Below are 144,179 nucleotides of genomic sequence, written 5' to 3'. Positions count from 1 at the left end.
TTGTTTCCTAAGTTGTAAGCGACCCTAAAGCCAACAAACTCCTTGGTTAAGGATTTGAACATTATTTAAATATGAGTAATCATGTCTAGTTAAGCCCCGTTGTCCTTTGCTTCCTCAAATAATCCCATAAGATTAATCATATGTTCTTTAACCGGAGTGCTAGGTTTTTGCTGAGAGTTCATCAAATATGTAATAGCGGATTGTCGAGCCAATGCGACTTGGCCTCCGATCAAATCCTCGAAATTTGTCATGATCTCTTTAGAAGTACGAAAATTCTCGTGTTGCTTTTGCAACACACTTCTAATGCTCACTAACATATAACATTGAGCAATCGAGTTAAAATCTCTTCAGCGATTTCTCGTTTTGGGTTAAGCTTCAAGAGGGCATGTTTCGTCAAAAAAGAATGTGTTTCTCACAATTGAGAACTATTAGCAAGTTCTATTTCCATTCTTGAAAGTTATCCCCATTCAATTTATTCTAAGTAAGAATCTAATAAGAGGAGTAGGAGAAATATTTGAACTGAAAAAAAATAAAGAATCACTAATTACTATCTTTGTATTAAGCAAATATTTTCATTTTAGTAACATATAAAGAATGAAGTATAATGCATGCATATTGTATTAAAAACCTTGAAAAACATTTTTCTTATTGCTATGATAATTCTCACACCCATCAATCATGTCGTTTTGGGGTCCCATGATTAACTAGCAAGAACATGGATTGCATCCAATCGGTTCGTGAATCTTAATTCTCAAGACTGCACAGAAACCAATGACCATTTAATGTTTGGCCATCATCTTTAGCATAAATATCGTTTCTTGGGTAACTATTTAATAAAAGAAGATCTTGAGTGTGTAACCATTAACTCAATATCCATCATGGACACGCTTTCACTTGTTAGTCATCTTGGGACAATCTCGATGAGAGTCATGCATGACTAGTTGTCCTTAAAAGGAAATCCTATCCAGTGAACCCACTTGATTAAGTTTACCTTGGGGTGCAACCAGGGTAGGAACCTACTCGAAACTTTATCATGCTATCACTTAGGGACCATCAATGGAGGTCATAGGTCTTGTTCAAGGATCATCTCCCACTTAATATTTTAAAATAACATGGAAGGTTCTTTTGTCCCATTTTTCAAGAATGATCATACAATAGTCCTAGTTGGCTTTCTTACCTAATCTATATGACATACTTCCAATATAAGCATGGCAGGCTATGACAATTTTATAATATTCACATTCACTTATTCACTAAAATCAATCAATCATAAAACAAACAGTTTTGACTCTCCAGGTAGAGTGAATGTGAGGGAAAGGGAGGTGAGTCAAATTTAACCACTTAAAAACCAAGTCTTTCCTAGCCTGAGCCAATCCTAGACATGCATCTTCTCATTATCACACTTCTCATAGTAATCGAATAACCTAAAGAACTGAGTAGAACAATACAACACATGTATTTTCTCAGTACCACACTTCTTATTTTTTAAGCGATCAACTATGGATCATCTCATATATATATCAAAATTATAAAATTACATAATATAAATATTATAAACAGTTATAAAACATATATATAAGGAGATAGGCAATTAAAATAGAATTGTCAGCCAAAGTTTCCACGGTTCTATTTCTAGAAAATAAATGGAAAAATAAATTTACATAGTTTTCTGCCACAAGGCATTCCTTGGGTCTTCAACTACTATTGCTACATCAACTCCTCGTCATGAACTTCTTTTGGAAAAATTACATTTAAGTCCTATGTTCGTTTCCGGCTCATAAGAATTCTATGAATTAAAAAAAAAGTCCTACGTAGGGATGATAGTTCACGGTCTATTTTCTAATAACCACAGCCCTAGCAAAAAATAAAATAGATAACAAATATATAATATCGCATGCATTCCTATATATAACTCAAAATATGCATAAGATCTAAAGAATGCCACTTTCTATGTAATCAAATCAGTCAAGAAGAAGATACATTGATTTTGATTATCTGTTTATAGTTATAGATAAATCACAAATTGGTTCTGATACCAATTTTTGGAACATCGGGTTTGGAAAATGTAATAGAAAATAAATTAAAGGAAAAATCAGAGTTTTAAAATTTTTTCTAAAACAAGAACTTGGTTGTGATATCTAAAGTAATAAACACTTAATCAAAATTGTACCTTTGCGATTAGTCTAGGATGAACGCCTTAACAGAGTAGTTTTCTCCACTATCCTTAAGCTCCTGTTTGCTGAGTGTGGGCTTACTTCGAATAAAAAAAAAATTCACAAAAATTACAGTGGGGTAATTTTGCAATTTATCCAAACTTTTAGGCTAAGTTGTAAATAAGAAAAACATATCTGGAAATTTTCTAAAATAATTTCTTTAGAGAATTTTCTCTTTACAACTTTTTCTTGAATTCAAGTGTATCTAAATAATGACTCAATCCTCTCTTTATATAGGGAGGGTTTAAAGGGTTCAAGTATGATTAAACATAATTACTTTAATATTAAATTAAATTAAATTAAATTTAATATTAAGATAATAACTTTAATATTAAATTAATAAAATACTATTAAGATAAGTATTAAATTAAATTTATTAAAATAATATTATTTTTTTGAATATTTAATTTGAGATTAAATTCTTTGGTACAGTCCTAGTAGGTGTGTAATTCTTCCACTGTTCAACTACTAAAAAACCACCGCCGTTGACCATTTTTCAGCCACCGGAATGCCGGCCGAGCTGGTTCAGTTTCTGCAGGTTTGGTCCAGGTAGTGACGGCTCGATAGGTCTAGTGTAGCCACCGGTTGGACCATCGGTCTGATTTGTCTAGTTTTTGGGTCTTGGTCTCGGTTTTGAGCTCCCGCGCCCAATTTACGATCTCAAGTCCAATTTTAAAGTTTAATTACCCATTGGGCCAATTGTCTAACTAGAATATTAATTTCCAAAAATATTTTATTGATGATAATTAATTTGATTAATTTAATTTTACTTAATCAATATTAATTTTCCCAAAAATACTTAGATTTTACAAATTAATTTTTGAAGAAAATTCTTTAATTAAATTCTCTAGTTGAATACTTCTTACAACCACCCAATTTAATTCTACATCGAATAAATCAACTTAATTAAATTATTTCCAAAGTTGTAGAATTTTCTTCTAATTCAAATGTAGTCCGATCGAGCTTTTGTTGATCTAGGAAAGGGACTAATCAGACATATACAATTAGGCTCTAGTAATTGCATTCATGTCTAGAAGCATCATTTTGGTAATTTGTAATTATTTAATCATGGAGTCAGTCCACAAGAAGTATCATGATTGAAAACTCCTTACTGTATACTCTTTACGAAAGTAATTCATCCAACAGCTTTGTCCAATGACCTCGTCATGTGTGTGTTACCCTCATATGATATCTTTGATTCTTTTGAGTTAAATTCGTTCATTCAGTATAATCCTATTTTATCTTGTTTTCACCATTGTGTCTTCTCAATACAATCCTTTGAATTTAATCATTCTGCTGATGAATACATTTGTTTCTCTACTCGTGGAGTCAACTACTCCAATGGCCAAGATTAGTCATCTCCCCAATTGGAATTGTAGACGACATAATAATTATTCTCAATATTTGAATCAAATGCTCACTTTGATTATTTTTTGAGATTACGGGCTCGTTAAGATTATCTACTACAGTAAGTTGTCTTTCTCGCAATATAAACGTTCTTATAATGCCACTTATCATCAGTTTGAACTTAGAAAATCAATGAGCTAATATTTGCTTTTCACAATTTCTGTATGCATGCAAAATATGAAAGAAAGAAATACAAAAGACATAACATGAAATGTGAAATTTATCTATTCATCATTCAAGTACATAGAAAACAATTACATGTTTACTACAATATGAGCATATTTCCTAACAATTGCTTATTGGGTGCATTGCGTAAGGGCTATTTTGGGCTTCATTAAGGATTGCTTGTCTAAGCTCTTCGTCACAAGGTACACAGAGTCTCCCACGGAAACAAAGTTTCCCTTCTTCATTCAGTGTGAAGTCTCCCAAAACGCCCTGCCCTACTTGGCAAACCCATCTCGCCAATTCTTTATCCATAACTTGTTTCTCCTTTATTTGTTGTGAGAGGTTCGGTTTTACTTGCAATTTAGTGAGCAGTCCCCCATCATTCGCCACACTCAAATGTGCTAAAAGAGCTTACAGTTCACTCATCACCTTTCTACTTAAGGAATCCACAACCACGTTCTCCTTTCCAGGGTGATATTCTATCACATAATCATAGTCTTTCAGATGTTCTATCCACCTTCTTTGTCGTAAGTTTAGCTTTTTTTTGTTAGAAGATACTTGAGGCTCTTATGGTCTGTATAGATGGTACATTGCTTGCCATATAAGTATTATCGCCAAATTTTAAGTGCAAACACTACCGTTGCTAACTCCAAATCATGGGTTGGGTAGTTTTGCTCACGAGGCTTCAGCTGTCTCGAGGCATAAGCCACCACATTGCCTTCTTGCATTAGCATGTAGCCAAGTCCCATATTTGAGGCATCATTGTAAACTACAAAGTCCTCCCCAGGTTATGGTTGAATTGGTACAGGTGCTTTAGTGAGTATCGCCTTAACTTTTTTTTGAAGCTTTTGTCTTTCATTTGTCCATGCGAACTCCACATCCTTTTGCAGCACTTCGTTAAATGTGCCACTATGGTGGAGAAGCCTTCAACGAACCTATGATAATATCCTACTAACCCTAGAAAGCTTTGCACTTTAGTAACACTCATTAATGGTCCTCACTTTAAAATTGCCTCGATCTTTTTCGGGTCTACGCGGACTCTTTTTGCGGAAACTACATGACCCAAGAATGCTACCTCTCTTAGCCAAAATTCACACTTGCTGAGTTTCGTGAACATTTGTTTCTCTCGTAGGATTTGTAACACGGTTCGCAGGTGAGCATTATGCTCTTCCTCAATTCCCAAGTAGACCAGAATGTCATCTATGAAGACTACCACAAATTGATCCAAATACTCATGGAACACTTGATTCATCAAGTTAATGAATGCCACAGGTGCATTAGTTAAACAGAAAGGCATGACCAGAATTTCATAATGCCCATACCTTGGTTTAAATGCGGTTTTCAAAACATTTGACTACTTCACCTTAAGTTGATAATACTCTGATCACAAGTTTATTTTCGAAAACACTGTGGCATCTCATAGTTGGTCGAATAGGTCATCAATTCCTTGTAGTGTGTACTTATTTTTATAGTTTTATTTAACTGTCTGTAGTCGATACACATTCTCAAGCTACCATCCTTTTTATTTACAAACAAAATTGGCGATCCCTAAGGTGATATACTTGGTCGAATGAAACATCTGTCTAGCAACTCCAGTAGTTGTATTGTAACAACCCGATTTTTAGTGGTGTTGGAAACTATGGTTTCAGGACCACAATTTCGATGGGTCAGTCTCTAAATATTAATTATTTAATATTTAAAAGGTTATTAGGGCTGTATTAAATTTTGATTATGAAATTTTATTGTTTAGATAGCTAATTAATTAAAAAGGATTAAATTTAAAAGCTATAAAAGTTAGAATTTTTTAATTAAAAGTATTAAATCACTAAGAAAAGATGAAGTGGTGTCCATATTTGTTAAACATACCTACTATTATAGTGGTGGACGGTTAAGGCTAAAGTTTTTGGCTAAAGGTAATGTTTAATTAGAGGGTAAATTAGTAATTAGATAATTAAATATTAAAGAACTAAAAGAGAACAAACAGATTGTCATATTTCTTTTTTCTTTGCCGAAAATTGAAGTTGGAGAAAGCCATGGTTATAGCTTAAACTTTTGGCACTATAATTCTATGCATGTGAGTAGTTTTAATTTTTGTTTTAAGTAATTTCTATGTTTTTGGGATCGTATTAATATTATCTAGATAACCCGAGTGTTAATTTATTAGATTGTTAAGTATTTTGAAAGATCTCTTTGCTGAATATTGTAGATTTTTGAAGTTTTATGATGGATTACTTTGGTTGACTGTTAAATAGGAAGATTTTACTAAGAGGTTTTCCATGATTTTGAGTTTAGGGATTTATTTGTATAAATTAAATTAAATATGATTTGTATGTGAAATTTTTAGTATGTGAGGGCTGATTTGAGATTGTTATAATTTCGGTTTAATAGTTATAAAGTTTAAGTAAAGGAAAAAAAGCTTGTTTGGTCTTAATAACCAAATGGTATAAAGTGTAAATGTTGGAGGCATATGTGTAAAATTTGAATTAAAGAATTATATGTATTGAATTGTATAGAATATGAAAATTGAGGCTAATAATTGAAAAAAATATATATTATAGATCAAGATCAAGTTGATAATCATGGAAAAGGGAAGGTTGTTGATTATTTCCTGAACTTTTGTTGTTTCTGCAGTTTGGCCCTGGTAAGTTCGTACTGTTTAATTTTTGTATAATTTAAGTATTTAATTACATATGGATTGAAGTTATTAAATGACTTGGAAGTATTGAAATGTGTTAAGTGGAATGATTTGGAAAGAACTATATTAAATATTGTTAAATGACATATATGGGAGCCGATGAACGTAGGATAGGATATGATTGGCATGCCAATAGGTTATATCGTGCGCTGTATGGAATTGGTTGATGTTGAGATGATGATTCTGGTCTTATTCATGTTTACTAAATATACTGAAGTTCAACATTTGTTGCGAACTATCGCGTTATATTATAGTAGTTTAGGTGTGTTTCGAGGGCGGATGTAAAGCCTACGGGATTTGTAACTGGAACGATGGAAATGTGCAAGTGTACACAATCGCAACAAGTAATAAAATGACAAGTAAATGTTGAGTTATCGTACCCACAGGGACTGTGAAAAGAATTATTTATGAATTCTATTTAAAACACTTTGGTGAAGAAAAATATTTTGTTTGAAGAGGGTGATTAAAAACTAAGATTTTAAACTAAGTAAACTAAATAAATAAATCTCAAATGCACAATTTCAAAATACGATTTTAATCAGGATGACATCATTGTTTTAAATTAATTACATTTCTTAACTTAGAATTATTAAACTCATGTTTATATTGTTACGAAGAAGTTCACGGCAACTCTATTTATATCTTGACTATATCCCTATTTCAATTCAACCGATTAAACAAATCTTAATAAGCAAATATGTTATTGCACATACATACTTATTAAATCAAAATAATCTCTTGTACATATCCACATGTCAATTCAAACAATTAACTCAATTTAATAAGCAGATAAAAGACTATGTGAGGTAACAAAGTATCCTTACCTTGAAACAACTTAATCACAATAATCTTTCAAGTTATGCAAGGCAAATGTATCGTTAGATACCGTTGCTAAACTAACCCTCTGCTACCTTAGATGATTAAACATGCACTGATTAAGTACTGTGTCCATTAATTACAATTTAAATCCGTTTAAATAATTAATTCATTAGTTACCTAACAATTGTAATGCAAGAATAACTTAGTCATGATTTTACTTAATCAAACATCTTACCGAGGCCTATAACAACATGAACACAATTTTAATAATTTTAACAAACGAAATGCAATCAACCTAATACGAATTAAATTCAAGCTAAATTGATTAAGTTAACCATTCCAACAACATAAATATTCATAGATATGTTCAGCATAACAACAACAAAAATTAAAGAAATAGGGAACAAGAATCAAATTCGGTGTTTTTTCGTGGCTTGACTAGTTGCTCTGTTCTTCCTTCTCCATTGTCCTCATCGACCAAGGCTGCTATGAACACTTAATTTCTGCTCCTAATAGCTGATGAATGCCCCTTTCCCAAGAGGAGAAATCATCAAGAGAGCAAGGGAATTTTGGAGTGGAAAAGAAGAGACAAAGTGGAGAGAAGAGAGGAAAGATGTGAATGCTTGAGGTGTGTTTTTAAAATGACCAGCCTAAGGCGGGTTTTTATAGCTGAGGAGGGCTGCTAAAAATAGCAAAAATTATCAGCCAAAGAGCCCTCCCTTGGCCAGCCACACATGTGGCAAGGTTGATAGTTTCAATTTTGCTAATTTAGGCTTGGGGCAAATCTATAAAGCCACCAATTGTGGAGGGGTTTGAATGCAACTTGAACAAGTCTTCAAGGGCCTCTTTGCAAGCTTAAATAATAAGCTAATAAGCTAATTTGGGTCAGCTCTTGGGACGGTTTTTGGGCTGTCCATTTCTTGGTCGGTTCAGTTCACTCGGTCCAGTTCAACTGGACCACTTTTTCATAATTAATTAATAATAATTTATTAACCCAAATTAAATTGGATATAAATTAAAATTACTTATATTATGAATTAATACATATAATTTTGGACCGTCTTAGGCTTAAATTTAGTTTGCCTTGATACTTCAAATTGCTTCTCAGTTTTGTGCTTCTAGCAGTGTCTGTCAAGCCATTTTTCACCCTTTGTTCAAATCTGACGAAAATAACCAAAATCCATCAAAATTAATTATAAAATTAACTAAAATTCAACATGTTCATATTTTAAGTGCACTTTAATTATTTTGTAAAAATTAATTATTTTTTGACAAGAATTTTATCGAAACTGTATGATTTTACATTAAAAAGGGTATATAAAAATGTGTAAATTTCCGTGTTTCTAGTAACACCCTATACCTTGCCCCGTCATTGAGCTCAAATATAAAGATGCCACACCACTGTCTTACTACTTGTACGTTATAATGTTCACTATTTTAAAGCTGACACATGTCATTCATAGCATTTGCACATGTTTTAAGACATACTTGCATTAAACATCATTAAAACATGTTGGACATACATCAATGTAGCTAATCGTGTTAAAAATTCAAGTTTTTGTACCACTTAGCAAAATTTCCAAGACGATCATGTAGGTATTGACACTGATCCTAGGGTATTGATATTTTCTTTTAGTGGTATCGATACCTCCTGGAAAATCGATACCAAACTTGCATTCTATTTCTTGCACAAAAATCATACCGTCGGAAACTATCGGTACCTATCATAAAGTATCGATATATTTACCCTGAGTATTGATACTCAAGCAAGTATATCTATACCAAATCTCTATTCTGACTTCCCTGTACATTTTAAAACACAAAAGTATCATTTTTAAAGCCCGATTATCGAGACCTCTACTACAAACCTAAAAAAATACAACATACAGAAGTATTTAGTCCATTCCAATTCAGTTTCTAAACATCATGCATCAAGTAATTTGATAAATAATCATCCAAATGGCTAAATTTAATAATTCAAAATGTTAGAAACGTGTCCAAGCAAGAAACATCATGCCATCATCAACGCTCATAACCTAAGCATATTTATTACTCGTAAACCTCATAAACAAAAACAATAACTAGAAAAATCTTCAGAACTAACATGGCTATAAACAGGTCTACCATATTGCCTTATGCCCCAAATGTAAATAAACAAATAATGAACACGTATGAAATACTAACAAGTCTTCCTTGGATCACTCCCTCGGAAAAACCACACCACCCACACTGAAACGTCACTAATCTGTATATGTTGAAAAGAGTGGGTAAGCTTAAGCTAGCTTATTGTATGATTAGAATAATCACTACGCAAACATGCCATCATGCATCCACAACACAACCATAAATATATACAAATAAAATGTTCTATTTCTAGTGTCATATAATACCTATTCGTGCATTATCTATTAGTTCATTTACATAGCATTTACATACTCATTCAAGCATCTATCATATAACACAATCCATTAAATCATGTATCACATTTCACATAATCATGTTTAATGAAAAATTGTCTCTTGAGGTATGAAACATAAAGTGGAAACTATCACCACACATCGGATACACGGATCTCCAATAACACCAAATGACTCATAGAGTCGAACATATCCCATAAGTGAAGCATATAGCTAACACTCTCTTTATTTCCCCTCACATGACCCATTGAATGGAGCTTAGCTCACATTCCCTTATCCCTCCAACATGTCCTAGGTCCTCAATGCCCAACATCACTATACATATAGGTGAGTACTTACAATCGTATCGCATGCCAATTATATCCAACAGCTTCAAGTTCACAAGGCCAAAAAATCCAAAAACAAACACATATCACTTACCGATTATCTGTGCACTATCACTATATATTTGCATTTTTAGCAAAACTCTGTCACTGTCATTTAACATATACATAACATGTACACATTTGCACTTTCACAACAGTTATCACAATCACATATCACATGTTATAACATCTCATCCCAATTCACAGATTTAAATTCGCATAAGCACATAATTCATCAGATAAACATAGGTATGAGAAAGCTTACACTTGAAATTTAGAGTAGGGGTTTAGGCTACTACTAAATTCCCATATGCACATGGCTCATGTCTATGAGCAACTATTCCAAACACTCACCAAAACACTTTCGCCAAGAAGTCGAAAGCTCAACTAGCCTTTCCTAACTAGTAGATGGTCCTAGCTAATCCGAAGCTTTAACATAATAAATTCACACAACAATACATTCAAAAATCAGCCAAGGACTTACCACAAGCAATAAAAAACATAAGCCTAAACTGAGTTCTCATGTAACCGAAACCTTTAACATTACAAGCTATAAATTCGAATATCTCGGTCTATACTCAGTCTCTTTGCCTAAAATAAGTTCCGTTCATATTTTAATTCACCTACGACTAATTCCCAACCTTTAAACTATAATAAAATACTCAATTCATGGTATCAAATTTTTTGACATTTTTTTGGCTATTTTTTGAAAATTCATTAAAAATCAAGAAATCTTTATCGAAAATTCAAAAAAAGTTTAGAAACCTCTTAATCATGTCAAATATAATTGAAAAACACTTCAGAATCATTTTTTACTCAAAATCCTGAAATTCACCATCAATGACTATTTTTAGCTTTTAATAAAAACATGCGATTTAATGGCTAATAATTCAGTTTTAAAGACAAATTAACACTAAAAACTATTGGGTAGATAAATTGTTACCATTAATGGAAGAAAAATGGGGATTTTTTGAAAACCCAGAAAACACACACACGAAGAAGATGATGGAATCTATGGAGCCTTGGGATGTTTTATTGAAGATTTATGAAGGTTTAATACTTAGGGAATGGTAGAAATCAAAAGAGTGAAGATTTAACAAATAAAATCGAGGATGAGAGGTTGGGAGAGCAAGGGGTGGCACTAATAAGCAAAAGAGAAGAAATAACGTGAAAACTGTAGGTGAGGGTAATTTTTAGGTTGAATTTCAAAAATTGGTAAAACTGCAACATAAATGCTCACAATTTTGTCTCTGTTATGAATCAGTCCTTTTTTTAAAATTAAAGGTTTCTAGAACACTTTTTTTTAAAAAAATTGATTTGATTTTCTGAAAACCATAATCGAAAATATTATCGATATACCATAACGCAAAAATTCCGAATACTCTAAGGCTAAAATTCCTAAATACCCCTAAAACTCCTAGAACCTATTTTGAGGTGTTACAGGCTTGACACTTGGTGCCTAAGTGTGTTTTCGGATGGTTAGTTGAATTAAGCCATTTGGTGTGTTTGGTTGGTTAACCGTGTATCCAAATCCATTACAACGTTCATCGGTTATATTTAGTGGTTTAACATAACTGAATGAATTGTATCCTTCATATATAAGTTTATAACTCACTTGTGATTTGAATATGAATGACATGACTATGAATTATGACTTTTTTGTATTTTGTAGTGATTAAGTTTGTTCGATAAGTTAATTGTTTAATCCATGGAAATTACGAAGCTTAAGTAAGCTTACTTGTGTTTTGTTTTATTTTCTTTCTTGTAGATTTGTTATTGAGGCTTCGGGCAATCAGATCAACTTCAAGAATCACACTATTCGAAAATGTACTAGTAGTTATTGAATGCTCATATTAGGTTATATGGCTTTTATATATGATATGATTATGTGAATGTTTGAACATGTTTTTATTGGAATTGCAAAAGTTTGTATATGAATAGTTGATATGTGTTTTAGAAGTTTAGTTCTTTTGGGTAGTGTGTGTTATATATATCATATTGTTTTGGTTAGATGTATGGTATGAAGTGGAAAAAGGTAATGTGAATGACTTTTGATGTGTGAATGAATGGAATATATGATTGATGTTAAGTTTAAATGTAATTTTATTTGATGATTAAAATGTGGTGTCAATGAGGGCACATTGGTTAGTTATTTAGGTGTTTAAATGGATAAAATTATTGTCTTTTGTGGTTAGGTAACTCTTTGATATGAAATGAATTTGCTAAGAAGAGAATTTTACCATTTTTGAGATAAGTATCGATACATTGGCATTTGGTATCGATACTTGACGAAATGAACAATATCCAAACAAAACAAAATGCCAAAATGGTATCTATTTTCAATTGAGTACCGATACATTTTCAGAAAATATCAATACCATCAACTAATTATCGATACCATTGTTTCAAAAAGAAAACATAATTGAATTTTGGTTTCAATTTTTTTGAAAGGTATCGATTAGGTATTGATACCAACTGTGGAATTTTCCTTTAGCTTTAAAACTTAATGTTTTGAGACTTAATCCTATTATATGTTTGAAATTCACAAATAGATCCTCTTAGAGTTATGAAATTAGATTATATATATTATTTTACATGTGATTGATGTTTAAATATTAGAGTTTTATGTATAATAAAGTGATTATCAATTGTCTATCTTTTTCGTAACATCGTTTACTCGAGCCCTGTAACCGGGTCAGTTAAAGGGTGTTACATGTATCTTCAGTTCTTTAAGCTCTTTGGGTGCCATGCGATAGGGTGTAATAGACACTAGCGAACTACCAAGGTATAATTCAATGCCAAATTCCACCTTGCGATCTAGGGGAAACCTAGGTAGCTCGTTTGGAAATACATCAGGAAAATTTTTTACAATGTGAATATCGTGAACCTTTATTTTTTTGTCATGCAAACCCATCACATAAGCTAGGTAGGCTTCGCAGCCTTTACCCATCATCTTCCCAATTTTGATTATTGAGACAACACTAGATAGAAATCCAAATCATTCACCAACAACAACAACTTCCACCCCTTCACTACTTCACAACGTCACTCTTTTCAGTTCAAAATCTATTGTTGCCTTGTACTTAGTCAGCCAGTCCATTCCGAGGACTATGTTTAAATCGTAAAAGGTTAAGTCCATCATATCGATGAAGAAGACATGTCCTTGGACCATTAAGAGACACCTACAATACACTGTATTGACTAGAACACTCTCACCAAAAGACTAGTGACGGTTATACCCTTATCAATGTTTCCTACTGGAATACCCAACTCACAGGCCAGTTCGTTCAAAACCTACAGGTGTGTAGAACTAGAATCAATCAAAGAAAACCATGAAATAGTTTGCATAGTGAAGGTACCTCTGATGACGTCAGTCATTCCTTGATCCTATGGTTCCTTAACAAGAAATACTCGTGTGAGCCCTCCTATCCCGATTGTGTGGCAACAGTGTACACTAGGGTTTACTGGCCAACCTATCTTGTATCACTACCTCTACCTACAACTCGACAATGAGCACCTACTCATACTAGTGTGGGGGTTAAATTCTAATCTTGCGACGTTTCTGCCCTTTCTAGGCATCCCCTTAGTATATGTTCTTTGGATTCACACTTAAAACATCCCTAGTCAATTTTTGGCGTTCCCCAGGATGCCTGCATTCGCGATGTTCATAGAGTGACCAACTTGATGATTTGGGCGAGCCTCCATTTCCAGCCTCAGTGTTACCCTAATATTGCAACTGATCTGATCAAAAGTTATGTTTGACATTTTTACCAGGGTTATGCGATTCAGGATCTCTCTTGGTCCTTCATCTAGAGAATCTAGACATTCATTTCCTAGACCCATTACAATTCACGGAGTTTCTGCCCTTATCTCCTCTACAACCTTTGTGTTTTCTACCAGCTTATCGAAGCTCCCCCAATCATAGGCTACCAGATAAATTTGGATGTCTTGATGCAACCAAAGAGAAACCTTTTGCAATGATCCCTTTCAAGAAAGACCATCTTAGTTTCATACTAGCTTAGTCGCACGAATTTTGTTTCATACTAAGCTAGAAAAATTTTGCCTTGCACCAGGTTAACAAATTCATGCTTGTGGGTTTCATCTATTGGTCACCTATGAACTTCATCTTAAACGTTGGCGTGTCATTGCCTTAAAATTGTTTTCTTGGAAACTGTAACACCCCTCACCCATTTCCGTCTTATAAATTAGGGTTACAAAGTATTATCGTACAAATCATAACAATAATGTCATTTAATATTAATTAAACACAACTCATTACAAACCTATCAAATATCTACATGTGGGCCTTAAATCGGGCCCTTCGAGGCCCGAAAAATAGTTCAGAATCAATCTGGGACTGTTTTGAAACAATTCAAAAACTTTGAGAGAAAGTTGAAAATATTGAAAATAGGGGTCACACGGCCGTGTGACATAGCCCAGACCGTGTGATACTTGAAGAAAGGGATACACAGCCGTGTCCTAGCCTCTGTCTTAAACTGTGTAACTCACTGAGTTAGGTCACATGGCCATGTCGCAAGCCATGTAACTCACTGACTTGATACACATCGTCGTGTCTTAGGCCGTGTGAAAATTATACCAAAAACTATAAGTGACAAACGATTGTGTAGCCAGTGTGACAGCCCGTGTCTCAGGCCATGTGCTCCATAATTTAACCTTAAAAACAAGCCATTTTAAGACCAAAACTTGCTCAATCAACCATTCAATTTGTGCATACATTCAAAAAACCTAAAAACCTTTCAAACACTTACAAACATACCAATTCAATCAACCTATTTCACCTAACCAATATGCCATTCAAAGGCATCACATTTAACCAAAACAACTTCAACCAAAACAAAGACATATTCCAACATCTTAAGCACAAGGCCTAGTCAATACCTACATAAGACCTAAACATAGCAAAATCACACATTTACAACCTAATTCCATCAACTAACCAATGTACCCTCATTGGTACCACATGTAAATAATCAAACAACCTAACGCCATCACAATCAAAATCTCAACTATATCAAATATTATATTTATGCATCACAAATAATATTTACAAGCATAAACACCAAAATATCAAACATATCATACTAACATAAAAATCACCATTTTTAACTTCTAGTTTCACTACAAAATATCATAGGACTACAAGACTTCTTTTTATTACATGCCACTTTTAACCAACTTCAAACAAGCACAAAATGACTACCAAGGTATAGATGATAGCATGTAAGCTTCCAAGTTGATCTAATCGATGCTACGATTCCAAGAGTCCTACAAAATCAAATTAAATGAGTAAGTGCAAAGAAGCTTAGTAAGTTCGGTAAATCAACTCATTTACTACCTATTACCAAGTTTCTAAGGAACGTTAACATTTACTACGCCGGCTCAAAGCCTACTAGGCACTAAGTCTGATTAACATCGGTACTAAGCCTGCTAGGCACGAGGCCCGTATTAGTACATTCAATATTTTCAATTCCACTATCGAACATCATTAAATCCATTGTTTAGAGACCCAAAAAACATTCAATACTTAAAAAGAACGAACTTACTGGACTGGTTTGCAGTAATCGCAAAAGTAAAAGAACTACTCCATGATCTTTTCTTTTCCACGATCGTCAACACGTTTGTGATCTAAAACAATAGTTTAATTCATTTAACGAAATCAATAGCCAAAATAAATTATTCTATAAAATTTAGTCCTTTTTTGACATTTTACAAAATATCCCTCAACTTTTCACCTTTATTCAATTTAATCCTTAAGCCCCAAACATGCCAATTACCCATTTTCTTTTACACACAAACCCAACCAATTCTTCCATGACCTCATACCAGCCCCTACTTGAATTTATTTCCTTTCAAGTATGAGTAATTTCATCATTTTAGCAATCTAGTCCTTAAACATTAAAATCATCAAAAATTACTTTACAAAATAGTCTAATCTAACTTGTAAGCTTAGAAATCTTTCATAAAATTTCACAAACACCTCAATCTCATCAATTTTACATTAAAAAACATTGAAAAATTTTACAAATTAACCCTTGGTTAGCTAGATAAGCTAAAACGATCTCAAAAACATAAAATTACTAAAAATGAGACAAAACATCGCTTACATGCATAAAATCTAGCTTGACCGAACCTTGTTCTTCAAAAATGGTATTTTCTTCCTTCTCAACTTGAGGATGATGATAATTTTTTTTATTTTTAGTTTATGTTTGACTTATTTACTATTTTACTATTTTACCCTTATATCATAACTTAAAAATTCATAAAGCTTTGTCCAAATCTGTCTGTTATGTTTCTATATGGTTTATTTACTATAATAGTCCACCACTTCATTATTCTATAACTATTTAACTCGTTTAGCTTATAGAAACTAACATTTACAACTTTTACGATTTAGTCCTTTTTACTAAATTAACTAACTAAACGATAAAATTTTATAACCAAATTTTAGCACGTCCTTAATGACCTCGTAAATATTAAATAAATAATAGTTATGAACCGATACGTCAGAGTCACGGTCCCAAAACTACTGTTTTTGACACCACTAAAAATGGGCTGTTACAGAAACCAAACTTGTAACACTCCAAACCCGATCTTAAGGACGATCCAAGAATGGCATGTCACTACCTTAAAATAATTTTCTTGGAAACCATATATTGCATATACCAATTTACTACAATTTAAGCTAGTATGAAAACTATTTTTCAACCAAAAATAAATAAGATGATACACCTTGAAAACCATAAATACACTACTAAAACTTCTTTGAAATCATAGTTTGATAAGCACAAGTTTAAATGCTAAGTATGTTCTTCAACCGTGGACATTTGACACCACCCCCATGTCATGCATAATACAAAATACAAGAAGCCTCACGGCAACGATTGTCCTCTATCGCAGTCTTAAGAGATTCCTTTACTTCGTCAGCAAGCCTGAGAAAGAAAGGTAACTAAGTAAGTTCAAAGAACTTTGTGAGTTCCAGAAGAAAACATTGCAATAGTTACATATAATTCAAGCAAACCTTTCCAACTTAGCAAAGTCACGTAGTTCGCTAGTTGGCAAATACCAAACATAAATAGGTAATACACCAGACACTATTCCTTTGGCGTGTGCACTACACCTATGCAACCATATAGACTACCTTCTTCGTGTTAGCCATAAACCCTAGTCCATGTATAGAGCCACATCATTCTTTTATTCATTTTCATTTGTGATTATTTACCAATCTAGTTTGCAATAATAATTGCCCTACCAGAGGCTACACGACCGTTTTTATGTATCACAATTTGCCAGTTCAATACTCATTTCATTCAAGGCGACGCCGTGAATTCATTCCCATATATCAGATTATGTTATTCATTTCAAAAGTAACGGGTAGTGGCTTAAACATTTAAGAAGGTTTTTACATCTTAACACGAATATACCAAATTAGATTGATAACAACAAGCATTCGTCACTCTTGTACAAACATTTCATCTTCATAGAATATGTATACTTACCTTAGGTTATACTTACCTTAGGTCAAACATAAACAAGGGCATCATACACACATGGAGTAAGAAGGAACTCACTAGAAAATGAAATAAGTTCAAACAGTAGGACTCTTGCCCTTATCACGAGAGCCTTTAGGATTCTCTTGAGCTATAATATAAGTAGTTACACTTACTAGACTGTATACCAGAAAAGTAAATGAACTTGCAAGTAATATCATCACAAAACCAAGATTCAAGAAGTTTCCTTGTTTACACTCAAAACTAATGTTTAAGCTTGCAGCCCTAAAGTCACGTAAATAACCATGAAAATAACCTAAGGTTCATCGACATATACTAGGTGCTAGAACAACGAAAGACTTGGTTGATTACAACAAACCCAAATCTTCAAGGAAGTCTCTAGTCTTAGGCTTTTCGAGAGAAAAGTAGAAAGAAAGTTTGATAAGAAAATATGGGTGCAAAGGAAAACATAAAACTTGCTTAAGAAGCAAGTACCAACTTTATTCAGACATACACAGAAGCTAGGTTTACTGGATAAATCTGATTATCCCACTAACCTCTTCGATTCCTGTGACTAAGAACTTTCTCTGTCATCATAAATGTAAGTATTATCGGTTATGGTAACTTAGTCCTATTCTAACCAATTCCCATTTGTCTAACTAAATTGTTCAACCAGAATAATAAAAGAATAATATAATAAATGGTTCTATCAAACTGAGGACTTAATATATTCGTCTAATAACTAGGGAGGCATATACTCTTTAGAAGAGTCTGTCAAACCATCAAGCTCACCCATCATAGGCTTCGCCCAATGGCACACTCATAGACTTATAAACTTAGTCACAATCAACACCTTACCCACTCAGAACTTTTTCTAAACACCATACTTTGATAAACAGTGTTCGAACGCTAGGACTATGCTGGGCGGGATGTTACAGATTAGCTCCCCTAACACCTCTGAACTCCTTACCTTTCTAGAGCTCACAGGCACTCCAGTGGCAACCTTCGATTGGTAGGAGCAGCAATGGTACCAACTATTCTTTAGAAAGCCTTGACAATGGTATGTACCAATGGTTCGACACTCTCATCCAATATATTTTCCCTGTGTGGTCGCACAGGTGGTGTTGAAGTCTTGTTACCTTTTGGAGGGTCCACAGATCCATTAACATGGTTCACGTTCACGTTACCATTTATGGAAACTAACACTAAAAAGTATAAGACACAAGTTTAAGTAAAAACAAGCATATAAAATTATGCATTTTAAGCTTGAAAATCATAATTGTGAGCATAGTTTGCCAAAACATATCTGCAAACACAGCTTGCTAAGTGTATCTGTGAGCACAACCACTAAATGTATCATACATGACACTTCAAAAAATTAACAAACCTGGAAAACCTAACATGTTAACCAACTTGGTGAACCTAATAGATTAACCAACCTAGTGAACTTAACAAATTAAACAACCTGGTGAACCTAACAAATTAACCAACCTGGCAAACCTAACAAATTAACTAACCTGGCAAACCTAGCAGATTAACCAACCTGGCGAACCTAATAGATTAACCAACCAGGCTAACCTAACAAATTCACCAAATTGACTATGATACCATTAAATGAAACACCCCATACGCGGTCCAATCACCAGCCCCAGATATGAAACACCATATTAGCCACCTAAATGACTCTTCGGCCGAACAGCAATCGAACCTCCAACATACCACACAAAAGAAGTTTAGATTTAAGAAAACATAAGCTTACGAACTCTCATCACCTACTTCATGGTACGTGGCAGTAGTAATGTGCGAACTCTAGGACTTGCAAAAGAAAACACCCCATGAAACATAGTAAATCAACTATCAAGCATCGGGTTTCGCACATTGCATAGCTTACGTATTCTAAATCTTCGCAGAGTAAGTCACCTTAAACAAGGTAAGTCTCGTGAATGAACCCTACGCATTTAGATTCTTTAAACACGTTTAGTAGCTTCTCTCCTGTTTTGTGTTTCATTAACTATTAAGTGTTCGTAGGTAGTAGTTCGCCATTTTCTAGGGTTCGCACTTTACACAGTTTGACAACCCTATCATTGTGCAGCAAATTCAGTGAACTTTGTTGGTAGCTGTCGTTATAACCACAAAATTTAAATCCACTATTCAACCAAAATTAACTGGTAATATAGGGTAAATAAGGAATCGTCCCACGAAGAAGCTCGTGTAAAATCTATTTGAAGGAAGTTAAAATGCATGCAAGACAGAAAAATGGGGGGTTTATGCTTCTACGTTTGTAAATAAAAATAATCTAAAGTATCGAGAAAGTTTAGATTAAATTATGAATCCTGAAATATTATCAAAATAAAGAGAAAGAATGCTTAGTTATTGACTCCTTAATCCGCCAAGCACAAGTTCTTTGCGAGCTTAAATCATCCTAGTAGACTAATTCGCCAGCAAGGCTGAAAAATCACTTAGGAAGCGACTTCCTATCCCCAGTAAATTTTATTCAATTAGAGAACATTCATAATTGAAGACCTATCTTTAATTATCTCTTAGTTGATTAACTAAAGGTGCATTAAATATTTCAGAGACTTCACCTAGCATTAACCAAAGAAAATCCTCCAGCGGTTTCTAAAATTAAATCCGAAGTTGTTTTAATTAGCTGCAGGCCAATTAATCATCACCAATTCTAAGTGTAATTAAGAAATTCGATTACTCAATTTGCACACAGATGATTATAAGAAAATTCCTAAATTAAATAGGTGATCAATCCAATTGATTTAGAAAAAATTCCTTGGGCGTCAAAACAAACAATTCAAGAATGCCGAATTTTGAATTTAAAACAAAATAAATCTTCTAATCCCTTGTGCTCGGTTTCATAAGTGTCTAACTAAGCTTAAGTAAATTAGCCACTCATAGCAAGTAAAACAAAACAAAAATCAATTGTAAACATCATGAATTACAAACTGAATTTGAAATCTAAACATTGCAAATGCATATGTGTGAGCATGATTGATGAGTAAACTGATTTGAATGATAAATATGATTTAAATTTTATGATTATGTAATGTGATAGCTTGAGTTGCTTCAGAAATGAATGTGGCATCATGCATTTGGATTCGGAAAATGAGTCGAGTGTGGGGCACTACGCATGTTGTCTTTTTTGGAAAATCGTGTAACACCCTATACCCAGCTCGGTCGTTAAGCTCGAATATCAGGATGTCACACTACTGTCACACATCATAAGCGTTACGAATGATCTCGTTATTAAGTAGACATCTTTCAATTTAGCTTTTGAATAATTACAAGTCACACATATTTAAGTCATCATTAAAATATGTTCAACATTCATCAAATGAACTAAAAATGAGAATTAAACATGCTTTTAGTCCACCAAACAAAAATTAAAAATTATTCATGTAGGTATATTTACTGAATCAAAGGTATCAATATTTCTTTCAAATGGTATCGATACTGTTTGGAAAACCGATACCAAAACAACATTCTATTTCTTGCTTAAAATCAAAATCTCAAAATTTATCAGTACCTTTCATAAAGTATCGATTATTCTACCCTGAGTATTGATAATCGTGATATGGTATCGGTACCAAATTATGTTACTGACTTCCTACGTTTTCAAAATTCATGGAGCTATCGTCTTTAAAATATGAATATCGATATCTCTGTTCTAGACCACAAAAATACAAAATATTAAGGCATATAATCCATTCAAAACAATAACTACTCAACATGCAACTTTTACCTTATCAAGTAATCACCAAAACGACCACAATAATGATTCAATCATAGAAAAATGTTTGAGTAAGCAAATGGTATAACAAGAACAGTACACATAAATCCTAAGAGCAAGTAAGCTATGAAAGTAATCAAATCGTAATGGTAAAGTTCATGCAACAATTCTACCACATTATTTAATGTCCATTGATCATACATACAGTTCATGGCACTTCAACATAACAAATATTCAAACCAAACAATGAAATAATTATAACATCCATCAAAAGTGTTACAAAACTAAACCCATAAAATATCATGAGGACCACAACAATAATCGATCAAATTCTAACCACATTGCCTTATCCCCACAGTTCAAAAAATAATATTAATACCAGCAACACAAATACTAAAGCCTAACTTGGATCACTTCCTTGGTATCCCCGCACCTTTCACACCACAAACGCTAAATATCTGCAATGGTTAGAGAGAGTGGGTGAGCTTAAACAAGCTTAGCGAATGTCGGTGTAACCACAATTTATACACAACATTAAAAGTTAAACAGGAGCATACTATAGCACATTTACAACCATATTCTAACCAAGTCACAATAACATATTCACGTTTCATTAAATTATAAAAATAACATATTCTCTTACTTATAACTACACTCAACTTTTATACAAATAATTCATTTTATAATAATTCGTCAAGACTAACAACATATACATGCTTTAATAACTCACAAGTCTAGCTGATATATTCACAAGTTAAATGAAAATGACCCAAACCACAGTTACAGAAGCAATTTACTATGAGAACATCATAGTTAAATGATAATTTGGCACTTGAGGGTATGAAACATAAAAGTGGGCTCTATCACCACATATCGGATACATAGATCTCCAACACACCAATTGACTTATAGAGTCGAACATATCCCTAAAAGTGAAGCATAATGCTAACTCTCTAACACACCAAACCTGTCCCGTTGAATAGAGCTTAGCTCACATTCCCTTATTTCTCCAACCTGTCCTAGGGCTTCAATTCCTAGAAACACAATATATATAGGAGAGTACTCAGAATTCTATGGCATGCCACCTATATCCAATGGTTTCAAGAGATCACAAGGCCAAATTATCCACAATTACACATTTTTTTAATTACTGATTTAATGCACATCATCTCTGTTCATATTCATCAATTTACATCACAAACTTGTATACAAAGCATGCTTATCGGATTCACATTTAATTGCACTTTAAGTTCCACAATAATGCTCATTGATCCATCACATATGCGACTATATATGTGTGCATTAAAATCAGTACATCATATATCACATACAAGTATTCTCACATATTAGTTGTTATAATAACATCACATTCCATAATTCAACACATATATACTTATCGAAATTTCGCTCTCTTTTACTGCATATTTGCATTATTAGCATAGCATTATCAGTATCATTTGGCATGTATATCATGCCCACAACACAACACAATTCAAAATAGTCATCATACATGCCTCATATCACAATATCGTATAATAATCAATCCACAACTATTCACATAATCACATAATTTGCCAAAATAAGGCAAGGGAAATGGAAAACTTACACTTGAAACTTAGGATAGGGGTTTAAGCTATTCTTAACCTCCCAATTAACATAATGAATCGTGTTTACAAGTAGCGATTCCAAACACTCACCGATCACGCTTTCGCCTAATTGTTGTAATCTTAAACTAACTTTTCCTTGATGGTTCTGAAGCTTCACAAACAATAGCCACACAATATACACACTTAACAATCAGCCAAAGACGTACTTCAAACAATCAAAACACAAGCCTAAGTTAAATTCTCTTGTAATCGAAACCTTCAATATAGCAAAATTGAATTTCAATTATCTCAGTCTATACTTAATCTTTTTGCCTAAAAATGATTTTCTTCATCTAATTATTCACTTGCGACTGATTCTCAATCGTTAAACTACTCAAAACTACCAAATTCATGGTATCAAAATTTTCTAAATGTTAATGGAAATTTTCAAAAAAAATCATTAAAAGCTTGGAAATCTTCAACGAAAATTTAAGGTAAGTTTAGAAACATTCTAATCACGTCAAAACTAATTGAAAAACACTTTAAAACTACGTTTTTACCCAAAATCCACCATTAACGACTCAATTTTTGACTTTTATTTAAAACATGCGATTTAACGGCTAAAAACTGAATTGAAACATGATAAGATAACATCAAAAACTAATAAGGAATCAAATCGTTACCTTAGCTGACTAAAAATTGAATGTTTGGTCGAAAACCCTAGAAACCCAAAAATTCAACAATGGATAAATCTGTTGTGTTTCAAGTATTTTTCTTGAAATACTATGCAGATTTAATGTTGGGAGAATGAAAGAAGTTAAGGGAATGAAGTTTAGAAATCAAAATTGAATGAGAGGAGCTTTGGAATGCAATGGACAACAAAAAAAATATGGAGAAGAGATGAACATGGGTTTTATAAAGATGAAGGGAAAAATAGAGTGAAAATTAAATTTTGGTTTAATTCCCTTTTAAAAATCATACTTTAGACCCTTTTACAAATTAGTCCTTATTTCAAAATTGAAAGTCTTTTTAACATTATTTTAAAAAATTGTTGTAATTTTCAAAATGCCATATACAAAATATTCCCGAACACCATGCTAACAAAATTCCCAAACTCACTAGAGCTAAAATCCCTATTTTACCCTCTAAACTCTTAGGCTGAATTTTAGAATGTTACAAACCGAGTTTGGAAAATGCAATGAAAAAAAAATTAGGGAAAAACTAAAGTTTTAAATTATTTTTAAAAATAAAAACTTGGTTATATATCTAAATTAATAAAAACTTAATCAAAATTGTACCTTTTTAATTCGTTTAGGATGAATGATTCGATCGAGTAGTCTTCTCTGCTATCATGAAGCTCACATTTGTCGAGTGTGGGCTCGCTTCGAATCAGAAAAACTTTCACAAAAATTACCAGTAGGGTAATTTTGCAATTTTTCACAAAAATTACCAGTAGGGTAATTTTTGCAATTTCTCTATACTTTTGGGACAAGCTGTAAATTAGAGAAATATCTCTAAAAATTTTCTAAAATAATTTCTTTAGGAAATTTTCTCTCTACAACTTTCTCTTGAATACAAGTGTGTGAAAAATAATGACCCAATGCTATTTTTATAAAGGAAGAGTTTAGAGAGTTTAACTATGATTAGACTTAATCAATTTGATATTAAATTAATACAATATTTATCAAGATAAATATTAAATTAAATTTAATATTAATATAATCACTTTAATATTAAATTAATAAAATACTATTAGGATTAGTATTAAAATTAATTTAATATTAAATCTATTAAAATAATATTATTTTTGAAATAGTTAATTTGAAATCAAATTTTCTGGTAGAGTCCCAGTAGGAGTGTAATTCTTCTACTACTCAACCATGATCCACTACCGCTGACTATTTTTTGGCCATCGGAATCTCGTCGTCGCAACCGCTGGCACCTCGAGCTGGTTTGATTTCTACCGGGTCGGTCTGGGCAAGTGACTAGGGGTGTTCAGTCGGTTAACAGACTGGTTAATCGACCCGAAATAACATTAACCGAATTAACCGACCTTTCAAAATTTTTAACCGTTAACCGAACCGAAATTTTTTCAAAAAAGTTAACTGAACCGAAATTTTTTCGGTTAATTCGGTCGGTTAACTGAATTAACCGAAAATTATATTTTTTTTATTTTTGGTTAAAAATTAACCAAATTAACAGAATTAACCGAAAATTATATGTTTTTATTTTTATTTCTTAAATTATTTGTAATTTTTATGATTGGGTTGGGTTGGGTTGGGTAATTGGGTTGGGTTGGATACTTGGGTTTGGATTGGGTTTAGGTGAATAGTGGGCCTATTTATATATTATAATTTTATTTATTAATTTTTTCGGTTAAACCAAAAAAGTTTTATTAACCAACCGGTTTCGAACTGAATTAACCGTTAACCGAAAAATAAAAAAATTTAACTGACCCCCGACTGAAAAAATTTGATTAACTGACCGATTAACCGAATTCGGTCGGTTAACCGAATTTTGTCGGTTTTACCCGAATTTTGCACACCCCTACTAGTGACGATTTGACTGGTTTGGTCTAGGCCAGTGACAGTCCGACCGGTCCGGTCCAACCCCGGTTGGATCGTCGGCCCAGTTTCACATACCAGTTTTTGGGTCTTAGTCTCAATTTTGGACTCCCGGGCCTAATTTATGATCTTAGGTCCAATTTTCAAGTTCAATTACTCATTGGCCAATTATCTGACTTGATAATTAATTTCCAAAAATTTCATATGAATTTTAATTAATTTGATTAATTTAATTTTACTTGATCAAAATTAATTTTCCCAAAAATCACTTAGATTTTCCAAACTAATTTAAAAAAAATTATTTAATCTAATTCTCTAGTTGAATAATTCTTACGACTGCCCAATTTAATTCCATTTCGAATAAATCAACTCAATTAATATATTTCCAATGTCGTAGAATTTTCTTCTGATTCAAATGTAGTCCGATCGAACTTTTGTTCAGCTAGCAGACGGACCAATCAGGCATATACAATTAGACTCTAGTAATTGCAATTATGTCCAGAAGCATCATTCTGATAATTCACAATTACTTAATCATGGAGTTAGTCCACAAGAAGTACCATGATTGAAAACCCCTTATTATATACCCTTTATGAAAGCAATTCATCCAACTACTTTATCCAATGACATCGTCATGTGTGTGTTACCCTCATATGATATCTTTGATTCCTTTGAGTTAAATCCATTCATTCAATGCAATTCTATTTTATCTCATTGTCACCAATATGTCTTCTTAATGATTAATATGATCACTGTCAACAAATGACGGTGATAAATTGCTCGTTTGAGAACAAGCAACCCGTGGCTACGTTCCATATTTATCAACCCACCAATGCCAATTAAAGGATATCGTTAACTCTTTAATTGAGCTATGAATTCCATTGTTTCTAGTAAATCGATGCCATACACAAGTCATGTACCTAACATATCGGCTATCGACTCGGTCATCTTTAGACAATAAGCCTCCAGTTATATCAAAGCACATGAGTTATGTACGCATGGTTAGTGACTAACTTAGGATTTAGGCAAATCATACTTTGAATGTCACAAGTGAATTAATTCACAAACGGATTCAAAATTAATTCATCTAGTCTAGTCTAATGTATCATTCTCCCAATGCATACATCTATGTCTTTGCCTGTGGAGTCAACTGCTTTGATAGCCAAGACTAGTAATTTCCTCAATTGGAATTGTAGACGACATAATAATCCTTCTCAATATTTGAACCAAATGGTCACTTTGATTCTTTTACGGGATTACAAACTCGTTTAAATTATCTACTGAGGTAGTTGTCTTTCTCGCAATAAAAACATTCTTACAATGCCACTTATCATCAAATTGAATGTAACACCCATAACCCATATCCATCGCCAGATTAGGGTCACGAGGTATTACCGAACCCAAGCACAAATTCGAACATTTATGGATGTCATATTCATATATGTATAACATATAGCTAATTAAAGGTTAAACATTCATTATTACTCATATTACAAATAGAAATAAACACCTCATAAAATTTACCTGAATCCATACCATGAATATAATCACATTTTCAAATAATTAGACATATCTCAAAGTTATACAATATATATACTTGCTTTACAAAACATATTACTCGAATTATATGCACAACACCTCAATAGTATTCGAATACCTATAATAAATTAAACACTTTATTTCATAGTTCTGTACATGCTTATACATTGCTTAATGTCCATAGACAAATGCGGCATTAACCACTCCGTAATGTTCAAGCATATTTCATTAAACATTAAAACTTTATTCACAATTAACGACATCGAAATAAATCATTCAAGCATGATCATGTGCACACTTTGTCATTCATTCTATCCTCTATTCGGCTATCAAGTTACAAAATAAAACTATACGCCATTCATGCATTACTTATTTGACTAATATTAGCCATATCCTATATACATTTTATGAGTCCAACTGACCAAAATTTCAAGAGCTATGTATCATGCCAAATTACATATGCTTTCCAATTCTTTCCTTGTTTAATCGGCCAACAAGGTTAACTACTTCATTGATACAAGATTTGCCATTCATTCATAAACTAAATTATGTCATTTCCTCACATTAATAGAATGATCAATCCACAACCAATGATACCATAGACATATAATTATTGATCTCACCTATTAATAGCCGAATATAGACATGCTTATAACACAATCATGTGAGCAACCAAATTAACCTATTTGGTAAACCGAATGCTTACCTAGACATAGCAAATTATCACTAATAAATAATCAAATTAATATGGCCATACTTCTATAATTCGTATATAGCATTATACACCTAAATAAAAGCCAACCTTTAACTAACCAAAGTGACCATCAATATCCAAAACATATACAACCTGTCATATACTTGTTTATATATATGCAATTAGATTATCCACCATTCAAAATTGTTCCACATCTCATACTTCCTGAAATTTGCAAACTATCAAACCAACTATTTAACCTACTCTCTTTGCCGAATTATAACCAACATCCCAAACATATATACTAATAACATACTTTCAAAATAGGTTCAAATTCTAGCCATATATATACACAAACTTTAACATTATAACCGAATACCACACATATGAATGCACCATGACATATACTTTCCTAATAAGCTATTACCATAACTGAATACACATAAGTATTAATATCGAGATTAAGTCATTTTCGCATGGCTAAATATATACACACTTGATGACTAAACAAGACAAGTGCTAGCCTATTCATACCATATGTTCAAAGTTTCGAGCTTTCAAAATACCGAGATAGAGATCGATAGTGTGACGAACTTCCTTGACAATCCCCGAGCTCGTAACTAGCTTCCAAAATCTATAAAACAATGAATGAACAAACACACAGTAAGCTTAAATAGCTTAGTAAGTCGTAAACAAATAGTTTTCAAACAACACATGTAAATTATACAAGTAGGTCGAATTCTACTAATCTTGTACCCATACATATATACTCACATTTAAGTGATTAATTCATCTTTTCACATTATACAAAATACTTACCTTTACTTTCAACTTCGTATAACTCAAACATACCTGAATTGATTAATTCCAACTCACATTCAGTTTTTTCATATAATTTCCCGTTATACCATTCAGATTCAAAGAAAAGATAATCGGACGGTTCAAAAAGCTTGTACAATGTCAACGTCCCAGACGTGGTCTTACATGTAATCAACTAACGATGCCATTATCCCAGACAGGGTCTTACACGTAAACATATACGATTGCAATGTCCCAGACGTGGTCTTACACGTAAATCTCAAATCGATGCCAACGTCCCAGACATGGTCTTACACGATATCACATTTCAACATTCTTGTGGTTCGCAAGTCTTTTGGATGTCGTAAATCAATCGAATTAAACTCGTAATTAATCATCTTATGTTAAATACAATTCGACTTTGCAGTATACATCCATACATTTTGATTTAGCTATGTATAAAATAAATACGTTCAATTTAACATCAATTATTCACTTACAGACTTACCTCGGACGAAGACTAACAGATGAAATCGACTACTCGACCACTTTTGACTTCTCCTGATTTAATTTTGTTTTCTTTCGTTCTTGATCTAAATAAATTCACATATAGCTATTTAATAACACATTTTATTCAATTCAAATAATCAACACATAATTAGAGCAATTTACACTTTAGCCCCTAAAATTCACATTTTTCATAATTTAGTCTTTATTTCACAAAACACAAAATACACGAAATTAATCAACACCATGCCTTAGCAAAATCTTCCTATGGTCCTAGCAACCCATATATTCCATTTATTTCACATTTAAGCCCCTAAATTTTTAAATTTCACAAATAGATCCCTAATTTGGATTTTTATCAAAAATCACTTAATTAAACATGATAATCAAACATCAAAGATTTATTTTTCATCATAAAACAAAAAATTCATCACATTATCAAAAATGGAAAATCTCAAATTCATCATCAATTCCGAAAACTAAAGCATGGGCTAGGTAATATTCGAAACAACGATCTTAAAAACGTAAAAAATATCGAAAACCGAGCTCAAAACATACCTCAATCTAGCTTGGAGATAGCCGAACCTTTAAACAAGAAAAATGGCTTCTTTTCATCTATACATTTGGCCAACAAGGAAGATGAAGATGTATTTTTTTTTACTTTATGTTTTATTTAATTAGAAAATAATATATCATTTACCTTTTTAACCTTTATAAATTAATATGTAAACTTTATAATGGTTGTCCATTACCATCCATACCATTATTCAATGGCCAAATTTCACTTTAAGTACTTCAAAATTAAGAAACCATAGCAAATAAGCACTTTAACTTATAGCAAGCCATTTTTGCATTTTACGTGATTATGTCCTTTTTATAAAATCGAGCACACAAACGATAAAATTTTCACACATATAAATTAACATGCTATAAACACCAAAAATAATATTAAAATATTTTTCTCACTCAGATTTGTGGTCCCGAAACCACTGTCCGACTAGGGTCTAAACCGGGCTGTTACATTGAACTTAGACAATCAATGAGCTAATATTTTCTTGTCACAATTTTGCTATGCTTGCAAAACATGAGAAACAAAAATATAAATGACATAATAGTGAAATGTGAAACTTATTTATTCATCGTTCAAATACATAGAAAATAAATACATTTTTACTAAAATATGGGCACATTTCCCAACAGTCTTAAGTCTCGAAACACTAACAATTTATTAAGGCATATGAATTAAGACAACACTAAATAGTCATTGCAACATAATTTATTTAAGTAAATCAAAACTTATTTAAAACCCCATATTATCAAATAATGTTTGATATATATATCTATATAAATGAACTTATGAATATAATACATACCCTATACAATTATGGCATCGATACTAATGACGTTTTTATTAAAATGTACCCTAAAATGGATAATTGATAAAACATGTAAAAAAGAGCGATATGAATTTAGTCAAGAGACTTTTACCCAACAAGCTAAGCAAAATTCTCAAATCCCACATATGTGCATGAACCATGCAAATATGATTTCAAGTGACATTGCCCTTGTGCCCGTAGTTCAATATTGTATCCGTTTAACAAAAAAACTATCAATCGATCTACTTTTCCTTCTTGTTTCAAACTTGAGACTTGAATTTACTTGAAATGATTTGGAACTCCATTGATTTAAAACTCAAAATTGAAAATGAAAGCCCTTCAATTGTTCATCTCCTCGGTCCTAAGAAACTTTTCACCTTAGGATCTCCAAGAAATTAACACCAACCTCTTAATTCAAGTGTCACCGAACCTTTTCTCATTTTTTATTGTCAAAACTATTTATTGAGTACGATGGAGTTGAGTGGTCATGGTCTTGGCACCAATGAATTCCTAAAAATTTAAAAGTGAGTTAACTTTGTTCTTTTTTTCTTTTTTGAATAAGGCTTCCCCGTTTAAAATTTCCCCTCTTCTTATATTTTTAATTTCCGTAACATATTTTTTATACAACTGCCATATATATGTATATCTACTATTATTTGTATTACACACATATATAGATATTATATTTATGTCATACGTCTTACATACGATTTTCCTCTACTGTTGTCTTTAGAGATTCTTTTACTTTGTTAGCAAGCCTGAGAAGGAAAGGTAACTAAGTAAGTTAAAACAACTTAGTGAGTTCAAGAAAAAAAACACTACAATAGTTACATATAATTCAAGCAAGCCATGCCAGCTCTGCAAAGTCACGCAATTCGCCAATTGGCGAATACCAAACACATATAGGTTATACGTCGGACACTATATAACTTAGCTTGTTCTTTTTCTTTTTGTTTTCTTTTGAAGTTTCGGCCAAAGATAAACTAAAATGCATGGCCATTTAATGTTTATTTTATTTAATTACAAGTTATTTTACTTTTTACTATTTTAACCTTAAGTATTTTATTAGGAAACTATTTAATGGTTGTCCATATTTGTCCATGCATATTTCTAATGGTTAAATTACATTATAAGGACCCTACATTATAAAATCCATAACAATGTAGCACTTTAACAAATAGCTAGCCACTTTTACATTATACGCGATTAATTCCTTTTATAAAATCGATCACACAAACAATAAAATTTTCACACATATCACATATCATGCTGTAAATACAGATAATATTATTAAAATATATTTTTAACTCAGATTTGTGGTCCCGAAACCACAGTTCTGACTAAGGTCTAAATCGGGATGTTACAACTCTCCCCCTTAGGGATTTTCATCCTCGAAAATCTTACCAGCGAATAGGTTTGGGTAACGTTCTCTCATAGCATCCTCAAGCCCCCACGAAGCTTCTTCAATCCCGTGATGATGCCATAAAACTTTCACTAAAAAGATTTTCTTATTTCTCAAATCTTTAACCTCGCGATCTAAAATCCAAATCGGTTCCTCTTCATATGTCATATCAGACTCAATTTCAATCTCAAATGCAGAGATCACATGCGAAGGATCAGAACGATAACGTCAAAGCATGGATACATGAAATACGTTATGAATCTTTTCTAACTCAGATGGCAACAACAATATGTAAGTAACCGGCCTGAAACGCTCAATAATCTCATACGGCCCTATGAATCTCGCACTCAATTTGCTTTTATGACCGAATCAAAGTATTTTCTTCCTAGGAGATACTTTCAAAAACACTTTATCCCCGATCTGGAACTCAATACCTTTCCGTTTCAAGTCTGTATACGATTTCTGAAGATCTGATACTGCTTTCAGACTATAACGAATCACTTTTACTTTCTATTCAGTATCTTTAATCAAATCAACCCCGTAAATTTAATTCTTATTGAGCTTGGTCCAATACAAAGGTGTTCGACATTTGCGACCGTACAAAGCTTTGAAAGATGCCATTTTTATACTCGATTGAAAGCTATTATTTTACACAAATTCAATCAAATCCAAATATCGTTCCCATGAACCTTCAAACTCAAGAATGCAACATCTCAACATATCCTCGAGTATTTAAATAATCTGCTCGGATTGACCATCCATCTGTGGGTGAAAAGCAGTACTATAGTGTAGTTTTGTACCTAATGCATCTTGCAGTTTCTTCCAAAACCGTGATGTGAATCTCGAATCTCTATCCGAAACAATAGAGATAGGTACATCGTGCAATTTCAAAACTTGAGAAATGTACAACTCAACAAGCTTACCAAGTGAATAATCTATGCGAACCGAAATGAAATGAGCCGATTTAGTCAATCTATCAACAACAACCTAGATTGCATCTTTCTTATTCGGTGACAAAGGTAAACCTGGTACAAAATCCATCGTGATTCTGTCTTATTTCCACTCGAAAATCATAATTGGCTGTAGTAACCCAGACGGTACTTGATGCTCAGCTTTAACTTGCTGACAGATTAGACATTTAGAAACAAATTCTGAGATATCCCGTTTTATATTAAGCCACCAATAAAGCTATTTCAGATCACTATACAATTTTGTACTTCTCGGGTGAAGATAACCGACTACTGTGAGCGTCATCTAAAATTATCTGAATTAACTCTGAGTTTTTCAGAACACAAATTCGGTCTCTGAACCTCAAACAACCCTCAACATCAATTTGAAACTCTGAATCAGTATTCAAATCACATTGAGTCCGTTTTGCTAACAATTCATTATCAACATTCTGAGCTTCGCAAATCTACTGTATAAATACCGATTTCACTTTCAACTCAACTACAATCGAACTATCATCGGATAGGGCCAACTGGATATTCATCGCACGTAGGGTAAACAGAGATTTCCGACTTAAAGCATTAGCAACAACATTGGCTTTCCCCGGATGGTAGTCAATCACTAGCTCGTAATCTTTTAACAACTTTAACCATCTTCACTATTGTAGATTCAGATCTTTCTGAGTCATCAAATATTTTAAGCTTTTGTGATCAGAATAGACATGACATTTCTCACCGAACAGATAGTGGCGCCAAATTTTCAATGCAAACACAAAAGCTGCAGTTCCAGATCGTGCATCGAAAAATTCTTTCTGTGCGGCTTTAACTGTCTCGAGGCATAAGCTATGACTTTGCCTTCTTGTATTAAAACACATCCCAGACCATTCAAAGATGCATCACTATAAATGACAAATTCTTTACCTGACTCTGGCTGAACTAGCACTAGGGTTTTGGTTAACAAAGCTTTCAACTGATCAAAACATTTCTGGTACTTTTTTTGACCACTCGAACTTAACATCTTTCTGAATTAGTCTCGTCATCGGGGTTGCAATCATAGAGAAACCCTTTATAAACCGTCTATAATAACCAGCGAGTCCAAGAAAACTTCGTACTTCAGATACATTTCTCGGAGGCTTCAAATCTAGTATAGCCAAAATCTTGCTCGGATCAACCCGAATACCCGATGCTGATACAACATGTCCCAAAAAAGTAACTTTTAATAACCAAAACTCACATTTACTGAACTTCGCATACAACTGCTTATCACGCAAAGTCTGTAGCACTACTCTCTAATGTTTAGCATGCTCAGATTCATCACGGGAATAGATCAAAATGTCATCTATAAACACAACCATAAATCGACCCAAATATGGTCTGAAGATCTGATTCATTAGATCTATAAGAATAGCAGGTGCATTTTTTAGTCCAAAAGGCATAACTAAAAACTCATAATGTCCGTACCTTGTTCAGAAAGCAGTTTTTGGCACATCAGAGTCTTTAACTCGCAACTGATAGTAACTTGATCTCAAATCTATCTTTGAAAACACTGTAGCCCCTTTCAATTGATCAAACAAATCATCAATACATGGCATAGGATATTTATTCTTTATGGTCACTTTATTGAGCTGTTGATATTCGATGCACATGCTTATAGTTCCATCTTTCATTTTCACAAACAAAACTCGGTCGTGTGAAACCTCTATCTGTTAGTTCTTGCAACTGGGCTTTAAACTCTTTTAATTCAGTCGATGCCATTCTGTATGGAGGTATCGAAATTGGAGTTGTCCCCTACACCAACTCAATGCCAAACTCTACCTCTCGGATCGGTGGCAAACCTGATAGTTCTTTAGGAAACACATCTGAACACTCGCACACAACTGCTACTGATTCAATCTTCTTTTCGGTCACTTTAGAATCAAGTGCATAGGTAAAGTAAGCTTCACAACCCTTTCTTACATATTTTTGAGCTAACATCGAAGAAATCACTGCCGGTAAACCATTCAAATCATTAGACTCAATTCGAATTATTTCATCATTCTGGCATCGCAAATCAATAGTCTTCCGTTTACAGTTCACAGTAGCATCATGCAAAGTTAGTCAATCCATACCCAAAATTATATCAAATTCGTCAAAGGGTAATAACATCAAATCGATCAGAAAAAAATATCTCGAATCATCAACGGATAGTTCTTGCACACTTTGTCAATCAGGACACTTTTACCTAAAGGGTTCGATACTCTAATTACAAATTCAGTAGACTCTACAGGTAAAGTCTTACTGGATACAAAATTCATGCATATGTACCAATGCATTGATCTTGGATCTATCAATGCAATCACAGAAGGATCGTAAAGAGTAAATCTACTAGTAATCACATCTGGAGACGAAGCTTTTTCACGAGCTCGGATAGCATAGCCTCTGGCAGGGGCTTTAGCCGCAGATCTTACAACGGTATCTTTAGTCACTCTTTAACTTCCACTCATATTCCCCATATTTTTGGGAGGTCTACCTCTAGTTGAGGTGTTACTCAGTCTCAGATTTTACACAATTTCTTCCTCAACAGACTCAAGACAGTCTCGGATAAAGTGATCTAAGGATCTACATTTAAAGCAAGCTCGATCATTTAATCTACAACTGCCCGGATGTCGTTTACCACAATGCTTGCACCCAGGTCGATCAGATCAGACATTTCTAACACTAGCAATAGAAGTAGTTGGAGCTTTGAAGCTCGAATGCGATCTTGCTTGATCTTTGTTCGAATGTCCCACATTAGCCTTTGAATGGCTATAATCATCTCAGAATTTCTTTAATGCAGACTGAAATAATTTACTCAAAGATCTCTTTCTCACATTTCTAGCTTTAGAATCAGCTTTTCTTTTCTCTTTACCGAGTTCCTCGACTTTGCATGCTCGATCAACAAGTACAACAAACTCTTTTATCTCCAGAATACAAACTAACAGAAAAATATCCTCATTCAGACCATCTTCGAATCTTTTACACATTATTTCTTCAGTGGATACACATTCTCGTGCATATCAGCTTAGTCGAACAAATTCTTCCTCGTATTTCGTTATAGACATACGGCCCTGTTCAAGCTCAAGAAACTCTTTTCGCTTTTGATCAATAAATCTCTGACTGATGTATTTCTTCCAGAATTCAATCTGAAAGAACTCTCAGGTAACCCGTTCTTTCAGAACTACATATACTAGTGTATTCCATGAGTGATATGTGAAATCTTGAAGCAAAGATGCAACACATTTAATAGACTTGTCAGGGGTACATGATAGCTTAACAAACACACGGATAGTATTATCAAGCCAGAATTCAGCTCGCTCAGCTTCATCATCAATAATGGCTTTGAATTCTTCAGCCATGTATTTTCTGATTTTATCAATTGGGGGCTTATTTAATCTCATCGGATCAATTACTTAAGGTATTATAAGTATCTGAGGAGGATTAAGCGGGGTCGGAGGTTGTTGAGCAGCTGGATTCGTACGAACGAACTCCGTAAACCACTCATTCATCTTTTGGAAGAAACCTTTTTTAGCTTCTCCCTCGTGGCTACTAGTTACGTTTCTCGAATAAAAAGGCACTGCCCCTTGTGCAGGAGCGGGTGCGTTACATTCAACATCGTCAACTACGGCCTGCTCGGGATCCATTTACTATACGAAAAACAAATTTTATTTGTTAGGATTTATCACGCTATCGCTGTTTGTATATTTATGGCAAATATAGCTAGACTCACATACACTACGTTAGTCCTAGAATTGACTAAACCGCAGCTCTGATACCAACCAAAATGTAATACCCCTAACCCATATCCGTTGTTGAATTAGGGTCACGAGGCATTATCGGTCATATCACAGTTCATACAGATATTTAATACATTTCACAACTCGAAATTCAATCACATCAATGCTCGTAACTTAATCAAAAATCGAGTCTCAAAATCATAACATTCATAACATTGCATAATTAAAACATAATCCATCATATATCAAAACATATCATATACAGTACATATAACAAAACAACTATTCCATTAGTTAAATATCAAACCCATTATTATATAGCTTTTGCACATGCACAAATTAAACATCAAACGAACCATATTTCACTACTAAATTTTTCATTCATTTATGCGGCATAAAAAAATAACCAACATGCTTTAGTTACCATTATACCATGGGCATTTTTCTAATGTCGAAGCCATATCTAAGCATAATTACCAAATCAATATTAACTTATTCCATTAATTAACTCATGACTATACCAATTCACATGTTCTGCACATTAATCAAAGTTAAATTAACCACACGACATACTAGACATACCTACACATATACTCACTTAAACAAGCATCATTTCAAGACCAAATATACTTCTTCTCTTGACACAAGTTTATGCGCATATGACCATATTGATTTGAACCATTTTTAGCACAAATAACACTAAAAGTACATCCAATTCGCATGCTTAAAATACATACACATAACCAATCACTTATTCGCATATTTGGTCATCCAACATAACTTCAATACATAACATAAACCATATCACATACTCATTAATATGAGTCTAATACTTTAGCCGAATATACTTATACACATTATTCACATTTCTAAACCATTTCACCAATGCAAGCATACCATTTCAAATTGACTCAAAGTAACCATATCAAATTGTCAAATATCCATAGTATAGCATAGTCCACACATAACGAATACAATCAATTTCAATATTAACATATAACTAAACAATTAACTACACGATTAAATCTCCATTGCCGAACCACAAATTAGATTAAAACCATCATCTATATTTACAAATTTAGCTAATACATGACCGAAAATCACTACCATTAGCATTATTAACAATCCACAACCAAAACACATCCATCATCCATATATCAAGTTTACCACACACATACCATGACCAAAATTACTTAAACATTTGAACATTAGCATTTAGATTAAGCCATTTTCGTATTGCTAAATATATACAAATTTCAAGACCAACCAAAACAAATGCTAGTCTATACATTTCATAGGTTCGAAGTTCAAGCTTTTAAAAAAATACCGAAATAGTGACCGGTAGTGTGACGAATTTCCTTGACGATCCCCGAGCTCGTAACTAGCTTCCAAAATCTATAAAACATTAATCGAACACACACACAGTAAGCTTGGATAGCTTAGTAAGTCATAAGCAAATAAATCATCAAATGAACATTAGCATTATAATTTCAACTTGGCCGAATATAAATTATCTCATGTACACATAAATCACTCTTTTAACATGCATAATTATATCATCATCTCAAGTACTGTACGTACCTTATTTTAATGAACATTTAACTTCAATCTTAACTCGACAGTGCCTGTTGAACCATTTGGAACCAATAATGATACTCAGATAGCTCAAAAAGCTCGTAAAATGCTACCGTCCCAGACGAGGTCTTACATGTAATCAAATATCGATGCCACTATCCTAGACAGGGTCTTTCATGAAATCGTATACAATGCCAATGTCCTAGACATGGTCTTACACGTAAATCTCAAATCGATGCCAACGTCCCAGACATGGTCTTACACGAAATCACATATCGGAATCTTATGTCATGACATATGTATCCTAACTATTCCTATGGTTCGTACAGGACTTTTGGATGCCTTCATTTGATCGATTCATGCTCGTAACAAATCATTCCATGCTAAATTCAATTCGGCAATGTAGTTATACATACATACAATTCAATTCAATTATGTACAAAATAAATACATTCAATTTAACATCATTTATTCACTTACGAACTTACCTCGTACGGAGACAAACGGACCGAGATGACTATTCGACATTTTTTTATTTTTCTCAATCCAGATCTGATTTCCTCTTTTATTGGTCTAAATTAATAGAAATTTGACTTGTTTCATCATTCAAATTTAGTCCCTATTTCACAAAACAGAAAATATTCAAAATTTCACCACCCCAAGCATAGCCAAATTTTACTTAGGTCCCTAGCAGCCCAATTCTTTCATTTATTTCACATTTTGATCCCTAAATTTTCAAATTTCACAATTAAATCCTTAATACACATTTTTACCAAAAAATCACTTAATTAAACAAGATAATCTATCAACATATATTTATTTTTCATCATCAAACAACAAAAAACAAAAGCTATCATCAATGGAAAATCATGAATAGATCAACAAATTCAAAAATTCAAACATGGGCTAGCTAGTATTTGAAGCAATGGTATCAAAAACATAAAAATTTTCAAAAATCGAGCTAAACACATACCTTAATCAAGCTTGGACAAGGCCGAACCTAGTTTTTTCTTTTTCTTTTTGTTTTCTTTTGAGGTTTTGGCCAAAGATGAACTAAAATGCAAGGCCATTTCATGTTTATTTTATTTTTTTGCAAGTTATTTTACTTTTTACTATTGTAACCTTAAGTATTTTATTAGGAAACTATTTAATGGTTGTCCATATTTGTCCATGCATATTTCTAATGGTTAAATTACATCATAAGGACCCCACATTATAAAATTCAGAACAATGTAGCACTTTAACAAATAGCTAGCCACTTTTCCATTATACGTGATTAAGTTATTTTATAAAATCGAGCACAAAAACAATAAAATTTTCACACATATCATATATCATGCTGTAAAAATAGAAAATAATATTAAAATATTTTTAAATCAAATTTGAGGTCCTGAAACCATAGTTCTGACTAGGGTCGAAACTGGGCTGTTACATACAGTGTTTAGAAAGTAGTGTGTAAGCTCTTGCGAAATCAGTGAATGTAGAGGAAAGCCATATAGCACACAAAAAAACATAAGTTAAACAATATTTTTAACAAATTTACTATTCTACAATCTGGTTTCACTATATTTACGTGAAGCTTGGTTCGTGGTTACCTGTTGTTAGTTAGCTTAAAATAGTAACACATAATATTTTGGAAAACAAAATCTTATTCATATGTTCTTTTTAGTTGGATAAATGGATATCCTTATAACCCCTAAATTTAACTCAAAGAGTCCAACATATCCCATAAGTGTAGCATTAAGCTAACACTCTTCAACACATCTGCATATCTCATTGAATAGAGGTTAGATCACCATTCCCTTTTTTCTCCTTACATGTCCCAAGGCCTCTCGCCCAAATCACAAAACATAAAGGCTAGTACTCACAATCCTATGGCATGCCATTATATCCAATGGTTGACAAGCTATTATAGTGTCAATACATTTACCTGAACATAGAGCTCACAAATTATGAGGAGCTCGTAGAACACTATTCATATCTAGCTCGCAATATAGAGCTCGCATATTACTATTCATAAAAACACATATTTAACATAATCACAAAAAAAAGTTTAGAGAAGACTTACTCTCGAAACTTAGGATAAAGCCTTAAGCTCTTGGTTAACATTATGGTTCGCACATACAAGTGGTGACCTTTGAACACTCATTAGTTTGCTGAAAGATTTAAACAAGCTTAGTCTTTCACTTGTCTTTGCTTGTAGATGGTTCTGTTAGGTTCCCAATTTCACAATCATACACAAGCCACTAACAGTCGAAGCACATTTAAAGTCATACATAACACAAGTGAACCTAGGTCCGCACATGCTAGTCTTTTGGTGAACCAAGTTTCCTTTGTTGCGAACTTTCTTATTTACTTCTATATGTCTAACTCCATAGAGAAACAATGTCTTACCTTTAATCCTAAGCGTTTTCTCATTCAAAAGAATATGTAATTTTTAATGAAAAGAGCTTACAGGCTTTAAGTGTTTTAATGTTCTTAAGATGCCCTAGTAGATGTAGGAAAAATTTACGTGCATGAGCGGTTTTGTGAAGAGGAAAATAAGTTGACTTCTTAATGTTGGTATAGTTACCCTTTGGCTACTCCTAATTTGTTTTACAATCGAGCCCCTACTTTGATTCTCGACCCAAAGTAATGATCGTAGCTCACCAAGCCCACTAACGACCCCAGCTCGTCAGGTCCCAAACTCTTAGGCCCTATTTTGAGATGTTACAATGCTAAAACTTGAGTCCAGCCCGCCCATATGAATTTTTTTATATTATCATTTTTATAAAAAAAACAAATGTAAAAAATATAATACATCAAATAGAGTAAAAACATTAAAATGCATGTTTCTGAACAAACTGAAAATAAACTAAAAATATATATTTATACTTAAATAACACTAAGATAGGTGTAACTTAGTAAGCAAACACCTCTAAAATAGTAGCAAAATTTAGCAATAAAACAAGAGTAGCACAATATCCAAACAATAACAAACTAGTAGCAATATAATAGCGAAATGGCACCAAAATAGTGACAAAATAGTAGCAAAAACAGTAAAAATAACAACGGAAGGTAATAATTTTTTTTGCAAATCAAGGCCGGCCCCGAGTTAAAAAAGCTTACCGAGGCTCGACCCATTTAATATGTAACATCCCAAAAATTAGGGGTTAGTAGAATCGGGTTTGTGAATCGAGAGAGTGTGGGCATGCCCTAATTTTTGAGATTATATGTGCGTTTTTAGGGAATAAATAAGGTATTAGTTTGTTGGTTAAGTGTTAGTGAAACGTTACTTGAAACCCAAGTTCAAATTTCTTCTCTTGCACCATTTTTATTATTTTGCAAATTTTGCATCAAACCCTAGTATGTAACTCGCCTCATTTTTAAAATAAATATTGAACAATTATTTCAAAAAGAAGGAAATAGTCTAGTGGTTAATTGATAAATGGAAAAGCATGGAAAGTAGATTAAGGTCCCAAGTTCAAATCCCTTCCCTTGCAAAATAATTAAATTTTACATAATCCCTTCTACTTTTTTAAGTGTGTGCTACCCATGCCTAATTAAACCTAGGTATAAATATTATTTTTAACAAATTTGATCATCCTTTAATCTAATTTTATTCAGCCATCCCTCCCTTCTCCTCTCCTCTCTTCTCTTCAAATTTTCTTTTATTTTCCCCTTATTACTGCCAACATCGGTATTCATCAGCTTTTGTTAGACATAATTGACAGTCATCGGCTTCTATCACTCACAATCAACAATCATCAACTTCTATCGCACCTTGTGCACCACCAGCTGAGAGTAGCAGCCTTTGGCAACCCGCGACTAATTCTCTCAATGTTTGACATCCCTTATTTGTTGCCTCTTTCTTCTTGATTAAGTTCCATTTTTTTTCTTGATGAATATTTTAATAAAATACCCAATTTTCCAAATTTGGAATTATGGTGATTTTTAAAGATCTAAAGATTTTTTTCCAGCCTTCCCAGTGATTTTAAATGTGGTCTCAAATTGACCACCGTTGGTGGTGGGGTGTGTGCCTAAAGGGTAGAAAGGGGGTTGTTGTTTCTTTAATTTTTCCCATCTATTTCCAGCAATATTTTGGGTTCTTGAACCATTTCTAACCAGCCTTTAATCATGTGTAATTAGGAAAAAAAATAAATCTTGATCCATCGGCAATTCAAATCTGACAATTCGATAAGAGTAAGTGTGGTTGATTATGGACTAGTGTGTAGTTTCGGTTTAGATGTTGGGGAAATTGTTAATTAATCAAATCAAAGATTTTAGTCATGGATTAGCTACTAGTTTTTTACTATTTTAAATGTGTTACGTGCCGACTTAAATGCCAAAAATCAATAGTGAAGTCGTTAGACATTCAAGCATACGATTCACATCAAATCAGTGTAAGAAACCTATCTAGTTTGGATCTAAAAAAATGTTATAATTGTGATGATTGGATTGAACCATAAGTGGGTGTTTGGGGGCTGTTTAAGAGGTATATTAATTGAGTTAAAAATGATTTTTAATTTAGGTTCATTATAAAGTTTATTAGAGACATCGCGAGATTTGCAAGTGTGCTTCAGCAAAGTGTAATTAAGGCGTGGGTCCAAACTTAAAAAATTTATTATTAATAATGATTTTGATGATATAATTGATGATTTAGCTTGTTGATCGGGCTTGGCTAAATAGCTAAGTAATTAAATTTATAAGTGGTTGAACCAGGTAAGTTTCGAGCCTTAACTATTTGGCATGTTAGCAAAGTTGCTAGTTTGATTGAATGATTGCATGATTGGCATTTTTGTGAATGGTTAGCTAATTTGATATATGATTGATTTTATGTATAGCATGGTTCTAAATGAAAATAACGTTTATGCGCGATATATTCATACGAGTAATTTGTTATGTAATGTTTGAAAGACTATTATACATGTACACAGAAAATTTTGTAAGAACACATGAATTGTGGTTTGTTTAATGATACCACCTTAATGGTAAACCGAATTTGGATCAATGTAACTATTCACTAAAATTATTTGATAATTTGAGGGTATGTTGAACATGTCAATAAATTGTGAAAGTATTGATTTATGACTATGTATCAGATTGTATGACATATTGCATGTGCACGGGGGTGGGTTATAAGTGTGGTTGATAGAGGAGTTTCGTGGAGATTAGGTAGCATAGTAAGTCCGCATTTACTGTAGTCTGTGCACTGCACCGGAGATTCGAGGAGATTTGGCGAGTTAATTACATTTTTCTGTTATTTGGCATATTTTTAGCAATTTTATTCATTTAGTGGTTTTACCGCAACTAGCTTTGCTCGCATTTGTTAGGGTTTGGCAAACGGGTTCTTGGGAACTCGTGGTGTGTAGCGAATGGTACGCTATGGAGGTTTGGTATAAAACTAACCTTGTTATATGGTTAATGTCATGAAAAGAATAAAGTATACAGGTTAAAGCTCATGTGAACTTAGAGAATAGATAAGGTACAAATGACATGTCATTAGTGTGTTTCAAGCACTAGTTGCTGGTGATTATAGTATAAGGTACTTTATACCAGTGTTACAATTTCAGGCACTCAATGTCGGTGATTACAGTTCCAGGTACTATGTACCGGTGATGGATACCATACGGATAGTTTGAGATCCTGTATGTGTTGCGGATTCTCTGAAGCTTGTGTGAGCAGCATTGTGTATCAGTTAATGTCCTTTTGCCAGCTTGTGTGAGCAATACCCTCACGCATATCCGAAGTAAATTTACTATTGTTATATGGGCAAAATAGTTGGTTATTGAAATAGAAATGAAATGAAACGGTATGACAAATTGTAGTTGTTTGATTATATCTTGGTATATGATTCTTAACAAGTTATGTATTGGTGATATGAACTATTCAGGCTTAACCATTTTATTTAGTTGGAATGTTGGAACAAGACAAAAAAATGTTATATCTATGTTATGTATGACTTGTAAATTAAGTTGACAAATTGTCAAATTTTTGTTGTTAATTGGAACATCATTGGAGATCACACTATCGACAATTCTTTCTGGAGCTATTTGTTCATTTTAGTTTGGTTATAAGTGGCATGTAAATAGGGTTTTGATATGTTTATGTTAATGGATATCTTGGTGATGATTAATCTCATTTGGGTTGTGAATTTGTATATTTGTGTTTTGGTATGTTAAAATGATAACTTGTTACTTGATGCCTTTGTTGATGACTTGTCGCTGAAATGGTAATTTTGTTTTTGGTAACTTATGAAATTAAGACTGAATATGTTTTGTATTTGAAAGTGGTATAAAAGGATGATTTTAGCATATGGCTTTTGTAACATAGTTGATGGTTGAATGGGATTAACATGTTGATTATGTTTGGTTTGATTGATTGTTGTTTATGTTTGAAATGTGGTGCCTTTAAAGGCATATTGGTTACGCACATAGGTTGATTGTGAGTTGATATATTTTGGCATGTTTTGAAAAATTTTTAATAGGTTTGAATGTTGGTTAATGCATGGGTTGGAAGAAAAGAATTTGTATGTGAATTGGCTTTGTTGGAGCCATTTTCTGGCACACACGACCAGTGACACGGTTTGCCACATGGCCGTGTTCCGCGCATAGTTTCATGACACGACTATGTGACCTTTTTGATCTGTAGTGCAGGTTTGTCCACACGATCACAATTTCTTATATGGTTTGGCCACACGACCATGTTCTTGAGCCACATTGGTTGAGCTCTGCCATATGACCAAGCCACACGGCTGTGTGACACTTGTTTTCACTTTTTACTCAAAATTTTGTAAAAGTTTCATCTAAACTACCGTTTTCAACCCAACAAAGTTTGTAGAAAGTGGTTCATTTGTGTCTTTTCACATATACCAAAGGCTATTTTAGTTTAATGTTTCAAATGGGTAGGTTATTTAAGTTGTGACCTAAGGTAAATGTTATAAATCATGTTTGAATATGTTTCTAAAGTTTATTTGGAGTCTTTAAGTTAGCAATTATGTATTTGTAATGGTTGGAATTAGGTTTGATAGTTTTATTTTAAAGATCACCATTTTTAAGGACATTTTGACTTGGCATCCTTGGTAGGTTTGACAATTTGATAGCATAACAATATATTATTAGTGTTTCTAGGTTGTTTTAACTTGCAACAGGACAAATTTGGATGTAACAAGTTGTCACGTCGCAATGACGAACATTGGCATCCCGACGAGGAACATGGCAAGATTCTTGTGGGGACATCGTTACTTAGAGGTCACGAAGAGCCTAGCCAGAGAGTCACATCACAACGTGGAAATCCTAAAGTCATGAAATCGACTAAAAACTTTGCATTTTTTACGAATTGGTCCATTTTTGATCTCGGGCTAGAAAAAGAGCTTTCGTAATCTCATATAAGCCCAAAGCTAATAACATATTGTATCATATGTATGAATCATTTATATTTATATGTAAAAATATGTTAGGTTGAAATTTTTTGAATGTAGTTACTCCAGTAACGAATGTGGCACTGTGTAGCTCGGACTCGGCGATTGAGTCAGGTGCTGGGGTGTTACAGTTACGTTGTTTTGGTAATGTTGTTTAAAAGGACATTTTGGTATATTGATATTTGGCCTATAAAATTTTATAAGTTGAATTTTAATCTTTAATTAGTAGATAACAATGCTAGTTTATATAAGTGTAATTATAAGAGATAGATATTTAATTGTTGGTGCATTGGTGCTTATGATTTGATGATGTTTGATTGTGGTTAGATGTGTTACATTGATGATGTAACTTTAATGTAAAGTTTAGGTACATTTAAGGTGCCATTTGGTTTAGTTTGGACCTTTGAAAATGTGAATTTAGGGTAATTTTACCATTGTATCTTGAGATAATATGATAATGTTTTGATACGATAAGAATAAATTTTGCCTTATATTTAGACCTACATGCTTAGTGTCTCGAGACTTGGGATGTTAGTCTCGAGACAATCTGATTAAAATCTCAAGACAAACGACCTTTTTCTTGAGATAAATAAACTTTGAAGCTCAATTAGTCTTCCCCTGCTCCAGGTAATGAGACAAGAACCCTTTATCTTGACACAACCAAACAACAAAGTTAAAATAAGAAAATAAGGCAAATTGGTTTTGAGACACAGTCTCGAGACATAAAATACCTTGCCTCGAGACACCACATCTAGTGTCTCCAAACATGTTGACATCTAAACAAAAAAAATACCTAACAACAAATGAGGCCTGTCAAGAGACAAGATGTAATAAACTGTTTTTAGCGGTGTAGAAAACAATGGTTTTAGGGTCACAAATTCGGCGAGTGAGTCTGTAAATTTTATTATTTAATGTTTACAAATATAGTATTATATTGAATTTTGAGTTGTTAATTTTTGTTATTTGAATGAGTAGTTAAATATAAGTGGTTTGTCTTTTGAGTCAAGTGGCATTGGAAAATGAGGAATCAGGACTTCATTTTAGTAAATCGAGTCACTAAATATTTTTATTAAATATTTACAGAGTTACTATATAGGTGTATTGAAGTTTGGTCTGGAAATTTTAGTGAATTTTTAGTTAATTAAAGAAAAATGACTAAATCGTAAAAGTCATAAAACTTAATCGCTATTGATTAATATTGGTTAATTGAGCTAACAAGTTTTTTTGCAAGGCTTGGAATGGAAATTAAGCCATTATGACTTATAGTGGACTGTTGTATGTATATTTTAGGTGAAAAAAATTATTATATAAGTAAATTAATAATAAAATATGTTAAAATAATCAAACAAATGGGCTATCATTTACATTTGGTCTTCTTACCGAAATAAAAACATGAAAACACCATTTTTGAAGTTTGAAAGGTTCGGCCAAGCTTGTTGTTTTTCATATCAAAAAATGGATCAGTCTGTTGATAATCGCGGGAAAGGAAAAGTCGTCGATTAGTCGTTGTCGAGGTGTTGGTAACTACTGTATTTTGGTAAGTTCGTATTAGATGTTATTATGCTTATTAATGTTGAAATCATAGTTGTATATATATTTTTATGTTTATAATAAACATGCTTGTTCAAGGTAGTTGTAAATGTGATGATTTGTATGAAAAAATATGGTTTTTGTATTTGTTCCAGTTGAAACATGTTATGCTAATGTCATGAAAAGATTAAAGTATATAGGTTAAAGCCCGTGTGATTATAGTTTCAGGTACTATGTACCGGTGATGGATACCATACAGATGGCTTGAGATCTTGCATGTGCTGTAGATTCTCTAAAGCTTGTGTGAGTAGCATCGTGTATCAGTTAATATCCTTTTGCCAGCTTGTGTGAGCTTTACCCTCCCACATATCGGAAGTCCATTTATTTTTATTATCCGGGCAAAACAGTTGGTTATTGAAATAGAAATGAAATGAAATGGTATGATAGATTATAGTTGTTTGATTATATCTTGGTATATGATTCTTAACATGTTATGTATTGGTGATATGAACTATTCAGGCTTAACCATTTTGTTTAGTTGGAATGTTGGAACAAGACAAAGGAATGTTAAATACTATGTTTTGTATGACTTGCAAATTAAGTTGACAAATTGTGGGATTTTTGCTATCAATTGGAACATTATTGGAGATCACACTATCTGGTAATTCTTTCGGGAGCTATATGTTCATTTTGGTCTAGTTATAAGTGGTATGTAAATAGGTTTTTGATATGTTTATGTTAATGGATATTGTGGTGATGACTAATTTCATTTGGGTTGTGATTTTGTATATTTGTGTTTTGGTATCTTAAAAGGATTACTTGTTACTTGATTGTTGATGAGTTGTCATGGAAATGGTCATTTTAGTTTTGGTAACTTATGAAATTAAGTTGGAATATGTTTTGTATTTGAAAGTGGTATAAAAGGATGATTTTAGCATCTGGTATTTGGAACTTAGTTGATGGTTGAATAGGATTAACATGTTGATTATGTTTGGTTTGCTTGATTCTGGTTTATGTTTGAGATGTGGTGTCATTGATAGCATATATGTTACGTGCATAGGTTGATTGTGAGTTGATATATTTTGGCATGTTTTCACACATTTTGAATAGGTTTGAATGTTGGTTCATGCATGGCTTGGAACCTAAGAATTTGTATGTGAATAGGCTTGTGGTTGGAGGTGTTTTTGGGCACACACTACCAGTGACACAGTTTACCACACGGCCGTGTGCCTCACACAGTTGTATGACACGACTATGTGGCCTCTTTGATCTGTAGTGCAGGTTCACACGGTCACAATTTCTACACAGTTTGGCTACACGGCTATGTTCTTGAGCCACACGGGCTGAGGTCTACAACACAACCTAGTGACACGGCTATGTGACACTTGTGTTCACTTTTTCCTGAAAATTTTGTAAAAGTTTCATCTAAACTACCGTTTCTGACCCAACATACTTTGTATAAAGTAGTTCATTTTTGTCTTTTGGCATGTACCAAGGGGTATTTCGGTTTAATGTTTCAAATGGTTAGGTTATTTAAGTTGTGACCTTATGTAAATGTTAGAAATCATGTTTGAATATGTTTCTAAAGTTTATTTGGAGTCTTTAAGTTAGAAATTATGCATTTGTATGTGTTTTGGTTGGTTTACTTTGAAAGTGTAATGGTTGAAATTAGGTTTGATAGTTTATTTCGGAGATCATCATTTTTAAGGACATTTTCACTTGGCATCCTTGATAGGTTTGGCAATTTCAACGAATGTGGCACCTTGTAGCTCGGACTCGACGATTGGGTCGAGTACCGGGGTGTTACACTTAGGTTGTTTTGGTCATATTGTTTAAAAGGACATTTTGGTCTATTGATATTTGGCCTATGAAGTTTTATAAGTTGAATTTTAATCTTTTATTAGTACATAACAATGCTAATTTATATAAGTTTGATTATGAGAAATAGATACTTAAATGTTGATGGTTATGATTTGATGATGTTTGATTGTGTTTGGATGCGTTACATTGATGGTGTAGCTTTAATGTAAAGTTTAGGTACATTTAAGGTGCCACCTGGTTTAGTTTGGACCTTTGAAAATGTGAATTTAGGGTAATTTTACCATTGTGTCTCGAGATAATATGATAATGTTTTGATACCATAAGAACAAATTTTGCCTTATATTTAGACCTACATGCTTAGTGTCTCGAGACTTGGGATGTTAGTCTATAGACAATCCTATTAAAATCTCGAGACATACGACCTTTGTCTTGAGATAAATAAAATTTGAATCTCAATTAGTCTTGCCGTACTCCAGTTATTGAGACAAAATCCTTTTATCTCGACACAACAAAAAATCTAAGTTAAAATAGGAAAATAAGGGAGGTTGGTTTTGAGACATAGTCTTAAGACATAAAATACCTTGCCTCGAGACACCACATCTAGTGTCTCGAGACATGCTGACATCGAAACAAAAAAAACCTAACAACAAATGAGGCATGTCTGGAGACAAGATGTAACAGCCCGTTTTGAGCAATGTCAAAAATAATGGTTTTGGGGCCACAAATTTGACGAGTGAGTCCGTAAATTTTATTATTTAATATTTATAAGTCAAATATAATATTATGTTGAATTTTTATTTGATAATTTTTGTTATTTAAACGAATAGTTAAGTACAAGTGGTTTGTTTCATGATTCAATTGGCTTTGGAAAATAAAGTATCAGGACCTCATTTCTGTGAACCGAGTCCTTAAATATTTTTATTAAATATTTAGAGAGTTACTATATAGGTGTATTGAGGTTTGGTCTGGAAATTTTAGTGATTTTTTAGTTAATTAGAGAAAAAGGACTATCATTTACATTTTGTCTTCTTACCGGAATAAAAACATGAAAACACCATTTTTGAAGTTTAAAATGTTCTGCCAAGCTTGTTGTTTTTCATATAAAAAATGGATTAGTCGGTTGATAATCGCGGGAAAGGAAAAGTAATCGAGTAGACGTTGTCGAGGTGTTGGTAACTATTGTATTTTGGTAAGTTCGTATTAGATGTTATTATGCTTATTAATGTTGTAATCGTAGTTGTATATATATTTGTATATGTGTATAATAAACATGTTTGTTCAAGGTAGTTGTAACTGTGATCAAAGACTTGTATGACAAAATATGGCTTTTGTATTTGTTTAAATTGAAACATGTTATGCAATGCAGAGTTGGTATTAAATTAACCTTGTTGTATGGTTAATGTCATGAAAAGATTAAAGTATACAGGTTAAAGCCCAAGTAATCTTAGTGAATAGCTAGGATACAAATGACGTGTCATTAGTGTGTTTTAGGCACTAGTTTCTGGTGATTACAGTATCAGGTACTTTGTACCAGTGTTACAGTTTCAGGCAGTTAGTGCTGGTGATTACAGTTTCAGGTACTATGTATCGGTGATGGATACCATACGGATGGCTTGAGATCTAGCATGTGTTGTAGATTCTCTAAAGCTTGTGTGAGTAGCATCGTGTACCAGTTAACGTCCTTTTGCCAGCTTGTGTGAGCTTTACCCTCCCACATATCGGAAGTCCATTTATTTTTATTATCCGGGCAAAACAGTTGGTTATTGAAATAGAAATGAAATGAAATGGTATGAAAAATTATAGTTGTTTGATTATATCTTAGTATATGATTCTTAATATGTTATGTATTGGTGATATGAACTATTCAGGCTTAATCATTTTGTTTAGTTGGAATGTTGGAACAAGACAAAGGAATGCTAAATTCTATCTTAGTATGACTTGTAAATTAAGTTGACAAATTGTCAGACTTTTGCTGTCAATTGGAACATTGTTGGTGATCACACTATTCGGTAATTCTTTCCTGAGCTATTTATTCATTTTAGTCTGGTTATAAGTGGTATGTAAATAGGGTTTTGATATGTTTATGTTAATGGATATCGTGGTCATGACTAATGTCATTTGGGTGGTGAATTTGTATATTTGTGTTTTGGTATATTAAAAGGATAACTTGTTACTTGATGCCTTTGTTGATGAGTTGTCGTTGAAATGGTCATTTTGGTTTTGGTAACTTATTAAATTAAGATTGAATATGTTTTGTATTTGAAAGTGGCATAAAAGGATGATTTTAGCATATGGTATTTGGAATTGGCATAAAAGGATGATTTTAGCATATGGTATTTGGAACTTAGTTGTTGGTTGAATGGGATTAACATGTTGATTATGTTTGGTTTGCTTGATTGTTGTTTATGTTTGAAATGTGGTGTCATTAAAGGCATACTGGTTACGCACATAGGTTAATTGTGACTTTATATATTTTGGGTTGTTTTTGACATATTTTGAATAGATTTGAATGTTGGTCAATGCATGGTTTTGAACCTAAGAGTTTGTATGTGAATTGGTTTGTGGTTGGAGGTGTTTCTGGGCACACAGGACCAGTGACACGGTTTGCCACATGGCCGTGTGCCTCACACAGTTGCATGACACGAATATGTGGCCTCTTTGCTCTTTAGTACAGGTTTGTCCACACGGTCACAACTTGTTACACGGTTTGGACACACGACCATGTTCTTGAGCCACACGGGCTGAGCTCTGTCACACGACCTAGCTACACGGCTGTGTGACACCTGTTTTCACTTTTTACTCAAAATTTTGTAAAAGTTTCATTTCAATCCGAAATTATTCCCGGTTTATTTTAAATGTTCTGTAAGCTCGATTTAAGTCTCATTTTTATTGGATAACACGGAAAATAATTGTAAAATGAATGTGACATAATGCATTTGGATCCGACAAACGAGTCGAGTGTGGGGTGCTACACATGTTGTCTTTGTTGGAAAATCAGGTTTGGAAAATGTAACATCAAATAAATTTAGGGAAAAACTAGAGTTTTAAATTATTTTTCTAGAATAAGAACTTGGTTATGATATCTAAAGTAATAAACATTTAATCAAAATTGTACCTTTTCGATTCGTCTAGGATGAACGCTTCAACCGAATAGTCTTTTCCGCTATATTCAAGCTTATGTTTGTCAAGTGTGGGCTCGTTTCGAATTAGAAAATTTTTCACACAAAAATTATCAGTGGGGTAATTTCAATTTCGCTAAACTTTTGGGCCAAGTTGTAAATTAGAAAAATATCTCTAGAAATTTTCTAAAATAAATTCTTCAGGGAATTTTGCCTCTACAACTTTCTTTTGAATTCAAGTGTGTAAAAATTAATGACCCAAGACTCTCTTTATATAGAGAGTTTAGAGAGTTCAACTATGATTAAACTTAATCACTTTAATATTCAATTTAATCTAATATTTATCTTAATAAATATTAACTCTTATTAATTTAATAGAATATTTATCTACAAGATAAACATTAAATTAAATTTTAATATTAATTTAATATTAAATATATTAAAATAATATTATTTTTGAATAATTAATCTGAAATCAAATTCTCTGATAGAGTCTCATTTTTTGGTCATCGGAATGTCGCCATCGCTACCGCTGATACCTCGAGCTGATTTGGTTTCCGTCAACTCACTCCGGGCTAGTATGTAATATTTTTATATATATAACTGCAAACACAAATATAGATAGCATTTTGTGAATATTCTTTTTCCTTTGTTTTTTGTTTTTGTTTAGTACTATATCACAATAATTAAAATAATAATCATAACAAATAATAAATCAGACTATCAAACATTATGGAATAATTTACACTAAAAATTATAATATTTAAATTTAAATAGAGATTAATCCAAAATTGACTCAAACAAAATATGATTACTATAATGTTAAGTAGGTGATTGAACTGAATATAATAATTTAACAAACATAAGGTATAAGAAGAATTTGGAGATTCAATGTATATTTCATTAATTTTACAGAATTTTCTATTAATTGCCTCGGTTTTAAAGTCAAGCTTGTAGAGTGTGCATTAAAGCATGAATATGAATGCTTACAGTAAACCATTGAAGAAATTAAAAAAAAATGAATGCTAAAGAGATGAACTTGAGGATCAACACTCTGCTTACATACTAATATCATCAATCATGATGCTAAAACTTGGTGGATTGAATTGTTTAAAATAAAAATTACTGATCAGTAGTGTAATTTTAAAATTGATAAAATCCTATTTAATTGAATGGAAAATATCAAATAAATTCAATGCTGATGAATGTATTTACTTTTGATGATAATATTAAATTGTAGTTCCAAAGTTGGTCAAAATCACCAAATTATCAATAAATGAAGCTACATTAATCTATGCAAACAACATGCTTAATTAATATAACAAGATAATAACTAAGGTGAATTAAAGTGGAGTTTGACTACTCCACTACTACTGGTATAAATATTGAAACGATTCACACTTCCTTGGCTCATCATATTGCAGTTTTTGAGATTTCATTCATTGTTATAACTTGTGCATCAAATGGGTGGTGGCAAAGGTGGAAGTGGCGATGGCAGCAATGGTGGTGGTGGAGGCAGCAGTGGTGGCTCTGGAAATGTTGGAAGAGGAAGCACATCCAAAGTCGGAGGTGGGGCTTCGGGAATGATGGCAGCTCCGGGGAGTGGAGGTGCGGCCATTATATCGAGGGGTGCATTCGAGAGCAACCCTCAGGGATACTTTGCTGGTCTGCAATCAAGTGAAATGGGCAATAAATAAATAGGGAATGGTATTGCTGGAAAAGCCTAAGTTCATGTATTATTTATAGTAGAGTAATGCATGACTAATTAAATTAAATTTATGGCAATATCTCTTTTATCTCATTACAGTCTTTTGCCCGAAGAAATTCTTTTAAATAGCTAAAACATGGAAATAACTTATTTATGCAAGCAACTAACAAATCCAAACCATGATTGCATTTCAAACTTTGCAAAAATCTGAAATATTAAAGCTCCCAGTAGAGTAATATTACTGTATACAAACAAACACTACACCAAAATAGGTTTTTAGCGGCATTTTTTTATGCCTTTAGCTGCGCTTTTTAGCGCCGCTAAAAGTATTTGTGGCGTTTATGGAAGTGCTGCAAAAAATGCCATTGTTGACAACGTCGCTAACTTTTGCGACGTTTTTAGAAATAAATACCACTAAAAGTCATGACCATTAGCGGCACTTTTTCCGCAAACGCCGCTATAGATCATGACTTTTAGCGGCACTTTTTCCCCAAACGCCGCTATAGATCATGACTTTTAGCGGCTTTTTTTTTAAATGACACTAATTTTGGCAGATTTGTAAAATAAAATTTTTAATATTTTCATCCCTCCTGTAACATAAAAACCAACCAAAAGCAGCAAATCTCAATAATATTTCAAATTAAACGAATGATATATAATATAAATATCAATAAATGAAATATAATTCATATTATTCTTACAATAATGTTAAAAGTTAAAATGATAAAAATATTTATACGATAGTTTAAGATGGCGGATGTTGCGAATGCTGAAACATCTTCATCATATTCTAAAGCTGCTGTTGGAGTTTGTCGTACTTTTTTCTCTGCTCTACTTCCCGCGCTGCAGCCTCTGCTTCCCTTGTTGCTGCATCAGCTTTAAGTTGTAGTTGAAGTTCTTCATATTTTCTTTGAACATCAGCTTCTCTCGCTACTGCCTCTACTTCCCTTGCTGCTACATCTACTTTAAGTTGTAGTTGGAGTTCTTCATATTTTCTTTGGACCTCAGCTTCTCTCAATGCTGCCTCCACTTTAAGTTGAGTAATTTGCTCAACTGTGGTCGCTTGCATCTGAACTATCTGGTCTCCTAACCTCTGAACTTCGACTTGAGCTTGACTCCCCGAAGGCATGTATTGCTGTAAGCTGGATCCAAAATATTGAGTTGTGTTAACAAAAGATCCTTGATATCGAACCCGACAATATCTTTCAGGACCCAAAACTTTAGTAATAATCATGTTATCAATGTCATCAAGATGAACAAAACTATCACTCGAATCAATCACTTCGTACTCTGCCTTTTTATCATTTAGTTTCTCCTAATAAATAAAACAAATAGTTCATCAATGGAATCAAACTAACAACAATACAAAAGTTTAGAAACCTTAGAAAGAACAATAGATGAAAACTGAGTAATCTTAAATGCTTCATATATTTTGTTAAGCATAAGAACCTGCTTATTTATATAACCAAACTAACTTCAACAAAATTAACTGCTTAATAACAAAAGAACTAACTACTAACAAACTTCAACAGACTTAACTAACAGGAACTGCACTGTCTACAGTGCGTTCAATAGTACATGCCTTCTTTCACACTTTCTGAACATTTCCTTAGGTAGAAAAATTTAGTCTGCATAATTTATGATAAATGTAGTAAACAATAAATATGATAAAAAAAACAACAAATATTAATAGAGTTAGTTGTAGACAGAAGCCTTTCCAGACATGGATACTGAATAAGAAGATTAGTCTTGGAATTCCTAAATAAATCAATGTCTGTAAAGAATAAATATTAGCAAGATATATATAAGCTCACCATGCTATTGCTTCGAGCCATGAGACAAAACACAGAACTAATCAAAACCAGGCTATTTAAACTGATGGTTGATATTGTTTTAACATTTGAACCTAACACACTCCAAGGCAAAGTTCTAAAGGCTCTCCTCAAGCAACTAAAGATACAGAAGATATAAGAAGTGTTGTCATTGCATGTGCGTCCAACCATAGAACAAACTTATATATTGCAAGGTATACTAGACAAAAGCAGCACTGATTTAAATGCATAGATGCAATTGGCGATTGCCAAGTTTACGTTGAAAAATTATTATCTATACTGCAATTTGAAATTTAATCTTGAATTTAATATTGCTACCTGCTAATTAACTAAACATTACCATCAAATAAGTTTTCTAACTGTACTTTCCCACCTTTCAACCAATTTTAAACATGAGCTAAGTTTTTCGAAAGAATGAATTTGAATAGGATTAATTTGTGACTTTTGGTTCAATTTAAGGAGTTTTAGGTAAGTGACTATGGTATTTTAGCACCCCAAAAACCAGCTTAATATTTTCTAAATTTTACTTTATGCATAAAAGTTAAAAATTGGTTAAATGGCCAGTAAAAGTAATCGAAAATTTTTGGGATATAACCAGCAGCATGTAATAATCATTTGACCAGGGCTTTTAATCTATGGCTATTACCTACTATAACTGAATAAATGTAATTTGTAGGTAGGCATTATAACTGAATAAATATATAAAAGAAAATGTCAAATTAAAATATACTAATAAGTATAAAACATGAAAGAAGAAAGTATAAAACCAAAATTTTTGCATAGTGCCAACTCTGCCTTGCCTTCAGCAATTTGGACACAGAAAGAGGCAAACTCAAAATTTTGACAAACTGAATTGAGAGAGTCATGAATGCATTTCATAACGAATATCTACTGTAATGTCCAGTATACACCAAAGCTTTAATTTGATATAAGTAAATTATTACCTAGGACTAAGGTGTTTTGGTATTCAGACTAAAACCCTAATCCAACTCCAAAAATTGAAGTAAGATAAAATAAATGAAAGCAGTATAGTACCTTGACGACGATGAAGAGAAATGAAAGCACTCCGGAACGGTTTCCACTGGTTAAGGGATCGAAAACCCTAAAACCAAAGACGATTTCACTTCATTTCAGGTTCAACAATAAATTCTAAAGAAAAAAATTAACAAAAACAAGAAAAACCTAAAGTTTAAACACGCAAAATAAAGAAAACGAACCTTAAATACTGATTGACCAAAAAACAAAATCCAAAGGTTTGACCACCATCTTAGTCTTCTCAGTCTTCATATGGAAGTTTACAAGAAACCGAAACAAATATTTTCTTTTTAAGTAAAAAAAAATTGAAGAATTGCAGAAACAGAAATCGGTGAAAGTAAAATGGTATCGAAATCAAAGGAAGACAATTGGAATGTCGAAGAAAGTGACTGGTTAGGGATTTGGATGGGGAATTTGGGGCGGGGAGCGGGGATGTCGAAAGTAAACTAATTTGTGGAAGAAAACGACGCCGTTTAGTATTGCAATATTTGCGGCACTTACAAAAAATGCCACTATTTTACAACTTTTGCGGCATTTTCAAAAAAAAGATGCCACTGTCAATTGAATTCCTGAATCGAAATGGTGTCGTTTTCTTCAATTTTTGATTCATTTTTGTGCCATTTTTAGACCAAACGCCGCTATTACTTACATTTTGCGGCGCTTTTTAAAGAAACGCCGCTAATGATTCACTTTTTAAATATATATGTGTCTGAAATAATATTATTTATAAATTTTTAATTTTTTAATAGATTTATAAATTTGATACATTAATATGACATTATTTTTAATTGATACATTATGACATTATTTTTAATTGTTAAAATTTTATAAATTTTATAAATATTAGAGAATGTATAATTTAAATATTATAAATATTCAAATTTATAAATTATTGATATTATTCAAATAATGTATTATAATTTTAAAATTATACTCTATTTTTAAGTGAGTAAACTAATGTAAATAACACAATTATCAAATGTCATCATAACATATATGGCACAAGTCAATAAACTAATTACGCATTCATGTCACTTAGAACCCAAATAACATAATAAGAAGTAAAAGACAAAAATTAAGTATTTGAAATCTTTTTGAATTTGGTATCATAAAAGTAATTAAACTCTAAAATGGCCAAAACCCTATACCTTAAACCATTAACCTCAAAACCCTAAACCATGCACTGTAGACCTTAAGTCATAAACACTAAAACCCTAAACTTCTATATCTTACAAGCCGTAAAATCTAACCTCTTAATACTAAACCCTAAATATTAAACCCCAAACCCCAAACCTACACTTTAAACCCTAACCTCAAAACTCTAATCCCAAAATAATAAACATTATATCATGAACCCTAAAACCCTAAACCATATACAATAAACCTTAAATACTAATCTATAAACCCTAAAACCTTAAACTTCTATATCTTATAAGCTGTAAACTCTAACCTCTTAATAGTAAACCCTTAAACCCCAAACCCCAAACATACACCCTTAACACTAAACTCAAAACTCTTTTAAAATTAATTCAATATTTTAAAATTAATACTATCTCTTTTACAATTATATAAGAAATTTTTTAATATATAAATTAAAAAAATCAGTAATCATGTACCCAAAAAAACTTTAAAATTATTTTAAATAATAGTATTTTAATTTTCCATGTATTTTACTTCAAATTATTCCTACTTGTCATTATTTTTTTTTGAAGATTTTAAATATTCAATTAGAAAAAAATTAAATTTTATTTAATTAATATAAATAAATCAATTAAGATAAAATATTTTTAGCGGCACTTTATCAAAAAAATGCCGCTAAAACCCCGAGCATTAGCGACGCTTTTCAAAAACGCTGCTAAGTCTCTGAGCATTAAATGCGCTAAATCCCCAAGCATTAGCTGTGCTTTTTCAAAGACACTCCTAAAGCCCCGAGCAAACGCCACTAAGTCCCCTAGCATTAGTGGTGCTTCTTCACAAATGCCGCTAAAGCACCAAGCATTAGCGGCGCCTTTTCAAAAACGTTTCTAAAGCCAGAATCATTAGCAGTGCCTTTTCAAATACGCCGCTAAAGCCCCGAGCATTAGAGGCGCTTTTTCAAAAATGTCGCTAAATCCTTGAGCATTAGCAGCGCTTCTTTGTAAACGCCGGTAACGCCCCGAAAGGTCAGAAAACGATGCCATTGGGCTTAGGTTTTTGGCGGCGTTTTTCTAATGCTCATTTTTAGCGGCGTTTTTTAAAAAATGCCGCTAATGCTTTATTTTTAGTGGCACTTTACATTAAGCACTGTAACACCCCGACTCGTGTCCGTCGCCGGATTTGAGTTACGAGGCATTACTGATCAAAAATCCAACTCAAATTTTTTATTATAAATTATACCAACTCAACCACGAAAATCTCATTCCATATATATATTTAATCACATAACCAATTAAAATCAACTTGCATCATTAATCAAATTTTATATACTAACCATATCATTATCATTTACCTAATCAAATTTTAATATCATTCAAATTCTTAAAACATTTCCAAACATATATGATTATATATCATAAATCAAGCATATATCCAAACATTTATTTGTACACATATTTCATGTCAATTTACTAATTATACTACATATTACAACATAGGTAATCTACCCTATCTTGGACAGCCCTTGTATGTCAATATGGATAGCATTTTTATACCAAACTAAACAGCAATTTCACACCAAAATTTGGACAGCATATATACAACAATTTAGGCAGCATATATACAACATATTGAGCAGCATTTTTGCACCAAAAATTGGACAGCTTATATACAACAAATTGGCAGCAAATATACAATAAATTGAGCAGCATTTAAGCATAAAAATAACATGAACATATACCACATTTTAGACCATTAAAGCATATGCATTAATACTGTGACACCCCTAATTTGACCCTAGTCGGGAAGTAGTTTCGGGACCACTAAACCGAGTCATAAAAATAATTAACCGTCATAATTGATGCTCATTATATGTACATGTCCATGTGTGAAAATTTCATGTTTGAATTTTGTTAATTGTAAGTGAATTTTATCAAATAGGACTTATGTGAGAAAATTTAGAAATGTGCTAGGCAATTGCAAAATGGCCTATTAATGCATATTGTGAAAATGATGGGTTTGCATGTCAATTTACCCAAATTAAGGCATAGTGGCCGGCCATGCTATGAGTGGAAACATGTCACAAACATGTTATGTTAGTGATGGATGTTAGGAACAATAAAATAATGAGTATGGGATACAAAATATATGCCTTTTATATTAATAAATTAAATGTTAAATGAATAAATAATATGAGATATGAACATATATTAAAAGAAATGGGTGATAAAAACAAAGTGGGTTCATCTTTTTCTTCTTCTCCATTGCCGTGAGTAGAAAAGAGAAAGAAGGAAAAAAAAGCTTGAGACACATTTGGCCATTAGCATAGATTGATTCTAAGGTATGAGTTTATGTCATTTTTTTTGTTGAAAACTTGTGAAATTGAGTTTGTATCTTAGTTCTATCTTAAACCATGAGTTATTCTCTTAGATTTTTTTATGGAAGCATGTACGGTTTTGTATAGAAAATCCTATGTTTGAAATTTGTTGTTAGAAAAGGGATTAAGAGTACTTAATAGACTCCATGAGGTTAAATTTCATATGAATAGGAAATTGTGAACTTAATTTATGAGCTAGATGCAATCCCTTATAAACCCCACGTTGAATTTCGATTTTGGTCAAAGAATGTGTATTCGGCCAAGTTCTTGATGAGTTAAATTTGATTGCTTGAAGCTTTAATTTGTAATTAGTCATTAGGTGAGTTTTAAACTTGTCAAAGTTGATAAATTGGGGGTTTAAATGGCTTGTTTATATTGTTAAGTTGGTTATGGTGATTTCATCAAATGATGGTTATTAATGATTTTGATAAATTGACCAAAGTGTAATGATAAGTGTGAATTATATTTGACACGTTGCTCATGATTTTGTTGATTCGGTTATGTCATGTATTTAATGGTGGTGGTATAATGTTTGTGCATTATATGCTAAAATGACTTTAGGCTAAAGGGGTAATGTATTAGTAAATTCGGAAATGGAGGCTAATTTATAGAATTTTTTTTAAGAGAAATTTATTATGTGTTATTTGAATGCCGAATATACTCCCAAATTGATGACATGAATTGTTTGTAATTTTGAGAAGTGGTAAGGTGAATATGCCAATTGATATTTCTTTAAAAATATTAGTAAAGCATTCGCTATAGGTAAAATGTCATAAGGATGGAATTTATGCTATTTGTTGGTAGCCTAAATCCATAAAGGAGCATTCGGTTTTGGTCTAAAGGATAGTGAATTGTTGTTGAATGGCCTCAAATGAAATGTGTATGTTATAAAATGAGTATTTGGGCAGGCTAATTGATTGAAAAGTGTTTGAAGCATGTTTGGGTGGAATCTAATTGAGTCATTGTGACTGTTTTAATTGTAGTAATCGGCTAAAGTGGTTATTATGTAACTATTTATATATTTTTATTATGATAGCCGAATGTAACATAAATAAGGATGTGAATAAATTGAAGTTTCAGAGGTTGTTAATGAAGACATGAGTGTGGAAGCATTCGGTCAAAGAAGAATGGTTGTATGAAAGTAAGATTATAAATGTAGTAGTGCCTTGTAAAGTGCGTAAATTACATGACTTTGATAAGTGTTGCTTGTGTTTTGAGACTTATCAATGTTTTTTTTAAATGTGCCGAATGTGATTTTTTTTGGAATAATAGAGATGTGATAAGTTGAATTTGTTTAATTAAGCTCAAGGACAAAAAGGGGCACAAATTTCGGATAAGGGAAAGAGAAAGTAGCTGAATAGTCGATTCGTGATAATTCGATAACATCCGAGGTAAGTTTTAAGGGTTTAAACATTGAGTAAATTCAATTATAATAAGATATGATGTGGCCATGATATGTTCTAAGCTCAAATGGTAAGTTCTTAAGTGTTTGAGCTTGGGAATTTAAGGGTAATTTGAAATAGTCTGCTTCGGACAGCAGCAGTAACGTGACTTTAGAAAATCACCATAAATTTATGGACTTGAATTAGAGGCTTAATGAGACATGAAATTAAAGCTTAATGAGTCTAGTTTCTTATAAAAGAAACCGTGTAAGCAAAGGAATTTCTGATAATGGGATATTTAAAGTTGTGTGAGACAGTGTCAGAATAACTCCGAAATCCCCTGTTCTATTTTTAGAAAATCATTATAAATTGTACAAAAATGGTTATAAGATAAAATTTATATGCTTAGACTCCTTAATGAGTCTAGTTTCAAATGAAATCAAATACAACACATTTTGAATTCTGTAAAATGAGAAAATTGATTCGTAGTGAAGAGTGGTCAGATTAGTCAAACAGTGAAACAGGGGAAACTTTAAGAAAAATCTGGTATTGATTGGCCAAACCTAAAATTTTGGAAATTTTATGGATAGAAGATATACGAGTCTATATTCAGGAAAAATTAACGGAGAGTGATTTGGAGTTTTGTAGCTCCAGTTATAAATAATTTAGTGACTATTGCTCAGGAAAAACAGCTTGTGCTGAATTTGAGATTATGTTGTGAACCTTGACAAACTTGTTTTAGTTGCTCACAAGCTATTGATTAAACCCATACTTGAATCCTAAATCGTGATATTGTAAGTTTATGAGTATTCGAATATGAAATGATAGTATGGCGTAATGGCCGATGTGATGAATGTGAAAGTGTATATATATGTGATAGGGCCTAATGGCCGATGTGATGAATGTGAAAGTGTATATATGTGATAAGGCCTAATGGCCGATGTGATGAATGTGAAAGTGTATATATGTGATAAGGCCTAATAGCCGATGTGATGAATGTGAAAGTGTATATATATGTGATAGGGCCTAATGGCCGATGTGATGAATGTGAAAGTGTATATATGTGATAAGGCCTAATGGCCGATGTGATGAATGTGAAAGTGTATATATATGTGATAAGGCCTAATAGCCGATGTGATGAATGTGAAAGTGTATATATGTGATAAGGCCTAATGGCCGATGTGATGAATGTGAAAGTGTATATATGTGACAGGGCCGAGTGGCCAACGTGATGGATGTGAAAGTGTATAAATGTGATAAGTCTCGAAGGGCATTTGTGTCAGTACTATATCCGGGTTAAAACCCCGCAGGCTTTATGCGAGAATATTATCACTGATTAATGTCCGTAAGCTTCGTGCTCGTACTATATCCGAGCTCTAAAGACCCGATGACTACGTGTGAGAATTTTGTCCGGGTAAGACCTGATAACTTCGTGTGGAGATTATGTCCGGGTAAGACTTCGTAATAAGAATTGCTTATAAATATATTCAATACGAAAGGTTAAACAGGTATGTACTCCAAGTTTATATGTGAGCTTGATTTGCACTAAACCATAAGGTAGTTATGTGATGCATACGAGAGCAATCTATGAGACTATTCCTATGATTATGTGACATCGGATCAGTGTGAGAGGTGATGTGAAATCATACGATATATCTATGTCACATGAGCTCACTTTTATGTGAAAGTTTATCTGCCTATTGTATATGATGAGATGTGCATATTCGGTAAAGGGATGGTATGCCCGAAGGAAGAGTGAAATAAAAATACGAACAACTATGTTATAATTTGATTGTTATCTGTTGACACTGCTTAAAACTTACTAAGCATTGTAATGCTTACTCTGTTTACTCTGTTTCCTCTGTTTTATAGATCTCATTGCGAAGCTACAGGCTCGGGGATCGTCAGCAACTAGTCACACTATCACTATCCACTGTTTGGTACTGCTATGTTTTGGATTATCTTATGGCATGTATAAAATAGACTAGTGGCGGAAGAATATTTTGGTTAATGTATATAGCCATGCGAAAATGGCTTATATATGTTTGAGCATAATGTTATAATCTTTTCGTATGGAATGGTTAATCACTATCATAATTTGTGCTATTTATGCTAAAAGGGCTAGTTGAATCATGGAAACTATGAAATAGGTAAAGTCTACCTTAAAGGCAGATGCTGGCAGCAGCAGTGATGTAGATTTGGAAAATCACTAAAAATAGTAGGATTGAAATTAAATAATGAATAAATTATGTAAATGAACCTTGATGAATCTATTTTCATAGGAAAGTAACGAAACGATCATATGGACAGTATGTTAAGAGATATTCAGGTTCTCGTGAGACAGGGCCAGAAAGGTTTCTGGATTCCCTGTTCCAACTTTGGAAATTCATTATAAATTAACCAGAGATAATTAGGAGTCATTCTATATATGTATAGATTCCTCTCTGAGTCTAGTTTCTATAGAAACAAATGGAATCAGTATTGAAGCTCTGTGCAGAGAGATATCCAAGTCGTAATGTGCAAAGGTCAGTGTAGTCGATCCCTGTAACATGGAAGACTTTGACTAATAAACTGTACTAATTGGCCAGACCAAAAATTCTAGAAAAAAATATGTAGATGGGCATATGAGTCTAGTTTCAGGGAAAAATTACGAAACTGATTTTCGAGTTGTGAAACTCAAGATATGATTTTTAAGGTGACAGTGTTGCAGTTAGCCAACTGCCTGGAAAATTTTAAAATGGACTGCGATAGTAAGCGAATTTAGTCTGTGAACCCCTCGTGTCCGACTCCGGCAACGGTCTCGGGTACGGGGTGTTACAAATACCGAATTCAAACCAAAAGAGATAAGCCATTTTTTTTTGCATGACTTTTCAATACATATACACATTGGTTCCAAAATCAATATTTTAACTATGCTATACATGCCATATATTTGAAAACGATTTAGCGAAGTACCAAAAGAAAATATCGATAGTGTGATGAGCTTAGCTGACGATCCCCGAACACGTAGCGTTCACCAAAATCTATACATCAAAACAATTATCCAACACATTGTAAGCTAATTTAGCTTAGTAAGTTATAAGCAAATAAACACTACTATTTAACCCGATATCTCAAATAATATTCAACAAATCCATACTACTAAATCATCTTACCTTTAGTTTACCATATCATAAGATAATTATTCACTTATTACTATGATTTAACTAAAATCAATATAATTACACAACCATAAGCATTTCTTCAAATTTAAACACAAGGCCAAATACATTATGCATTTCCTCATCATGTAATATAAAGAATCATCTTATATATATATATATGATTCCAAATAAAATCACCACATAGGTTTAATACCTACCAAGCTTAACCTTATATACAACCATAATGGTTATTACTCAAGAATTCCAAGTATTTACTCATTTTCTAATCATGATTTCTCAATAAGACAAAATACTCAATGCTAATAATTATTCGAAAATATTTAAGAAGTTCGCACACTTAGTGTTTTTCCATTAAACTCGCACACTTAGTGCTTTACAATTAAACTCGCACACTTAGTGTCGAAAGTCAACAACTCAGTACATCTTATTTCAATAATTTTATCACTACATGTATATATATATATATCATTTAATTCAGCGTAATTACATAAATACCAAGCTGATTTAAAACGATACGAATATATATATGCTTAATAACTTACCTCGGATGTTGTCGACTAATAGATCGACTACTCAACTACTTTCGATTTCCCCCGATCTAAATCTGATTTCTTGGTTTCTTGATCTAAACATATTCAAATAAATCTCATTTAAATATATTTTCATTCAATTTAGTCTAAGAACACATAAATGGGCAAATTACATTTTTACCCCTAATATTTCACATTTTCACAATTTAGCCCTTTTGCTCAAAACACAAAATACACAAAATTTGACTACACTCCTTAAAGGACCTAATATTCCTAGTGTCTATACAAGCCCACAAATTTCATTTATTTCACATTTTAATCCTTCAAAATTTTATTTTTTACAATTTAACCTAATTACTCAAATTCATCAAAAATTCAAAGACAAAACATGTTAATCTTTCACATATCTTTCATATTTCATCATCAACTATCACAAAGCTTAAGAATTCATCAATGACATTTCTCAAAATCATCATAAATTCACAAAATTAAGACATGGGTTTTGAAGTATTCAAAGCAACGATCTCAAAAACGTAAAAATTATCAAAAACCGAACAAAAACTAACCTTGAATTAAGCTTCAAAATGGCCGAATATTTGAAGCTTTCAAACTTTTTCTTTTCTTTTCTACTTTCGGTGAAAAAGATGAACATAAAATGGTGGGTTTTAAATGTTTTGTTTTATTATAACATATATTATATTATCATTATTATTTTAACTTTTATTATAAATATATATATCACATATTATCATGATGCCATCCACTACCTATTACTATTGGCTAAATTACAACATAAGGCCTCCAACTTATAAAGACAACAACAATTAGGCACTTTCATATTTAACCACCAAATTTTCATTTTACGCGATTAAACCCTTTTCTCAAATTAAACACTCAAACAATAAAATTAATTCACGAAACTTTTACACATGTAAATTCACACATAATAAACACAGAATAAAATATTTAAATATTTTTCAGACTCGAATGTGTGGTCCCGAAACCACTGTTCCGATTAGGGTCAACAATCGGGCTGTTACAAGCACCGCTAATGCTCGATTTTTACTGGCATTTTTTTGTCCAAACGCCGCTAAAAGTGCAGCTAAAAGCCTGTTTTGGTGTAGTGAAAAGACTTTAGAAACCAAAACCATTTGTTCAATAGGCTTCCGTATGCTACCTTGGTTTTTTTTTGTCTAAATGGAAAACGTTTGATGATAATGCATTTATAATTTTAAAATTTCCAAAGAATATATATACATTAATCGTTTAAGATCTAATAATTTTGAAAGATTATTTTTATAGAAAAAAAGTAAAAACAATTCCATTAAACAATGAATAATTATATTATAAGTTTAATTCAAAAAAAAATAGGAGAGCACATAGTCTGTAGAACACGTAAAAGTAGAATCAAATAGCCCCTAAGAAAATCATATATTGACGGATGCAAAATAGTCACTAAAATCATAAAAAAAAATCTCTATAGGCCAGAAAAACCTATACCAACGATTAAATTGGATACCCTCACAAATAAAGTCATCGCTATAGGTTTATCTCTGTATAATCTTTTAGTAATAGTAGTTATTCGTCAGTACATACTTACCTCTCTATAGTGACAGCAAATCCAAAAGGAAATTTATCCATTTTAATGCAACTTTTAGAATGTAGTAATTAATAAAGTTTTGTTCTTAATAATATGAAATAAGATTCCAACAATAAATTGAAAATAATTTTGTTGACTTACTTGTAATAGTAATTGAATGCCATTATAGCCTATTATTCTTCTATTGTCCGTCATTACAATCTTAGATTGAAATTTCATATAAAATCATATAAATGCTTGAATTGAATTGGAATGTTGAAGACTTAGCTTCCAACTATCTTTGTTTACCTTGTTTATTATTATTCTATTGTATTCAACTAGTTTAGCTGCTTTTTAATATGGATTGATATAGATGTTCATTATGTTAGCAAGTCTTGAGAAACTCTATATATTTGTAAACTTGTTCATTTCCCATGTTCATTTCCTTTCTCTTTAAGAATTTTGTAAACTCCCTCTGTCGTTTTCCCCCCTTTTCATCTCGTTTATTATTATTTTTCAATTTAACAGGAAATAGTAACAAAATTACTATTTGTTATCATTTTTACTACGAATTTAAATTTCAAAAAATTAAATTCAAATAAAAATAATAACTAATTATTACTTGCAATTTAAACTAATCTTATCATTTTAAATTACTTAAAGAGAGCGATAAACTTAACCATTCTTGTTCATTCTTAATGTGTGACCATATAAGTTCAACTAACGTTGGCAATAAGTCCAAATCATATTTGCTCCTACAAGTCATAAGTGGCCTTTAGCAAGACATTACAACTACCCAAGTTAAATGAAAGCTCATGATCTGAGACAATCGAAATACATCTCATGACATAATCCTTTTGTCTCACGATATCTATATAGAGTATAAGGAATGGATAAAGTCAACCTTATATTGTTCTATTTTTAATATCTCAATACCCAATTAGACTAAAAAAATGAATGAAATTGATCTTCATTAATTCATTCCTTTTCTATTCCTTCTATGTCGTAGGGTTAAAACCAAAAAATATTTGTTGCGTTCCCGATGTTTCCTTGCATTATCGATAAAACCTTCTTGTAAAAGTATTTTAACAATGTTTTCAATGTTAGTAGATCCTATTTGAATCATTCCTTTTCTATTCATATCAGCATTTCGTATAGAGGTTATTATGTCAGCAATAGTGTCCTTACCCATGGTAAACTAAAATTTTTGTTGCTCCCGAATTTTGATATAACCAACGTGGTCTTTTTTTTACTTAGTAAAGGTATATACGTGAGACACAATCTACTAATTAATCTATGCCATTCAAATGCTCTAAATACTCTAACTATACTTGGGTCTCGTCTCAGGAACAAAAGTGTTAGAAATATTCTTAAAAGTATTTCGAATTGAATCATCCCTAATTTTTGCATATTTCCAGTAAGTCTGCTGTTGTTTGTGCATGAACTTTCACATGTCCATCATAATTGACAGCTCCGATTTCTTTAAAGTACTTGCAGGAGTCAGCATTGGAGTTGTAAATTCTGGTTCAACACTTAGCTTGACTGGTTCTTCTTTTAGATCAACCCTAGGTTCAGGGTTTTCAGCTCCTTCAGTTGGTTGAGGACTATTTGGTTCCTTATCAGATTCTTCTTCTTCAGTGTTTGTAACTAAATCAGCTTCAGTTTCAATTTTATTTATTGATTCTTCAGTTTTTGGCTCAGTTGGTTCCTCTTGCTTGCCTTGGTTCAGCTCATGCACTCTCTCTACTAACTTTTCAAGATCATGACTTGTAATACACCCTTGGACATACTACCCCTTCAAATTTTCTTGTGTTTTAACATGGGCCCTTAAGAAAAGTGAAGTGATTAATGATGGGAAATAAACACTTCCTATCTTTTTTTTAGCACAGCCATAAATCTCCTTGAGAATAATTTTCCCAACATTAATAGATTTTTCTGTCAAGATTGCATATAACAAGAGCATCTGTTCCATCAAGATGGTGGAAATGTGCAGGATAGGCATAAAACTGTAGCGAACAAAATATAACCATACCTTTGCTACTGGTTTTAAGTATTCTCTTCGACAAGAATGGCTCCCATACTTTCTTATAATCCATTGGGATCCTGGATTTGGCACAACATCAAGCACTTGTTGATGAAAATCCCAATTGATATTGTTTATCATAGGGTAGTACTCATCTTCTTCAACATTAGGTAAATTAAACAAATCATTGATGGACTTAGAAGTAACAATTACCTTTTTCTTTTGAATGATGACTTCAATAGCATCTTGCCTAGTCAAACTAGCATAGAATTCCCAAACTAGTTTATCATCGGAAAGTGAACGAGCATCATAGAATCATTCCCACTTGAGAGAATTGATTATCTTTCTAATCGGCATAGAAACAACCATCACATCATTTCTCTTCAGATTAAAACCTTTTTGTGGCATCATAGGTTGATGCTTGAAGATTGAATCAAATGTCTGTTTCACTTCTTCATCGATCAAAATCGAGTTTTCAGGAGTAGTCTCTAAAGATCTAGTTCTTTTGCGAGACATGGTATCTTTTCCTAAAAATTCAGCAAAGTTTATTAGGGTTACTTGGGCGGCAACCAATGGGTGTGACGGTAAGGCATGGATTTTCCCTCCTTTTCTGTTGTCTTGGGGCTCAAACTTAGACTGTATCTTACTAAAAAAATTGATTAGTACTTAGGCCAAATTTGACCCCCTTTATTTAACATAAAAATTTAAAATTTAAACAGAACAAATGGAATTTAAAAAAATTTTAAGTCTTAATTATAAAATTTCTTCTTAACAAAGTACATTAAACTAATTCTCAGGAAAGGTTGGAGGGGTCACAGCGGTCCTGCTTATGTTCCAATCTCTTTAGACATAATTTATTAAATGTAATGAGTTAAGAAAATAAGTTCTAATTATTTATTTATTTACAAAATGAGTTCATGAAAAATTAAAGGTCTGTTAATTTGAGTGAGTAATCAACTCGTTCAACTTCAACATCCCAATAGTGTTTGAGACGTTGACCATTAACTTTAAATGTACCTCCGTAGTTGTTGTATAATTCAATAGCTCCATAAGGATAAACTTGGTAGATTGTATAAGGTCCTTTCAATCGGGATTTAAGGTTCCCAGTAAATAACTTAACCTTGAATTAAACAACAAAACCTTCTGGCTTTCTTTAAACTCACGAGGTTGTATATGACTATCATGCCATCTCATTGATCTTTCTTTACTCTTTTTGGCATTCTCATAGGAAAACAACCTCAGTTCTTCCAACTCATTAAGTTGTAACATCCTTCTCTCACCGGTTTACTTAAGATCAAAGTTCAACTGTTTCAAAGCCCAGTGAGCTTTATTCTCCAACTCTAATGGTAAATGACATGCCTTTCCAAAGACTAACCGATAAGGAGTCATTCCTAACGGAATCTTAAATGTTGTTCGATAGGCCCATAATGCATCATCGAGCCTTTGTGACCAATCTTTTCTTCTAGGGCGTACTACATTTTTGAGGATACCTTTGATTTTGTGATTCACTCATTCAACTTGCCCATTAGGCTGCAGATGAAGCCAGTAGCAATCATGCACTTCACATCATATTTTTCAAGCAACCACTTAAGCCATTTGTTCACAAAATGAGAACCTTCATCACTAATAATAGCTCTTGGTGTCCCAAATCATGTAAACACATGCTTATGTAGGAATCGCATGACTACCTTAGCATCATTTGTAGGGTATGCTTCAGCTTCAACCCACTTGGGTACATAGTCCACAGAAACTAAGATGTATTTGTTCCCATACGAATAAGGAAATGGGCCTAAGAAGTCAATGCCCCATACGTCGAATAATTCAATCTCTAAGGAAATGGGCATTTTATTCCTCCTTGATATAATATCAGTCCTTTGGCATTTATCACAGTTTTTCACATAAGCATAAGTATCTTTAAATAGTGTACGCCAAAAGAAACCTACTTGCAAAATCTTTGCTACAGTACGTAAACCACCAAAGTGTCCCCCAATTGGAAATGAATGGCAGTGATATAAGATCTCATCAATCTCACTTTCAGCTACACACTTTTGGATTATATTATCTGCACATTGTTTAAATAAAATTGGATCCTCCCAAAAATAATACCAACTACATGAAAGTATTTCTTCCTTTGTTGGTATGTCATTTCTTGAGGAATTATTCCACATGGAAAAATCAGCAAACCAATGTGTTTCATGAATTTGAATCACCTCAAATAAGTGCTCATCTGGGAAGTTCTCGTTGATAGGCACACGTGATCGAGTTACCTCATCTTGCTCCAACCTCGACAGATGATCAGCTACTTGATTTTCAACACCTTTTCTGTCTTGGATCTCAAGGTCAAATTCTTGGAGTAAAAGTATCCAACGAATTAGATTCGGTTTCGCATCAATCTTCGTGAGCAAGTATTTAATGGTCGCATAGTCAGTAAATATCGTAACTTTGGTACCTATAAGATATGAGCGGAATTTTTTAAAAGTAAAAACTATAGCAAATAGTTCCTTTTCAGATACCGTATAATTGAGTTGGGCTCCCGTCAAGGTTCTACTTGCATAGTAAATGGGGTGGAACACTTTATTTTTTCTTTGACCCATCACAGCTCCAACAACATAATCACTTGCATCGCACATCAACTCAACAGGTGTGCTCCAATCCGGTGTAAAGATTATTGGGGCTGAGATTAACCATTTTTTTAGCTCTTCAAAAGCTTCTAAACATGCTTTGTTGAAATCGAACACTGTATCTTTCTCTAACAACAAACACAGTAACTTAGAATTTTCAAGAAACCCTTGATAAACGTTCGGTAAAAACTGGCATGGCCTAAGAAACTTCTTACTCCGTTCACATTAATTGGGGCTGGTAATCTTTCAATTACGTCCACCTTTTCTTTGTCGACTTGAATTCCTTTCTTTGAAATTCTATGGTCTAAAACAATCCCTTCCTTAACCATAAAATGGCATTTCTCCCAGTTAAGGACAAGAATCGTCTCTTTGCATCTCTTCATTACCTCAACAAAATTTTCAACCTTATCAGTAAATATTGCCATCATGCATCGTTGAAAAGTTGCAGGTGCATTGCATAAACCAAAAGGCATTCGCCTAAAAGCAAACATACCGTATGGACAAGTAAATGTTGTTTTATGTTGGTCCTCTAGGGCTACAACTATTTGGTTATATCCCGAATAGCCATCTAAAGATCAATAGAATTCATTACCTGTCAGTCGATCTAACATCTGATCCATAAAAGGTAACGAAAAATAGTTCTTTCGAGTGGATTTATTTAGCTTTCTGTAGTCAATACAGAATCTCTAACCAGTAAAAGTTCATGTTGGAATCAATTCATTGTGCTCATTTTCAACAATCGTGATTCCATCTTTCTTCTGCACACGCTGCACCAGACTTACCCACGAACTATCTGAAATAGGATAGATGATTCCAGTATCTAACCATTTGATCACTTCTTTCGTCACAACTTCTTTCATAATAGGATTGAGCCTCCTTTTCCCATCAATTCGAGCTTTTTCACCTTCCTCTAAAATAATTTTGTGCATGCAAAATGAAGGGCTTATACCTCGAATATCAGCTATGGTCCAACCAATTGCTTTCTGAAATTTCTTTAAAACAGCAATTAGTTGCTCCTTTTGATCTTTCGTTAGTTCTGCTAAAATAATCATAGGCAAAGTATAACAGTCACCTAAGTAAACATATTTTAAATGGGAATGAAGTACCTTTAGTTCGAGTGTAGGTGGTTCTTCAATTGACAACTTGGGTTGCACAAATTCTCTAACTTCTAACTCCAACGGTTCAAATCATGTGGATTGAATAAAATTTCTCGGATTGGCTTCCATCAAAGCCATGTTTTCTTCACATTCTTCATCATCCAAAGGGTTAAACTCCAAGGCTTTCTCCAATGGACCTTCCTCAAAATTGTTTTCCATAGAAACCAAGGTTTCTATTTCTTCCATAACTGAACACTCTTCTGTCAGGTCGGGAAATTTCATCGCTTTAAGAATGTTACAAGTTACTTGGCCATCTTGAACTCGCATGGTGAGTTCGCCTTTCTGCACATCAATTAACGTTCTTCCCCTGGCTAGGAAAGGTCTCCCAAGGATAATTGACAGTTCCTTATTTGCTTCAAAATCTAAAATAATGAAATTAGCAGGAATAATAAATTTATCGACTCTTACCAAAACATCCTCAATCTTTCCTTTGGGATATGCTAAAGATCGATCCGCTAGCTGAAGCGTCACAGTTGTAGGTCTTACTTCACCTATCCCTAACATCTTAAAAATAGACTTAGGCATCAAGTTGATACTTGCTCCTGAGTCACACAAAGCTTTACCATAGTAAGATTCACCAATGTTACAAGGTATAGTAAAGCTTCCTGGGTCTTTCAATTTCGGTGGCAGTTCGCTCTACAGGAACGTACTGCACTCTTTTGTCAAGGTAACAGTCTCATACTCACTCAGTTATTTCTTCTTAGACAGTATATCCTTCATAAACTTCACATAATTCAACATTTGTTCTAAAGCCTCCACCAACGAAATATTGATGTGTAATTGCTTTAGAACATCCAAAAACTTCTTGAATTGCACCTCTTGTTTCTGCTTGTGTTGCTACAATCTTTGCGAATATGGAGGTGATGGAACTTTTGGTTGAATCGTACAACTTTTTTGAGTAGGTAAATCTGTATCTAAATAAGATGTTAAAGTATCTAAATTTACTAGGTTAGGATTTACCTTATTAGTTCTAACTCTTTCGGTGTAAGAACTTCAACATCTGGTTGACTTTCCTCCTTTTCAACATGCTCATCTTCGACGTCAATCAATCGAGGCTCCAGAGTCTTACCACTTCGTAATGCCACTACCTTGATATGTTCTTTACCCAAATTCCTTGGATTCTTAGTATTGCTCGGCAAGGTTCCTTGCAGTCTATTACGTAGCTCCGTAGCTAATGACCCATTTGGTTTTCCAAATTTTTCAGTGTTGCTGCTTGGCTTTGGATTAGAGTGTTTCTATGTACGCTTTCAATAAGTTCTCCAAATTGTTCGATGCCTCATCTTGAGGTGGTTTTGGAGTTTACTAATTAAACCCTTGAGATTGGTTGGGTCTTTGCTGCAATAAGTTGTTGTTCGGTCCATTTCTTTGGTTGCTCCAAGAAAAGTTAGGATGATTACACCATGAAGGATTATAGAAGTTGGATTGGGGTCCTTGTCCACTTTTATTTTGATATTGGTTCCCCACATAGTCCACTTCAAATGGACTTGGTGTCTGAGCTGCAGAATTATTAGTACTATTAGCAGTTAACTGTTTTAACATAGAGGAAATAGACGATACCTGAGCTGATAATGAAGTGAGGGCGTCAACTTCATGAACTCTGGCTACACGTTCCCCACATACTCGCGATCCTCTCGATGATCTCATAAGCCTGATTATAAGACCTGGACAAAATTGCACCATTTGTAACACCTCAAATTTTGGGCCTAGAAGAAATAAGTTATGAACAGTTAGGAGACTGCACATAAATACTTAGTTGTGCAAGGAAGTGACATAAATGAATGTTTGCTTCAGTGGTTAAGTGATTTGGGTATGTATAGGAGTGTTTGAGAAGCCTGGGTTCAAGTCTTGGCTTTTGCAAAATTTTTAGTTTTTCTTTTAAATGAATCTGGACATTGGCATATAGGCCTTGTAAATAATAGTGTTTGTTTTATGACACAAAAAGAGCTTGTGGTCTAGTGGCAAGGTGGCATATTCTGTAACTGTGGGGTCTGAAGTTTAAGTCATGGGTTGTGCAATAGAGTATTTATTTTGTTGCTTGAGCTATGTAGGTAGTGGGTTGGACAAATTCGGCCAGAGGGGTATATTGTTCATTTTGGTATACTTTTCTTTTCGGTTTTGTGTAAACGTTTCCCTCTTTTTGCTTTTGGTGCCGAATTTTTGCTAAGACTTCGAGTAACTCTCGGGTTTGTTCGATATATTTTCTTGTTCTTCCCTTTAATTTCCTTTCTATGTTGGTCGAATAACTTTTTGGTTCCCTCCTCGGCCAGATTCTCTTTTTCTTCCCCTCTTCTCTTTGTTGCTTCTTTTCATTTCTCTACTTTTCCAAACCTTGACTGAATAGTGTTGAAGTAGTTTGTGTTGCATTTTTCGTCCGAATTGCTCTTCTTCCTTTACCTTTTTTTGGTCAACTATTTTTTGAATATTGCCCTTCTCTCCCTCTTCATCTCTTCATTTTTATTTTTGGCTTGTCAACTATTCTCTGACGGTTCAAATTCCTTGAGGAGTGAAGGAGTATTTAGTAATATTAAAATCGTTGAAATCTTTCTCTCATCACTCGATCAAAGGTAAGTTTGTAGTCCAGTATTCTAAAGTGTAGGCCAAGTGCTTTCTATGGTTCTGTGAGTTATCATCTGTGGATTTTAATCACATGAATACACAATCATGTTTAATAAAATTCGTTAGTAATGCAGATATCCGTCAAAGAGATTGTAGTCAACCTTCGTCAGTGGTATAAGTGGGCTAAGCCACATTTGATAATCGAGGCAAGTGTTAAATTTTAGTTTTTGTTAAGGGTGTAGAAAGGAGGGAGATTAACCCTATTGTTCAGCGACTAATGGAAAGCTTTGTATGAACGTAGTCTTTGGTGCTCATGATCTTGGAGCGTTTCCACAATTAGGTGTGTAAACACCCCACTATAACTGTAAAATGGCAAAAGCCGAAAAGTCGACAATACGGCGTTTGAGACCACATGGACGTGCGATCGCTCGTGTGGCAAGTCAAACTCGTGAATCATGGGTGATAGACTGTAGAGGCCTCCTTGAGCATTTTCATGGGCTTAGGTCATAATGGGCCATGTTGGGCCGAAATGGGTCGTGTGGGCTCAATGGGTTCGTGGGCCCTACACGGATGAAATCTACGATTTTTGGCAAATATTGGACTGGGCTATGTACATCTCATAGCCGTGGCAAAATCTAGGCTGAACGGCCCCCACAAGTGTGTAGGCCCACTTGGGCCAAGTAATTGGCCTTAGGCCCATTTACACTATTATGACCATTTAGGTTACCTGAGTCGCTTGAGGCGATTGCAGACCTTTCGAGAGGTCGATATCTGTACCGAGACCCTAAAATAGGTAAAATGACCAAATGTCCCCACAGGGTAAAATGATCGAAATACCCTGATAGGGTAAAATGACCAAAATACCCCTATAGGGTAAAATGACCGAAATACCCCATAGGGTAAAATGACCAAAATACTCCTATAGGGTAAAATGATCGAAATACCCCCATAGGGTAAAATGACTGTTATACCCCTAGAAGATGAAATGACTGTTATGGCCTTATGTTATGTATGACTGATTTGCTCTATGATATGTATGACTATGATTGAGCATGACATTTTGTATACACGTATGATATTATGTCACGATATATTGCATGGGGATGGGTTGTTATAATTGGAGGAAGTGTACCGTACTGATAATGATTTTGTACTGTTACTGCATCGATTAATGATATTACATACTTTTCACTGCATGACTGATATCTTTTACTTTTATGGACCAAGGCCCCACTGATATTATTATTGAAATTGAGCAAAGACCCTACTGATTACTGGCATTGTAATGGGCTCAAGCCCAATCATTTACTGTTACGGGAAAAGGGCTTAGGCCCACATTGAACTGGACTGTTACTGTAATGGGATCAAGCCCAAACTGCATTTATCTACTATTTAATTGACTATTTGCTTGTTAGGGGATTACACACTGAGTTTTCGTAAACTCACCCCTCTGTTTAACTGTACATGTAATCCCCAATTGTAGGCGGGTCAGTGCTGCGAGGGACTCGATGATGGCCGCACAATAATATCAGCTTCCGTTTTTAGCTTTTGATTTATAAGTAACTAAATTTGGGTATTTTTATGTAAAAAGGCCTCTTTAAAGTTATAAACTTTAAATTGGGGTTTTTATTTATTTAGTTTGATATAAACTGCTAGTTGTAGAAAAGGATAGGTTTTCAAAAGGTAACTATCTTCAAAGACACCACATTTTCGTAAAATACTGTAAAGTTTCTGCATCAAACAACGTTTTAAATATAGTAACAATCTAATATGATCAACACACTGCTAAAGACAACTTGAGCTTTCAATAACTGTGAATTAGTATTGAACGGGCTTTCAATGAAACTATGTTTTTGAAAAACACTTCAATGTGACATCGCCAGATTCAGCTATAACGTCTAGGCCGGATTTGGGGTGTTACACCATTCGCGGAAGCATCTACCATCAATCTTGTATGTGCATTGAGACCGTTATAGAATGTCTCCAACTGGATACAATGAGGAATCCCATGATGAGGACAATTACGAAGTAACTCATTGAATCGCTCCTAAGCCTCATACGAAGACTCGTTATCCAATTGTTGGAAAGTTGTGATCATGTTCCTTAACTTAGCATTTTTGCTAGGTGGAAAATACTTAACCAAAAATCTCTCTACTAATTATTGCCATATAGATACGGAACTTGGTGGCAATGAATTAAGCCATGCTCGTGCACGATCTCGCAATGAGTAAGAAACAACTTCAACCTCATTGCGTCTTCAGTCACACTGGCTATCTTGAATGAATCACTCACCTCCATGAACAATCGAAGTTGGAGATGTGGATCTTCCGTGGGCATACCACTAAATTGGCCCACCAATTGTAGCATTTGAAACATCACTGGTTTCAATTCAAACTGTGTTGCCTCAATATATGGCCTTCTAATTCCTGGGTTTAACTCACTGAAAAGTGGCACAGCATATTTTTTGATGCATCGATACCTATCTTCGGCAATGAGGATGGGATTTCGTACATGATCGGCTTCATTACCTTGGTCTTGATTCTGATTTCCAAAGTCCATCTTGACTTGTCTTTGAGCTGTTCGTTCACGTCTTCTTTGTTTAAAAGTTTGCTCAATTTCAGGGTCTACAAGGAGTAAATCGATAGTTCGATCTATGCTCATAAACACCTACAAAGAAAATCACAATAAATTAAAAAGAATAAGTTAGTAACGTTAGAAATAAATCAAATTGAAAATAATTTCACGAAAAAATGACTATGGCAACAGTTGACAATCCCCAGCAACAGCGCCAAAAACTTGTAACGCTTAGGTTTGTGCAACTGTACACAGTCTCTTAATTTGTAAAATTAGATTAACAATTTGGTAAATAAAAACACAATATAGTTGAGAAGTGGTGATTAAAATATATTAAATTAAATGTAATGATCCCTAATGCAAATTATTCTAAGTATGCAAACTGTATGAATGAAATAGATTTTAGTAAAATTAAACACAATTTGAAACAATTAAACATAAATAAACTAGGACAATTACTTTAATTAAACTCAATTTATTATCAACATGCTTAATAACATTTGGAAAAATATTCCATGGCAACTCGATCTTTCATGAGTTTGGAAACTACATTAGGTCCTTTCGGAATCCTTTACTTAGTAAATACACTTTTTACTGATCCTTATTTACTAAGGGTTTGTTAGCATTCGTGTGAGGTAACAGGGATGTGCCAGGTTTGAAACAATTTAATCACACAAACCTAAAAACTATGGAGATAACAGAGGTTGGTTAGAGTTGTTATGCAACCTACAATTTAATCGGGTCAGGATCTAAATTGATCATGCACATTTCAATTGTATGTCCATTAGCCGTTGTCTGGTCAGGATCGCTCAGGTAATTTAGGTGCATTTCAATCACGTATGAACGAAATACAAACCTGATTTTAATTGAAAACATGATCGGTTGAGGCACAAACATTATAAGCATGAATCAACTAAATATTATTTAGTCAAAGCAATCATCCTAGCTTAAATAAAATTAAGCTATCATTATTGTAAACAAGTAAAAAGAACACATAGCAAACATCTTTTTATTAAATTAAAGAAAAGAAAGATTAAATCCAATTCAGAGTGGTTGTCACCCAAGACTCTGACTGACAAGGCTCCTTCGTTCTTTTGTTTTACCCCTTTGCTGATGGCTCTCTAAGGTGGCCAACCAAGGGTGCTTTAAGAGGATAATTTGTTAAAAATCCTTATGCAAGGATGATGATAGGCGTGAGGGGGAAAGATAGCTAAGAGAGTTGAGAGAAGAGAGAATGAAGAATGAGTGAGGGATGATTGAAAAAGTGAGAAACGAGCTCTTATTTATAGGTGAGGCAAGCGAGCTAGTGTGCTAAAAATAGGAGTGTCCATCTTTTGAAACTTCTTCCAAGGGTAGCCAGCCATGAATTGAGGAAATGTGGCTGATTGTGCTTGATTCTTGGTCAATTTGAGTGCCACCACAACTCAATACTAAGACTCAATCACCAGCAAATCTTTGGGAAAATCTCTAATTTCTTTAACTCTTCAAGAACCTTGTGTAATTAAACCAAAAATTGATTTATGGTCAGCCATGTGCAGTCAAAAATTGGGTTGAATTGGTCCCCAATTTAGACGGTTTTGCAATTAGAAGAAAACTCTTAGACTTGTCCAAAAAAAGTAGATAGTTTAGAGGAGCAAATAATATAATTTAACCACTTTAATTAATCAATTTACTTAATTAAAAAAACTCAATTTATTAATGAAATATTTAAAATGAATTATTAAATATAACTTTATATTTTATTATTTAATTTAATCATGCATGACCCACTTTATAGCTTAAAATATAATATGCTCAAATTAATATAAACTAAGCCATTTTATGCATGAAAACTATATAATAAAGTATAAAATCACATTTTAATAATTTGTATGTCCTAATTTCATATTTTCGCATATTTCATTAGTTTATTAAACAATTACTTGGTTTTAACAACAAATTTAAGTAAAAAGGTGATGAATTATATAGGGAAAATCTTATATATTTTTCAGTTTACACACATACTTAAATAAATCATATCACTAAAACCTCTGAGTTTACTGATTTTTCTAATTATTTAGCTTGTGGTTTAATGACCCTTGATAAGTCATATCAACAAAAGAAAAAGTTTCTTCACGATATGAAGTACTATTTTTGGGAAGAACCATACTTGTTCAGAAAGTGTACAAATGAAATGATCAGAAGATGCGTTGCAGAAGATGAAGTACATGAGATTTTATATCATTTCCAAACAACTCCGAGTGGGGGACACTTCGGAGGTACACATACTGCAGCCAAAGCATTGCAAGCGAGATTTTTTTGGCCAAAGTTATTCAAAGATGCATATGCCTATGCAAAGAGTTGTGATCGATGCTAGAGGATTGGAAACATCACCAACAATGAGATGCCCTGAACAAACATCATTGGGGTAGAATTATACGATGTTTGGGGTATTGACTTTCTCGGTCCTTTCCTTTCGTCTTTTGGTCACAAGTACATATTGGTAGCCATAGACTATGTATCTGAGTGGGTTGAGGCCGAGGCATATCTGACGAATGATGCAAAGGATGTGATGAAGTTTTGCAGAAACATGTGCTCACAAGGTTTGGTACTTCTAGGGCCATCATTAGTGATGAAGAGCCCCATTTTGTGAAAAAATGGTTGACATGGTTACTCGATAAACATGGAGTGAAGCACATGGCTACCACAACTTACCATCTGCAAAAGAATGGGCAAGCTGAACTAACAAATAAAGAGATAAATGGCATACTTAAGAAGGTAGTTTGTCCAAACCGATGAAACTGGTCTGTAAGAATGGATGACACTTTATGAGCCTATAGGACAGCATACAAGATACCTTTAGGGATGTCACCCTATAGGTTGGTTTTTGGGAAAGCCTATCATTTGCCCTTGGAGTTAGAACATAAAGTTTACCAGGCTCTCCAACAGCTCAACTTGGATCTTAAGCTTGCTAAAGAAAAATGGATGCTTCAACTCAACGAGTCAGAAGAGTTCTGAATGTTCTCATATGAGAATGCCAAACTATTCAAGGAAAGACTTAAAAGATAGCATGATAAGCACATTAGAGTTTGAGAATTTGAAGCAGGTCTTGTTATTCAATTCGAGATTAATGTACTTTCCAAGTAAGTTAAAATCACGTTGGTCTGATCCATTTATGATTCACCAAGTTTTTCCATATGGAGTTGACGAACTTCAATATAAAGGAAGTAATTTTCAAGTTAATGCTCAATGCTTAAAACATTACTGCGGAGATAAAATTGAGCAGGATAAAGTCTCATTCATTTTATCAAATACTTAATTCTTCTTATTTTCTTTTAAATAAATGATTTATGGTATATTTTCGGGATTAGTATGTTGAAATAATTTTTTTCTTGGAGATTGGAACTTAAGCGGGACCACTTATGACCCCCCAATCTTTCCTGAGAATTGATTTTAACATAGCCTTTCGAGAAATTATTCTCTAACTGGCAAAATAAATTTTTAGTTTTTCAAATAAAAGGGTCAATTTTGACCCAAGTTTTAATTACAGCTCAATTTTCAAATTTTCTTTAAGTTTAGGTACTTCATTGAAGTTTTTCACAAAATTTGGTTGTTATTTTTGTAAATATTGAAATTAGCTGTCTCTTTTTGTAAATATCTTTAAAAGCAGCTAAAATAAATTTTTAATTTAATTTTTAATAAATAAGATGATAATAACTAATATATAATTATATATATTATAATGTATGGTAATTATTATCAACTTTGCGTAGAATTAGAATTGGTTTAAATTTTATCATATTTTAATTAAGAGATTTTATTTCAATAAATAAAGTAATATCAAATAATATTTTAATATACATTATATTATTTATTAATTTTTATTTACTTTATATGAAATTAGGACTTAGAATATTTGTAATTTGTTCTAAGAATTCTAATTGAATTCTTTCCCTCTATCACTTTAAATACCACCATCTTCATCCGCCATTCACATCATTCACCATCCATCAAACCAAGCTCCTACACAAACTTCCTACCGTCGGCCTTAGCAGCTCCACCCTCCAAGTGCTGCAGCTCCTATTCGGCCAGCAACTATATACGCCCATCGCGCGCACTTGGCACACCTGCTGCTCATGCAAAACCTCACACGCTACTACTGCTCCCTTGCACATGCTGTCACCGCACCTGCTTCCTGGCGCATCTACCCGGACGCACATCCCCTGGTCACGCACTAATCCTGAATCCTACCTCGCGCGCTATTGTTGCTGATCCCACAAGCCACTGCTGCTCATGTCCCTAGCCATCGCACATTGTAATTTCCACTTGCTAGCTGCACGCCCTAGTCACCTTTGCACCTCACTTCCATCTCATTTAGCCACCAACCAATCACCCTCAATCAAACTCTTTTTTTTCTAATTTTATTTATTTTATTGAGTACTTAATTTTTATACAAAGGTGGTAAGAAAATTTTTCTCCTAAAATTTAATTTTATTTGATTATTTAATTTTTCAATTTATTGAATTATAAATATTTTATGCAAACTGAATTTCTGAGAAAATTTTTTTTCATTTTATATTCAGGTTAATCATGCCTCGCAAAAGAACTTGTGCCTTTGTCGAAGTTGAAGAATCACAAAACAAATTTCACTGTGAAAAAGCCAAAGCAAAATATGATATCTTCAAAAATTAGCAAATGCTCCCAAAAAAGGCTTTACACTGAAAGAAAACAACTATATCGATTTCATGAGACGCATTTGAAAATTTACTGAAGCCCTCAATTGGAAGTTGTTTTGTGAGAAAAGACCTACTGTGGATGAGACTTAGTTCGTGAATTTTATGTGAATTTGACCTCAAGCAAATTAACAGAAGTTTCTAACCGAGGAATAAAGGATAAAAAGTTGCAAGAAATTCTCAAGGAACTTATAGTTTCGGTTTCTAAGTGGACTGTGTCAAAGCCTGGAACATTTGTCATAGAGAATATTTGACACCTTTAGCGAACGTATGGTTCTATTTCATTCAATTCAGCCTTATACCTATTTCACATGGGACCACAATTTCATTAGAGCGAATGGTCTTGTTATACTCGATTTCAACGGCAAAGACCATTAATGTGGGAAAAATCATTCTGAGAGAAATGTGAAATGGTGCTGCTAGATGTTCTGGCCCAGCATACTTTCCCTTTGAAATATTTGTGCTTGAAAGCTAAAATTCTTGCAAACGTAAAGAAAGCAGGTTATAGCCAGGGCACAAAAATAGATTGGGACCTTTACTGAATAGTCAGAGATTTTGTTCTACAACAACAAGTTGAATTGACTGAGGATATCGAAGAAGAAGAAGATCCCACAGAGATCGAACCGATGCAGTCAGCTGAAATCCCTAATAAGGAAGAACTAATGGAACCAATAACCGAACCTGACATGGCAACTTCAACATTTAGAACTCAATTGCCATGCCCAGATCTTTGTGATGAGCTATCAAAGTTGATGGACCTAATGCAATATATGCAGTGGCAACAACAAGCTTACTGGGGGTATTCAAAAATACGAGATGACTCAGTGAGAAGTGTTTTTATGAAAATATTCAATGACCCACTTATTTTTGTGCTTGAGTTTCCAGATTTTGTATTTGAACCATGGAGTCCAATATCGAAGAGGGAATAAAGATATTCATGCAAAAACAAAGACGATGAAGCAAAAGATGAGTCAGATTCTAAAGGATCTGCAAAGAAATAAAAAGGGAGGGATCTTTACCTCATTTTCTTTCATAGGATATTTAATATTTTTAGAATTAGGTTTTACTAGGATTTTTATTTCTTGAATAATAAAATAAGAGGTGAAAATCATGAATAAAAATGAACAAGTTGCAAAATAAGAAGTGTGGCAATATATATGTACATGTCTAGGATTGGATCAAAAAAGAGCTTGGTACTTAAGCAATCAAATTGACTCACCTTTTCTTTTCTAGAATCCTACTTGGTGTATAGTATCTATTCACTTCTAATAATAAGGAAATTTTTCATCTTAAGTAGGGGGACTGAAAAATTGAAATTATTTCCTCTCAGAGTAAATTTTTCTTTTAATTATGGTTAGGTTATATTTTGTTCAAAAATTTGAAATTTTGTTAAGTATACTAAATTCATAATTTTGAGAAGAAAGTTTTATGAAGGAGTTTTTCAAACGTGTTTCCAATAAATTCTTTACAATTTATGCATTACTTGGGACAAGCAATGAATAAAGTTTGGGGTATGGAAACACAAAAATATATAGACTTTTCCACCACTTTTTGATTTCTAATCCATATAGTTTTGTAGTTAATTTTGTCTAAATTCACACTTTAATTATAAAATAATTAATTTTCACCTAAATTATTAACATATTGAATTTTAATTATTTTTATAATAACCTTTCACAAATTTGGTTTATTTTCGACAGTTTTGCAAAAAGGTGAAAATTGGCTCGACAGATACCTCGAAGGGCTTGAACTATTGGGGAATTTTTGCATCGAGTAAACCAATGGAAAGATTAAATATTTTTCCAGCCAAGTTTGGTCCAAATGATGATCATTTTTATAATTTATATTTTAATTTTTTATCCAAGTTAAATTGGGTTAAAAATTAATATAAAATCTGAAGGAAAAAGTGGCCTAGTGTGCTAAGCATTAAAGATTGAACCAATAAAAAATGTGCAGCTTGAAACCGACCCAATAAGCTGACCCAACTAGCTTATTTAGCTGATTAAATTAATTACAAAATAGCCCTCAAGTTTCCTTAAAATAGTATTCAAACCCTTCCACTTTTTGCGTCTTTAAAGATTTGCCCCAAGCTAAATTTAGCAAAATTTGAAACATTGAAACTTTTCTACATGCGTGGCTACTAATTATTTGCTATTTTTAGCAGCCACACCCACCTATAAATACTCCCTTCACATATTCATTCAACACACCTCTCATCCCACACATTTCTCTCTTTCACTTACTTTCTCTTCTTTGTTTCTGATTTTACCCTTCTACTTTCCTTTGCCAATTTTCCTCTTGGAAAAGAGCCTTTCAACCACCTTGGGTAGCAGCATTCAAGTTCTTATAGAAGCCTTGGAACAAAAAGAACAAGTAGAGGAGGAGAGCAGCAACTAGTCTGGCTTCAAAGAAACACTAGGTTTGCTTCTAGTTTCATATCCTCTAACTTTTCTTATTGTTGTTCTGAACATGTCTATGAATATTTGTTATGTTTTTATTCTTCATTTAATTAATATGGCTTAAATTTAATTCGTGTTAGATTGATTGCATTTTGTCTGTTTAAGTTATTAAAATCATGTTTGTGTTGTTATAGGTCTTGGCAAATTGCTTGATTAAGTAAAACCATAATTTGTAAGGTAACTAATCAATAGAGGTAAAAAGTGAGCACTCCAAGGCTTATTGAAATTCTATATTGACATGTCTTGTTGATGGGGTCGATCATCCGTAATGAAAATTTTAAGTTAGAACTGTAGAGGTCTCGACAACCACTTAGAAGTTCTTGCAAAACAAGACATTGTACTTTAGTTCAAGCTAAGTTTAGAATTTTTTATTATTAAAACACTAGTTTAGAGAGACAGGATGAAAGATGTTCATATCAAACTAAAATTTGAAATTTGTTTTTTTGGTGGACTGACTTGGAAGGGGAGGATTAGTGGTTCTATGGGACTACAAGGAGGATGTTCAAATTGACAAATTTCCCCAAACTTTAATTAATGTGTTGATTAAGGGCCCAAATAACAATAAAATTAGTGATTCTTGAAGAGGAGTCAAAGATGAGAGTGTTGTTAGATTTTAAATTTGATAGCTACTACTAATAATCTTCCATAGATGGTAAACAAAGACTTTTTTTTATTATTTACTAGTTTAGAAAGACTGGATGACAGATGTTCACATCAAACTAAAATTTGAATTTTTTTTGGTGGACTGACTTGGTAGGGAAGGATTGGTGGTATAAACTAAACTTAATTACTATGTTCAACATACGAAGGCATAAATTACACTTAATGATTGCAGCTTAATCTTAAATAAGGAAATAAAATCAAATTGGCAGGGATTTAACATGTCTTTATTGAGAAAGTATTTAGTCTATTTTTACTATCATAATAGGAATTGAGATTAATTTGACTGATATATATACTTGAGTAGCATAAATCTCAAAATTTTTATGAGAAATAGTATGACAACCAAAGCACCCTACCTCGGTTACTCAGTCAGTCACGTTTTTAAGCTACACTCATAACCACGAAAACATTAAACGGTATTTTAATAATAACTTTTTTATGAGGACTCTAGAGGAAAAAAATCAAGTGTCAAAAATAAGTTTCAGTAATTACCTTAATAGTCATGAACATATTTTAGCATGCAAACATATTAAGTGTCCACTTTGTATTAAACTTGATTAATTTTACGAAAAGCAAGATAAATTTAACTCTATGAAACACAATTATTTTTAGCCTAATAAGAATAAAACAATAGAGATGGCATTAATTATGGAATATCCATAATTTCATCAAAAAATAAGAATCATACTTGTAGGTCAAACAATAGGCAATTCTTGGTAAAAATCTTGGGCATGAAAAGAGTCAGGAGATTCTAAAAAATAAATAAATAAATATTGACAAAATGGAGCCTCAAGCAGTAACACCAGCCAAAAATAATCACAGCAACAGCAACAATAACCAAAATCACAGTAGAAAATGACAGTAATAACGAAGAGTACCTCCCCTACTGAAAGCACATTCTCCTCAATGTGGACGAAAAAAAATAAATATGTAGAAAAGTTTAGAAAAACTCCCTGTTGTTACTGTCGATCGCATATGATGGTTGGGGTGCAAAGAAATGAAGCCGTCGTGGGTTCGGCGATCGATGGTGAGGGAGAATGGTGGAGGGAAGAGTGGCGGCTATGGTGGTTTTGTGGGAAAAGGAAAAAAAATGTTTTAAAATTTTAGGGTTGGGGGTTAATTTGTGCTGAGGGGTGGTGTTTGGGTGCAGGGATAAGGGTGGTTGGCTGTAGGAATAGGGTAGTTTGGCTGCAGGCATTCTGGGCTAGAATAGTATCTGGAATAGAGGCTATTTAGGACCATGGATAGGGCTATTTGGTTCTATATTTCTAGCTTTTTCCTTTTTCTTCGCATTTTCGCTCTGTTTTATCTAAGTAAAAGAAGAGAAATTTATTAATATCCAAATAAGTAATATATAATAAAATAAAATAAAATAAAATAAGAATTAAAGTAAAGAAAATAAAATAATAAATAAATAAATAATAAAAAACAAAAATAACAAGTAAAAATAAAAATTGGGTTGTCTCCCAACAAGCACTTCTTGAACGTCGTTAGCTCAACGCCGTTATTGGTTCTATGGTGAGTCCAAATGGATTTTCTCAACCTTGTGGGGTTGAAAATTCTCGTAAAATGGCTTTCCAGATTCTTCACTTTCTATTTCAATCGTTCCATGTGTGAACACTTCAGTAACAATAAAAGGTCTTTGTCATCGTGATCGAAGCTTATCTGGGAATAACTTTAACATAGAGTTATAAAGTAAAACTTTTTTTTCCTACTGAAAAATGCTTCTGAGCTATTCTCTTATCGTGAAACAACTTTGTCTTGCCTTTATAAATGCGAGCATTCTCGTAGGCATCATTGCGAATTTCTTTTAACTCTTAGATGTCTAATTTCCTTGACTTTCCTGCGGATTCTAACTCCATGTTACATTGTTGAATGGCCCAATAGGCTTTATGTTCCAATTCGACCAGAAGGTGGCAAGCTTTGCAAAAAAAAAGTCGATTCAGGGTCATACTAATCGGTCCCTTATACGCAGTCCAATAGGCCCAAAATGCGTCATTTAGCGTAAGGCTCCAATCCTTTTGGTTGCGACAAATTGTTTTCTCCAAAATAGTCTTGATTTCCTTGTTTAAGGCCTCAGCTTGACCGTTCATTTGGGGATGGTAAGTCGTAGCTATACAGTGGTGGACTCCGTATTTTGCCAATAGTACCTCCATGACCTTATTGCAAAAGTGGGTGCCACGATCACTGGTTAAGGCTCGAGATGTGCCAAACCTGGAAACATAGTCTATTGCAAGAATTATATATACATTGCTAAATGAAGAAATAAATGTGCCCATGAAATCGATGCCCCATACATCAAAGATTTCGCATGCATGAATCGGGGAAAGGGGCATTTGATTTCATTCAGTGATGTTACCTATATGTTCGCACCTATCGCAAGACTTATAGAAGTTATATACGTCTTGAAAAATTGTGGGCCAATATAGCCCACATTCTAACACTTTATGAGCGATCCGCTTAGGGCCAAAGTGACCTCCGCAAGCTTCAGCATGACAAAAATTAATGATAGAAGTTACATCGATTTCTGGAACACATCTTCGTATTATCTGGTCTGAACAATGTTTCCACAAGTATGGGTCATCCCAAATGTAATATCGAGCGTCGCATCTAAGCTTTTCCCTCATGGAACGTGTTAACTCAGTGGGTAACGATCCTGTGGCTAGAAAGTTTACTATATCTGCATACCATGGGAGAAGTGCCTCGGTCGAGAATAGGCTCTCATCAGGGAATTCTTCCTTAATATAGAAGTCATCAAAAGGTACTTTTATTCTGCTTAAGTGGTCAGCCACTAAATTCTCGCATCCCCTTTTCTCTCGAACCTCGATGTCAAATTCTTGGAGTAGCAAAATCCACCTAATGAGCCTCGATTTTGCTTCCTTCTTCGCGATCAAGTACCTAAAGGTTGCATGACCAGAAAAAATAATTACTTTAAATCCCAATAAATAAGGTCGAAATTTATCTAAAGCAAATACAACGGCTAAGAGTTCTTTTTCTTTAATGGTGTAGTTGCTCTGCGCAGCATCTAGGATTTTCGAGGCATAACATATGATATGTGGTTCTTTTTCTATCCTTTGCCCCAACACGGCTCCTACACCGCGCTCGCTGGCATCGCTCATAATTTCAAACGGGTATTTCCAATCTGGCGGTTGCACTATAGGAGCAAAGACTAACTTTTGCTTGAGTGTATCAAATACCTCCTTACATTTTGGGCCAAACTAAAATTTCTTATCTTTTTACAACAACTCACACAGTGGTTCAGCTACCTTCGAGAAGTTCTTTATGAAGTGATTGTAGAACCCTACATGGCCAAGGAAAGAACAAATTTCCCTCACAGTGGAGGGATAAGGCAAAAAATTTATAATATCAATTTTGGTCTTATCAACCTCAATTCCTTTAGATGAAACAACATGACCCAAAATTAAACCCTTGTCTACCATAAAATGACACTTTTCATAATTCAAGACAAGATTAAATTTTATGCTCCTACTCAAAATTATCGTTAGGTTTTGAAGGCATTCATCAAAATAATTCCCATATACGGTAAAATCATCCATAAAAACTTCGATAATTTTTTCCACATATTCAAAAAATATACTCATCATGTATCTCTGAAAGGTGGCCAGCACATTGCAAAGACCAAATGGCATCCTTCTGTATGCAAATGTACCGAATGGGCATGTAAAAGTGGTCCTTTCCTGGTCCTCCAGTGCGATTGGAATTTGAAAGAAACCTGAGTATCCATCAAGATAACAAAAGTGAGTTTTTCGGTTAATCTTTTGAGCATCTTATCTATAAAAGGAAGAGGGAAATGATCTTTTCTACTGTATGAGTTCAACTTCATGTAATCAATGCAGACGTGCCACCCATTTTGTAGTGGAGTAGGTACCAAGTCACCTTCAGCATTTTTCTTTACTATCACGCCCGTTTTCTTGGGCACGACTTGTACTGGACTTACCCACCTACTTTCAGAAATAGGGTAAATTACGTCAGTGTCTAGAAGCTTGATTATTTCCTTTTTTACTACCTCCATAATATTCAGATTTAGCCGTCTTTACGTCTCTCGCCTCGGTTTCATGTCTTCCTTCATAATATTCAGATTTAGCCGTCCTTGCATTTTGTCGACATTTTCTGCTATAACACTGCGGATACATTCTCACCAACATTCACCCTTTCATTGAAATTTAGCATACCGCGGTATTTGCTTGATGGCGTCCAATAGTGGAATGTTGATCTCGACATTCCTAAATGTTTCGAGGATTTCATTGTCCTCTTTACCTCTTCGACACTAGTTGAATCGTTTTGGAAATGAAGGTTGAATTTTAGGCAATAGAGGTTTTGATCGGACCTGTTCGTCTTTCTCAGGTTTTCCCTAGGAGATTCTAGGCCAAGATTCCTGTCAGGAATCGGTTTCAGTACCTTTTCGCTTCGTAATGTCACTGTATTCGCATTTTGTCTAGGGTTTAGTTCTGTTTGTGACGGCAGCTTCCCTTGAGAGGTCAATTTCTCGATCGATTTGGTCAACTCTCTGATGGACATCTCAGTTTTCTGTTGGAAATCCTTCGTCTCTTTTTTGAAATTAAGAGTTTGCTACTGGATTCGCTGTTGAAAATCAAGAACATTAGTTGCTAAATTATTGACCATGGTTTCTAGAGAATTACCTGAACCTTGCGGCTGTTGCGAAAACCGATTTTGGTATGGTTGGTTATTTTGTGGATTGGCACCATAACTTAAGTAGGATGGTCCCTCCACCCTGGGTTGTAGGTATTAGTGTAGGGGTCGTATCGCCTTTGTGGCGGCCCAGGGAAATTTCCCACAGCATCCAGATGGGCCATGGTATCATCATACAAACTGGGACATGCATTAGTTGCATGATCAGGCGTAGCACATATTCCGCATAACCGAGTTTTCTTTACTTTTTCTGCAATAAGAGAGTTTATCATATTAGTAAGTCTATCAGCTTTATCCTCTAAGGTTGAATTACTTAACTGGTGAACCCTTCTAGGGGGTTCAGTATTGGCTTGGAACGGTTGAGAATTTGCAGACATCGTGGAGATCAAGTCTGTCGCTTGTTGGGGAGTCATATAGACCAATGCTCCTCCACTAGCGGTGTCTACCATATTCATCTCCATGGGCTTCAAACCTTCGTAAATGTATTGGAGGAGAGATTGCTCCGTTATACCATGTTGTGGGCAGCTTGCATACAACTTCTTAAATTGCTCCCAATAATCGTAAAGGGACTCAGCTTCTTTTTGCCTTATTCCAACGATCTCTCTTCTTAACTCAGCTGCTCGAGACACTGGAAAAAACCTGTTCAGAAACAAACGAGATAGACCAGCCCAAGTTGTAATAGATCCAGGGGGTAAATAAAATAACCATTCCTTAGCGAAATCTGCTAGGGAGAAAGGGAAATCACACAAGTTAATCTGATCCTCAGTTACCCCATGAGGTTTCATGCTAAGAAAAACCATATGAAACATTTTCAGATGCTTGTGGGGATTTTCATTTTGCAACCCACGAAAATTTGCCAGTAACTGGATTTGACCTGACTTCAACTCAAAATCGGTATCCACAGTAGGATACACGATGCACAATGTCAGTTTTCTGTCGGAGCTTTAGCCAGTTGCTGAATCGTTTGAGCCATTAGTTGGTGTGCTAGATTTGGGTTTTCGTTAACCCTAGCGTTAAACACTTCTTCTGGTGAGTTGACTTCTACTTTTGTTGCTTTCAAGTGTTCTAGTTGGGTTTTCGTTAACCCTAAACTCAGCTTCGTCGTCGACTTCGATTTTTGGTAGTGGGTTACATTGAGTTCCAACCACCGCTGACTATTTTTTTCCATAAATTTCTCTCCCTGCGATTGGCTCTAGCAGTCTTCTCAATTTCTGAATCTAGCGCAAGAGTACCTCGAACAGATCTGGTCATAAGAAACAAAGAAAAGATTAGTACGTTGCCAGTCCCCAGCAATGGTGCCAAAATTTGATGCGGTCGTTGAAACCACAAAAAATATCCTAACCTCAACAAATAATGAAAAAGAATAGTAAAGGGGAAGTAAGGTTATATCCTGAGGGACTGGATTTGCACAATATCTTGTTCTGTGAAATCCCAAGCAGAATCTTGCCCAAGAGAACCTGCTTTCCTGGAAAAAAATAAAAAAAATAACAAAATTAAATGCTTGGATCTGGAAACAAAAAATAAAATAAAAATAGAATTAAGAATATTGAATCGAAAATTCAAGAAATTAAAAATAAAGTTGAGATAAAGGAAATTCTTATTGGAGGTTCCAGCCTCCAGTTGTCTCGTTCTGCCTTGGGTTCAATCCTCGACTTTAGATGATCCTTCCCAAACCGAATAAGCCAATTATAGTTGAAGAGGACACCTACGACCACCAACTTCAAGGATTTAGACTTACGATTTAGTGGAACCTGACTCTAGCCAACAATCGCTTCTGTGGGATCATCTTATGCTAGATCAACACTTCTCAATGGCGAATCCCGCACCATTTTGTCCATATTTATTTTTTTATTTTTAGAATCTCCTACCTCTTTTTATGCTTAAGATTTTACCAAAAAATTCCTACTATTTGACCTACAAGCATGATTCTTGTCTTCTGAGGAACTTAAGGATTTTCCATAATTGGTGCCATCTCCACTATTTTATTCTTATTAGGCTAAAAATAATTGTGATTCATAGAGTTAACTTTATCTTGCTTTTCGTAAAATTAATCAAGTTTAATACAAAGTGGACACTTAATATGTTTGCATGCTAAAATATGTTCATGACTAATAAGATAATTACCGAAACTTATTTTTGACACTTGATTGTTTTGTTTCTCTAAAGTCCTCATAAAAAAGGTATTATTAAAATGTCGTTTAATGTTTCCGTGGTTATGAGTGCAACTTAAAAACGTGACTAACTGAGTAACCGGGGTAGGTTGCTTGGGTTGTCATCCTATTTCGCTTCAAAAGGTTGTGTGACGTGTTAGGTAAAACTCTGCTAACCGGAATTAATTTTTAAGAACATGTTAGGCTGAGTAACTGGGGTGAGGTGCTTGGTTGTCATCTCTCTTCGCGTCAAAAGGTTCGATGTGTTCTTAAGAAAAAATTATAATAAATTAAGAAGCTACTGGGCTGAGTAACCGGGGTGGGGTGCTTGGCTGTCATCTCTCTTCGCGTCAAAAGGTTCAGTATATTCCTAAAGCATAAATAATATAAATAATAAAACAAAATCAAAATCAAAATAAATGAAAAAGAAAAAAATATAATTTTGGGACTAAAGGAGGAAACAAATACGGTGTCTTGGTAGGTTTTGTAATATACCTAATTTTCATTAATTAATTCAAGTTGATTCTAATTTTTGTGTGTATTAATTGGAAAACTTTTTCTGTTTTACTTAAAGCAAGCTTAGGGTTCTCTTTATTTTTCATATGCAATTTTGACTGATTTTTATAAAACTTTGGAGTGGTATTTCTTTTATGGTAGATCTAACTTTCACAGTAGATAGGAACCATACTTGAGGGCAAGCATGGGCTAAGTAGGGGGAATTTGATAACACTCTAGAATTTAAGGCTAAGTAGGGGGAATTTGATAACTTTCATAGTGGTATTAATTATGTATTTATTCTGAGTATGATCCTGCTAATTTGAGTTATTTATGATCTTTTATCTCATAGGGACTAAATTTGAGGCAAAAGAAAATTAAGGGTCAAAAGCATGAATTTAGAGATAAAATGGGCCAATGTGCGACACAAGGAAAAGTTGTGCCAAAAGTGCAAGCATGGAGGAAAAAAGGGTTGGGATGCAAAAAGAAGAGATTTTATTCTATCAGATTCTATTTTAATTATATTAGGATAATTAATATTAAGATAATTATTAAGGATTATTTAATTTCAGGATTTTATTTTATTTATCTTTATTTATCTTCAATTAAATGTATTTATCTTTTGAGAGTTTAAGTAGGATTAGACTATCTCCCCTAGCACTATAAATAGGGGGTGAAGTGACTCTAAAGGCATCCATCTTTTTTTGCAAACACTTTCTCCCTAAAAGTCTATGCTTTTGTTCTTCTCATATTTCCTTTCAATAAAATCTCCATTTTTATTTTACTTATTTTCTTTTCCACCACAACCATGAGCCACTCAACCCATCTAGCCAAAGGTTGTCGATATTCCCCAAAAAGGGTTCTTGAGGCTTAGAGTCCGTACTTAGCCTCATCGAAGAGTATTCATCATTTCTCCGCACTATTAGGCTGATGCTTCAGCCTATGTCCCTTAAGAAGTAAGCTTTTCAATGTATGCGAAGGTAGCCGCTTTGTATGTTTTGGGAAGGTTGCACAGTCGGTTCTTTAGCTTACTGCGTCAGAGGTTGCCGAGCCCAAGAGACAAAATGGCATGGGATACGCCATTGAAAAGCGTTGATCTAGCATAAGATGATCTTACAGAAGCGATTGTTGGCTAGAGTCAGGTTCCACTAAATCATAATTCTAAATCCTTGGAGCTGGTGGTCGTAGGCGTCCTCTTCCACTATAACTGGCTTATTCGGTTTGGGAAGGATCATCTAAAGCCTAGGATTGAACCCAAGGCGGAACGAGACAACTGAAGGCTGGAACCTCCCAAAAGACTTTCCTTTCTCTCAACTCTATTTTTAATTTCTCGAATTATCGATTCAATATTCTTAATTCTGTTTTTATTCTATTTTTCGTTTCTAGATCCAAACCTTTAATTCTGATATTTTCTTTTTTTTTCCAAGAACGCAGGTTTTCTTAAGCAAGATTTTGCCTAGGATTTCACGGAACAAGATATTGTGCAAATCCAGTCCCTGAGGATTTGACCTTACTTCCCTTTTACTATTCTTTTTCATTATTTATTAGGGATAAGATATTTTTGGTGCTTTCAACGACCGCATTATTGAGCATAAGTATACTAAATTCGTAATTTTGAGAAGAATGTTTTTTGTAGAAATTTTTCAAAGGTATTTCCAATAAATTCTTTAAAATTTTTGAATTACTCAGGACGAGTAATGAATTAAGTTTGGGGGTGTGGAAACACAAAAATATAAACTTTTTCAGCACATTTTGAGCTCTATTTCATGCAATTTTGTAGTTAATTTTTTTGAAATGCACACTTTAATTATAATATAATTAACTTACGCTTAAATTATTAACATATTAAATTTTAATTATTTTTATAATAGAATTTCACAAATTTAGTTTATTTTCGATAGTTTTGCACAAAAGGTGAAAATTGGCTCGGCAGACACCTCGAAAGGCTTGAACTGCTAGGGAATTTTTACATCGAATGAACCAATGGCCAGAATAAAAAATTTTCCAGCCAAGGTCGGTCCAAATGATGATCATTTTTATACTTTATATTTAATTGTTTTTATCTAAGTTAAATTGAGTTAAAAATTAATATAAAACCTGAAGGAGAAAGTGACCCAATGTGTTAAGCATTGAAGACTGGTCCAATAAAAAAATGTACAGCCTGAAACCGACCCAATATGCTGACCCAATCAGCTTGTTTAGCTGATTAAATTAATTTCAAAATAGCCCTTAAGTGTCCTTAAAATCTTATTCAAACCCCTCCACTTTCTGTGCCTTTAAAGATTTGCCTTAAGCTAAATTTAACAAAGTTTGAAATATTCAAACTTTGCTACATGTGTGGCCTGCCAAGTGGAGTGTGCGGCTGCTATTTATTTTCTACTTTTATCAGCCACTCCCACCAATAGATACCCCCTTCACCTATTCATTCAGCACATCTCTCTCTCTTTCACTCACTTTCTCTTTATTTCCCATTTTTCCTTTCTACTTTCCATTGCCAATTTCTGTCTCAGAAAAGATCCTTTCAACCACCTTGGGCAGCAACATTCAAGTTCTTATAGAAGCCTGGGAACAATAAGAACTAGCAGAGGAGGAGAGCAACAACTAGTCTAGCTTCGGAAAAAACACTAGATTTGCTTCTAGTTTCCTATCCTTTAACTTTCCTTATTGTTGTTATGAACATGTATATGAATACTTGTGATGTTTTTATTCTTAACTTAATTAACATAGATTAAATTTAATTCGTGTTAAGTTGATTGCATTTCGTCTGTTTAAGTTATTAAAATCATTTTTGTGCTGTTATAGGTCTTGGTAAATTGTTTGATTAATTAAAACCAAGATTATGTTATACTTTCATTATAATTGTAAGGTAACTAATGAATTAATTAATCGTATTGGAATTGAAATTACTTGACACAAGACTTAATCAGTGCATGCTTAATCTACTAAGGTAGCTGAAGGGTTAAATTAGGGACGATATAAAACGGTACATTAGCCTTGCATAACTTGCAAGATTATTGTGATTAAACTATTTCTATGTAGGAGTATATTGTTACTTCATTTAATCTTTTACTTGCTTATGAAAATTGTCTAATTGTTTGAATTGGGATATCAAGAGATTAGTTAATTTAGTAAGTCTGTATGTCCTAGAGTTAACAAATTACCAAGTTGTCGTAAATTTGTTCGTAACAACATGAACATTTTTTTGGTAATATTAAGTTAGGAAATATAATGGATCTAACACAAATATGTCATATTGATTAAAACCATCTTTTGAAATCGTGCTTTGGAATTTTTACCTTTTAATTTTCATTGTTAATTTTCTTAGTTAAAATGTAGTTTTAATAAACCATTTTCTTTCAAAACAAAAGATTTTCTTTCACCAAAGTGTTTTTAATTGCATTTCATAAATATTTTCTTACACAGTCCCCGTGAGTACGATAACTCAACATTGACTTGTCACTTTATTACTTGTTGCGATTGTATACACTTGCACATTTCCATAATTTCGGATACCCTTTTATAGGGTTGTGTTGTTAAAAAATATGGAATGACTGAGATGTGCTTAAAGAAGTACCCACTTCCTAAAGCACTGTGATGGACTGAACAATTTTCATATTTAAGTGATTAATAATTTACTGAATTGAATTTTTGGGTTGTGTTGATATTGTGGATTGTATCTAGCCCGTCAATTAAGATTGTATCATTTAGGGAAACATATTTGAAGAATTAGATCAGATTGAATTTAGTATATCTAATCCCTTGGATTTAGAAAGTTGGATTGGATTAGAATGTTGAAGATTTATCTTTTAATAGTCTTCGTTTACCTTATTTATTATTATTCTATTGTATTCAACTAGTTTAGTTATTTTTTAATATGGATTGATAGAGATATTCATTATGTTAGCAAGTCTTGAAAAACTCTATATAATTGTAAACTTGTTCATTTCCCATGTTCATTTCCTTTCTCTTTTGTTTGGTTTTCATAATTGCAAATTCAAACTTTATTCCTCTTTTTTCATTTCTCTGCTATTGTTTTCTGGTGTATTATCACTTTGGTGTCGTCTTTTAAGCGAGGAATTCATATTTTCATCCTAGTGTAAGTCTCGTAAGTGCATTCTTCGATGGTAAGGTTAATTAATTCGCTTTTGTGTGAAGGATAGGGGTTTTAGTTATTCTTTAATATTCTATTTTGATCCTTTTTTTTTCTTTCAGCATGGATCCTACAACAGTTACTCCTTCAACAAGTTGATTTTAGTGAACCTAATTCTTTTCTAGGTAAGTGACCAAATGCTAGTTTAGGGGTTGGTTTTATTAAGTGGTAAATACCAAATTCAAGTTTTGGTTTCGATATTTGTTGCTAATTGGGTTGGACCCGGATGTCGTGTACAGGAACTTGAATTGTTGTTGCAATGCCAGCATTCCAAGTGCATTAAGGTGTGTGTTCTAACCCTTAGATACTGAAAAAGGTGATGAAAATCTGGAAATTTCATGAAAATTTGAAACTGGCAGACGATCCCACATGGCCTTGTGAGTTACACGGTTGTGTGACTGGCCATTTGTTGGGCAGTGTGAGCCACACGGACGTGTGGTTGGCCGTGTGCTAGGTCGTTTGGGCCACACGGGTTTGTGCACCCATTTCGTAAAATTTGTTAGGCATTGTGCCGGCCGAGTGTGGGCATTATTAAATATGAATATTATAAATTCATAAAAGTGTTTATGGTATTAGAAAATAATTAAAATTTTGTGCAACAAGTTTACAGTAATTTAGGGATTGTAATAGGGGTTAATAGAGAGTTGGTTGGGATCGGTAAATTGGAGAAATCTTGATACCATTTCAAGACAAAATTGTACCTTGATAAAGAAGATAACCCAATGGGCTTGGTGGATAGGAAGAATAGAGCTTAGATTTAGCTGAATTTTGCTTCTAATGTTTCTGCCATGGATTCAGTGGAGGTAAAAGGTGAGCATTCTAAGGCTTATGACAAATATATATCAAACAGGTCTTTTTGATGGGGTCGGTCATCCGTAATGAAAATTTTAAGTTGAAACTGTGGAGGTCTCGACAACTACTAGGAAGTTATTGCACAACAAGACCTTGTACTTTAATTCAAGTTAAGTTTAAACCTTTTTTATTATTGAAAAACTACTTTAGAGAGATAGGATAAAATTTGTTCATATTATACAAAATTTTGACAAAAAAAGGTGGACTGACTTGGAAGGGGAGGATTGGTGGTTTTGTGGGACTACAATGAGGATGTTCAAATTGGAAAATTTCCCAAAAATTTAATTAATGTGTTGATTAAGGGCCCAAATAACAATAAAATTAGTGACTCCTGAAGAGGAGGAGAAGATGATAGTGTTATGAGATTTTAAATTTGATAGCTACTGGTAATAATCTTCTATGGATGGTAAACAAAGATTTTCTCAAGTTGGTTTCGAAAAATGGCTTCGACATAAATTTAAGTTGGAAAACAAATGGCCTTCTCATAATGACCTTGAAGAGGTGATTAAGGGTAGTTGGGGAGAGATTGGGTGAGCAAATGTGATAGAGAAAGCAAATTGTTGTAGTAAATTAAGTAGTTGGGGATGTAACACTAATAGGGAAATTCAATTGCATAAATTATATTTGTGCCAAGCTTGAGAAAGTACGGGATACTGGCATTGATTTGGTCTCGTATTAGAAGAAGTTTAGGAGGTTCAAGCTTGATTTGAATATGATCCTTGAGAATGGATAGGGAAAATATAAAAAAAAGGGTGAAAGTTTTTTGGTTGAAAGCTGGTGATTCAAATTTAAATATTTCCATGATTATTCTAGTGCTTGGAAAAAGGAATAACACTATAGAGTTATTCCAAGACAAAAATGGCGCATTAGTGAGGGAAAGGTCGACTTGTGTAAGGTAGAAAAGAAATATTTTTCAGATTTTTTCTAAAGGGATGATGTGGCTATACATGCTCTTACTATTGGATTGGTGGTCTAATGACCTGTTTTCTATCGGTGTTAGAAAATTCAATTTTGAGGCAAATTTCTTAAATCGATCCATTACAAGAAGTTAAGTCGAGAGTTTTCTAGGAATGGATATGAATAAATTCATATCTGAATTGAAATGAATAAAGTATGTATCTTATTACCCAAAATAAGAAGGTAAGTTCGAATTAGATGTTATTATGCTTATTATTGTTGAAATCATTGTTGTATATATATTTGTATACGTATATGTGTATAATAAACATGGTTGTTCAAGGTAGTTGTAAACGTGATCAAAGGCTTGTTTGACAAAATATGGCTTTTGTCTTTGTTTGAATTGAAACATTTTATGCTACGGAGAGTTGAAACCAAATTAACCTTGTTATATGGTTAATGTCATGAAAAGATTAAATTATACAGGTTAAAGCCTGTGTGAACTTAGTGAATAGTTAGGATACAAATGTCATGTTATTAGTGTGTTTCAGACACTAGTTGCCAGAGATTACAGTATCAGGTACTTTGCACCGGTTTGTTACAGTTTCAGGCACTCAGTGTCGGTGATTACAGTTTCAGGCACTATGTACTAATGATGGATACCATACGGATGGCTTGAGATCCTGCATATGTTGCGGCTTCTTTGAAGCTTGTGTCAACAGCATCGTGAATCAGTTAATGTCCTTTTCCCAATTTGTGTGAGCATTACCCTCCCGGATATCTAAAGTCAATTTACCATTGTTATCCGGGAGAAATAGTTGGTTATTGAAATAGAAATGAAATGAATTGGTATGATAAATTATAGTTGTTTGATTATATCTTGGTGTATGATTCTTAACATGTTATGTAATGGTGATATGAACAATTCAGGCTTAACCGTTTTGTTTAGTTGGAAAGTTGGAACAAGACAAAGGAATTTTAAATTTTATATTATGTATGGCTTGTAAATTAAGTTGACAAATTGTCAAACATTTGTTGTCAATTGACCCAAACAAAATATGATTACTATAATGTTAAGTAGGTGATTGAACCGAATATAATAAACTAACAAATATAGGGTATAATTAGAATTTGGAGACTCAATGTATATTTCATTAATTTTAAAGAATTTTCTATTAATTGCCACAGTTTTAAGGTCAAGCTTGTAGAGTGTGCATTAAAGCATGAATATGAATACATACAATAAACCATTGAAGAAATTAAAAAAAATTTAATTGAATCATAGAGAGATGAACTTGAGGATCAATTCTCTGCTTACATACTAATATCATCAATCGTGATGCTAAAACTTGTTGGATTGATTTGTTTAAAATAAAAATTACTGATGAGTAATGTAATTTTAAAATTGATAAACTTGTTGAATTTTGTTAAATGTAGTTGCTCCGGAAACGAATGTGGCAACTTGTAGCTCGGACTCGACGATTGGGTCATGTATCGGGGTCTCACACTTAAGTTGTTTTGGTCATGTTGTTTAAAAAGACATTTTGGTATATTGATATTTGGCCTATGAAGTTTTATAAGTTGAATTTTAATCTTTTATTAGTACATAACAATGCTCGTTTATATACGTTTGATTATGAGAAATAGATACTTTAAATGTTGATGCTACACAAGTTGTCTTTGTTGGAAAATCGGGTTTGGAAAATGCAACATCAAATAAATTTAGGGAAAGCTAGAGTTTTAAATTATTTTTCCAGAATAAGAACTTGGTTATGATATCTAAAGTAATAAACATTTAATCAAACTTGTACCTTTTCGATTCGTCTGGGATGAACGTTTTGACCGAATTATCTTCTCCGCTATCTTCAAGCTCATGTTTGTCGAGAGTGGGCTGGCTTCGAATCAGAAAATTTCACACAAAAATTATCAGTGGGGTAATTTTGTAATTTCACTAAACTTTTGGGCCAAGTTGTAAATTATAAAACTATCTCTAAAAATTTTCTGAAATAATTTCTTCAAGGAATTTTGTCTCTACAACTTTGTCTTGAATTCAAGTGTGTGAAAAATAATGACCCAAGACTCTCTTTATAGAGGAAGAGTTTAGAGAGTTCAACTATGATTAAACTTAGTCACTTTAATATTAAATTTAATCTAATATTTATCTTGATAAATATTAAATCTTATTAAATTAATAGGATATTTATCTACAAGATAAACATTAAATTAAATTAAATATTAAGATAATCACTTTAAAATTAATTTAATATTAAATGTATTAAAATAATATTATTTTTGAATCGTTAATCTGAAATCAAATTCTCTGATAGAGTCTCATTTTCCCATCATCGGAATGCCACCGTCGCTACCACCGACACCCTGAGCTGATTTGGTTTCTGCCGGCTCGATCTGGCCAGTATGTAATATTTGTATACATATAATTGCAAACACATATATAGATAGCATTTTGTGAATTTTCTTTTTCCTTCTTTTTTGTTTTTGTTTAGTACTATATCACAATAATTAAAATAATAATCATAACAAATAATAAATCAGACTGGCAAACATTATGGAATAATTTCCACTAAAAATTATAATATTTAAATTTAAATAGAGATTAATCCAAAATTGACCCAAACAAAATATGATTACTATAATGTTAAGTAGGTGATTGAACCGAATATAATAAAGTAAGAAACATAGGGTATAATAAGAATTTGGAGATTCAATGTATATTTCATTAATTTTACAGAATTTTCAACTAACTGCCTCGGTTTTAAGGTCAAGCTTGTAGAGTGTGCATTAAAGCATGAATATGAATGCTTACAATAAACCATTGAAGAAATTAAAAAAATAAAATTAATGAATGCTAAAGAGATGAACTTGAGGATCAACGCTCTGCTTACATACTAATATCATCAATCGTGATGCTAAAACTTGGTGGATTGAATTGTTTAAAATAAAAATTACTGATTAATAGTGTAATTTTAAAATTGATAAAATCCTATTTAATTGAATGGAAAATATCAAATAAATTCAATGCTGATGAATGTATTTACTTTTGATGATAATATTAAATTGTAGTTCCAAAGTTGGTCAAAATCACCAAATTATCAATAAATGAAGCTACATTAATCTATGCAAACAGCATGCTTAATTAATATAAGAAGATAATAACTAAGGTGAATTAAAGTGGAGTTTGACTACTCCACTACTACTGGTATAAATATTGAAACGATTCACACTTCCTTGGCTCATCATATCGCAGTTTTTGAGATTTCATTCATTGTTATAACTTGTGCATTCAAATGGGTGGTGGCAAAGGTGGAAGTGGCGGTGGCAGCAAAGGTGGTTGCGGAGGCAGCGGTGGTGGCTCTGGAAATGTTGGAGGAGGAAGCACATCCAAAGGCGGAGGTGGGGCTTCGGGAATGATGGTAGCTCCGGGGAGTGGAGGTGCGGCCATTATATCGAGGGGCGCATTCGAGAGCAACCCTCAGGGATACTTTGCTGGTCTGCATTCAAGTGAAAAGGGCAATAAATAAATAAGGAATGGTATTGCTGGAAAAGCCTAAGTTCATGTATTATTTATAGTAAAGTAATGCATGACTAATTAAATAAAATTTATGGCAATATCTCTTTTATCTCATGACTGTCTTTTGCCCGAAGAAATTCTTTTAAATAGCTAAAACATGGAAATAACTTATTTATGCAAACAAATAAAAAATCCAAACAATGATTACAAGTCTTGCATTCCAAACTTTTGCAATCTGAATAATCATATTATAAGTTTAATTAAAAAATATAAGAGAGTACATAGTCTTTAGAACACGTAAAAGTAGAATTAAATTGCCCCTAAGAAAATCATATATTGACGGATGCAAAATAGTCAGTGAAATCATAAAAAAATCTCTATAGACCAGAAAAACCTATACCAACGATTAAATTGGATAACCTAAAAAATTAAGTCTTTGTTATAGGTTTATCTCTGTATAATCTTTTAGTAATAGTAGTTATTCGTCAGTATATACTTACCTCTATAGTGACAGCAAATCCAAAAGCCAAAATCAAACGCACACAATTAACAAATCTCAAAGGGCATTCATAAAGAAAATTCATTTAAACTACCACAGAATTTTTCATTAAAAAGGAAATTTATCCATTTTAATGCAACTTTTAGAATTTATTAATTAATAAAGTTGTGTTCTTAATAATATGAAATAAGATTCCAACAATAAACTGAAAATAATTAGTTGACTTACTTGTTATAGTAATTTAAGGCCATTACATCCTATTATTCTTCTCTTGTCCGTCATTACAATCTTAGATTGAAAATTCATTGGAAATCATATAAAAGCTTTAACATTGTTAGAAAAATAAATAAAAAACATTGAAATAAGAAAAAAAAATAAGGTTAGTAAAATTTGATGGCTTTTAGTCGTGCGGAGTACTTTTCTTAAATGCCTCCGAAGTACAACAAGATCCTTAACATTCCAATCACAATGGTAAAAATGATTAACAGAATAATTCTTTATATAGATACTAAATAAATGTATCTTTCCATAAGATACTCTTTCATAAGGATGCATCTCTTTATGAGATACCCTTTTATAGGGTTGTGTTGTTAAAAAATATAGAATGACTGAGATGTGCTTAAAGAAGTGCCCACTTCCTAAAGCACTCTGACAAAATGAACAATTTTCATATTTAGGTGATTGACAATTTATCGAATTAAATTTTTGGGTTGTGTTGATATTGCAGATTGTATCTAGTCCATCAATTAAGATTCTATCTTTTAGGGAAACAAATATGGAGAATCAAATCAGATTGATTTGAGCATATCTAATCCATTGGATTTAGAAAGTTGGATTGAATTGGAATGTTGAAGACTTAGCGTCCAACCGTCTTCGTTTACCTTGTTTATTATAATTCTATTGTATTAAATTAGTTTAGCTTCTTTTTAATATGGATTGATATAGATCTTAATTATGTTAGCAAGTCTTGAAAAACTCTATATATTTGTAAACTTGTTCATTTCCCACGTTCATTTCCTTTCTCTTTAAAAATTCTGTAAACTCCCTTTGTCATTTTTCCCCTGTTCATTTCCTTTCTCTATTGTTTGGTTTTTATAATTGTAATTTCAAACTTTATTCCTCTTTTGTCGTTTCTCTACTATTATTTTCTGGCGTATTATCACTGTGGTGTCGTCTTTTGAGCGAGGAATTCATATTTTCGTCCTAGCGTAAGTCTCGTAAGTGCATTCTTTGGTGGTAAGGTTAATTTATTCATTTCTGTGTGATGAATAGGGGTTTTAATTCTTCTTTAATATTCAATTTTGATCCTTTTTTTTCTTTCAGTGGTTGATCCTGCAACCATTACTCCTTCTACAAGTTGATATTAGTGAAATCAATTCTTTTCTAGGTAAGTGACCAAATGCTAGTTTAGGGGTTGGTTTTATTAAGTGGTAAATAAAAAATTCAAGATTTGGTTTCGATATTTGTTACTAATTGGGTTGGTCGTGGATGTCGTGTGCAGGAACTTGGATTGCTACTTCAGTGCTGACATCATAGAGGCAGTAATGTGTGTGTTATAACCCATAGATAATAAGAAAGGTCACGAAAATCTGGAAATCTTGTGAAAATTTAAAACTGGCAGACGACGCCACATGGTCGTGTGGGTCACACGGTCATGTGACTGGCCGTGTGTTGGGCTGTTTGAGCCACACGGGTGTGTTGTTGGCCATGTGCTAGGTCGTTTGGACACACAGGTGTGTGGGCCCATTTTGTGCAATTTGTTAGGCCTTGTGCCTACAGAGTGTGGGTATTCTGAAATCTGAATATTATAAATTCAGAGAAGTGTTTAGGGAATTGGAAAATAATTCAAATTTTGTGCAACAAGTTTATAGTAATTTAAGGATTGTAATAGGGGTTAATAGGAAGCTAGTTGGGATTGGTAAATTGGAGAAATCTTGAGACCATTTCAAGATAGAATTGTACCTTGATAAATAGTATAACCCAATGGGCTTGGTGGATCAGAAGAATAGAGCTTAGATTGAGCCAAATTTTGTTTCTAATTTTTATGCCATGGATTCAGTAGAGGTAAAAGATGAGCACTCTAGGGCTTATCAGAAATCTATATCGATAGGTCTTGTTGATGAGGTCGATCATCCGTACTGAAAATTTTATGTTGGAACTGTGGAGGTCTCGACAACCACTAGGAAGTTCTTTCATAACAAGACATTGTACTTTAATTCAAGCTAAGTTTAGACTTTTTTTTATTGGAACAATAGTTTAGAGAGATAGGACGAAAAATGTTCATATCAAACTAAAATTTGAATTTTTTTTTGGTGGACTGACTTCGAAGGGGAAGATTGGTGTTATAAATTAAACTTAATTTCTATGTTCAACATATGAAGGCATAAATTACATTTAACGATTGCAGCTTAATCTTAACTAAGGGAATAAAATCAAATTGGTAGGGATTTAAGATGTCTTTAGTGAGAAAGCATTTAGTCTATTTTTGCTATCATAATAATAATTGAGATTAATTTGAACGATATACATACTTAAGTGACCCATTGTGCTATGCATGGAAGACTGATCAAATAAAAAAATGTACAGCTTGAAACTAACCATATAAGCTGACCCAATCAACTTATTTAGCTTATTAAATTAATTGCAAAACAACCCTCAAGTTTCCTTAAATTTTTATTCAAACTCCTCTACTTTCTGTTCCTTTAAAGATTTGCCCTAAGCTAAATTTAGCAAAGTTTGAAACATTCAAACTTTGATACATGTATGGCCGGCCAAGGGGAATGTGTAGCTCCTACTTATTTGCAATTTTTAGCATCCATTCCCACCTATAAATACCCCCTTCACCTATTCATTCAACACACCTCTCATCCCACACATCTCTCTCTTTCACTCACTTTCACTTTGTTTCCCATTTTTCTCTTCTACTTTCCTTTACTGATTTTTGTCTTGGAAAATAGCCTTTGAACCACCTTGGGTAGCAGCATTCAAGTGCTTATAGAATCCTTGGAACAATAGGAACGAGCGGAGGAGGAGAGCAGCAACTAGTCTGGCTTTGGAGAAACACTTGATGTGATTCTAGTTTCCTATCCTTTAACTTGTTGTTGTTATAAACATGTTAGTAAATATTTGTTATGTTGTTATTTACGAGTGAGACCATAAATTTTATTTTTTAATATTTACGAGTCAAATATAGTATTATATTGAATTTTAATCTGATAATTTTTGTTATTTGAACGAATAGTTAGGTACAAGTGGTTTGTCCCTAAAGTCAAGTGGTTTTGGAAAATGAGGTATTAGGACCTTTTTTCAGTAAACCAATTTCGTAAATATTTTTATTAAATATTTATGGAGTTATTATATACATGTATTGAGGTTTGGTCTAGAAATTTTAGTGATTTTTTAGTTAATTAAATAAAAAGGACTAAATCGTAAAAGTCATAAAACTTAATCGCTATTGATTAATATTGGTTAATTGAGCTAAAAAGTGCTTTCGCAAGGCTTGGAATGGAAATTAAGCCATTATGACTTATAGTGGACGGTTATATGTATATTTTATGTGAAAAAATTATTATATAAGTAAATTAATTACAAATATGCTAAAATAATAAAACAAAAGGGCTATCATTTTCATTTGGTCTTCTTACCGAAATAAAAACATGAAAACACCATTGTTGAAGTTTAAAAGGTTCGGCCTAGCTTGTTGTTTTGCATAACAACAAATGAATCAATAGGTTAATAATTGCTGGAAAGGAAAAGTCATTGAGTAGTAGTTGTCGAGGTGTCGATAACTACAGTGTTTTGGTAAGTTCGTATTAGATGTTATTATGTTTATTATTGTTGAAATCATTGTTGGATATATATTTGTATATGTATATGTGTATCATAAACATGGTTGTTCAATGTAGTTGTAAATGTGATCAAAGACTTGTTTGACAAAATATGGCTTTTGTATTTGTTCGAATTGAAACATTTTATGCTATGGAGAGTTGGTACCAAACTAACCTTGTTATATGGTTAATGTCATGAAAAGATTAAAGTATACAAGTTAAAGCCCGTGTGAACTTAGTGAATAGATAGGATACAAATGTCATGTCATTAGTGTGTTTCAGGCACTAGTTGTCAGTGATTATAGTATCAGGTACTTTGTACCGGTGTTACAGTTTCAGGCACTCAGTGTTGGTGATTACAGTTTTAGGTACTATGTATTGATGATGGATACCATATGGATGGCTTGAGATCCTACATGTGTTGCGGCTTCTCTGAAGCTTGTGTGAATAGCATCGTGTATCAGTTAATATCCTTTTCCCAGCTTGTGTGAGCATTGCCCTCCCGGATATCCGAATTCAATTTACCATTGTTATTCGAGAAAAATAGTTGGTTATTGAAATAGAAATGAAATGAATTGGTATGATAAATTATATTTGTTTGATTATATCTTGGTATATGATTCTTAACATGTTATGTATTGGTAATATGAACTATTCAGGCTTAACCATTTTGTTTAGTTGGAAAGTTGGAACAAGACAAAGGAATGTTAAATTCTATGTTATGTATGACTTGTAAATTGAGTTGACAAATTGTCAGACTTTTGTTGTCAATTGGAACATCGTTGGAGATCATACTATCCAGCAATTCTTTCGGGAGCTAATTAGTCATTTTGGTCTGGTTATAAGTGGCATGTAAATAGGGCTTCGATATGTTTATGTCAATGGATATCTTGGTGATGACTAATGTCATTTGGTTTTGAATTTGTATATTTGTATTTTGGTATATTAAAATGAGAACTTGTTACTTGATGCCTTTATTGATGAGTTGTCGTTGAAATGGACATTTTGGTTTTGGTAACTTATGAAATTAAGATGGAATACGTTTTGTATTTGAAAGTTGTATAAAAGGATGATTTTAGCATATGGTTTTGGTTATGTTGATTGTTGTTTATGATTGAAATGTGGTGTCATTGAAGGCATATTGGTTACGCACATAGGTTGATGGTGAGTTGATATATTTTGGCATGTTTTTGACATATTTTGAATAGGTTTGAATGTTGGTTAATGCATGGCTTTGAACTTAACAATTTGTATGTGAATTGGCTTGTAGTTAGAGGTGTTTTTGGGCACACATGATGAATGACACGGTCTGCCATGCGGCCGTGTACTTCACATAGTTGCATGACATGACTATGTGACCTCTTTGATCATTAGTGTAGGTTTCTCAACACCATCACAATTTGTTACACGGTTTGGCCACACAACCATATTCTTGAGCCACACAAGCTGAGCTCTATCACACGACCTACCTATATGGTTGTGTGACACATGTTTTCACTTTTTACTCAAAATTTTGTAAAAGTATCATTTCAATCCAAAATTGTTCCTGGTTTATTTTAAATGTTCTATAAGCTTGATTTAAGTCTCTTTTTTTCTTGGATAACACGAAAAATAATTGTAAAATGAATTATTTGGTTATTTCTATTAATTTTGTGAATAATGTTAAAGTTTTATAGTTGTAATACCTTATAGCTTGGGTCAGACAACCAGACTGGGTATAGGGTGTTACACAAGAAGTCTTTTGCCTCGAGACACAACTTTGAAATTTGATAGTTGAGTTTGAATTTTAATCCTAACTCAAAAATTTAACCTTACATAACCCCGTGACATGAAGAATTTCAAACCTAAACATTACAAATGCATATGAATGAGCATGATTGATGACTAAACTAATTTGAATGATAATTAAGATTTAAATTTTATGATTATGTAATAGGATAGCTAAATTTGCTTCGACAATGACTGTGACATAATGCATTTGGATCCGACAAACGAGTCGAGTGTAGGGCGGTACACATGCTGTCTTTGTTCAAAAATCGGGTTTAGAAAACGCAACATCAAATAAATTTAGGGAAAAACTAGAGTTTTAAATTATTTTTCCAGAATAAGTACTTGGTTATGATAATCTAAAGTAATAAACATTTAATCAAAATTGTACCTTTTCGATTCGTCTAGGATGAACGCTTCAACTGAATAGTCTTCTCCGCTATCTTTAAGCTCGTGTTTGTCGAGTATGGGCTCGCTTCGAATCAGAATATTTCACACAAAAATTATCAATTGGGTAATTTCACAATTTCTCTAAACTTTTGGGCCAAGTTGTAAATTAGAAAAATATCTCTAGAAATTTTCTAAAATAATTTCTTCAGGGAATTTTGTCTCTATAACTTTCTCTTGAATTCAAGTGTGTGAAAAATAATGACCCAAGACTCTCTTTATATAGGGAGAGTTTAGAGAGTTAAACTATGATTAAACTTAGTCACTTTAATATTAAATTTAATCTAATATTTATCTTGATAAATATTAAATCTTATGAAATTAATAGAATATTTATCTACAAGATAAACATTAAATTAAATTAAATATTAATTAAATATTAAATCTATTACAATAATATTATTTTTGAATCATTGATCTAAAATCAAACTCTGTGATAGAGACTCATTTTCCGATCATCGAAATGCCGTCGTCACTACCGCCGACACCCCGAGCTGATTTGGTTTCTATCAGCTCGCTCTGGCCAGTATGTAATATTTGTATATATATAACTGCAAACACATATATAGATAGCATTTTGTGAATTTTCATTTTCCTACATTTTTTTGTTTAGTACTATATCACAATAATTAAAATAATAATCATAACAAATAATAAATCAGACTAGCAAACATTATGGAATAATTTACACAAAAAATTATAATATTTAAATTTAAATAGAGGTTAATCCAAAATTGACCCAAACAAAATATGATTCCTATAATTTTAAGTAGGTGATTGAACCGAATATAATAAAGTAACAAATATAGGGTATAATTAGAATTTGGAGATTCAATGTATATTTCATTAATTTTACAGAATTTCTATTAATTGCCTCGATTTTAAGGTCAAGCTTGTAGAGTGCTTATAGAAGCCTTGGAACAACAAGAATAAGCAGAGGGGGAAAGGAGGAGAGGAGCAACTAGAAGCCTTGGAACAACAAGAATGAGTGGAGGAGGAGAGGAGCAACTAGTCTCGCTTCGGAGAAACAGTTGATTTAATTCTAGTTTCCTATCCTTTAACTTTCCTTGTTGTTGTTATAAACATGTCTATGAATATTTTTTATGTTGTTATTCTTAATTTATTTAACATGGCTTCAATTTAATTTGTGTTAGGTTGATTACATTTCATTGTTTAAGTTATTAAAATCATGTTTGTGTTGTTATAGGTCTTGGAAAATTGTTTGATTAATTAAAACCATGATTATGTTATACTTGCATTATAATTGTAAGGTAACTAATGAATTAATTATTAATCGTATTGAAATTGTAATTAATTGATACAATACTTCATCAGTGCATGTTTAATCTTCTAAGGTAGCTGAGGTTTAAATTAGCGACGGTATTAAATGGTACATTAGTCTTGCACAACTTATAAGATTATTGTGATAAATTGTTTCAATGTAGGAGTATATTGTTACTTCATTTAATCTTCTACATGCTCGTTGAAATTGACTAATTGTTTGAATTGGCATATCGAGAGATTAGTTAATTTAGTAAGTCTTTATGTGCTATAGTTAACAAATTACAAAGTTGCTGTGGATTTATTTGTAACAACATGAAAATTTTTTTTGTAACAATAATTTAAGAAATGTAATTGATCTAACACAATTATGTCATATTAATTAAAACCATCTTTTGGAATTGTGCTTTGGAATTTTTACCTTTTAATTTTCTTAGTTAAAATCTAGTTTTATTAAACCCTTTTTCTTTCAAAACAAAAGATTTTCCTTCACCAAAGTGTTTTTAATTGCATTTCATAAATATTTTCTTACACAGTCCCTATGGGTATGATCACTCGACATTGACTTGTCACTTTATTAGTTGTTGCAATTGTGTACACCTGCACATTTCCATCGTTCCAAGTTTTTGGCGCCATTACCGAGGACTGTTTTAAAAGTCATTATTTTTTAATTTTGCATTTTGGTTTATTTTTTCTATTCAATTTTAACTTAGTTAATTTTTTTGTGATTGTTTCAAGTGTTTATGAGTATTGATCAAATTATCGATTTACTACCCATAGATCCTAAAATTGAAAGAACTTTTCGACGAAGAAGAAGACAAGAAGTTCAAAGAAGGACCGAATAGATGAACTTTCAAAATTCAAATCAAGGAAATAAAGTGAACCCTACTCAAAATCTTATCCTTATTGCTGATGATAGGGATAGAGCTCTAAGACAGTATGCCATGCCAGTGTTTTAGAAGCTTAATCTAGCTTTTAAGAAACCCAAAATCGAGGCACAACAATTCGAGCTGAAGCCAGTCATGTTTCAGATGCTTCAGACTGTGGGTCAGTTCAATGGAATGCCTACCAAAGATCCTTACCTTCACTTAAGACTATGTATAGAGGTGAGCGATTCCTTCAAATTGGTCAGAGTACCTGAAGATGTATTACGATAAAAGTTGTTCCCATAATCACTAAGGGACAAAGCTCGAGCCTGGTGTTTTTACATCCTATCAACTCTTATTTTTGTGGGAAATCTTGTGTGTTACATGGTTACTAGTTAAAGAGGGTGGTGAATCTTCTAAAGCTAAGGGTAAAGGCAAAGTGGTAGAGAGCTAGGCAAGAAACTTTGTTGGTGTTCTTCCATCAAGGTGGTACCCTTTAACTCTCCTATACTTATTGACAAGTCATAAATATCATGCTTGTGGGATAATGCATGTATGTTATATGTCTTTGGGTGGAAATCTTCTTTGGATGATTTAAAATGAAGCTAAAAACTTAGTTGTGAAATCTGCTAGAAATAGATTATTACATGAATAGTAAGTTTGAAAATTCACCATAAATCTACAAAAATAATTAAGAACTGATCTATACATCGTTGTAACCTTGAGTCAGTCTAGTTTTGTTTAGAACAAACGAAGATCAATTTCGGTTTGTATTTAAAAAGATATGAATTTTTGAGTGTTGAAAGGTGATAAAAATATGGCAGTGAAATTCTTATAAAATAGATTTAACAGTGACTTTGAAAAATTACCAAAAATTTCACAAGATAAAATAATAAATGAGCCTTATACCTGTATAATTGTACAAAAGTCTAGTTTCGTTTAAAACAAACGGTGCTCGATTTAGAGTTATATATTAAGAGTTAATAATTTTTGAATGAGAAAAGGTCAGAATGTCAAGGTAGCAGACTGTCATATCTCATTAGTTAATATTTTAGCTGAATGATAAGCAAGTTGAAATGAGTATGAAACTGAATGTCGTGGTTGTATTTTTGTGATTATATGTTTGATGCTTTGTTTGCGCTCAGCCTTCAGGCTCTAACCTAACTAGCGGCTATGAGTGGCGCTCAAGATAACCCTTGGGCACCGAGGATTATTTGACTAGCGGCCATGAGTAGCGCGGGACTATTCAGATACCCGATTATTTGAGCAGTATCTGCAATCTAACAAGTTTGACAAGTTTGATATGCAAGCCATTTGGTTATGTAGATTTAAGAACTCATGATTTAATTATTCGATATTTATGTCATGTTTCTATGTATACATTTGATTTGCATGCTTATATTTATGAATTGCTTGAAGTATGGTAGTTTGGTTGTGTACCACTGAGTTTGTAAAGCTCAGCCTTCGAATTGTCTTAATGTTCAGATTTGTAGACTTTTGTTTTTGTCCAAGGAACATCATCAACGAGTGACTCCTAGAATCACGTATTCAGAGTATGGTACCTTATCTATTAGTGGGCATTGTATTCCTAAGGCCTTTCTTGTATTTTTTATAGGTCTAAAACTCATTTATCATTTTTTTTATTTTGACTATTTCATATATGATGATATTGGAGCTCTACATATTTTCTATAAGTACTTTATTACTATTTTCAGTATAATTGTGTACAGTATTTTCTCTTATATAAAATGTATTTCAATGTTTTAAAAGTATTTGAAAATTTTGCTGGGTTACTCGGGTGAACAGATGTAGTGCCTTAGTATTCGAGTACTCTGTATTCGAGATGAGGGTGTCAGATTTAGTGGTACCAAAGCAAGGTTTAGTTGGTACTAGGACCAGCTGGCCAGTCGTAGTAAGGTGTCGATGAATACATGCCCCTAAGTTTAAGAGTGTACTCTTTTAAGACTAGAAGTTTGATAATGCTTTCTCTTTTCTGTTTCATCTTCAGATTCAAAATGCCCAACAATTCAAATCGTATCATTTAGGGAAACATATTTGGAGAATCAGATCAGATTGAGTTCAGCACATCTAATCCCTTGGATTTAGAAAGTTGGATTGAATTGGAATGTTGAAGATTAGCTTCCAACAGTTTTCGTTTACCTTGTTTATTATTATTCTATTGTATACAACTAGTTTAGCTACTTTTTAATATGGATTGATATAGATGTTCATTATGTTAGCAAGTCTTGAAAAACTCTATATATTTGTAAACTTGTTGATTTCCCATGTTCATTTCCTTTCTCTTTAAAAATTCTATAAACTCTCTCTATTTTTTTCCCCTGTTCATTTCCTTTCTCTTTTGTTTGGTTTTCATAATTGTAATTTCAAACTTTATTCCTCTTTTTCTGTTTCTCTACTATTGTTTTCTAGCGTATTATAGCTATTGTGTCATTGTTTGAACGAGGAATTCGTATTTTTATCCTAGTGTAAGTCTCGTAAGTGCATTCTTCGGTGGTAAGGTTAATTAATTCATTTCTATGTGACGAATAGGGGTTTTAGTTATTCTTTAAAATTCAATTTTGATCCTTTTTTTTGTTCTTTCAGCGGTGGATCCTGCAGTGATTACTCCTTCGACAAGTCAATTTTAGTGAAACCAATTCTTTTCTGGGTAAGTGACCAAATGCTAGTTTAGGGGCTGGTTTTATTAAGTGGTAAATACCAAATTCAAGTCTTGGTTTCGATATTTGTTGCTAATTGGGTTGGTCGTCGATGTTGTGTACAGGAATATGGATTGCTGCTTCAGTGCTGACATTCTAGAGGCAGTAAGGTGTGTGTTATAACCCGTAGATACTGAGAAAGGTCACGAAAATCTAGAAATTTTATGAAAAGTTGGAACTGGCAGACGACGCCACATGATCGTGTGGGTCACACGGTCATGTGACTGGCCGTGTGTTGGGCTGTTTGAGCCACACAGGTGTGTGGTTGGCCATGTGCTAGGTCGTTTAGGCACACAGATGTGTGGGACCATTTTGTGCAATTTGTTAAGCCTTGTGTCGGTAGAGTGTGGGTATTCTGAAATCTGAATATTATAAATTCATATAAGTGTTTATGGAATTGGAAAATAATTCAAATTTTGTGCAACAAGTTTATAGTAATTTAAGGATTGTAATAGGGGTTAATAGGGAGCTGGTTGGGATCGGTAAATTGGAGAAATCTTGAGAGCATTTCAAGATAGAATTGTACCTTGATAAAGAGAATAACCCAATGGGCTTGGTGGATAGGAAGAATAGAGCTCAGATTATGCCAAATTTTGCTTCTAATGTTTCTGCCATGGATCCAGTAAAGGTAAAAGATGAGCACTCTAAGGCTTATCAGAAATCTATATCAACAGGTCTTGTTGATGGGGTCGATCATCCTTAATGAAAATTTTAAGTTGGAACTGTGGAAGTCTCGACAACCAGTAGGAAGTTCTTGTACAACAAGACATTGTACTTTAATTCAAGCTAAGTTTAGACTTTTTTGTTATTGAAACATTAGTTTAGAGAGAGGATGAAAAATGTTAATATCAAGCTAAAATTTGAATTTTTTTTGGTGGACTAACTTGGAAGGGAAGGATTGGTGGTATAAATTAAATTAAATTTCTATGTTCAACATATGAAGGCATAAATTGCATTTGCATTCAATGATTACAGCTTAATCTTAAATTAGGGAATATAATCAAATTGGTAGAGATTTAACATGTCTTTATTGAGAAAACATTTAGTCTATTTTTGCTATCATAATAACAATTGAGATTAATTTGAACGATATATGTACTTAAGTGGCCCAGTGTGCTAAGCATTGAAGACTATTCCAATAAAAAAATGTACAGCCTGAAACCAACCAAATAACCTGACCCAATCAGCTTATTTAGTTGATTACATTAATTGCAAAACAACTCTCATGTTTCCTTAAAATCTTAAACACATCTCTCACCCTACACATCTCTCTATCTTTCATTCACTTTCTCTTTGTTTCCCATTTTCCCTTCTACTTTCCTTTACCAATTTTCGTCTTGGAAAAGAGCCGTTCAACCACCTTGGGTAGCAGCATGCAAGTGTTTATAGAATCCTTGGAACAACAAGAATGAGCGGAGGAGGAGAGGAGCAACTAGTCTGGCTCCAGAGAAACACTTGGTTTGATTCTAGTTTCCTATCCTTTAACTTTCCTTGTTTTTATGAACATGTCTACGAATATTTGTTATGTTGTTATTCTACCAATTATGCATTTGTATGTGTTTTGGTTGGCTTACTTTAAAAGTGTAATGGTTGAAATTAGGTTTGATAGTTTTATTTCAGAGATCGCCCTTTTTAAGGACATTTTCACTTGGCATCCCTGGTAGATTAGACAATTTTATAGCATGAAAATATATTATTACTTTTTCTAGGTTGTTTTAACATGAAACAGGACGAATTTAGATGTAACAAGTTGTCACGTCGCGACAAGGAACAGGGCAAGATTCTTGTAGGGACATCATTACCTCTAGGTCACGACGAGCCTATGTTAAATATGACTCCTATTTTCAGTCAAATTTGAAAAATAATCTTTTAGTTAAACTCTGTTTATTTATTTCGGTCAAACACTGATTAGTTTATATTATTTTATTATTATTTGACATATGAATTTAGCCTATAAATAGGCTTTTGTACACCCATTAGATTAGAACTCATAACACATTCAGAGAATTTTGGTTTACATTTTGTGGGTTCTTTATTTTTTCAGGTTTTCGGGGTTTAGTTTTTATCTCCATCTTTTGTACTATTCATTCTTTTTCCATTATAGTAAAATTATCTTTGCCCGTAGTTTTTTATCCTCTTTGAAGGGGTTTTTCCACGTTAAATTTGTGTGTTCATCTTCTCAATTTCTTTTGCTATTTTTACTTGTTTGTTGCTTAATCGGGACGATCCTAATAAGTGGTATCAGAGCTAGTTCAATTTTCATAGATCAGCCCATTCAGATATGGCAACAGTAAGATTTGAAATTGAGAAGTTCGATGGTGAGACAAATTTCAATCTGTGGCAAGTTCGGATGATGGCAATTCTAGTTCAATCCGGTTTGAAAAAGGTTGTTACTGGGAAAAAGCCTGAGAATCTAAATAAAATAGAATGGGAAGAGCTTGATGAAAAGGCCTTGTGTGCAATCTAGTTCTGCCTCGTGAATATGGTATTACAGGAGGTATTGATGGAGAAGACCTCATCCGCCTTGTGGAAAAGGTTAGAAACTCTTTATGCGACTAAGTCTTTGGCTAACAGTTTAGTGTTGAAACAACGTCTAGTTACGTTTCGCATAAACGAATGTGAGCTTCTTAGAGATCACATCAGTCAATTCATTACTCTTTTAAATGATTTAACAGAACGTTGAGGTTCATATTGATGATGAAGATCAAGCTATGCTATTATTGTGCTCTTTACCCCCTTCATACAAGTCTTTCAGGGAGACCCTGATTTATGGCAGAGACAAAATCTCGTTCGAAGATGTGAAGGGTCATTTGTTGAGTAGAGACAAACTCGACAATGAGCTTCATTTGGATAGTAAGGCAGATAGGCAAGCTTCCATTTTGGTAGCATAAAAGAAACGAGACAAAAGGTGTCGCTATTGTAAAAAGTTAGGTCACGTCAAAGCAGATTGTTATAAACTGCGAAATAAAAGAGCTGCTGAGAGTAACGAGGAGGATGTAGCTGATGCTAATTTGGCCGATGAAAGCGGTGATGATTTCTTGTTAGTGTCAACGAGCGATAACTCCAAGCTCACGTCCGAGTGGATCCTAGATTCGGAATGTTCTTCCACATGTGTCCCAATATAGAATGGTTCTCTACATACAGTTCGGTTGAAGGTGGAGTTGTGCGCATGGGAAACGATTCATCTAGTAAGGTAATTGGTATTGGTACTGTTAAAATTAGGATACACGATGGGACGATTAGGACACTCTCAGATGTTAGGTATGTACCTGATTTAGGAAAGAATCTCATCTCCTTGAGTATTTTAGACTTGAAAGGATGCAGAATCAACATCAAGTCAAGCGGCATTAAAGTATCTCGTGGAGCTCTCGTTTTGTTAAAAGGTAAAAGAACTGGCAGTCTTTATATTTTGGAAGGTTCTACAGTGACCGGTGAAATCAGATGTCCCTCATCCATTACAGAGTCGAAGTCAACTCATTTGGAGCGGAGGCAACTTGGTCATAGGAGGGAAAAATGTATGACCATTTCGTTGAAGAGAGGTTCTCTTTTGGATGCAGGTTTTGAAAAGTTAGGGCACTGTGTTCGTGAAAATCAAACCCGGGTTAGTTTTGATTTGGCAGTGTACAAGTCGAAGGCTAGAAGTCTTCCAGTTTCTAAGCACAGATTCAACTCAGTTAATTCCCTGCATAGTTCAAGATAGGCTTGTGGCGGGCTTTGGCAAAGATGGCGTTGTAGAAATATGAGTCAAGGTGGAGATTTGTTAAGTATGACTCCTATTTTCAGTCAAATTTGAAAAATAATCTTTTAGTTAAACTCTGTTTATTTATTTCAGTCAAACACTGATTAGTTTAGATTATTTTATTATTATTTGACATATGAATTTAGCCTATAAATAGGCTCTTGTACAACCTTAGAAAACACACCCATTAGATTAGAACTCATAACACATTCAGAGAATTTTGTGTTTACGTTTTGTGGGTTCTTTGTTTTTTCGAGTTTTCGGGGTTTAGTTTTTATCTCCATCTTTTGTACTATTCATTCTTTTGCCATTATAGTAAAATTAGCTTTGCCCGTAGTTTTTTATCCTCTTTGAAAGGGTTTTTCCACGTTAAATTTGTGTGTTCATCTTCTCAATTTCTTCTGCTATTTTTACTTGTTTGTTGCTTAATTGGGATGATCCTAACAACCTAGCAAAATAGTCACATCACAATGTGGAAAACGTAAAGTTGCAACGTCGACTTAAAACTTTGCATTCCTTACGAATTGGTCTATTTTCGATCTCGGGCTAGAAAAAGAGCTTTCGTATAATCGTATAAGCCCAAAGCTTTCGTATATCATATGTGTGAATCATTTATATTTACATGTATAAAGATGTTGGGTTGAATTTTGTTGAATGTAGTTGCTCCGGCAACGAATGTGGCACCTTGTAGCTCAGACTCGACGATTGGGTCAGGTACCGGGGTGTTACACTTAGGTTGTTTTGGTCATGTTGTTTAAAAGGACATTTTTGTATATTGATATTTGGCCTATGAAATTTTATAAGTTGAATTTTAATCTTTTATTAGTACATAACAATGCTAGTTTATATAAGTTTGATTATGAGAAATAGATACTTAAATGTTGATGAATCGGTGGTTATGATTTGATGATGTTTGATTGTGTTTGGATGCGTTACATTGATGGTGTAACTTTAGTGTAAAGTTTAGGTACATTTAAGGTGCCATTTGGTTTAGTTTGGACCTTCGAAAATGTGCATTTAGGGTAATTTTACCATTGTGTCTTGAGATAATATGATAATGTTTTGATACCATAAAAATAAATTTTGCCTTATATTTAGACCTACATGCTTAGTGACTCGAGACTTGGGATGTTAGTCTAGAGACAATCCTATTAAAATCTCGAGACATAAGACCTTTGTCTTGAGATAAATAAAATTTGAAGCTCAATTAGTCTTGCCCTGCTCTAGGTATTAAGACAAGAACCTTTTATCTCGACACAACCAAACATCTAAGTTAAAATAAGAAAACAGGGGAGGTTGGTTTTGAGACACAGTCTTAATACATAAAATACCTTGCCTAGATACACCCCATCTAGTGTCTCGAGACATGCTGACATCGGTACAAAAAAATACCTAACAATAAATGAGGCATGTCTGGAGACAAGATGTAACAATTCGTTTTCAGCGGTGTCAAAAATAATGGTTTTAGGGCCACAAATTTGACGGGTGAGTCCATAAATTTTATTATTTAATATTTATGAGTCAAATATAGTATTATGTTGAATTTTTATTTGATAATTTTTGTTATTTAAACGAACAGTTAAGTACAAGTGGTTTGTCTCTTGAGTCAATTGGCTTTGGAAAATGAGGTATCAAGACCTCATTTCTGTAAACTGAGTCCTTAAATATTTACAGAGTTACTATATATGTGTATTGAGGTTTGGTCTAGAAATTTAAGTGATTTTTTAGTTAATTAAAGAAAAAGGACTATCAGTTACATTTTGTCTTCTTACCGAAATAAAAACATGAAAACACCATTTTTGAAGTTTAAAAGGTTCCGCCAAGCTTGTTGTTTTTCATAAAAAAACTGATCAGTTGGTTGATAATCGTGGGAAAGGAAAGTCATCGAGTAGACGTTGTCGAGTTGTTGGTAACTATTGTATTTTGGTAAGTTTGAATTAGATGTTATTATACTTATTAATATGTAAATCGTAGTTGTATATATATATTTGTATATGTGTATAATAAACATGTATGTTCAAGGTAGTTGTAACTGTGATGAAAGACTTGTATGACAAAATATGGCTTTTGTATTTGTTCAAATTGAAACATGTTATGCTATGCAGAGTTGGTATAAAATTAACCTTGTTATATGGTTATTGTCATGTAAAGATTAAAGTATAGAGGTTCAAGCTCGAGTGATCCTAGTGAATAGCTAGGATACAAATGACGTGTCATTAGTGTGTTTCAGGCACAAGTTGCCAGTGATTACAGTATCAGGTACTTTGTATTGGTGTTCCAGTTTCAGGCACTCAGTGTCGGTGATGATAGTTTCAGGTGCTATGTACTGGTGATGGATACCATACGGATGGCTTGAGATCTTGCATGTGTTGCAGATTCTCTAAAGCTTGTGTGAGTAGCATCGTGTATAAGCTAATATCCTTTTTTTTAGCTTGTGTGAGCATTACCCTCCTGCATATCCGAAGTCAATTTACTATTGTTATCTGGACAAAACAATTGGTTATTGAAATAGAAATGGTATGATAAATTATAGTTGTTTGATTAAAATAATAATCATAACAAATAATAAATCAGACTAGCAAACATTCTGGAATAATTTACACTAAAAATTATAATATTTAAATTTAAATAGAGATTAATCCAAAATTGACCCAAACAAAATATGATTACAATAACGTTAAGTAGGTGATTGAATCGAATATAACAAAGTAACAAATATAGGGTATAATAAGAATTTGGAGATTCAATGTATATTTCATTAATTTTACAGAATTTTCTACTAATTGCCTCGGTTTTAAGGTCAAGCTTGTAGAGTGTGCATTAAAGCATGAATATGAATGCTTACAGTAAACCATTGAAGAAATTAAAAAAAATTAATGAATGCTAAAGGGATGAACTTGAGGATCAACGCTCTGCTTACATACTAATATCATCAATCGTGATGCTAAATCTTGGTGGATTGAATTGTTTAAAATAAAAATTACTGATTAATAGTGTAATTTTAAAATTGATAAAATCCTATTTAATTTAATGGAAAATATCAAATAAATTCAATGCTGATGAATGTATTTAATTTTGATGATAATATTAAATTGTAGTTCCAAAGTTGGTCAAAATCACCAAATTATCAATAAATGAAGCTACATTAATCTATGCAAACAACATGCTTAATTAATATAAGAAGATAATAACTAAGGTGAATTAAAGTGGAGTTTGACTACTCCACTACTACTCGGATAAATATTGAAACGATTCACACTTCCTTGGCTCATCATATTGCAGTTTTTGAGATTTCATTCATTGTTATAACTTGTGCATTCAAATGGGTGGTGGCAAAGGTGGATGTGGCGGTGGCAGCAAAGGTGGTGGCAGAGGCAGCGGTGGTGGCTTTGGAAATGTTGGAGGAGGAAGCACATCCAAAGGCGGAGGTGGGGCTTCGGGAATGATGGTAGCTCCGGGGAGTGGAGCTGCGGCCATTATATCGAGGGGCGCATTCGAGAGCAACCCTTAGGGATACTTTGCTGGTCTGCATTCAAGTGAATAGGGCAATAAATAAATAAGGAATGGTATTGCTGGAAAAGCCTAAGTTCATGTATTATTTATAGTAAAGTAATGCATGACTAATTAAATAAAATTTATGGCAATATCTCTTTTATCTCATAACACTACACCAAAACAGGCTTTTAGCGGCGCTTTTTTAGGGCTATAGCGGCGTTTTTTAGCGCCGCAAATACTTTTAGCGGCGCTTAGCAAAGCGCCGCAAAGAACGCCGCTAATGACTGCGTCGGTAACTTTCGCGCCGCTTTTTACAATAAACGCCGCTATAGACAATGGTCTTTAGCGGCGCTTATAAATAAACGCCGCTATAGACCGTGGTCTTTAGGGGCGCTTTTGCATCAAACGCCACTATAGACCGTGGTCTTTAGCAGCGCTTTGGCATCAATCGCCGCCATAGACCATGGTCTTTAGCGGCACTTTTGCATCAAACGCCGCGATAGACCATGGTCTTTAGCGGCGCTTACCCGTCAAACGCCGCTATAGACCAGGATCTTTCGCGGTGCTTTTCCATAAAATGCCGCTATAGACCAGGATCTTTCGCGGCGCTTTCCCATAAAACGCCGCTATAGACCAGGATCTTTCGCGGCGCTTTCCCATAAAATGCCGCTATAGACCAGGATCTTTCGCGGCGCTTAACCATAAAACGCCGCTATAGACTAGGATCTTTCGCGGCGCTTTCCCATCAAACGCCGCTATAGACCTTGGTCTTTAGCGGTGCTTAAAAAACACCGCTATACCTCATGCTTTTAGAAAAACGCCACTAATTTTGGCAGATTTGAAAATTTTTTTATTTTGTTTTCAACCCCCCTCCTGTAAGAACAAATCAGAAGAAACCAAATCTAACCAAATCTATATAATATTTAAAATAAATGTCAATAAATAAAATAAAATTTGTATTATTCTGACAAAAATTGTAAAAGTTAAAATGATAATACCAAAGTCAAAATTGAAGTATATTTAAACGATAGTCTAAGACGACGGCGGTTGCGACTGCTGAAACATCTTCATCATATTCTGAAGCTGCTGCTGGAGTTCATCGAACTTTTTAAGTTGTTCTGCTTCCCTCACTGCAGCCTCTACTTCCCTCACTGCAGCCGCTGCTTCTCTCGCTGTCGCATCTGCTTTAAGCTACTGCTGGAGTTGTTCATACTTTCGTTGAACCTCAGCTTCTCTCGCTGCTGCCTCTGCTTCTCTCGCTGCCGCATCTGCTTTAAGTTGTAGCTGGAGTTCTTCATATCTTTTTTGAACCTCAGCTTCTCTCGATGTTGCCTCCGCTTTAAGTTGTGTAATTTGCTCACTCGTTGTCGCTTGCATCTGAGCTATCTGGTCTCTTAACCTCTGAACTTAAGCTTGAGCCTGACTCCCCGAATGCATGTATTGTTGCGAGCTGGATCCAAAATATTTGGATGGGTTAACAAAAGATCCTTGAAATCGAACCCGACCATACCTTTCAGGACCCAAAACTTCAGTGATAATCCGGTTATCAATGTCGTCAATATGAACAGAACTATCACTGGAAGCAATCGCTTCGTACTCCGCCTTTTTATCCTTCAGTTTTTCCTAAAAAATAAATCACATAGTTAAGAACGCAACTTATATTAAAAAAAACAAATGCAACATATCTTAACAATATTTGCATTACAAGAAATGAAATAAACCATTAGAAAATAAACAATATAAATAATTAAAACAAGTCAAATTGTATTAAGCAAACGTACTATAATTTCTGCAGCTTCAGGAGTCATAGGGTTTCCATCTTTCTTCCTATGTGTAATGTCAAAAAGTTGAAGGCGTCCAACTTTTTGACCCGACAACACTTCCTACAATACAATAGTAAAAATATTATTTGATAGAAAGTAATAAATATCTACCAGTATTAAAAAATTCAAAATACCTCGGCCTGAGCTACACACGCAAAACTTCTCGACCCAGCTGTGTGCGTGAATTTTTGTTTTTGCCTACTACTTGTTCCAACTCGTTCATGATCCTATGTTATGAAATTATTAGTACGTTAATTAGTAAATACTATAAACCAAAATAATTACAAGATTTTTGTAGTAACACATACCTCTCCTATCTTCGAAGTCCAAAATCTAACGACCTCTTCCCACTGGTACCTCAGCATTCCCGACGGGACATTTTGTAATCTCTCCTCGAGTGTTTTTTTTGTCTTAAAATAGTCTTTCTTTAAAGTGCTCTTATGGTCTCTCCATCTTTTTCCCAATGCCTTCTTTACATAAGCATCGGAGACCTCTAGAGCAAATCTCCCCTACAAAAAACACAACTTAAGAAAGTAAATGTAAACGAAACTTAAACCCAAATATTATAAATGATATACATGTTTTGTTACCTTAATGTTAGCGAGAGCTTGGTTCTTGTTACTCTCGGGCACTTTATGCCATGACTCGAAGTTAATTGGCAACATATTTGCATTCCGTGCTAAAATGCCTATGTATCCTGCTAAAAGGCGAGCTTCTAATCCAACAGGCTGACCAAGGCTATTACTGGATACTTGGACACGCTCGACTGGATCTAGATCGTATAAATCCCTCAGTAGCGTACGTCCGCGAACTCTCCGCGTCCCATCAGTTTCAGCTGGAAAATAAAAGTATTGTAATATAAGAAATTAATAAAATAAAATAAATAATAAGTCAACACACATGTAAATTAAATGTTAAATTACTTTGAGGTTCTATAGGTTCCTCAGGTGTAACCGGAACATTCGAAGATCCAATAGCAGTCTGTTGTTCAGTGCTGTTTGTTTCCACCGAGTTTGGAGTACCTTGAATAATGCGGTGCGCTCGCACGGGTCTTCTAGGCATTTTATCTGCAATACAAATAAATTAGTTGAAAACTTAATATACAATTACAATAATAATAATATGTTCGTCCATATAATTAAATAATCGTAAAAGCTTACTATATTATAATCCATAAATATCTTCGTCCGTATCATGGCGGACCCATTGACTGTGTGTACTAGTACTAGGGATGTTTTTGTTTAAGTTTTGTTCTGGAAATGGCAAAGTTTGTGTTCTGTCATCAATGCCATCTCTACTTCCACTGTCCATGTCAAACAAGTCCCTAGGGATGTTACAGAGTAAAACGTACCAACCCTTATCAATTGGATCTTTTGAGTAAAAAACTTGTTTGACTTGAGAGGAAAATACGTACGGCTCATCAATCAATTGTTGTCCTGTATGAATCAATCGAGTGAAGTTCACCATTGTGAAACCAAATTGATCTTGCTTAATTCCACGATCGGTATTAACATCGGCCCAATCACCTCGAAATAAGACAACTTTCCATTTTTCGTAGTAATCCAACTCAATTATATCAGTAAGAAGTCCGAAATATTCTACATTTCCCTCGATAGGATTGTTGTCCCTAGCACTAGCATAACTAGTAATTGAGGAATTAACAACTATTCCACAATTTTGCGTTTTCCTCAATCTCTCGCGATATTTTGTATGAAATCTGAATCCGTTTATGAGGAACGCACTATATCTTTTAACCACCCGATTTGGACCTTGGGAAAGCCATTTAACTTCGTCGGTCACGTTCTTCCCACTCCAAACCTATTGTATGAAAAGTAAACTAAGTTGATAAAAATTTTATGAGAAAAGATTATAATTATATGTCGATGAAAGCTACAATTGCATACCGTTTCGGTTAACCATTCATGGAAAGATTCTGTGAACAACTTATTGATGTCTCGAAGTTGTGTTCTTCAGGAGCGCGAACGAAATCTCAGTATTTGTTTGTACTCACTATGTAAAAAATATGTTCAGCTTGTTAGAAGATAAACAATTTTTAATTGATGAATATTTATCAAATTTCTAGAACTTACTTGCGTAAAGGTTCCATTGATTCGTGGTGAAACAGAACATACCGGTGTGCTTGTACCCACGAAAAATCATTTAATTCTGTAATTTCCACGTTGCCGATTGGTTCTCCAAAACTTTGGAACAAATAAGTATCGGTCAAGTTATGATCCGTGAGTCTAGCATTTCTATTTGGTCTGCTCAACCTTGTTTCGACATCATCCAAATATCGCGAACAGAAGGTCATACATTCCTCTGCTAAGTAGGCTTCAGCAATCGATCCTTCTAGATAACGCTTGTTGCGGCAGTAAGACTTTAATTTGGATAGGAACCTAAACACGATATGCAACATTATGAAAAGTTGTACTTAAAGGCATATAGGGTTTAGGGAAGGAGAGTTTTTAAAATAAATTAACACCTTTCTATGGGATACATCCATCGGTAGAAAACGGGTCCGCCAAGAATTGTTTCTCCCGGGAGATGGATTATCAAGTGAACCATAATAGTGAAGAAGGAAGGTGGGAAGATTTTCTCCGTGTTGCATAATGTCAATGTGGCTCTATCCTGTACCTTCTGAAGTTCTTGAACATCCAGAACTTTGCCACAAATGGCTTTCATTATATTGGATAGTTCAATTATACAAGACGTCACCTTCTTCGACATACAACATCGTAGAGCAACTGGCAGTAAATCTTGCATCAAGATGTGATAGTCATGTGATTTTAGTGAATACAGTCTTCGATCTTTAACACTAACACATCGAGATATATTTGATGCATACGCATCTGGAACCTTTATATCCTTCAACACCGTACAGAACACTTCTTTCTCTGTCCTCGACATCAAAAAAATTGAAGGCGGCAACCGATATTTCCCATTAGGAAGTGGATTCGGATGAAGATCAGGTCGAATTCCCATTTGAACTAAATCAAGTCGACTCTGAAGATTGTCTTTTGATTTTCCATCTACATTCAAAATTGTACCCACAATGTTCTCGCAGACATTTTTCTCAATGTGCATAACATCAAGATTGTGTCGTAAAAGCTGATGCTCCCAATAAGGCAACTCAAAAAATATACTTCTTTTTTTCCACAAGTCTGCCTCATTGGGATCATCCTTTTCATCGGAGTCATCATCAGCTTCATCATTTGATCTTCTATTTATTTGCGTGTTTGCCGGGTGGTTCATCTTTCAATAACTAAAATTTATATCTTTCAACATGAACAAGATATCAGATCCACTTGTCTGCGAAGGAGCTTCTCTGAACTCTTCGGTACCGTCAAATATTGAACTCTGAAATCTAAATCTATGATTTTCGGGTAACCACCGTCGATGCCTCATGTAAGAGAACTTTTTCCCATTGTATAACCATTGCGAACATGTTTGTGCAGCACAACAAGGACACGCATAACAACCCTTTATACTCCAACCGGATAAATTGGCATAAGTGGGGAAGTCATTAATGGTCCACATCAAAGCTGCACGTAATTTAAAGATCTCCTTTCTCAACACATTGTATGTCTCGACACCAGCCCATAATTGTTTTAACTCTTCAATAAGTGTCTGTAAATAAACGTCGATATAATTTCTGGGCCCTTTCTCTCCAGGGATAATCATAGATAAGATAAGGGAAGATTGCTTCATGCAAATCCACGGAGGCAGATTGTAAGGAACAAGCACTACTGGCCAAGTACTGTACGCAGTGCTCATGATCTTGTAAGGATTAAATCCATCAGATGCTAGGCCAAGCCTCACACTCCTAGGATCGCTTGCAAAGGTTGGAAATTTATTGTCGAATGATTTCCAAGCTAAAGAATCTACCGGATGCCTTAATAATCCATCATCGGTTCGTCCATCATGGTGCCACGTCATTGACTCTGCTGTCTTCGATGACATGAAAAGCCTTTGAAGCCTTGGTATCAGCGGAAAATACCGCAAAATCTTGATCGGCTTCGTTCTTAGTTGTGCATCATTTTCATCGTCGTTCCTATCTTCTGTGTTTCTATTTATCCAACGGGATTTGCCGCATACATGACAACACTGTTGGTTTCTTCGATCGCCCCAATACAACATGCAGTCATTCCGGCAACTATGGATTTTGTTGTACCCAAGACCTAAGTCTTTTATCATTTTCTTCATATCTTTGCATGACTGAGGGATTTTTGCAAACGGAAACATTTCTCTCAAAAACTCTAGCAGCATTGTCAAAGAGTTTCCGGTCCACCCTCCCAAACATTTTAATTGGAAAAGACGAACGCAGAATGCCATTTTGGAGAATTTTGACCCCTCATATAGTTCTTCGTTCATGTCATTAAGTAACGTGTCGAACTTCGCCGCTTCTCCATTCAGCTCTTCAGGAGGTACACTTGTTCCCAGTTCGGTAAAAGTATTTGCACCAACATTACAATTAGCAGATGGCACAAAGTCGGCTGGGAACGACTACAAACCATGACTGTGCATATTAAATGCATCCCGCAACATACCTTCCATGTCATCCCCTCCAACGGACTGATGGTAAGATCTACCAGGATAAGAAACATCCATTGTTGACGATACTATGCGGGCATTCTCCATGGAAAAACCATTTTTTATAACCCCGAACAAACCCATCAAAAATTAAATGCTCGTATACAACTTCACGATAATGCCAGTTTATGTTGACACACTTGTTACAGGGGCAAAGAATCATGTTCTCTTGGCTTGAATATTGAAATGCAAAATTCAGAAAAGTCTGTACTCCATTTCGATATTCGTTGCTTACCCTTGATAAATTCATCCAAGACCGGTCTATTTCTTAATTCTTGGAAGTCTGATTTTCAACAGATATTACAAGGGTAAGTTTTTCACTTATAAGTATTATTTCACTATGTAAGTTAAGATATGATATATATTTATGTATTATGTTGTATTATGTAAGTTATATAACCCGTTAACAGTACCTTAAAATGGTATATGTTAATATTAGGCATGCTCTACACAACTAGACTAAACAACACTCAATAAAAATAAATACAAGATATTTATTTTCCTTGGTAGTTATTGTGGAGAACATGAGTTTTTATTTTGTTTTTTCTTAACAATATTTAAGAAAATCATTATTTTTAGATTTGTATCTAATTAGACCTCAATTTAAATAAAAAAAACAAAAATATTAGATATAAACTAAATATTAGAAATTAATTTGATACGATATGCAAACATAGAGACATATAAGTTACCACTTTTTAACCTTTATAAACATATTACCTAAGTAAATAGATAAAATAATAACATATTTTAAGCTTAAATTTAATGTTTGAAATTGTTGATGAATTAAATTAAAAATATAATTGTAATTTACTCGAAATAATCTTTAAATTTATTTGGTGTTTAAAATTAAAATTTAATGTTTAAAATTTATTTGGTGTCATAACAATTCATATTAATGTATCAATAATAATGTCCATTGCATTTATCTTTATTCACCAGAATCTTTTTCTGAAATTTTAATTTTCAAACCCTACCTTACATTATAGCAAAAATGCTAGAAATAATGTCAATTGCATTTATATTTCTTCACCGGAATCTTTTTCTAGCATCGGTAGAGGTTAGCGACTAAATAAGAATCTTATTATTTTGATTAAAAGTAATAAACTAATTAGAACATACGAATATGACAAAATGCTTAATAAATTTTTGCTAAATATTTTTATGTTTAATTTGGTTGGGATTTTATTGATTATAAAATGTTACCAAAATATTTAATCTACGTGACTAAAATTGTTTCAAACTCTCAAATTTTAATATACACACAGTAAAATTGAGTATTGACAACTTAATATTTCAAGAAATTTGTTTGCAGCTTTGGGTATTACTCAATTGATTTTTATCTATAATCAAAGCCTTCTATGAAAAGCATAAGAGTTCAAGGTTTTCTTAATATACTGATCATTCAAATTTTACAGATGAAATTGGGTAGAAAAAGAACATTTACTATAAATAGATTTTTTTTCTCGAATAAATGGATTTAATCTCAAGCATAAGATAAAGAGGGTGTGAAAAGTGAACAAGCTAATTTTTAAGGTTGAGTTTGGAGTTAATTTAAACTGTTAATATTATTTTCTTGCCCCTTAATAACAAACAATTTGATGCAAAATTACAAATGGGACAAGAAACCAACGAACTAACATAATTTTTTATATAAACAAGCGACTGCTATTCACTCATAAAGATAAAGGACGTGAGGAAAATGAAATTGTAGCATTATGCCATGCCATGATGCAGCATTTAATCACACAACACAATAAACATCACTTAAGTTTCTTAGCAATATGATGGTAAAAATATATTAGCACAGAACACACGTCAATGCTTTTCAACTTAATCTTGTATTAGCACAGAAGGAATCAGCACGAAAATTGTACCTAATTCACATACCTGCTAAACGATGCAGAAAACAGAAAAGGAAGCAATGAAATGGAATTGAATGAAACCCTAAACACAAACCCTATAAAATCAGTTCCTAACCAATGAAACCATTCAGAAAATAAATAAACATTCGAACCATTACATTACCTTCAAAACGATGAACAAAAATTGAAGAGGAAGACCGAAAACCCTATAAACAGAGTACATTTTTTTCAATGTCAGTTTCTCAGCACAATAACAGGGAAGGAAAAATAAAATTAACAAATTGGGAAAACCCAATGTATACGGAGGCAGAATGGGGAAAGCGAACCTTAAACACTTATTCTCACGACCACCAATTCTGACGATGCTCCTCGACGTTCTCCGTCAACTGTCTGTGTCTACGGAATGTACGAACCCGATTTTTATCAGTTTTGCAAGAAATTGAAACACCCAAACAAGGAAATTTGAAAGAGATACAGAATTGATTTTCAGAAATGGGAGAAAGCAAAAATAGTAAATGGAGTTAGGGATTTCAGAACTTAGGGATTTTAGAAGAGGAAAAATGAAATTGGCGCTGGGAGAGGGGGTATACCCCGAAATCTGATCTCTCACTAAACGATGCCGTTTCAATTAAATATATTTGCGGTGTTTTTCATAAAAACGCCACTAATAATTCAGTTGTTATAATATATATTTTTTCTTTTTATTTATAATTATTATTTTTAATAAGTTTCTTACTTAATACTTTTTTTAATTGATAAAATTTATAAAAAAAATTTAATTTTATACAGTATGATTAATTTAAACATTAACAACATTAAAATTTATAAATATTAATCCCAATACCCTAAAATACAAAACTTTCATTTGCGGCGTTTTTACAAAAAACGCCCCTAATACCAATAAACAGTATAAAAACGAAGTCATTTCAGTTACACATTTTGCGGCGTTTTTGCAATAAACGCCACAAATCTTGTTCTATAGCGGCGTTTTCTATATAAGCGCCGCTATTTTTTCAATTTATTTTATTTGTCTTTATTTATAAGTTTAATGATTTTTAATAGTTTTTTTTTGATAATTGTTATGACATTATTTTAAATTGATACATTAATATGCATTTATAAAATTATTTTAATTTTATGCAGTATATATAATATATAACATATATGCATAGATATATATCGTGGCATATATTATATATATAACCCTGTCACTTATAATCCTATATACTAGTGACATAATAAGAAGTAAAAAGCAGAAAGAATTTTTTTTTTTGCTTTTGTACCCTAAAACCCGAAGCTATTAATCCCTATAACCCGTAAACATTAAAATTAAAGGCTAAACCCTAGCTAACTCGTATTCTTCATGCAAATCCGAACGCAAAAACCAAGCATTGTAACATTCAAATCAATAAATGTCAACCATAAACCATAAGCATCAAGTCGTAAAACAGTAAATTTGATCATTACATCTTATAAGCCGTAAACCTCGCTTTAAAGCTAACATGTAAACTCAAACCCTAAACCCCATTCCTCAAGCCGTAAACCTAAACCTAAAACCCTAAACATAAAATTATAATCCTAAATTAATAAACATTATGTATCGAACCCTAAAGCCCCAAACCGTATGCAACAAAACTTAAATATTAATTCCAATACCCTAAAATACATAACTTTCATTTGCGGCGTTTTTACAAAAAACGCCGCTAATACCAATAAACTGTATAAAAGCGAAGTCGTTTCGGTTACAAATCTTGTTCTATAGCAGCGTTTTCTATATAAATGCCGCTAATTTTTCAATTGATTTTATTTGTCTTTATTTATAAGTCTAATGATTTTTAGTAGATTTTTTATTTTGATAATTGTTATGACATTATTTTAAATTGATACATCAATATGAATTTATAAAATTATTTCAATTTTATGCAATATGTATAATATATAACATATATGCATAGATATATATCGTGGCATATTATATATATAACCCTGTCTCTTATAATCCTATATACTAGTGACATAATAAGAAGTAAAAAGCACAAAGAATTTTAATTTTTTTTTTGCTTTTGTACCCTAAAACCCGAAGCTATTAATCCCTATAACCCGTAAACATTAAAATTAAAGGCTAAACACAAGCTACCTCATATTCTTCATGCAAATCCAAACACAAAAACCAAGCATTGTAACATTCAAATCAATAAGGGTAAACCATAAACCATAAACATCAAGCCGTAAAACAATAAATTTGATCATTAATATATCTTATAAGCCGTAAACCTCGCATTAAAACTAACATGTAAACTCAAACCCTAAACCCTATTCCTCAAGCCGTAAACCTAAACCCAAAACCCTAAACATAAAATTCTAATCCTAAATTAATAAACATTATGTATCGAACCCTAAAACCCCAAACCGTATACAACAAAACTTAAATATTAATCCCAAAATCCTAAAATACATAACTTTCATTTGCGGTGTTTTTACAAAAAAACGCCGCTAATACCAATAAAGAGTATAAAAATGAAGTCGTTTCAGTTACACATTTTACGGCGTTTTTGCAATAAACGCCACAAATCTTGTTCTACAGCGGCGTTTTCTGTATAAGCGTCGCTAATTTTTTAATTTATTTTATTTGTCTTTATTTATAAGTTTAATGATTTTTAGGAGATTTTTTATTTTCATAATTGTTATGACATTATTTTAAATTGATACATTAATATGAATTTATAAAATTATTTCAATTTTATGCAATATGTATAATTTAAATATAACCAACATTATAATTTATAACTTACTGAAATTATTCAAATTAATATAATGTATAGCAACTTTAATTTAGATCCCAATATATGCTCTATTTTTAAGCTAACAAACAAATGTACGTACGTAACTAACACAATATTAATATATATATGCTTCATAATATATAACTTATAATATAATAATATAATTCAAACATAATAATATAACTTATTATAATAATATAATAATATAAAAGAATGAAATAATATTTTAGATTTTCTAATTAGCGGCGTTTTTACACAAACGCCGCTATAGACCCAAGAATTACCGGCGCTGTTACAAGAACGCCGCTATAGACCGGAACATTAGTGGCGATTCTCCATCAACGCCACTTTAGAGCGGAGCATCAGCGGTGGTTTATAAAAAACACCGCTAAAGATAAGACCATTAGCGGCGCAGACGCAAAAACGCGACTAAAATACCGGTACTTTACTGACGCTTAACGCCAAACACCGCTGAAGAACGGAGTATTAGCGGCGTTTGGGCAAAACCATCACTAGTGTTCCCAAATATATGAAAACGGCGTCGTTCTGTGTTACTCTATTGTTGAAGAACGAAGTATTAGCGGCGCTTGGGCAAAACCGCCACTAATGTTCCCAAATATATGAAAACGGTGTCGTTCTGTGTTACTCCATAAAGCGCCGCTGAAGAAGGGAGTATTAGCGGTGCTTGGGAAAAACCGCCACTAATGTTCCCAAATATATGAAAACGGCGTCGTTCTGTGTTACTCTATTGCGGCGCTTTTTGTAAAACGCTGCTAATGCTTGGTTTTAGCGGTGTTTTTTATGTAGCGCCGCTAATGCTCAATATTTTACGGTGTTTTTTGTAAAATGCCGCTAATGCTCGATTGTTAGTGGCGTTTTTTGTCCAAACGCCGCTAAAAGTGCCGCTATATCCCTATTTTGGTGTAGTGACTGTCTTTTGCCCGAAGAAATTCTTTTAAATAGCTAAAACATGGAAATAACTTATTTATGCAACCAACTAACAAATCCAAACCATGATTACAAGTCTTGCATTCCAAACTTTGCAAAAATCTGAAATATTAAAGCTCCCAATAGAGTAATATTACTGTATACAAACAAAAGACTTTAGAAACCAAAACCATTTGTTCAAGAGGCCTCCGTATGCTACCTAGGTTTTTTATTTTTTATTTTTTTGTCTACATGGCAAACACATTTATAATTTTAACATGTCCAAAGAATATATATATACATTAATCGTTTAAGATCTAATAATTTTGAAAGATTATTTTTATAGAAAAAAAAGTAAAAACAATTCCATTAAACAATGAATAATCATATTTTAAGTTTAATTAAAAAAATAGGAGAGCACATAGTCTCTAGAACACGTAAAAGTAGAATCAAATAGCCCCTAAGAAAATCATATATTGACGGATGCAAAATAGTCATTAAAATCATAAAAAAAATCTCTATAGGCCAGAAAAACCTATACCAACGATTAAATTGGATACCCTCACAAATGAAGTCATCGCTATAGGTTTATCTCTGTATAATCTTTTAGTAATAGTAGTTATTCGTCAGTACATACTTACCTCTCTATAGTGACAGCAAATCCAAAAGCCAAAATCAAACGCACACAATTAACAAATCTCAAAGGGCATTCACAAAGAAAATTCATTTAAATTACCATAGAATTTTCCATTAAAAAGGAAATTTATCCATTTTAATGCAACTTTTAGAATGTATTAATTAATAAAGTTTTGTTCTTAACAATATGAAATAAGATTCCAACAATAAACTGAAAATAATTAGTTGACTTACTTGTAATAGTAATTGAAGGCCATTACAGCCTATTATTCTTCTCTTGTCCGTCATTACAATATTAGATTGAAATTTCATATGAAATCATATAAAACCTTTAAGATTGTTAGAAAAATAAATAAAAAACATTGAAATAAGAAAAAAAGATAAGGTTAGTAAAATTTGATGGCTTTGAGTCGTGCAGAGTACTTTTCTTAAATGCCTTCAAAGTACAACAAAATCCGTAACATTCCAATCACAATAATAAAAATGGTTAATAGAAGAATTCTTTATATAGATACTAAATAAATGTATCTTTACATAAGATACCCTTTCATAAGGATGCATCTCTTTTTGAGATACCCTTTTATAGGGTTGTGTTGTTAAAAAATATGGGATGACTGAGATGTGCTTAAAGAAGTGCCCAGTTCTTGAAGCACTCTGACAGACTGAACAATTTTCATGTTTAGGTGATTGACAATTTACCGAATTAAATTTTTGGGTTGTGTTGATATTGTGGATTGTATCTAGCCCATCAATTAATATTGTATCATTTAGGGAAACATATTTGGAGAATCAAATTAGATTGATTTGAGCATATCTAATCCCTTGGATTTAGAAAGTTGGACTGAATTGGAATGTTGAAGACTTAGCTTCCAACCGTCTTCATTTACCTTGATTATTATTATTCTATTGTATTCAACCAGTTTAGCTGTTTTTTAATATGGATTGATATAGATGTTCATTATGTTCGCAAGTCTTGAAAAACTCTATATATTTGTAAACTTGTTCATTTCCCATGCTCATTTCCTTTCTCTTTAAAAATTCTGTAAACTCCCTCTTTCGTTTTTCCCCTATTCAATTCCTTTCTCTATTGTTTCATTTTCATAATTGCAATTTCCAACTTTATTCCTCTTTTTTCATTTCTCTACTATTGTTTTCTGGCATATTATCGTTGTGGTGTCATCTTTTGAACGAGGAATTCGTATTTTTGTCCTAGTGTAAGTCTCGTAAGTGCATTCTTTGGTGGCAAGGTTAATTACTTCATTTCTGGGTGACAAATAGGGGTTTTAGTTATTCTTTAATATTCAATTTTGATCTTTTTTTTTCTTTCAACGGTGGATCCTGCAATAATTACTCCTTTGACAAGTCAATTTTAGTGAAACCAATTCTTTTCTGGGTAAGTGACCAAATGCTAGTTTAAGGGCTGGTTTTATTAAGTAGTAAATACCAAATTCAAGTTTTGGTTTTGATATTTGTTGCTAACTGGGTTGGCCGTGGGTGTCATGTGCAGAAACTTGGATTGCTGCTTCAGTGCTGACATCCTAGAGGCAGTAATGTGTGTGTTATAACCCGTAGATACTAAGAAAGGTCACGAAAATCTAGAAATTTTGTGAAATCTTGAAACTGGCAGACGATGCCACACGGCCGTGTGGCCCATACGGTCATGTGACTGGTTGTGGTATGGGCTGTGTGAGCCAAGCTGGCATTTGGTTGGCCATGTGCTAGGTTGTCTGGGCCACACAGGTGTGTGGACCCATTTTGTAAATTTTTTTATGCCTTGTGCCGGTCGAGTGTGGGTATTCTGAAATCTGAATATTATAAATTCATATAAGTTTTTATGGAATTGGAAAATAGTTCAAATTTTGTGCAACAAGTTTATAGTAATTTAAGGATTGTAATAGGGGTTAATCGGAGCTGGTTGGGATCGGTAAATTGGAGAAATCCTGTGACCATTTTAGGATAGAATTGTACCTTGATAAATAGTATAACATAATGGGCTTGGTGGATAGGAAGAATAGAGCTTAAATTGAGCCAAATTTTGCTTCTAATGTTTCTACCATAGGTTCAATAGAGGTAAAAGATGAGCACTCTAGAGCTTATCACAAATCTATATCGACGGGTCTAATTGATGGGGTCGATCATCTGTAATGAAAATTTTAAGTTGGAACTGTGGAGGGCTTGACAACCACTAGGAAGTTCTTGCACAACAAGACATTGTACTTTAATTCAAGCTAAGTTTAGACCTTTTTTGTTATTGAAACACTAGTTTAGAGAGACAGGATGAAAAATGTTCATATCAAACTAAAATGTGAATTTTTTTTGTGGACTGAATTGGAAGGGGAGGATTAGTGGTATAAATTAAACTTAATTTCTATGTTCAACATATGAAGGCATAAATTACATTTAATAATTTCAGCTTAATCTTAAATAAGGGAAGAAAATCAAATTGGTAGGGATTTAACATGTCTTTAGTGAGAAAGAATTTAGTCTATTTTTGCTATCATAATAATAATTCAGATTAATTTGAACGATATATATACTTAAGTGCCCTAGTGTGTTAACCATTAAAAACTGATCAAATAATAAAATGTACAGCCTGAAATCGACCAAATAAGCTAACCTAATCTGCTTATTTAGCTGATTAAATTAATTTCAAAACAACCCTCGAGTTTACTTAAAATCTTATTCAAACTCCTCTACTTTCTGTGCCTTTAAAGATTTGCCCCAACCTAAATTTAGAAAAGTTTGAAACATTCAAACTTTGCTACATGTGTGGTCGGCCAAAGGGAGTGTGTGGCTGCTAATTATTTGCTATTTTTAGCATCCATTCCCACCTATAAATACCCCTTTCACCTATTAATTCAACACACCTCTCATCCCACACATCTCTCTCTTTCACTCACTTTCTCTTTGTTTCCCATTTTTCCTTCTACTTTCCTTTACCGATTTCTGTCTTGGAAAAGAGCCTTTCAACCATCTTGGGTAGCAGCATTAAAATGCTTATAGAAGCCTTGGAATAACAAGAATGAGTGGAGGAGGAGAGGAGCAACTAGTTTGGCTTCGGAGAAACAGTTGATTTAATTCTAGTTTCCTATCCTTTAACTTTCCTTGTTGTTGTTATAAACATGTCTATGAATATTTGATATGTTTTTATTCTTAATTTAGTTAACACGGCTTAAATTTAATTTGTGTTAGATTGATTTCATTTCGTTGTTTAAGTTATTAAAATTATGTTTGTGTTGTTAGAGGTCTTGGTAAATTGTTTGATTAATTAAAACCATGATTATGTTATACCTGCATTATAATTGTAAGGTAACTAATGAATTAATTATTCATCATATTGAAATTGTAATTACTTGATACAATACTTAATCAGTGCATGTTTAATCTTCTAAGGTAGGCTTAAATTAGCGACGGTATTAAATGGTACATTTGTCTTGCATAACTTTTAAGATTATTGTGATTAAATTGTTTCAATGTAGGAGTTATTGTTACTTCATTTAATCATTTACTTGCTTATTTGAATTGACTAATTGTTTGAATTGGCATATCGAGAGATTAGTTAATTTAGTAAGTCTATATGTGCTATAGTTAACAAATTACCAAGTTGCTGTGAATTTATTTGTAACAACATGAACATTTTTTTGGTAATATTAAGTTATGAAATGTAATTGATCTAACACAATTATGTCATATTAATTAAAACCATCTTTTGAAATCATGCTTTGGAATTTTTACCTTTTAATTTTCTTAGTTAAAATCTAGTTTTATTAAACCCTTTTCTTTCAAAACAAAATATTTTCCTTTACCAAAGTGTTTTTAATTGCATTTCATAAATATTTTCTTACACAGTCCCTATGGGTATGATCACTCGACATTGACTTGTCACTTTATTACTTGTTGCAATTGTGTACACTTGCACATTTCCATCGTTCCATGTTTTTTGGCAACGTTGCCGGGGACTGTTTTAAAAGTCATTATTTTTTAATTTTTTAATTTTACATATTGGTTTATTTTTTCTGTCAATTTTAACTTAGTTAATTTTTTCTATGACTGTTTCAAGTGTTTATGAGTATTGATCAAATTATCAATTTACTCCCCATAAATCCTGAAATTGAAAGAACTTTTCGACGAAGAAGAAGACAAGAAGTTCAAAGAATGACCAAAGAGATGAACTTTCAAAATTCGAATCAAGGAAACGGAGTAAACCCTGCTCAAAGTCCTATCCTTATTACTGATGATAGGGATAGAGCTCTAAGACAGTATGTCATGCTAGTGTTTCATAAGCTTAATCTGGATTTTAAGAGACCAAAAATCGAGGCACAACAATTCGAGCTGAAGCCAGTCATGTTTTAGAATCTTCAGACAGTGGGTCAATTCAATGGAATGCCTACCAAAGATCCTTACCTTCATTTAAGACTGTGTATGGAGGTGAGCGATTCCATCAAATTAGCCAGAGTACCTAAAGATGTATTACAATTAATGTTTTTCCCATAATCACTAAGGGACAAAGCTCGAGCCTGGTTGAACTCATTGCCACCAAATTTCATTACCACATGGCAATAGTTAGTAGAAAATTTCTTATGAAGTACTTCCCACCTAACAAGAATGCTAAGTTGAGGAACAAGATTACTGCCTTCCAACAGATGGATGACGAGTCCTTGTATGAGGCATGGGAAAGGTTTAAAGAACTATTACGAAGATGCCCTCATCCTAAAATCCCTCAATGCATCTAATTGGAGGCATTTTATGTAATGACCCCAAATTCTCGAGTCAACGTTCGAGTGTTGACCTGGGTTGGGATGGATAAATTTATTTTGGTATTTGATTTTTGTTGGAATTAATTTGGGTGCATTTTGGACCTTTTTATAATAAATTAAGGATGTTGGAAAGCTTGTGTGAAGTAGGGGGAAGATGGATGGCCAATATGGTGATTTTACCATTTTTGAATAAAAATCTCCTCCCATTTAATGGGAAAAGATGGTTTGGTAGACTGAGGTATGGGATAAAATAGATTTGTCCCTATTTTTCCCTATATTATAATCACCCTATTATTTTTTTTCTTTTTAAATTTCTACATTTTTTTCTTTTTTTCTCCATCTATTTTTCCTTAGCAAGTCATGTAGAGGGAGAGAGATTTGAGAGAGTTCTCACCCATTTTTTTCATCCTCCAAATCTCAAAGAAAGTAAGGGTCTTGATCGATTTTTTTTTTCTTTTAAAAAGTTCCATGGAAGAAAAAAATATCTATGTTCTTCAAGGATGAAGGTGGAGGTTTTTGGGTGTTTGGAAGGTTTTGAGTTTACGGAAGTATCTACCCATCTTCTCATATTTTATTTATTTATTTATTTAAAGTATGTATTTTTACATCCTATCAACTCTTATATTTGTGGGAAATATTATGTGTTACATGGTTATTAGTAAAAGAGGTGGTGAATCTTCTAAAGCTAATGGTAATGGCAAAGTGGTGGAGAGCTAGGCAAGAAAATTTGTTGGTGTTCTTCCATCAAGGTGGTACCCTCTAACTCTCCTATACTTCTTGATATTTCATAAATATGATGCCTATGTGATGCAAGCATGTTATATGTCTTTGGGTGGAAATCTTGTTTGGATGATTTAAAATGAAGCTAAAAACTTAGTTGTGAAATCTGCTAGAAACAAATTATTAATGAACAGTAAGTTTGAAAATTCACCATAAATTTGCAAAAATAATTAAGAAGTGATCTATACATCGTTGTAACCTTGAGCCGGTCTAGTTTCATTTAGAACAAACGGAGATCAATTTTAATTTGTATTTTAAAATATATGAATTTTTTAGTGTTGAAATGTCATAAAAATCTGGCAGTAAAATTCTTGTAAAATAGATTTAGTAGTGAATTTGGAAAATCACCAAATATTTCACAAGATAAAATAGGAAGTTATCCGTATACCTCTACAATCGTACAGAAGTCTAGTTTTGTTTAAAACAAACGGTGCTCGATTTAGAGTTATATATTAAGAGTTATTAATTTTTGAATGAGAAAAGGTCAGAATGTCAAGGTAGCAGATTGTCACATCTCATTAGTTAATATTTTAGCTTGAATAATAAGCAAGTTGAAACGAGTATGAAACTCGAATGTCATGGTTGTATTTTTGTGATTATATGTTTGATGTTTTGTCTGGGCTCAGCCTTCAGGCTCTAACCTAACTAGCGGCCATGAGTGGCGCTTCGAAAGGTACAGTTGTTGTATACCATTGTGCTTGTAAAGCTCAGCCTTCAAATTGTCTTAATGTTCAGATTTGTAGACTTTTGTTCATGTCTGAGGAACATCATCGACGAGAGACTCTTAGCATCACGTATTAAGAGTATAGTACCTTATCTATTAGTGGGCATTGTATTTCTAAGGCATTTCTTGTATTTTTTTTGTAGGTCTGTAACTCATTTATCATTTTTTTTTATTTTGACTATTTCATAGACAATGATATTGGAGCTCCACATATTTTGTATAAGTACTTTTATTACTATTTTCAGTATAACTATGTATGGTATTTTCTCTTATATAAAATGTATTTCAATGTTTTAAAAGTATTTGAAAATTTTGTTAGGTTACTCCGGTTAAACTGATGTAGCATTTAGTGGTACCAAAGCAAGGTTTAGTCGGTTTGAAGACTAGCTGGCAAGTCATAGTAAGGTGTTGATGAATACATGCCCCTAAGTTTAAGAGCGTACTCTTTTAAGACTAGAAGTTTGATGATGCTTTCTCTTTTCTGTTTCGTCTTCAGATTCAACATGCCCAACAATTCAAATCGTATCATTTAGGGAAATATATTTGGAGAATCAGATCAGATTTAGTTGAGCATATCTAATCCCTTAGATTTAGAAAGTTGGATTGAATTGGAATGTTGAAGACTTAGCTTCCAACAGTCTTTGTTTACCTTGTTTATTATTATTCTATTGTATACAACTAGTTTAGTTGCTTTTTAATATGGATTGATATAGATTTTTATTATGTTAGCAAGTCTTGAAAAACTCTATGTATTTGTAATTTTGTTCATTTCCCATGTTCATTTCCTTTCTCTTTAAAAATTCTATAAACTCCCTCTATCGTTTTTCCCCTGTTCATTTCCTTTCTCTTTTGTTTGGTTGTCATAATTTCAATTTCAAACTTTATTCCTCTTTTTCCGTTTCTCTACTATTGTTTTCTAGTGTATTATTGATGTGGTGTCGTCTTTTAAGTGAGGAATTCGTATTTACGTCCTAGTGTAAGTCTCGTAAGTGTATTCTTTGTTGGTAAGTTTAATTAATTCATTTCTGTGTGATGAATAGGGGTTTTAGTTATTCTTTAAAATTCAATTTTGATCTTTTTTTTTTGGTTTTTCAGCTGTGGATCCTACAATGATTACTCCTTTGACAACTCGGTTTTAGTGAAACCAATTCTTTTCTGGGTAAGTGTCCAAATGCTAGCTTAGGGGTTGGAATTATTAAGTGGTAAATACCAAATTCAAGTTTTGATTTTGACATTTTTTGCTAATTGGGTTGGTCGTGGATGTCGTGTGCAGGACTTTGGATTGTTGCCTCAGTGCTGACATCCTAGAGGCAGTAAGGTGTGTGTTATAACCCATAGATATTGAGAAGGTCACGAAAATCTTGAAATTTTGTGAAAATTTGATATTCACAGACGACACGACACGGCCGTTTGGGTCACATGGTCATGTGACTGGCCGTGTGTTGGGCTGTGTGAGCCACACGGGCGTGTGGTTGTCCATGTGCTAGGTCGTCTAGGCCCTTTCATGCAATTTGTTAGGCCTTGTGACAGCCGAGTTTGGGTATTCTGAAATCTGAATATTATAAATTCTTACAAGTGTTTATGGAATTGGAAAATAATTCAAATTTTGCGTAACAAGCTTATAGTAATTTAAGGATTGTAATAGGGATTAATAGGGAGTTGGTTGGGATCAGTAAATTGGAGAAATCTTGAGACCATTTCAAGATAAAATTGTACCTTGATAAAGAGTCTAACCCAATGTGCCTGGTGGATAGGAAGAATAGAGCTCAGATTGAGCCAAATTTTGCTTCTAATGTTTCTGCCATGGATTCAGTAAAGCTAAAATATGAGCACTCTAAGGCTTATCACAAATCTATATCAACAGGTCTTGTTGATGGGGTCGATCATCCGTAATGAAAATTTTAAATTGGAATTGTGGAGGTTTCGACAACCACTAGGAAGTTCTTGCACAACAAGACATTGTCCTTTAATTCAAGCTAAGTTTAGACTTTCTTTGTTATTGAAACATTAGTTTAGAGGGACAGGATGAAAAATGTTCATATCAAACTAAAATTTGAATTTTTTTGGTGGCCTAACTTGGGAGGGGAAGATTGGTGGTATAAATTAAGCTTGATTTCTATGTTCAACATATGAAGGCATAAATTACATTTAATGATTGCAGCTTAATCCTAAATAAGAGAATAAAATCAAAGTGGTAGGGATTTAACATGTCTTTATTGGGAAAGCATTTAGTCTATTTTTGCTATCATAATAATAATTGAGATTAATTTGAACGATATATATAATAAAGTGGCCCAGTGTGCAAAGCATTGAAGACTGTTCCAATAAAAAAATGTACAGCCTGAATTTGACCCAATAAGCTGACCCGATCAGCTTATTTATCTGATTAAATTAATTGCAAAACAACCCTCAAGTTTCCTTAAAATCTTATTCAAACCCCTCTAGTTTCTGTGCCTTTAAAGATTTGCCCCAAGCTATATTTAGCAATGTTTAAAACATTCAAACATTGCTACATGTGTGGCCGGCCAAGGGGAGTGTTTGGCTGCTAATTATTTGCTATTTTTAATAGACATTCCCATCTATAAATACCCCCTTCACCTATTCATTCAACACACCTCTCATCCCATACATCTCTCCCTCTTTCACTCACTTTCTCTTTGTTTCTCATTCTTCCATTATACTTTCCTTTACCGATTTCTGTCTTTGAAAAGAGCCGTTCAATAACCTTGGGTAGTAACATTCAAGTGCTTATAGAAACCTTGGAACAACAAGAACGAGCGGAGGAGGAGAGGAGCAACTAGTCTGGCTTCGTTGCCGAATTAGGGACTACGAGGCATTACCTATCATAGCAAATCTTAAACATTTCTCAAAAACATCGATATATCAATTGAGACCAATTACATATATATGAATAAAACAAGTTACACTAAACACATCTTTTAACTGAATCACCAACATATAGCTTGCTAGGCTTGAAGCCTGAATTAGGACACCGGCATTAAGCCTGCTACACATTAAGTCTGAAAATTTCACTAGCAATAAGCCTGCTAGACATTAAGTCTAAAAAATTCACTGACAATAAGCCTGCTAAAAACAGAACCTGAATATCACAAATACGAATATAATTCCTCATGTAATTCTTACTAACAATACACATGTTCGAAACATTTATGAATAATTCATATAACATCAACCTGACTTCAAGGAATATGCAAATCATATTCAAACTATATAGGTATTTAAAATTAATTATACTTTTAATTTTTTTTCAAGTAATTGCATATATATTCAGATCCATTCGAACCACTCACATTTATATATATATAAACTTCCATACCTTAACCAAATTCAATAACCTATATATGTATATCCATATATATATATATATTTAAAATTCACGTGTACATTATAACATAATTACCTTTAAATCAATTCCAAGAATTTGTACAAATATATACATATACATATTCGGACCTTTATATATATTTATAAACTTCTATACTCAACCAAATTCAATAACCTTTATATGTGTTCGAACATTATGTATAGATATAAGTATAACATTCACACTTTAATCAAGTTCTATCTATATACTTTTTATCACAGCACATTAAGAATACAATAAATATACATGTAAATATCTTGTTTTAATAACATTAGATTGCTAATAGACTTACCTAGGACGATGAAATATTGAAATCGGATGATTATTCGACGACTTTAGCTTTTCACTTATCTAACTCCAATTTCTTTGGTTCTTGATCTAAATATATTCAAAATGAGCTAATTTAAATATTATCACATTCAACTTAGTCCAAAAACACATAAATGGGAAAATTACCATTTTGCCCCTAACATTTACATTTTTTTTCAATTTAGTCCCTATTGCATAAAACACAAAATATACAAAATTTGCCCACACTATGCTAGGGTCGAATGTTCATAGACTTCATACAAGTCCACTCATTTCATTTATTTCACATTTTAGTCCCTCAAAAATTTATTTTCACAATTTAGTCCTATTTACTCAATTTCACCAAAAATTCAAAGATAAAACATGTTAATCTAACACTTATGTTTCATATTTTATCAAATAACATCACAAAGCTCAAACATTCCTCAATGGCACATTTGAAAATCATCAACAATTCACAAAATTAAGACATGGGTTTTGAAGTATTCGAAGCAACTGTAACACCCCGTACCCGAGACCGTTGCCGGAGTCGGACACGAGGGGTTCACAGACTAAATTCGCTTACTATCGCAGTCCATTTTAAAATTTTCCAGGCAGTTGGCTAACTGCGACACTGTCACCTTAAAAATCATATCTTGAGTTTCACAACTCGAAAATCAGTTTCGTAATTTTTCCCTGAAATTAGACTCATATTCCCATCTACATATTTTTTTTTAGAATTTTTGGTTGGGCCAATTAGTACAGTTTATTAGTCAAAGTCTCCCATGTTACAGGG

At 33.2% G+C, this 144,179-nt stretch overlaps 4 protein-coding genes, 1 long non-coding RNA gene and 2 other non-coding genes across 8 annotated transcripts; 3 read left to right on the top strand and 4 right to left on the bottom strand.

Moving 5' to 3' along the window:
- Positions 1–53,333: 53,333 nt before the first annotated feature.
- LOC121225026 (loricrin) lies at positions 53,334–53,634 on the top strand. Its single transcript, XM_041108736.1, has one exon. The coding sequence runs from the start codon at positions 53,401–53,403 to the stop codon at positions 53,632–53,634; it is 234 nt and encodes a 77-aa protein (XP_040964670.1). The 5' UTR covers positions 53,334–53,400.
- A 663-nt stretch (positions 53,635–54,297) lies between these two features.
- On the bottom strand, positions 54,298–57,002 carry LOC107918898 (uncharacterized). 2 transcript variants are annotated; one of them, XR_001690291.2, is made up of 3 exons: positions 56,695–57,002; positions 56,513–56,579; positions 54,298–54,787 (listed from the first exon to the last, which is right to left on the bottom strand). XR_001690291.2 is itself a non-coding variant. In XM_041108735.1 (3 exons), the coding sequence occupies exon 3, from the start codon at positions 54,877–54,879 to the stop codon at positions 54,436–54,438; it is 444 nt and encodes a 147-aa protein (XP_040964669.1). In that variant the 5' UTR covers positions 54,880–54,960; positions 56,513–56,579; positions 56,695–56,945; the 3' UTR covers positions 54,298–54,435. The 2 variants fall into 2 exon arrangements, 1 of the variants encoding a protein (XP_040964669.1); XM_041108735.1 differs by having other exon boundaries at positions 54,298–54,960; positions 56,695–56,945.
- Positions 57,003–64,135: 7,133 nt separating this feature from the next.
- On the bottom strand, positions 64,136–65,779 carry LOC121225025 (uncharacterized). Its single transcript, XR_005922685.1, has 3 exons — positions 65,666–65,779; positions 65,112–65,194; positions 64,136–64,428 (listed from the first exon to the last, which is right to left on the bottom strand). It is a non-coding gene; the product is annotated as an uncharacterized lncRNA (long non-coding RNA).
- A 2,346-nt stretch (positions 65,780–68,125) lies between these two features.
- On the bottom strand, positions 68,126–89,982 carry LOC107919289 (uncharacterized). The gene is made up of 4 exons (XM_016848774.1): positions 89,792–89,982; positions 87,886–88,341; positions 87,594–87,657; positions 68,126–68,428 (listed from the first exon to the last, which is right to left on the bottom strand). The coding sequence occupies exons 1-4, from the start codon at positions 89,980–89,982 to the stop codon at positions 68,126–68,128; spliced, it is 1,014 nt and encodes a 337-aa protein (XP_016704263.1).
- Positions 77,039–77,145, top strand: LOC121225925 (small nucleolar RNA R71). Its single transcript, XR_005923827.1, has one exon. It is a non-coding gene; the product is annotated as a small nucleolar RNA R71 (small nucleolar RNA).
- Positions 89,983–101,963: 11,981 nt separating the features above from the next.
- Positions 101,964–120,776, top strand: LOC121224968 (probable H/ACA ribonucleoprotein complex subunit 1). The gene is made up of 2 exons (XM_041108624.1): positions 101,964–102,165; positions 120,613–120,776. The coding sequence occupies exons 1-2, from the start codon at positions 101,964–101,966 to the stop codon at positions 120,774–120,776; spliced, it is 366 nt and encodes a 121-aa protein (XP_040964558.1).
- Positions 120,777–138,059: 17,283 nt separating this feature from the next.
- On the bottom strand, positions 138,060–138,166 carry LOC121226071 (small nucleolar RNA R71). Its single transcript, XR_005923967.1, has one exon. It is a non-coding gene; the product is annotated as a small nucleolar RNA R71 (small nucleolar RNA).
- Positions 138,167–144,179: the final 6,013 nt, after the last annotated feature.

Source organism: Gossypium hirsutum, chromosome D13 (genome assembly GCF_007990345.1).
Source record: "Gossypium hirsutum isolate 1008001.06 chromosome D13, Gossypium_hirsutum_v2.1, whole genome shotgun sequence".
NCBI lineage: Eukaryota > Viridiplantae > Streptophyta > Magnoliopsida > Malvales > Malvaceae > Gossypium > Gossypium hirsutum.
This window is presented reverse-complemented; position numbering and strand designations above follow the sequence as displayed.

Excerpts from the sequence above, each read along its gene's own strand:
- LOC121225026 (XM_041108736.1), top strand. The coding sequence starts at position 53,401 with ATGGGTGGTGGCAAAGGTGGAAGTGGCGATGGCAGCAATGGTGGTGGT.
- LOC107918898 (XM_041108735.1), bottom strand. The coding sequence starts at position 54,879 with ATGATTATTACTAAAGTTTTGGGTCCTGAAAGATATTGTCGGGTTCGA.
- LOC107919289 (XM_016848774.1), bottom strand. The coding sequence starts at position 89,982 with ATGTCCATCAGAGAGTTGACCAAATCGATCGAGAAATTGACCTCTCAA. Across the intron at positions 88,342-89,791 it reads AACCTGAGAAAGACGAACAG|GTACTTGATCGCGAAGAAGG; the intron begins GTCCGATCAAAA and ends TGCAACCTTTAG. Across the intron at positions 68,429-87,593 it reads TTTGCAATAAGGTCATGGAG|TTAGTAGAGAGAGTGCATGA; the intron begins GTACTATTGGCA and ends GATCTTGAAAAG.
- LOC121224968 (XM_041108624.1), top strand. The coding sequence starts at position 101,964 with ATGGGTGGTGGCAAAGGTGGAAGTGGCGGTGGCAGCAAAGGTGGTTGC. Across the intron at positions 102,166-120,612 it reads CCCTCAGGGATACTTTGCTG|TTTTTGAGATTTCATTCATT; the intron begins GTCTGCATTCAA and ends ATCATATTGCAG.